The 143,005-nt window shown below is 43.3% G+C and overlaps 6 protein-coding genes and 1 long non-coding RNA gene across 9 annotated transcripts; 4 read left to right on the top strand and 3 right to left on the bottom strand.

Annotated features, from left to right (window-relative positions):
• The first annotated feature begins 15,854 nt into the window (after positions 1-15,854).
• On the top strand, positions 15,855-22,548 carry LOC309536265 (arylacetamide deacetylase-like 4). The gene is made up of 4 exons (XM_082230301.1): positions 15,855-16,174; positions 16,923-17,139; positions 20,833-20,896; positions 21,545-22,548. The coding sequence occupies exons 1-4, from the start codon at positions 15,998-16,000 to the stop codon at positions 22,314-22,316; spliced, it is 1,230 nt and encodes a 409-aa protein (XP_082086427.1). The 5' UTR covers positions 15,855-15,997; the 3' UTR covers positions 22,317-22,548.
• A 19,822-nt stretch (positions 22,549-42,370) lies between these two features.
• On the top strand, positions 42,371-47,632 carry LOC309536263 (arylacetamide deacetylase-like 4). The gene is made up of 4 exons (XM_082230299.1): positions 42,371-42,826; positions 43,575-43,791; positions 46,093-46,156; positions 46,806-47,632. Exons 1-4 carry the CDS (start codon positions 42,650-42,652, stop codon positions 47,578-47,580), a joined length of 1,233 nt encoding a protein of 410 aa, XP_082086425.1. The 5' UTR covers positions 42,371-42,649; the 3' UTR covers positions 47,581-47,632.
• Positions 47,633-56,008: 8,376 nt separating this feature from the next.
• Positions 56,009-61,486, top strand: LOC309536258 (arylacetamide deacetylase-like 3). The gene is made up of 4 exons (XM_082230293.1): positions 56,009-56,298; positions 57,240-57,456; positions 59,763-59,826; positions 60,480-61,486. Exons 1-4 carry the CDS (start codon positions 56,122-56,124, stop codon positions 61,252-61,254), a joined length of 1,233 nt encoding a protein of 410 aa, XP_082086419.1. The 5' UTR covers positions 56,009-56,121; the 3' UTR covers positions 61,255-61,486.
• Positions 61,487-78,688: 17,202 nt separating this feature from the next.
• Positions 78,689-88,210, bottom strand: LOC309536268 (arylacetamide deacetylase-like 3). Its single transcript, XM_082230304.1, has 4 exons — positions 88,011-88,210; positions 83,544-83,754; positions 82,310-82,373; positions 78,689-80,429 (listed from the first exon to the last, which is right to left on the bottom strand). The coding sequence occupies exons 1-4, from the start codon at positions 88,170-88,172 to the stop codon at positions 79,658-79,660; spliced, it is 1,209 nt and encodes a 402-aa protein (XP_082086430.1). The 5' UTR covers positions 88,173-88,210; the 3' UTR covers positions 78,689-79,657.
• LOC309536244 (arylacetamide deacetylase-like 4) lies at positions 78,689-114,406 on the bottom strand. Of its 2 annotated transcripts, XR_014221498.1 has the most exons (5): positions 114,158-114,406; positions 107,236-107,449; positions 101,145-101,208; positions 98,647-99,822; positions 78,689-79,266 (listed from the first exon to the last, which is right to left on the bottom strand). XR_014221498.1 is itself a non-coding variant. In XM_082230268.1 (4 exons), exons 1-4 carry the CDS (start codon positions 114,389-114,391, stop codon positions 99,051-99,053), a joined length of 1,284 nt encoding a protein of 427 aa, XP_082086394.1. In that variant the 5' UTR covers positions 114,392-114,406; the 3' UTR covers positions 98,080-99,050. The 2 variants fall into 2 exon arrangements, 1 of the variants encoding a protein (XP_082086394.1); XM_082230268.1 differs by lacking the exon at positions 78,689-79,266 and having other exon boundaries at positions 98,080-99,822.
• Positions 84,152-116,524, top strand: LOC309536559. Its single transcript, XR_014221618.1, has 3 exons — positions 84,152-84,830; positions 84,921-85,164; positions 115,209-116,524. It is a non-coding gene; the product is annotated as an uncharacterized lncRNA (long non-coding RNA).
• Positions 116,525-124,605: 8,081 nt separating this feature from the next.
• Positions 124,606-133,323, bottom strand: LOC309536243 (arylacetamide deacetylase-like 4). 2 transcript variants are annotated; one of them, XM_082230266.1, is made up of 4 exons: positions 132,880-133,318; positions 130,142-130,358; positions 127,767-127,830; positions 124,606-125,405 (listed from the first exon to the last, which is right to left on the bottom strand). In XM_082230266.1, the coding sequence occupies exons 1-4, from the start codon at positions 133,120-133,122 to the stop codon at positions 124,631-124,633; spliced, it is 1,299 nt and encodes a 432-aa protein (XP_082086392.1). In that variant the 5' UTR covers positions 133,123-133,318; the 3' UTR covers positions 124,606-124,630. The 2 variants fall into 2 exon arrangements, with proteins under 2 accessions (XP_082086392.1, XP_082086393.1); XM_082230267.1 differs by lacking the exon at positions 130,142-130,358 and having other exon boundaries at positions 132,880-133,323.
• Positions 133,324-143,005: the final 9,682 nt, after the last annotated feature.

The raw sequence follows: 143,005 nt of genomic DNA, 5'->3' as shown, positions 1-143,005 counted from the left end.
TAATTCAGGGCTGATATGGGGGTAATTAGCCCTGCAGCCTCCCCAGTTTTACCGCCACCATTTGAAGGAGTGCAGGATCAACTCTCTGGAGAGGTCCTGAGCTTTGAGAGGCAAAAAGAGGTTACGCTAGGACAACAGTGAACCTCATAACCCGAGGAGTTAAATCCTCAGGGCTGAGGGGCTGGCTGTGTTCAGAGGCGTCTCTCCTGTGTGCACAGCGGACCTGTCAGGGTTTGGGCAAGGAGGCACGATTGAAGATACGAATGCTAGGATCCATTCTGACCTGCAAAGCGATGCCACAGGCTCCGAAAGGTGAAGTGGTAAAGCATTCCGAGGCTGAAGATTAAACCCCCGCACCCCAAAACAAAAGAAAAAGCAGAACAGAAGCGAAAAAATAAGGAGGTACGGGGGAGAGTTATAACAATTTGGGTGCTAAGGAAATCCTTCCTGACGCTGGTGGAGAAAATGGTGCAAGGAAAAAAATCTGCTGAGTAAGAAGAAGGAAAAGAGTCTCAGCTCCTAGAAGGGCTAAAGAGACAAAATAAAGCTAAACAAATAAATTTAATTGGGAGATATAGGACAATGTTACGAATACCCATGAAACTCAGTACATTTGTGAGGAACTCAGTGACGCGCAGCGTAAATTAATAATGCAGAGTTTTAAAGAATAAAAGCTTTACTGAATTAAAAGAAACTTCTTCATAAACAACATGGTTCTAAACAGTTTGACTGAGATTACATACAGACTCTGTTCATAGCTGACGCAGACAGACTCTCACATCTTACAGAGAGCACAAAAGAGAATCTGGCTACTAAGTCACATGTTGGAGTGACTCAACAGTTAGCAGTTAGGCCTGAATAATTTTAGTAGGCCCAAATGATTGTGCAGTCCCAGCACTTCCCAGCCTGCTTTGCTGCTTCTGCTCTCATGTGTCTTTGTCACACAACACTCAGAACTTTGTATGTACCGTTAAGGTGCTTTTGGGAATACTAGGTTGGAAACACCATCGAACGTAAAGACCCATTGTAATACTGTAACAACATTGTAACAACATGGCTACTGGACGTTACTGGAGGTTTTGGATTGTAGAGAGCTTAGAGACATAGTTTGCACTTTACTTCTCAATGTTTACAAGTATGGGACTTGAGCGATTTGAAACATTTTGCAACCTTCCCTACGTGGCAACAGAGGAAGAATTAGAACTGCTACTTCTTCTCTCCTATTGTTTGCGACTATGTGATGCTGTGTAGAACGACAGAGCTGATTGTTGTGATAGGAATTTTATGGTCTTAGATATATGGCAATGTTCATAAGCGTACCAACCAGGCACATACATAGGTCAGAACAGGAAGACCAACCTGGAACCATTTTGATTCCTAAACTGAGCAAATGTTTTCTCTGCAAGGTCAAACTGGAAAAGCCTCCCCATTGTCTTTTCCTTCACAAATCCTGTCTTAAGGGTATGTCTTTGTTTGAATAGGGTGTAAGCCTGTGACATGGCCCAGGAACTAAGTATTTATCACTACAAAAGAATAGCCAGGCTCCCCAGGCAATCCAATTAAATAACCTGTCAGACAGGAGATAAACAACAACAGGAGAAAAACAATATTAAAATTTCTGTTTTAGACCACCTTTTCTGTGATGTAGGTGTGATGTATCTGAGGGGTGGTCTTAGGTTACACCCCTTCTGTGATGTATGTATGATGTTTCTGGGGGTGGTCTTGATCTACAGGGTGGCAATTTCAAAAGTCTATAAGGCCTTGCACACCACTTTTCTAGGTCCCTCCTCTCTCCTGCAGGTGAGGGGAGCACCCTGTTGCAACAGATCCAATAAAGGCCAAGCCTACAGGCTGCTGTCTTGCTCAAAGTAATCCTGTTTGGTGTCTTTGTTTTTGTCCAAGGGAGCCCTCGGATTTTTCCGTTAACATTGTGAACTGAATAGGAGGGGGACTGAGGTCTGGGGAAACGCAAGGTGTTGATAAAAATGGAATGCATTCTGACAGATATTGACTATATGAGGTATTTGATTGTATGCTTGTTTGAGTTAAGTTGCTTATTAAGAGAGGAAATTTAGACTATCATTGTGTACAACTGCGTGTGATAAAAGAGGAAGTAGGAGAGATAGAGATAGAGATACCCTGTAGTGAATGAGGGAATAGCAGAGAAAATAAGTGTCTTGGCAAACAGGGTAAAATAAGCCCCCAGTGGAAGTTAGTGGAACTGCATCTTGGGGAAAAATTATTAATTAAAGAAACATGAGTAAGACAGCAAAAATAACAACACCAGGAGAGAGAAGGACATCAAAAGCTGAGATAGAAGGGGAGGGAGATTTTGCAGAAATATTGGCAAAAATAAGAGAAATCAAGAGAGAAGTAAAGGAAAGTGAAAAAAATATTGGGGAAAAGTTATTGGAAGTTGCTTCAGTTTTATCAGGACAAATGAATGAATTGAAAGTAAAAATACAAACAGTAGAGGAACAATCGGGAAAAAATGCAAATAGAAATGAGGGAAAACAAAAGAAGAAGGGGAAAGAATGAAAGGGCAAATAGAAGAACTTTCAAAAACACAAGGAAATACATTAAACAATCTAGCCTTTCTTGAAATGAACCAAAAAGCACAGAATTTGTAATCTCGCGGACTTCCAGAGAAAGATGGGGAGAATGTGAGAGAAATACTTATCACAGAAATTGCTAGATTACATGGTGACTAATGTTTTCAGAATAAAAGTCACCTTGGTCCAAGCAAGACAAAAAAGAAATACCCTGGAGATCGTTTAGCAATCTTTAACTCACCAGAAGTGAGGAATACTATTCTGAGGAAGAACCGAGAAAAACAATTGATTATAGATAGGAAAACAATTGTGGTGTTTAAGGATATTCCCAATCGTTTTTTACGCAAGAGAAATGTTTACAAAGAATTGGGGGGGGGAACAGCTGACAAAATAAAGTTCCAATGGGAGCATCCAGAATGTGTGTCATTTTATTCTAAAGTCAAAAAATTTAAAATTAAGACAGTACAAGAAAAGCAGAAATTTGGGAGAAGATATAAGGAGTTGGGGAAGATGGAGGGAGGGGAACAGGAAAGTGAAGAGGATAAACAAGAACAAGAGGGAGAAGAGGCAGATATTTAAGTATAAACAATAAAATAAAATTGTATTTAATTAAATAAATCAAAATGACAATTAAAATTATATCATGGAATGTTAATGGCATGAAAAATAAAGCAAAAAAAATTGAATATGAGTTATTTTAAAAAAACATAGACATAATCTGTTTACAAGAAATACACGTAACATGGAAACACAATAGAGTTTTAAAGAATGAAAATTGGGGAATGAATTCATTTCCACAGATGTGCAAAAGAAGAGAGGAGTTGTTATATATGTCAAAAATAAATATAGTACACAACAAATATTTAAAGATAATGAAGGAAGAATAGTAGGAATACAAGTACAAATAGAAGGAGAAAAAATAATCATAGTCGGGATATATGCGCCAAAACGAAAAGAAAGCAGACCTTTACAAAAAAAATTACAGGAAATATTGATTACATAGAGGAAATTACATAGAGGAAATACATTAGAGGAAATATTGACTACATAGACTATAATACTATATTGTTGGGAGACTTCAATGAGGTAATCTCCACTGAACTGGACAGAGCAATAAGAAGAATGAAATTGGACCAGGGGAAATTACCGAATTCTTTTATATCCTTAACAGAGAACTCTGCATTATTAATTTACGCTGCATGTCAGGTTATGGGACTCAGTGTTTTATGGATGGCGAATTGCTAAAGCTGGAGAATCAGGGTGCTGTAGGTGAGGACCTCGAAGGGACTGAAGGTCCAGTGGTGAGGCCGCGTACCGAAAAAGCAAACCCGGTGCAGCAAGAAGCATTTATTATTGTCTGATAATAAATGTTGGAAATGTAAGGAGGCTGAAGGGACATTCTTTCACCTCTGGTGGACGTGCCCAAGATTGAAGGCCTTTTGGGAAATGATCTATAATGAGTTAAAGAAGGTGTTTAAGTACACCTTTCCCAAGAAACCAGAGGCCTTCCTTCTGGGCATTGTCGGCCAGAAGGTGTTAAAAAAGGATAGAACTTTCTTTATGTATGCTACAACTGCAGCAAGAATTCTTATCGCCAAGTATTGGAAGACCCAAGATTTGCCCACACTGGAGGAGTGGCAGACGCAACTGATGAACTACATGGAACTGGCTGAGATGACTGCAAGAATCCGGGACCTGGGAGAAGAGGCAATGGAGGAGGATTGGAAAAAATTCAAAGACTATTTGCAAAAGTATTATAAGTTGTATGAAACATAAGATGTCGTATGATTTAGAACGTTAGCCCCAGCAATGAAGTTTAATTATTTAGGAAATTGTTAACATTCGGGAAAGAACCAAAGTTTAAATGGGTTAAATGATATCAGGTTATATTTTTAGAGTAAACGGAGAACAAGAGATTTAAACTTAAATTGCAATTGAAAATATAAAGAAAAACACGAAATAAGGGTATAATTTGCTGATGACTTTATTATCAAGAATGCACTATGCGGGAGACGTGGGGAAGTCCAATGGAAATTTGAAATAAGTTATTGAAATGGATGTTATTTTCTGTTCTTTTCTCTTTTCTTTTCTTTTATTCTGTCTTTTCTTATTTGTAATTTGGAAAAATGTAATAAAAATTATTATAAAAAAAAAATAATACTATATTGTTGGGAGACTTCAATGAGGTAATCTCCACTGAACTGGACAGAGCAATAAGAAGAATGAAATTGGACCAGGGGAAATTACCGAATTCTTTTATATCCTTAACAGAGAACTCTGCATTATTAATTTACGCTGCATGTCAGGTTATGGGACCCAGTGTTTTATGGATGGCGAATTGCTAAAGCTGGAGAATCAGGGTGCTGTAGGTGAGGACCTCGAAGGGACTGAAGGTCCAGTGGTGAGGCCGCGTACCGAAAAAGCAAACCCGGTGCAGCAAGAAGCAGAAGCCATGTCAGCTCAGCAACCTCCGCAGTTTATTGTTAATCTTGGCAACACTGCCCAGATGGAATGTCTGAATGGTAAGAACTACCTGACTTGGGCTCTCAAGCTTGAACTGGTTCTAAAACGTGATAGAATTTGGCACTGTGTGGAAACTGGTTTGAATCCACAACCCTCTGAGCAGGAACGTGAAGAGGATGATAGAGCCAGAGCGCACATTTTGTTGGCTCTAGAGGAACCACAGGTCCTGCACATTGCAGATTTGGACTCTGCCAAAGAATATTGGGATCGTCTACATCAGATACACCTGTCTGACAGTGCTGGTTCAATAATTGGACTAACTAGGAGACTGTACAGAACTGTGCTACCTGAAGGTGGATGTTTAACCACACACCTTCAGACTTTGCGCATGTTATTCCTCCAGTTGCAAAGGAGAGGTAAAAGATTTCCAGACCTGGATCAAGTCTATATCCTGCTATCCAGTCTCCCACCAAGCTTTAATATTGTGATAGCCTCTCTTGAAAGCATGAGGCAAGAAGATTTATCGATAGCGTATGTAACAACCCATCTACAGGAGGAAACTGAAAAGTGTGTGGAAAAGCTGAGTGAGAAGGCAGACCAGAGGAGTTTGAGTCGCCCTGCTAACCAGAAACCCAGATTCTCAGGAGGAGATGGGACCGAAGAACGCTCCACGGATCGTGCCATGTTGGCAAAGAAATGCTATCAGTGTGGCAAGCTCGGGCACATGAGGAAAGACTGCTGTGTGAAAAACCCAGGAAAAGCGAGCGATCCACATGAGACAGAAAAGCGGACGCATTTCCTCTCGGCAGCCGCAAGAAAAGAAAAAATTCTCCAGACAGCTACATTTTGGACTCTGGCTCTGCCAGAATCATAATGAACAGCCCTGACTGCTTTACAACACTCAGCAAATTGCCAAAAGGCAAGGACAGCATTTGTCTTGCTGATGGACGGCATTGTCCATTATCAGGTATAGGTACGTGTTATTTGCCATGCCTAGATGCAGAATTGAGGGATGTATTGTTTGTTGAAGAACTAGAATTTTCTTTATTGTCAATTTCGTGCCTTACCAATGTTGGTTTTGAATTTATTTTTGGGGGTGATGAATGTTTGATTAAGAAGCAGGGCAAGGTAATTGCTTCTACAAAAATGGTGCATGGCTTGTACCCTTTACAGCATTCTCCGCCAAGTGATGGGGTCACAGAGGGACCTAAAGCTGGAAAAAATGATGTGTTAATAACTGAACTATGCCAGCAAAACTCTTATTGCCCACATAAAAACTGCATCCATACGTTGCACAGAAAAATGGGGCGTGCAAGTTTTAAATATCTAGAGAACATGCAAAAAATATGTAAAGATTTAAATGTTAACCAGTGCAGCACATACCTTGATTGTGCTATTTGCAAGCAAGAAAAATCAAAGTTGCAACCAATACCAGGTAAAAGTGATAGATACATGTTTTGCAACTTGTTCATTCTGACTTAATTGGTCCTTTTTCAGAGAGTGAGGAAGGATCTAGATATGGCCTAATTATTGTGGATGATGAAACAAGGTATTCATGGCTATATCTATTGAGAAACAAATCAGAATCTGCTGATGCTTTTGAGTCCTGGAAGGTATGGACAGAAAGACATTTTCAAAGGCCACTTATTCAACTCCAAACTGACCGAGGAGGCGAATATTTAAGTAATCATTTCCAGGCATGGCTTAAATGCCATGGAATAATGCATCGTCTCACATGTCCAAATAGTCCCTGGCAAAATGGAGTTGCAGAGAGACGTGTGGGTGTCATACAAATTGTAAAGGACATTTGTTAACTGATGCTGGATTGCAAAATGATGCAAAGCTCTGGGGAGAAGCTCTCTTGACTGCCAATTTTTTAGTGAACCGTACTTTCACTACTGCCATGGGTGATATTCTCTACAGAATGCTTTTTGGGAAGGAACCGGATTGCGCAGGTTTACATGTGTGGGAGACTTGGGCTTTTGTTCATATCCCCAAGTCCCTGAGATGCAAAGGTGAGCCTAAAACCAGAAAGCTACATTTCATTGGCTATCAGGGCTATTCTAGCAGGCATTATCGTTGTGCTTTGGAACGTGGCCGAGTAGTCATTTCACAAAATGCTGAATTTGCTGAACAGGATAGGTGGGAACAGGTTCATGCCAATCCTAGTATTTTAATTCCTCTCTTAGTACAGCCACAGGAGCCTTTCAGGCAGCCAGCTGCTGAGGAAAGGTCAGAAAGTGGGGAAAATTTGCCCTTAGACACTGACACTTTGCAAAGTGCCACAAGGAGTGAATCAGATGAACAACAAAATGATGAACTGGAAGAGCAACAAAGAAGGAAAGCCCAGTGGTTATTCATAGGAGGTCCACACGGACTACCAAGGGTATTCCCCCTGGTAAATTGACTTTTGGCACAACAAAAGTGTGTCATGTTAATTGTCCAGAGCCACAGGATTTTGCTCAAGTTCTGAAACTACCTTCTAGGAAGAAGAAGAAGAAGAAGAAGAAGAAGAAGAAGAAGAAGAAGAAGAGTAGTAGTAGTAGTAGTAGTAGTAGTAGTAGTTTGGATTTGATATCCCGCTTTATCACTACCCGAAGGAGTCTCAAAGCGGCTAACATTCTCCTTTCCCTTCCTTCCCCACAACAAACACTCTGTGAGGTGAGTGGGGCTGAGAGAATTCAGAGAAGCGTGACTGGCCCAAGGTCACCCAGCAGCTGCATGTGGAGGAGCGAAGACACGAACCCGGTTCCCCAGATTATGAATCTACCGCTCTTAACCACTACACCACACTGGCTGAGGAACAAACCCAGTGGTTTGACGCTGTCAGGGAACTGCCATCAGCTCAGGGGCGAGAGGGGGAAAGCCAGATGGATTACAGAGAACCACCAAAGATTGTGGGAAGCAGACCTCCTCAGAGGAGGAGAGTAGCCACGCTTCTAGTGGAAAGGAGCTGCAGGGCTCGCAGGAGGTGACGCAGTGCCAGGACACCTTGCCTGAGCAAAGCGGGGAGGAGAGAGGTCCCCCGTTACCACGCCCTCCTTGTGCAGTAGGCTTCCACGCAGAGAGGGGAAGTGCAGACTGGGCATCAAAAAACTACTCTGTTGGGGAAGGTTTAAGGACCGCCCACTCTCAGAATCTGCCAGTGAATGAGCGAGCCATGGAATAGTGGCGCTCTGCATGGTGAAGGGGTTTTTTTGGGGGGCACCAATAACAAGGCTTTACAACAGACCAGGGAGGTATTTGCCTGATTGCTCTTGAGCAACCCCCTGATACCCTTACAGCAATCTGAGAGTCCCTGACATTGCTCGAGGGTAGACGTGTGAAGACAGCATGATGAGCCACACCGGACAAGCCGCGGAGATGGAGCAGGAAGCTATGGTGCAAGGGCTAATTGAGAGGAACTGAGACCTTGAGGCACACATTGCTCCACTGTCAGCCTGGCTGGAGGAGAGGCGAGCACAGGATGGTCAGGCCAGAGCCACCCCGATTGGAAGGAAGGTCCCAGGGCTAGTGAATAAGTTTGGAAGAAAGCCCCAAGATTACAATGCGTTCCGAACAGATATACAATACGCGTTGGAATTACAAGGGGAGCTTGCTAACGACCAAGAGAAAGTTGTGTTTGTAATCGGACACCTTGAGGGTGGGGCTAGAGAATGGATTAGGCCGCCCATAGCAGCGGGGAACGATGCTTTGAAAGACCTGAAGAAATTTTATCAGGCTATGGATGCTATGCTCTCCAGCAAGGCGGAAGGAAGTGTGACACAAAGGAAGCTGCTGAGTTGCAAACAGGGATCTCTGACCGTCAGGCGCTACTGGTCGCATTTTACGATGTTAGTGCACAAGCTAGGCTGGGACCTAGACTCCGAACCCCTGCAAGCTCTGTTTGAGGCAGGTTTGAATCCCGAAGTAAAGGATGAATTATACAGAGTCCCCTGCCCACGGTCCATGGATGAGCTAACTAAAACGGTGTTAGCGATTGGAGTGTGGCAGGAAGCGTGGGCTTAGGAAAGGCGGGAGGCCAGAGGAGAGCGGTTCCATGGCAGCCGCATTCCTGAGATGCCTACAGGGACTTCCCACAGTCTGCCGGCAGCAGAGCCAATGGAAATTGATGGAGCCCGTGCACGCGAGTTTTCAAACGCCGGTGAGCTCAGGAAGAAAGAGGGGAGGGACTGGAAAACAGCCAAAAGGTGTTTCATCTGTCAGCACCCTGGACATTTCACGAAGGTCTGTCCCCAGAAAAAAGCCTGGCAAGGCATGATAGGGGCAGCAGGCAAAGAGGAGGAGGGAGAGAAGGCTCAGGTGGAGGGAAATGAAAAAGCCTGGCTGCAGACCAACAGGTGACCAGTAGAATAACCCCAACCAGACCCTCCCAAGGCAGGCATAGCAGTTGAAGTGGTGCTAGAACTCCCTAATGGGCACCCAGTAGAAGTCCACGCTCTTCTAGATTCGGGGTCATCTTGCAAATTTTTCAGAAGAGACTTTGCTCTGGAGCACCAAATGCACCTGTTGCCACTAGATTTCCCCTTGCAAGTGACCACCATTGATGGCAGGGGGGGGAGTGGCACACCAGACACCCCCGATGAGGATGAAGTTTTCTAGGCACGTGGAAACCATTGCCTTTCTCATGGCCACACTGGCAGGACCCCCCATCATACTGGGAATGAGTTGGTTGGCACTCCATGACCCAGTGATGTCATGGCATCAATGTTCCCTCACCTTTGGGTTGGCTCACTGCTTGGAACACTGCCTGGGGGGGGGAAGGAACCAAGAATGACTATGGCCATGGTTGCTGGGGTGACTCTGGAGGAGAAGGGGTGCGTGCCACCACAATATGCAGATTTGAAGGAAGTGTTCAGCGAGAGAGAGGCTGACAAGCTGCCCCACTACAGGCCTATGACTGCCAAATCAACCTGCTTCTGGGGGCCCAGTTGGCGGTGGGTAAGCTGTTTTCCATGTCTGACCAGGAGATGCAAGAGTTGAGGCAGTTTATTGACAAGAACTTAAAGAGGGGTTTCATAAGGGAATCGAAGGCAGTAGGGGGGAGCCCAGTATTCTTTGTGCACAAGAAAACGACGAAACAGCATCGCCTTGTAGTGGATTATCGCCTCTTGAATAAAGTAACTGAACCCGTAGCCTCCCCCCGTGCCCAGAATTGACAATGTTTTGACGTGTGTGAGGCAGGGGAAAATTTTCACCAAACTGGACCTAAGGGGAGCGTACAATCTGATTAGAGTGAGAGAGGGGGATGAATGGAAGATGACCATGTTCACCCCCCTTGGGGCGTTTGAGTATCTCGTCATGCCGTTTGGATTGCAATCAGGATCTGCCTGCTTTCAAGCCTTTATGCACCACCCTGCTGTACAACAATTGCGTGGCCTTTTTGGAGGACGTTTTGATCTTCTCTGAAAATGAAGCACAGCACATGAAAGACATCAGGCAGGTGCTAGAGAGACTGAAGAATCATCAGTTGTGGGTCAAGATGGAGAAATGCCACTTCCATGCTCAAGAGGTGGAGTTCCCGGGGTACAGACAGTCGGACAAGGGGCTGGCCATGGACCCGGAGAAGGTGAAAGCAGTGCTGTAATGGAAGAGTCCCAAAACAAAGAGGGATGTGCAGAGTTTCCTAGGTTTCAGCAACTTCTACAGGAAGTTCATCAAGAACTTTGCTCATTTGACAGCACCCATAACAGATTGTCTCAGCAGCAAGAAGATGTTTGCATGGACCAAGGAAGTGCAGTGGTCCTTGGAAAGGTTAAAGAAGGCTTTTGCCTCAAGAGAAGCAAAAAGAAATGGATATTGATCAATTTTTAAAAATGAATGGACTACGCAAAATCTCTCAGGAAAAACAGTTAATGTTGAACTATAAGATATCAGGAGCTCAGGAGGTGGAGGGGGCCATCCAAAACATGCAATTAGGCAAATCTCCAGGACCAGATGGCTTGACTTCAAAATATTACAGATCTTTGAAAGAATGGCTAATACAACCATTGAAGAGAGTCTGCAATGAAATATTGGAAGGAAGACAGGCACCAGAGTTGTGGAAGGAAGCCTACATTACATTTATACCGAAAACAGAGACTGAAAAGACACAGCTCAAGAACTACCGCCCTATATTGCTGCTTAATGTGGATTATAAAATTTTTGCAGATATTTTGGCTAAAAGATTAAAAAAGGTGTTAGCAGAAGAGATTCATACAGATCAAGCGGTCTTTCTCCCGGGCATACATCTGTCTAACAATATGAGGAATATAATTAATTAATTAATATTCTAGAAAAACTACAAGTGAATATCAATACTAAAGCAGTTTTGATATTCGTGGATGCAGAGAAAGCCTTTGACAATATTTCTTGGAGTTTTATGAAGAAGAATTTACAGGGGATGGGGGTAGGAGGAAATACATTAGAGGAAATATTGACTACATAGACTATAATACTATATTGTTGGGAGACTTCAATGAGGTAATCTTCACTGAACTGGATAGATCAATAAGAAGAATGAAATCGGACCAGGGGAAATTACCAAATTCTTTTATATCCTTAACAGAGAATAATGAATTAATGGATATAAGGAGACTAAAAAACCCATTAACAAAACAATTCACATATTACTCAGAACCAAATCAAAGGTGGAGCCGGATACATCAAATTTGGATATCAAAAGAACCAACTACAAGAGTGGTGAAAGTTGAAATTTTACGTTATCAGATCATAATGTTACTGCAATGGAACGGAAGACTAAAGACCCAACAGCTAGGAAGTGGAGAATAAATGACGAATTGTTAGACAATAGAGAAATATTAGAAAGAATTAAAAAATATCTAAGTACATACTTTGAATTAAACCTAAATAAAGGTACAGACATAAATGTAGTCTGGGATGCAAGTAAAGGTGTTATGGAGGATTCTTCCTGCAACTGAATTGTATCCAAAATAGGGAAAGGGGAAATAATAAAGTAGAAATATTAAATAAAAGAAAAGATATAGAAAACCAGATGGTTAGGAGACGAGAGGACCCCAAAGTAAAACAAGCAAGTAAATTGCTGCAAATGAAACTATCTATGATTATAAATCAGGAGGTGGAATGGAAAATTAAACTACTAAAACAGCAAAATTTTGAATCAGCAAACAAAACTGGAAAATGGTTAGCTTGGCAACTAAAGAAAAAACAAGGACAGAAGATCATAAATACAATAAAAGACAATAATGAAATAATAGATAATCCCAAAGAAACAAGGAAAGTTTTCCCTAAATTTTACAAAGAACTATATAAGAAAGAAAATGAGAAGTTAAGAAAACATAAACTGAGGGCAATTTCCCAAGAAAGAAGAGAACAACTAGAAAAACCAGTATCAGAAGAAAAGATTATAGATGCAATTAAGCAAGGAAAGAATGGGAAGGCCCCAGGGCCTGATGGCATACCAATTAAATATTATAAGAAATTAAGTCAAATTAAGTCCTCTCACTAAAGGAAATAATGAATAATATAATGGAAAAAGGCAGATTCCCAATAAATGGGAATTTAAATAAATGGACACTGTCAAGGGTAATTGGGGTTGCTTGTGTGTAAACCTCCAGCTGTTCCAAACTGCTTAGGGGTGGTTGTGTCTTCCCCTGACTGAGCGGCCCTTGGCGCTGCTGCTCAGTCGCTAGCAGAATCCGTGAGTGGGTGTCTCCTAAATTTCCTCCAGCATAAGAATTCCTTAACGGACAACCTTCGCCTCGCCTCTCTGCGCAGAAGCCTTCTGCGCAGAGTGGGCGTGCCGAGTGGTGGTCCTCCACCCTCCTCACTGACTTCACTGGAAGAGTCTCGGAGCCTCACCTCCGAGATGCTCTCTCCCTCTCCCTTCTTCCTGGTGTCACCTGGACTTCCTTCCCCAGATGACACTCTCTCTCTTCCCTTACTTGTTCACCTCTCCTGCAGAATCTGGGAGCCTCGCCTCTCCCCTCTGCTCTGATGTCAGTTCCCTGACAGACACATTCTACTCATGTAAGAACGTGCTGATTCCCAGACCGTCAACGGGCCGGATTGAGAATGCGATTGGGCCGCATCCGGCCCATGGGCCTTAGGTTGCCTACCACTGCTCTACATGCTGTGAGACTGCAACTCCCAGTAGTCACAAGGCAGGGATGAGGGAATCCTTCTCATTTTTCCACACTTACCTTCAGTTCTCTACCCGCCCAGGGTTCCCAGCCTCGTTGCTTGGCTATGAGACCATATTTGCTTTCCTGAAGAAACCATGATGCAAACAAAATATGGCTTTGTGTGAATAATTTATTTCTCTCTATGTGTGTCCTTCTATAGGCTGAAAGGAAGCCCTTGTTGAATGTGATAATATCTTCATCGCATCATCATCATCATCATCATCATCATCATCATCATCTTCAAGTGAATTCATTGATTTTACTCATTTCATTATGCATGTTGGATTAAGCAGTATATGAATAATTTAAATCTATAAACTGTTATTATTATAACTGTTATTATTATTAATTAAATATACAGTGTGGTACCTCTGGTTACATACGCTTCAGGTTACAGACTCCGCTAACCCGGAAACAGTACCTCTGGTTAAGAACTTTGCTTCAGGATGAGAACAAAATCGTGCTCTGGTGGCACAGCGGCAGCTGGAGGCCCCATTAGCTAAGGGGCTGGGGGTCTGTCTGTGTTCAGAGGCGTAGGGGGGAGCCCAGTATTTGTTGTGGAAAAGAAAACGACGAATCAGCATCGCCTTCCAGTGGATTATCGCCTCTTGAACAAGGTAACCAAACCCGTAGCCTTCCCCATGCCCAGAATTGACAATGTTTTGACGCGTGTGAGGCAAAACGCAGCTCCCTAGCAATGGGATGTGCACGATGCATAAAAAGGCTTATGTCAGTGAATATCGCATGTACCAATATGGTATGGTAGGGAAGATTACTTTGCAAAAATGTGCTTTTTAAGGCAAGATTGCAGGCAGCAGTGCTTCTGCCGAGCAGTTGCTGGAAACCCTTGGCAGGTAGAGAACTGAAGGTAAGTGTGACATCCCTGCCTGTGATTACTGGGAGTTGCAGTCTCACAGCATGTAGAGCAGGGGTAGCCAACCTAAGGCCTGTGGGCCAGATGCGGCCCAATCACCTTCTCAATCCGGCCCGTGGACAGTCTAGGAATCAGCGTGTTTTTACATGAGTAGAATGTGTCCTTTTATTTAAAATCCATCTCTAGGTTATTTGTGGGGTCTAACGGGTGTTTTTACACGAGTAGGATGTGTGCTTTTATTTAAAATGCATCTCTGGGTTATTTGTGGGGCATAGGAATTCGTTCATTCTCCCCCCCCCCCCCCATATAGTCTGGCCCACCACATGGTCCAAGGGACAGTGGACCGGCCCATGGCTGAAAAAGATTGCTGACCCCTGATGTAGAGCAATGGAAGCCAAAGGGGTCATCCTTCGGGTTCTGCTATGACTTATGTCCATGCATTTCAGTGGGTCTTCTGTGAATGCATCACCCCTGGGTTGTGAAACAGCTTCCTTTCGTTAGGTATATCTTCCACATAATTGCTTCCCAATTTTGAATTTCCCTCCCAACTTGCTAGCATTCTACGAAGATGTCTGCAGCAAGATTGCCAAGGAGACTGATTCAGTGGTTGTGTCTGTTGGGTAAGTAAGCACAACCACATGGCCTTTTGTAGGGAAAGAGTGTAGGGGCCCAGCATGCTGCTGTATTTCAGGCTGGCATCCCTGGCCATATTCCCTGCAGCAGAAAGAGGCTCTCCACGAAAGCTGTCAACATGCTGTTCTGTGATTGAAAATCAGAGCTTAACTGCTAACTGTTGAGTCACTCCGACATGTGACTTAGTAGCCAGATTCTCTTTTGTGCTCTCTGTAAGATGTGAGAGTCTGTCTGCGTCAGCTATGAACAGAGTCTGTATGTAATCTCAGTCAAACTGTTTCGAACCATGTTGTTTATGAAGAAGTTTATTTTAATTCAGTAAAGTTTTTATTCTTTAAAACTCTGCATTATTAATTTACGCTGCGCGTCACTTAGTTTCTCACAAATGTACTGAGTTTCACGGGTATTTGAAACATTGTCCTATATCTCCCAATTAAATTTATTTGTTTAGCTTTATTTTGTCTCTTTAGCCCTTCTAGGAGCTGAGACTCTTTTCCTTATTGTTACTCAGCAGACGTTCTTTTTAAAACGCTGACTCACGCATACCGATTTTTTCCCCTTACGTCATTTTCTCCACCAGCGTCAGGAAGGATTTCCTTAGCTCCCAAATTGTTATAATTCTTCCCCGTACTTCCTTATTCTTTTGCTTCTGTTCTGCTTTTTCTTTTGTTTTGGGATGCGGGTGTTTAATCCTCAGCCTTGGAATGCTTTACCGCTTCACCTTTCGGAGCCTGTGGCATCGCTTTGCAGGTCAGAATGGATCCTAGCATTCGTATCTTCAATCCTGCGTCCTTGCTGAACCTTGACAGGTCCGGTGTGCACACAGGAGAGACACCTCTGAACACAGCCAGCCCCCCAGCCCCGAAGATTTAACTCCTCGGGTTATGAGGTTCACTGTTGCCCTAGCTTAACCTCTTTTTGCCTCTCAAAGCTCAGGACCTCTCCAGAGAGTTGAGCCTGCACTCCATCAAATGGCGGCGGTAAAACTCTCACCATTCCTGACTATTGGGTTAAGCTGTGTGGGGATGTTTTGAACTTCAGTCAACAAACACCCGGGGTATGTAAAACGGAAGAGCCTTACATAGAGCTGGATGGTTCGGTAACTGGACTTGAAATTCCTGAATAGGGCACCACTAATTGTGCCAACCTGACCCATGAAATTGTTCTTGGCGTTCTGATGGATATCATATGGAAGTCTGTGTTCTAATTGTGAAACAGTTCATCAACCAACCTACAACTAGCTGTGTATAGATACCACTGGTGGAGTTAAACATCAGCAAATGCTGACAGTTTAGGCTCAGTGTTTGCGTCTCACTCTTTGTAACGGAGAAATGGAGCTTCTTCAGAGCCTGCTGCTGGCGTTGATTGGAGTTATAGGGATTCCTTCCCTGTCTCTCCTCTCCTGGGCAATTTACTATGATCTTTCCAGGAGTGAAATTCCACCTGCATTTGACAGTCCATTAAAGCTTCGAGGTCTTCACTGTCTTGCCATAATGGCATTCACTGCGGTAAGTTGGGGACTGAATGAGCCGTTAGTTGAGCCAGCAGGGCCTTCTTATGTTCTTATGGGAAAGGTGATTAAGAAATGTATTATTATTATTATTAGAGTTAATAATACTTATCTGTAGGCACCAGGCAAAAACATTTCTATATCTTTTAAAGGTGTTATTGGTTTGCTTTGTTCTTTCATTGTGTATTTTGGGTTTTTATCTTGCATTTTTTTGCTGTGAACCACCATGAGATCCTTTCATGAAGGGGAGTGTATTTATTTAATTAAAAATAATAAATAACAGTTTATATATTTAAGTAATTCATATACTGCTTAATCCAACATGCATAATGAAATCATTAAAATCAATGAATATACTTGACGATGCAATGGAGATATTATCACAATCAACAAGGGCTTCCTTTCAGCCTATAGAAGGACACACATAGAGAGAAAAAGCCATATTTTCTGTACGTCATGGTTTCTTCAGGAAAGCACATATTGCCTCATAGGCAAGCAAGGAGATTGTGGATTGTTTCTCCAAAGCTTAGCTTGTTTCCCAGCTTCTTTTGACTCTGTACCTTGGTGGGTGTTTAGGTTGGGGTGACCAATTCTAAGCTGACCAATTGAAATTAATCGACTTGGCTAACATGGGCTCATTCATTTCCATGGGTCTACTTTAAATTGGACTTATTTGGACACCACCCACTGTGAATAGGTTGCAAATGTGGGCACTATTTTCATGAGACTTTTCCTTTGCCCAACAGGGGAAGTTTCTTGAACTGCTGGGTGTCTGCAGACAGGTTGCTGTTATCCGTTTCCTCCAGAGTTTCTGGAATCCAAGAGCGGATCCCAGCCTCTCTGCCAAAGATCTGCATTTCGACGGGGTGCCAGTGAGGGTTTATCAGCCCAAAACACCATCTGCTGGCCCAAGGAAAGGATTTGTGTTCTTTCATGGAGGTGCTGGGATGGTTGGGAGCATCGGTAAGAGATTAAAGCTGTGAGCCTATGAACACTTATCTAGAGGCAAGCCCCATTGAACTCAAATAAGCCACTGTAGAATCCTAGAAATGTTGTGAAACCTCTATTGTCAAACCTTCAGTCAAAGAGAGCTCGCCACCTCCCAAGCGAGGCGGTTCCCTGTCAAACAACTCTTACCATCAGAAAGGTGTTCCTAATGTTTAATTGGAATCTCCTTTCTGAGTAGAAGTGCTTCAGATATCATTGGAAGAGAGGTTTACAGGGCTGAAATACAAGAAGGACACACATAGAATATCACATGGATATCACATGGATATCACATGGATATCACATGGATATCACATGGATATCACATGGAAGTCTGTGTTCTAATTGTGAAACAGTTCAAACAGAAGAGTGACTAGTGGGGTGCCACAGGGCTCTGTCTTGGGCCCGGTCTTATTCAACATCTTTATCAACGACTTGGATGATGGACTCAAGGGCATCCTGATCAAATTTGCGGATGACACCAAACTGGGAGGGGTGGCTAACACCCCAGAGGACAGGGTCACACTTCAAAACGACCTTGACAGATTAGAGAACTGGGCCAAAACAAACAAGATGAATTTTAACAGGGAGAAATGTAAAGTATTGCACTTGGGCAAAAGAAATGAGAGGCACAAATACAAGATGGGTGACACCTGGCTTGAGAGCAGTACATGTGAAAAGGATCTAGGAGTCTTGGTTGACCACAAACTTGACATGAGCCAACAGTGTGACGCGGCAGCTAAAAAAGCCAATGCAAAAGGGAAGTAATAATGCCACTGTATTCCGCTCTGGTCAGACCTCACCTAGAGTACTGTGTCCAGTTCTGGGCACCACAATTCAAGAAGGACACTGACAAACTGGAACGTGTCCAGAGGAGGGCAACCAAAATGGTCAAAGGCCTGGAAACGATGCCTTATGAGGAACGGTTAAGGGAGCTGGGCATGTTTAGCCTGGAGAAGAGGAGGTTAAGGGGTGATATGATAGCCATGTTCAAATATATAAAAGGATGTCACATAGAGGAGGGAGAAAGGTTGTTTTCTGCTGCTCCAGAGAAGCGGACACGGAGCAATGGATCCAAACTACAAGAAAGAAGATTCCACCTAAACATTAGGAAGAACTTCCTGACAGTAAGAGCTGTTCGACAGTGGAATTTGCTGCCAAGGAGTGTGGTGGAGTCTCCTACTTTGGAGGTCTTTAAGCAGAGGCTTGACAACCATATGTCAGGAGTGCTCTGATAGTGTTTCCTGCTTGGCAGGGGGTTGGACTCGATGGCCCTTGTGGTCTCTTCCAACTCTATGATTCTATGATTCTATGATTCTAAGAGTGTTGGTGGTAGCTCCTGAAGAGACAAGGGGCACACGTGTGCTTTGGATTTGCATATGTTTATTTATACACATGAACCCTCATGGCTTCCTCTCTAGTGGTCAATGGTCAGGGAACTGGGGAGCTGCACTCCAGCAAGCAGCCCTGGGGGAGGGACAGATGCCCCCCACTGCTAATACTGACTCATTCCTTTCATAAAATTCATATAACACTTGATTTTATAGAATCTCAAATAGGTTCACAAATATGTATCTAATAGGTTGCTGTTCCTGATTGCTCTGCTTACCAACCCAAACACCCTCCCACCCCTGGCCACCCCCTCATTTACACCTGACCAAATCCCACACCCACCCACCCACCACACCCACATGTGTTAATTTATACATAGTGATAATTAATACATAGGTCAACTTTCCGAAACCCGTAACCCGAAACTGGACCTACACCAGGTTTCCATCTCAGAAAACCAATCACAATTTTACAAGTTGGCAAATAGCAGTGCCACTTTCAGAAACACAAAGCAACAAACCTCTTATCAGAGTTCCCCAAATCGCCTGCAATCACACCCGAAATTTCCCCATGCAGGTGAGCAGAGTGCTCTTGCAGCCAGGCTCTCTTTGTGGGCTTCCTGCTAACATCTGGTTGGCCTTGGGGAGAACACAAGGCTGGGCTGGCTGGGTCTTTGGCCTAATCCAGAATGGCTCTTTCCCATCTCTTAGGGACAATATGAGTGGTTGAGAGAACTGGACTTGCACCAGGTTTCATCTCGCAAGACCAATTGCAATGTAACAGGTTGGCAGTTAACAAGTCCCATTCAGTAGCCTTCCATTACAACAGCCTATGAAGCAGGAACTGTGGGAGGAAGGAAGGCTAGGATCAAGTTACACATGAAGAAATTGGGAGTCAGGAGACTGGTGACACAACCTCTTGCAAGAGCTTGCTATTGCTACAGACATTCATATTTGGGGGAATAGGGGCATCTCTGCCCCTCCAAGACCTTGCTTCCTGGAATACAACTCCCATGCTCCCTCACTTCAACGGCTAGACAGATTTCTTCTAAGGTGGTATTTGGGAGATTCTTACAACAAGTTTGTTTTTCCTGTTTTTCCTGTCTCTGAAAATTGCAATAGGTTTGCAAATATGAATACAAACGATAACATGTTAAGTAAATGAAAGCTTGCAACTCATGGATCTGTGTGTAATGATCTCAGGCAGACAAACAGCTCCGGTAAGAATTAATGAGCCTCTGGAAGATTTATGTACGTTTATTTATAGTTCAAAATCACAGGATGTGGCAAACGCCTGTCATCCTCCGATACGATGTGCTCAGTCTGAGTTTCCGTTTCTCAGACAGCACAAAGGGAGACAAGATCCGGTCCTTCCCCTTTCCCCCTTACTTAGCATTTTCACATTCTCCTCCATCCTGCTGTGAGGAGAATTTGGGCATCCTCCCCCCTTGCTGTCCAGTGAAGATTTCTCTGAGAGCTCTACTCTAGTAACCTCTTCCAGGGCATCTCCCCCCACATTCTGAAGCAGCAAACTGCCTGCCTTTGTTACTCTGCCAGGTGGAGATATTTTTGGGGAGGGAGAGGTTGTAATTTGATTCATTTTGTTTTTATATGGGAACCTATTTATTTTGCATCTTGTGAAGCAATATGTGAACCCAAAGTCAGTCTCTTACACTTACAACACAGCGCTCTAGCAATGGGATGTGCACGATGCATAAAAAGGCTTAGGTCAGTGAATATTGCATGTACCAATATCTAATGTAAGGGAAGATTTCTTTGCAAAAAGGTGCTTTTTAAGGCAAGATTGGAGGCAGCAGTGCTTATGCCTAGCAGTTGCTGGAAACCCTGGGCAGGTAGAGAACGGAAGGTAAGTGTGGAAAAATGAGAAAGGATCCATTCATTCCTGCCTGTGACTCCTGGGAGTTGCAGTCTCACTGTGGCCTGTGGGCTGGATGTGGCCCAATCACCTTCTCAATCCGGCCCGTTGACGGTCTGGGAATAAGCATGTTTTTACATGAGTAGAATGTGTCCTTTTATTTAATATACATCTCTGGGTTATTTGTGGGGCATAGGAATTTGTTCATTCCCCCTCCCATATAGTCTGGCCCACCACATGATCTGAGGGACGGCCCACGGCTGAAAAAGGTTGCTGACCCCTGATGTAGAGCAATGGAAGCCAAAGGTGTCATCCTTCGGATTCTGCTGTGACTTATGTCCATGCATTTCAGTGGGACTTCTGTGAATGCATCACCCCTGGGTTGTGAAACAGCTTCCTTTCTTTAGGTATATCTTCCACATAATTGCTTCCCAATTTTGAATTTCCCTCCCAACTTGCTAGCATTCTACGAAGATGTCTGCAGCAAGATTGCCAAGGAGACTGATTCAGTGGTTGTGTCTGTTGGGTAAGTAAACACAACTCCCTGGCCTTTTGTAGGGAAAGAGTGTAGGGGCCCAGCATGCTGCTGTATTTCAGGCTGGCATCCCTGGCCATATTCCCTGCAGGAGAAAGAGGCTCCCCACGAAAGCTGTCAACATTTTGTTCTGTGATTGGAAATCAGAGCTTCATGTGCTTAAGACATGAACACGCTCGCTTCCGCTGGGGGGACTATGAACTGGGCATAAGGCCTTCCACAGCACCTCTAACCAGGGCCTCCAGATCAGCCTCAACTTGGAGACCACCCAACCCAGATCCAGCCTGGAATCAATCCGGGAGTGGGGCTAATGTTCAGTTAGGGCTGTTAAATATATAATCAGGAAGAGACTGAGAAATGCCCCCTGCATCTAAGCAGGAGGAGGAGGGAAAGTTGCAAGTGGCAAATGGTCTTCCACCAGCTGGATCCAATCCTGCACGGTTCTGCTTCCCCAGCGTTCCCTACACTCTTTTGCTAGCTGGTAAAGACGGTTTTTAAGGGCATAAGCCAGCTGGCTGTCACCTGCATTGTATCTGCTATAACTGATCCAGAAGGCTCTTCTTGTAATTCTAGGTGATCATGAATGTGTTTGGAAAAGATTCTGGAAGCTTACCTCTTTAATTCTGTTTTATTCTACAGCTACCGCCTGTCTCCTGAGCATCTTCCTCCCGCTCAGTACAAGGACTGCCTTGCTGCTACCATACACTTAATTCAAAATGCAGTTTCCCATGGGGTGGATCCTTCCAAGATCATCGTTGGTGGGGACAGTTCTGGGGGCAATTATGCTTGTGTTGTTGCGCAGAAATTGGTGGAGAGAACAGACCTTCCAAAGCTTCGGGCTCAAGTGCTCATCTATCCTTTTACACAGGCTCTGGATTACAACCTGCCTTCCTATCAGCAGAACAGTTCAATGCCCATCTTGTTCCGGGAAAGTGTTGCTTACTTGGGATTGAAGTATATTGGAAAGGACACTTCTTTGTCAGGCCAGGTCCTGAAGGGCTCTCATGTGCCAGATTCAATGAGGCTGAAATATGGGAAGTGGTTGAGTCCAGACAACCTTCCAGAAAGATTTAAGGTGAGAGGCTACAAACAAGTCCCACTTGCTCCTTATGAACGTGACGTCTATAGGCAATTGGCAGAGGCTTTAGTAGGCTATTCTTGCCTTTTTGCTGAGGACTCTGTCATCCAGAAGCTTCCTGAAACCCTAATTGTGAGCTGTGAGTACGACGTAGTACGAGACGACGTACTGCTGTACAAGAAACGTCTGGAGGACAATGGAGTGAAAGTCAGCTGGTTCCATGTTGAGAACGGGTTTCATGGGATGATAAACTTCTTCAAAGGATGCATCTTTGCATTCCCTGGTGCAGTTGAATTAATGGACAGCGTCGTAGACTTTGTCAAAAACTTATGAGAGGAAATCTCTTGAATTTGTGAGTCATTCATAAAGAGGGGAGAATCTGCCAACGTCAGCTTCTGATAGTTTCTGATTTTCACAATCTTCTGTTCAGTTCTCCATGATTCTGTAGAAATATGTGGTTTTGGGGGCAGCAGGGAATTCCTCATGAAAATTCACCAGCACTTTAGTGTGAAATTTTACCAAGAAACATGTTTACTTCATATGGATTACAAACAATTTGCTCTAATATATGTCATTTCTATATTATTTTCACTAATATATGCATTTTACGGACATTTCCTCTTCCATTTTCCCTTTAGTACACATTAGTTGGCTGGAGATCTGCACTGCTAATGCTGTTCTAGGCTGAATCAACAGAATTATAGTGTCCTGATCAAGAGAAGTAATAGTTCCACTCCATTTTGCCTAGACCAGGAGAACTGTGTCCAGTTCTGGGCGCTACAATTTAATTAGGATAATTGATAAACTGGAATTTGTGCAGAGGAAGGAGATTGGGCTGATCAAGGGTCTGGAAACCAAGATTACAGCAAACACTACAAAAAACTCAGTAGAGGCAATTAGAATAAGATCTATGATTTGATCAACTTTTGAAGATTCCTCTGCTTAAAAACTATATCAAAGGAAAGCCTATTGGTTCACATATTTTATCGATTCTGTCATTTGTATTGATGTAAACCTCCAAAAATAATAATAATAATTTTATTTATACCCCACCCTCCCCAGCCAAGACCGGGCTCAGAGCGGCTTACAAGCAATAATAAAAACAAGTTGAATGATTACAACTTAAAAATAAAATTAAAATACAACATTAAAATATTGAAACATTAAAATATTAAAATGTAGCCTCATCGCAGGAGGAGAAGGAAAAGAAAAAAGAAAGAGAGGGAGGGAATCGAATTGGCTCCAAGCCAAAAGCCAGGTGGAACAACTCTATCTTACAGGCTCTGCGGAAAGAAATCAGATCCTGCAGGGTCCTGGTCTCATGAGGCAGAGCGTTCTACCAGGCCGGAGCCAGAGTTGAAAAGGCCCTGGCTCTGATTGAAGCTAAACTAACTTCCTTAGGGCCCGGGACCACTAGGGTGCTGCTATTTATGGACCTTGAGGCTCTCCATGGGGCATACCAGGAGAGGCAATCCCGTAGTTATGAGGGTCCTAGGCCGTGACATGCTTTAAAGGTCAAAAGCAGCACCTTAAATCTGACCCTGTACTCCACAGGGAGCCAGTGCAGCTTGAAAAGCACTGGGTGAATATGCTCCCATGGCAGAGACCCCGTGAGGAGCCTCGCTGCAGCATTCTGTACCCGCTGGAGTTTCTGGGACAGCTTCAAGGGCAGCCCCGCGTAGAGCGAATTATAGTAGTCAAGCCTGGAGATGACTGTCGCATGGATCACTGTGGCCAGGTCGGGGCGGGAAAGGTAAGGGACCAACTGTATGATGCGGTGAAGGTGGAAAAATGTCGCCTTGGCTGTTGCTGTAACTTGCACCTCCATGGAAAGGGAGGCATCAAGGATTACACCCAAAGTCTTAACGGAAGGCAATGGTACTATTTCAGCCCCCACAAGAGAAGGGAGTTGGTCAAAATGCCCTGCTGTGGGGTTGTCATGGAGCTGCCTAAGTATTTTGGCCCTCAATGCCTCTCCCGGTGCATACAGTGCCCCTTTGTAGTACAAGAGCCCTCCTTTTTCCTCAAACCCCCCCATTTCCCGACTTTCCATCTCTGAGCTCCCTAATTTAGTCAGAGCAAACTCATCATGTCTGGTGAGCCCAACCAGTTCTTGCTCCCCTACCAGTGCTCCCCCACACGACCATCAGTCTTCTGGGAACATGGGCTGGCCACAGGAGGTACTTTGCCTTCCATATACTCAGGTTTTCTGGAAAGTGCGTCCGCCCTCACATTCCCCCCCCCGGTACGTATTGTATCTCAAAGTGATACTGTGAGAATGTCTGCGACCACCGGACCTGTCTGTGGTTGAGCACACGCGCTGTCCGCCAGTATTCCAGGTTCGTGTGGTCCGTTCGGACCTGGATCTGGTGCTGCGCCCCAATCAAAAAGTGTGTCCACTGCCAAAAGGCCACATAAATGGCCAGCAATTCTTTGTCATAAACAGTGTAATGTTGCTCTGACTTGCTCAGTTTCCTGGAGAAAAACACACAAGGTCTGCAGTCCTCCCCTGACTCTTATTGCAACAGTACTGCTCTGATGGCCCGGTCTGAAGTGTCCGTCTCCACTCTCAGTGGCTTCCCAGGATCCATGTGCAGGAGCTGCTCCTCAGAGGTGAAAGCCTTCTTTAACCTTTCAAAGCACTGCTGCACTTCCTTGGTCCACGCAAACTTCTTCTTACCGCTGAGACAATCCGGAGGCGGCGCGAAACGGCAATGGCAGTCCCCTTCGCGCTGTGAAGGGGAAGCTCTGAAGAAACGGGTCGTCCGCTACGGCGAAGCGGAGATCCACACCGAAAAACCACAGGTAGAGTGAGCCTGTGGCCGTGGGACTCGGCGGGCACCAGAAGCGCCCCCCGAAACGAAGAAGGAACCCCGTAAAGGGCTCCGGAACGTGGAAGGGCTGGCGCGGTGCTGTGAGTCGATCACTCTTTCTGCGGAAGTGAAGCCGCTTAGCTGCTGCCGATGAGCGCTGACCTTTTTGATCTGAATCTACTAACCCGTGAGTAAGAGGGACTGAAGAATTTGGGGACTAAATTGCGTTAAAATTCGGCTAAAGTGGGAGATGCAACCAGGAAGTCCGTCTCCCGGCTATGCTTAAGGATTCAAAGCAAAAGACTTTGATCAGCTGGAAACCTTTGAAGTGGTATTAGAAGTTTCCTATTCGTGCAACATTCGAGCTGTTTTAAAGAGACTAAGAGAGGTAATTTTTTCTGCTTTTTTGACTTTGGACCTGTCTTTACCTCTTCCTTGTGGATTTATAATTGTTTAAGAAGCCCAAATACTCGGGCTGCCAAGTTAAAGAGAACTGTCAAATTGCGGACTTTGCTTAGCTACTGGAATTGATACATTGGAGCACTATTGGACTGGATACAATTGAGATATTGTTTCTCGCACTTTGTAGAGACTTTATTTCATTTTAAGGACTAGCTCTGTTCAATATAAGAGAACTGAAGGTCTTCTTTAAGGTTTTAAGGCTGTTTGGACATTAATGGAGTAACAATCTTATTCTTTCCCTCGAGATACTTTTACACTCCCCCTAGAGGATTTTGGATTTACAGCTGTCTGGGACTTGTTTTTGTTTTTACTCTCTCCTGTCTTGTTGTTTACTTTCTGGACTTGTGGATTCCCATGGGAGCACATACGGCTTGACCTTGACACGTAGACAGGAGTGGAATGAGTGGCTTTGGGAAAACAAGATCGGCTAAAGCGAAAGCTAAACAATTAATGCAAACAACCTTGACTACACAGCTACACAGATCATCTGTCCCTGCTGTTTTAGGGACACAAGAAGAAGAAACTGAGCAGATTTCGCTAGAAGGTATGGCTGCAGGAGGATCGGCTGCAGTACTAGAACAAATTTTGGGTAAATTGGAAAGTTTGGATAAAAAGGCAGATGAGCATTCGGCCAAAATTGACCAAGCCACAGCCAGTGTCAATAAATTGACTGAACAAGTTGCTCAGCATGCACAAGCAATTGGAAATCTTCAGGAAGCTACTGTAGAAAATCGTAGACTAGCTGTGGAAGCCAATCAGAAAGCTGAAGTACTGAAGAAAGAAGTAAAGCCATTGCACAAGCAGATTGGTGAACAGCAGGCTTACCTGTCTATGATTGAACTACAAAACAGGGAAAATAACCTCAGACTGAGGGCAATTCCAGAACTTGAAAAAGGGGACTTAATTGACTATTTGACAAAAGAATTCTCAAAGTTCTGGTCTGTTGAGGAAGATAAGGACTTTAAAATCGTAAGTGCCTTCAGACTGGGAAAAGTGGCAAGGGAAGATAGATCCAGAGATTGTCTGATTATTTTGAGATCCAAGCAAGAAAGAGACAAAATATTAAGTTTACACTACGAAAAGGCACGAAAAGGCAGGAGAGCAGAAATTTACAAAGACATCCCAAAACAACTTTTGGATCTTAGATCTACGTATACAGAATTAACAAGATTGTTGAGGAGTAATTCAATTCCTTTTAGGTGGGAATTTCCTCAAGGATTATATTTCAATTTCAGAGGGAAGAAAGTAAAAATTAAAACAGCTGAGGATCAAGAAAAATTTGTGAACGACCACGGAGAGGACCTTCAGAAAGGGATTGCAGGACCTGGGTCTTGGCCACCGCCACAGCCTATACCCACACCTTTGGGATCGGAGGACCAAAAGGAAGAGACGCCAATACTAAAAGAATAGCAGATTTGTCCAGGATGTCTTTGCAACTTCTTAGTTGGAACATTAATGGTGGTAATTCCCCAGAAAAAAGGAGAAGAATATTCCACGTATTAAAAAAATAACAATTGGACATTATTTGCTTGCAGGAAACGCATGTGACTAGGCTCCACAGAAAAGTGTTAATCAACAAAAGACTAGGCCAAGAATTTATTTCATCGGACAGAGTTAAGAAAAGAGGTGTGGTGATCTACGCAAAGGAGAGCCTATCACCAAAATTCCTATTTAAAGATGAGCAAGGAAGAATTTTAGCAATTGAGATACAAACTCAAGGTGAAAAGTTTTTGATATTAGGAATCTACACACCAAATGAGGGGAAATCAGAATTTTACAAGAAGCTGCATGAGACAATGCTGGACTATCTGGACTATAGCAACATCATTATGATGGGAGATATGAATGGGGTAGTCTCTACAAACATGGATATGTCACAAAGCCAAAGCTTGACAAAAGATGGCAGACTACCTAAAACTTTTTTTGAACTAACTGACAATATGGACCTGATTGACATATGGAGGACAAAGAACCCTCTAGGAAGAGAAGGAACATTCTTTTCTGAAGCCCAACTGACATGGACAAGAATTGACCAAATATGGGTAACTAGAGGCCTGGCTCCCAAGAATAGAAAGGTGGAAATCTGCCCAAAAACCTGCTCCGACCATAATGCGATAAAGATGGATATGACACTAACTACAACCGGTTCCTTTAGATGGAAGATGAATGACTCCTTGCTAAGAGATAAGGAGATTATCCAGAAGGCCCAAAAGACTTTGAAGGATTATTTTGAAATAAACCTGAATACTACAGTCGAAAAAAGAGTAATCTGGGATGCAAGTAAAGCTGTTATGAGGGGTTTTTTGATACAACAGAATACGATAAAGAAAAGAGTACAGAATGAGAAAAAGGATAAGATCTTGGAGAAAATAAGAGAAGGTGAGAAAAAGTTAAGATCGAAACCAAAATCACAGGAGATCCTGAGAGAAATTAAATTTCACCAAGCACAATATGCCAAGCTGATAAACCAAGAAGTTGAATGGAAAATTAAGTTAATGAAACAAAGGACATTTGAATCAGCAAATAAATGTGGGAAACTGCTCGCGTGGCAGTTGAAAAAGAGACAAAAATTGTACACGGTTACAAATTTAGAGATTGAAGGGAGAAACATCCAGAACCCCGAGGAAATTAGAAAGTGCTTCCAGACATACTTTAAACAACTTTATACGCAAGGGCCGCAAAAAGAGATCGAGATAGATCAATTTTTTAAAAAGAATGGACTACCAAAATTATCTCAGGAAAAGAGGACAATCCTGAATTACAAAATAGCACAACAAGAAATTGAAGGGGCCATTCAGAATATGCAACTAGGCAAATCTCCAGGGCCAGATGGACTTACCTCCAAGTATTATAAGATATTGAAAGACTATTTGACACAACCATTAATGGAGGTTTGTAATGAGATTTTGGAGGGGAAGAAGGCACCGGAATCGTGGAAAGAAGCTTTCATCACATTGATACCTAAGTTGGAAACTGAAAAGACTCAACTTAAGAACTACCGTCCCATCTCACTCCTGAATGTGGATTACAAAATTTTTGCAGATATTTTGGCAAGTAGAATTTAAAAAGTGTTAAATGAAGTAATTCATAAAGATCAGGCAGGCTTTCTCCCAGGTAGGCACTTATTTGATAATACTAGGAATATTATTGACATTTTGGAACTTTTGCAAACGAACACCAACACAAAAGCAGTCTTAATTTTTATAGATGCCGAGAAGGCCTTTCCATTTCATGGAAGTTCATGAAGAAAAACCTTGAAGGGATGGGAGTGGGACGGGGGTTTGAAAATGGCATAGATGCAATTTATTCAGAACAAAAAGCTAAATTGATAGTCAACAATGTGGTGACAGAAGAGTTTAAAATTGAAAAAGGAACACGACAAGGTTGCCCTATTTCCCCTCTGTTATTTATCTCGGTCCTGGAGGTGCTCTTGAATATGATTAGAGGGGATCGGTTGGTTGAAGGGATACAGGTCGGAGCTAAACAGTACAAACTTAAAGCTTTTGCAGATGACTTGGTTTTAACATTACAGGAGCCAGAATCTAGTACGAAAAGAGTTTTAGAATTGATTCATGAGTTTGGTCGGGTGGCGGGATTTAAATTAAACAAGCAAAAAACCAAGGTTTTGGGGAAAAAATTGACACTTTTGGAATCAGAAAGGTTTCAGAAAGAGACAGAGTTAAATGTGGTTAAAAAGGTGAAATACCTAGGGGTTAACTTGACTGCCAAAAATTTGAACTTATTTAAGGACAACTATGAAAAGTGTTGGTCAGAAATTAAAAAGGATTTAGAAATTTGGTCAAGATTGAAGCTTTCCTTGTTGGGCCGAATTGCTGCTATTAAGATGAATGTGTTGCCAAAGATGTTATTTTTGTTTCAGACCCTACAGATTGTGGACAGAGTGGAATGTTTTGGAAAGTGGCAGAGAGATATTTCTAAGTTTGTCTGGCAGGGCAAAAAGCCCAGAATAAAATTTAAAATATTAACTGATGCAAAGGAAAGAGGGGGGTTTGCCCTGCCGGACTTAAGGTTATATTATGAAGCTGCAGCTTTCTGCTGGATGAAAGATTGGTTACTTCTTGAGAACACTGATGTCCTGGATCTGGAAGGGTTTAATAATGCTTTTGGATGGCACGCTTATTTGTGGTATGACAAGGGGGTTGGACTCGATGGCCCTTGTGATCTCTTCCAACTCTATGATTCTATTCTATTCTAAGGTAAAGGTTCATAAAGCTTTCAAGAACCATATTGTCAGGAAATCAATATTTAATGTCTGGATAAAATACAAAGACTTATTAGAAAATAAGGCCCCAAGGTGGCTATCACCAATGGAAGCTAAGGCCCGGAAAAGACTCAATATGGAGGCCGCATGGCCGAAATATTGGGAAATAATAGAAAAAGTCGGAGATACTTGGAGGTTGCAGAGTTTGGAGAAAATAAAGGACAAAGTGCGAGATTGGTTACACTACGCTCAGATTAAGGAGGTTTTTAATTTGGACAAAAAGATAGGTTTCCAGGTGGAAAAATCGAAACTAGAAACAGAATTGTTAGAATCCAAGACTAAGGTACTTTCAAAAATGTATAACTTGCTGTTAAAATGGAACACTCAAGATGAAACAGTTAAATCAGCCATGATAAAATGGGCTCAGGACATTGGGTACAACATTATGTTTGCTGACTGGGAAAGGTTATGGACCACAGGTGTGAAGTTCACGGCTTGTAATGCCTTGAAAGAAAACATTATGAAAATGATATATAGGTGGTACATGACCCCAGTCAAGCTTGCAAAATTTTACCATTTGCATGATAATAAATGTTGGAAATGTAAGGAGACTGAAGGAACATTCTTTCACCTCTGGTGGACCTGTCCAAGAGTGAAGGCCTTCTGGGAAATGATTTATAATGAGTTAAAAAAGGTATTTAAGTATATCTTCCCCAAGAAACCGGAGGCCTTTCTCCTGGGCATTGTTAGCCAGAAAGCGTTAAAGAAGGACAGAACTTTTTTTATGTACGCAACAACAGCAGCAAGAATACTCATTGTGAAATACTGGAAGACACAAGATTTGCCCACACTGGCAGACGCAACTGATAGACTATATGGAGTTGGCCGAAATGACTGGCAGAATCCGAGACTTGGGAGAAGAGACAATGGAAGAGGATTGGAAAAGGTTCAAGGGCTATTTACAAAAACAATATAAATTGTATGAATGCTAAGGAATTGCACGATTGAATACAACATGGTACCAGCAATTTAGTTGAAAGACATATGAGACTAAGTGATGTTTAAGAAAAAGATGAAATTTGAAGTAATATTATGTTTAAATTAAGCAGATAAGTATTTGACAAAAATTATTTGAAGTTTGATGCATAAGATAATAAGAATTGAAATAAGGTAATAAATTGCTGACTATAACTTTAGTATGGAGAACGCACGGAAGGGAGATGAGAGGAAGTCCAGTTAGTTATGGAAAAATATGTTACGAATGGTTGTGATTTTCTTTATCCTATGTTTATGTTTCTGTTTATTTATGTTTTTTGTTGTTTGTTATTCTTTGGTGAAGGTATTATAGATGTTTGGTGATTTTTCTTTCTCTGAAACTTGCAATATTTTTTTTTTAAAAAAAAACAACAACAATCCGTTATGGGTGCTGTCAAGTGAGCAAAATTCTTGATGAACTTCCTGTAGAAGTTGCTGAAACCTAGGAACCTCTGCACATGCTTCTTTGTTTTGGGGCTCTTCCATTCCAGCACTTCTTTCACCTTCTCCGGAACCATGGCCAGCCCCTTGTCTGACAGTCGGTACCCCAGGAACTCCACCTCTCGAGCATGGAATTGGCATTTCTCCAGCTTGATCTACAACTGATGCTTCTTCAAACTCTCTAGCACATGCCTGATGTCTTTCACGTGCTGTGCTAATGGGGCCTCCAGCTGCTGCTGTGCCACCGGAGCACGATTTCTGTTCTCATCCTGAAGCAAAGTTCTTAACCCGAGGTACTGTTTCCGGGTTAGCAGAGTCTGTAATCTGAAGTGTATGTAACCCGAGGTACCACACTGTATATTTAATTAATAATATTAACAGTTATAATAATAACAGTTTATAGATTTAAGTTATTCATATACTGCTTAATCCAACATGCATATAGAAGGACACACATAGAGAGAAATAAATTATTCACACAAAGCCATATTTTGTTTGCATAATGGTTTCTTCCGGAAAGCACATATGGTCTCATAGCCAAACAACGAGGCTGGAAACCCTGGGCGGGTAGAGAGCTGAAGGTAAGTGTGGGAAAATGAGAAGGATTCATTCATCCCTGCCTGTGACTACTGGGAGTTGCAGTCTCACAGCATGTAGAGCAGTGGTAGGCAACCTAAGGCCCATGGGCCGGATGCGGCCCAATCGCATTCTCTCTCTCTTTTTTTAAAAAAATCTTTTTATTAATTTTCTAAGCCAAATGTCAGGGAACTGCCATCGGAGCTAGAGGCGGAGGGAAGGCTCCAGAGGGATGGCGGAGAGGGTCCCAGTAGGGAGAGAGGCAGCCCGTCCGCTGGGGAAGGAAATCAGCGTAACACCAGTAGAGAAGGGGGGCAGATGGGGGAATCGGAGAGGAGGCTCCAAGACTCCTCGCCGGAGACCAGCGGAGAGAGTACGGGTACTCCACTGCCCACACCCTCCCTGCGCAGAAGACTTCCGCGCAGGGAGAGTAGGGGGAGACTTGGCATCAAGGAACTTTTGTGCTGGAAGAAGTTTAAGAAACGCCCACTGACGGATTGTGCCAGCGACTGAGACAGTCACAATGCTGGAGGCTGTTCAGTCAGAAAGGGTTCAACCAGGTAACCTAGCCAGGAGTGGCGGCAACTTACGCACGAGCAACCCCTAAACCCATTACACCAAACAACAACAGAAAAAAGAAAAAGAAAAACAAACCGAACACACCAATGAGAAAAAGAAAGAAAGACATCAACCAAAACAGAAAATATAAACAAACCAGAAGACAAACATCAGTTAACACAAGTAAAAGTTGACTTCCCTCCATCTCGATTTTGGATTATGTAAAGTAGTAATTCTGTTCTGCAGTTTTCATTTTATATCATCTAAACATCGCAAGGATTATATTAAACCTATTGTGATTTTTATATCTCTAGAATTTGATTCCATGTACATTATAAATTTATTCCAGTCATCAATAAACTTTGTACCTTTTTGCTGTCTGATATTCTGTGTCATTCTTGCCAAATCCATATATTCAAATAATTTAATTTGCCAATCTTTAACAGTCGGGATATTTGGGGTTTTCCATTTTTTTGCTAACAAGATCCTGGCAGCTACGGTTGCGTATTGAAACATTATATGATCCTCTTTTTTAATCTCGTCTCCGATCATTCCCAGAAGAAAAGCTTCAGGTTTTTTAACGAAAGTGTATTTAAGTATTTTTTTAGTTCATTATATATTGATTCCCAATTTTTTTTGATTTCTTCACACTTCCACCACATGTGGAAGAAACTTCCTTCTTTGGTTTTACACTTCCAACACCTATTATCTCCAGTCTTATACATTTTTTGCAGTTTCACAGGGGTGATTGATGTACCAACGGTACACCATCTTTTCCATATTTTCTCTGAGGGTGGTGCAAGCTGTAAATTTCATTCCTTTAGTCCACAGCCTCGTCCATTTGTTGAAATCCAAATTGTATCCGAGGTCTATAGCCCATTTTGTCATGACATCCTTAACCTCCTCATCCTTGGTGTCCCATTCTAATAGCTGATTGTACATTTTAGATAGCACTTTAGTTTTACCTTCTATTATTTCTACCTGGAACTTGGATTTTTTTTTGTTCATTCCGATCTTTTTATCTTCCTTCCATAAGGCATTGATTTGATGGCACTGCAGCCAACCTGATAATTTACTTTTTAACTCTTCATATGGTCTAATTTTCCATTCTCTTTCTGATCTTTCTAGGAGGTCTTCATAAGTCCATCTCTCACCTTCTATATTGGTTTTTTTAATAGTTAACATATCTATAGGCGATAGCCACCAGGGGTTTCCCCCCCCCAACAGTTTCTTGTTCTTTTCCCATGTTTCTAACAATGTTCCTCTGATAATATGGTTCGAGAAGCCTTTATGCACCTTTTCCTTATTCTGCCAGAGATAAGCATGCCAACCAAATCTTAAGTCAAATCCTTCTAGATCTAGCAGGTCTGTATTTTTCAAAATAATCCATTCAAAATAATCCCTTCTCTTGCCAGCAAAGGCAAGAGGCTTCATAGTACAGTCTCAGATTTGGGACCGAGAATCCTCCCCTGTCTTTTTTATCCGTTAACAATTTAAATCTAATTCTCGGTCTTTTACCTTGCCATACAAATTTAGAGAGAATTTTTTGCCAGTTTTGGAATATTGCACTTCCTCTAATCACCGGAACGTTTTGGAATAGGAATAATAATTTCGGCAGTATGCACATCTTGATTGCTGCCATTCTACCTGACCAGGAGAGTTTGATCCTGTTCCAGATGTCTAGTTCCTTTTGGATATCCTTCCAGGTATTAATGTAGTTATCAGCAATTAAATTTATGTTTTTCATTGTAAGCCACACTCCTAGGTATTTTACCTTTTTTACTACTTTAATTCCTGATTGGAGTTCTAATTGCCTCCTTAGGTCTTCCCCCATGTTCTTTACCATCATTTTAGTTTTAGTTTTATTTAACTTAAAGCCCGCTACTCTCCCAAATTCCTCTAGAAGTACCAGGGCTTTGTCCATATTTTGTTTTGGGTCCTCCAGTGAGATTACCAAGTCATCCGCGTATGCTTTCAATTTGAATTCTTTCACCCCAATTCTAATTCCTCGTATCTCTGGTGTTTTCCTTATCTTATTTGCAATTACCTCCAATACCATTATGAAAAGAAGCAGTGACAGGGGGCAGCCTTGTCTCGTACCCTTGGAAATCTCGAATGTATCAGTTAAATTGTTGTTAATAATCAATTTGGCTCTTTGACTAGAATAAATTGCTTTGATTCCCTCCATAAAGGCACCTTCTATCCCTGCTGTCTCCATACACTTTAATAAGAACTGCCATGAAACATTATCGAATGCTTTTTCTGCATCGATAAAAATTAATACTGCAGGGATTTCATTCTTCCTTTCCAGGTATTCGATGATATTTATTATGTGCCTAACGTTATCTTTTAGTTGTCTATTAGGAAGGAATCCAGCTTGGTCCGTGTGTATTACATTTTTTAGGTAATGCTTAACTCTGTTTGCCATAGTTTCCGCAAATATTTTATAATCATTATTAAGAAGCGATATCGGTCTGTAATTTTTTATACTCAATTTATCTGACTCCGCTTTAGGTATCAACGTTATATGGGCATCTTTCCAGGAGTCCGGTATCTTCCCTCCTTGTAGGATGTTATTCATTACATCACGTAGCACCGGTGCTAACTGTTCTCCAAGAACTTTATAATATTTGGCCGACAAGCCATCTGGGCCCGGAGCTTTCCCTAATTTCATTTTCTTTATTGCTTCTTGGACTTCATCTATTGTTATGGCCTTGTTCAATTGGGTTTTCTCTTCCTCCATTATGGATGTTATTCTGTTATTTTCTAAGTATTTTCCTATTTCTATTATATCTTCTTCTTTTCTGTATAATTTTTCAAAGAATTTTAGGAAGTTTTTCTTTATTTCGTTTGGCTCTTCCACAAGCCTTTCTTCTATTTTTATCTTGTTGATCACATTTTGCTTTTTCCTTTTTCGTAGTTGCCAGGCTAAAAATTTTCCCGTTTTGTTTGCGGATTCGAAAATTTTTTGCCTCATTGATTTAATTCTCCATTCAACTTCTTGGTTAATTAGCGTTGAGTATTGTAATTGTAACAATTTGGATGTTTGTTTAATCTGATCATCACTAGGATTTGTTATTAATTTTTTCTCATATTCTCTTAATTGGGTCAGGATTTCATCTTTCTTTTGTTCTTTTATTTTTTTTCCTGTGACTATTTTGCTGGATTAGAAAGCCTCTTAGCACCGCCTTACTAGCATCCCAAACCATATCAATATTTGTCTCTTTATTAAGGTTTAACTCAAAGAAGTCTTTTAAAGTGTTTTTGGCCTTTTCAGTTACATCTTCGTTTTCAAATAAGTATTCATTCATTCTCCATCGATACATACCCTGAATTCCACACTTAATTTCCAGGTATATTGAATTATGGTCAGACAGAGTTCTGGGTTGTATTTCACATTTTGCAGCTCTTGTTACTAGTTCTCTTGATACCCAAATCTGGTCTATTCTGCCCCAGCTCTGGTGTGGCTCTGAGAAAAATGTAAATTGTTTTGTCAATGGGTTTTTGTGTCTCCAGATATCCGTCAGGTCTAAATTTTCTTCAAGGTTTTTAAACGATTTAGGTAATTTCCCTTGGCTCAATTTCCCCCTTTTTACACTTCTGTCATGTTCTGGAATTGGCACGCCATTTAAGTCACCAAGTAAAATCAGTTTATGAGTCTCTAAGTCCAATAATATTTGTTCCAGTTTTTTGAAAAATTCTGCTTTATTCGTATTTGGGGCATAAACAGTTACTACGTTAAATTTTTCTCCCTGATGGTTAGACTTCCGGAGGCGGCGCGAAACGGCAATGGCGGTCCTCTTCAGCTGCTGAAGAGGGGCTCCGCGGAAAAGGGTCGTGCGCTGCGGCACAGCGACGACCCACTCAGAAAAACCACGGGTAGAGTGAGCTCGTGGCCGTGGGGTTCGGCGGGCACCAGGAGCGACCTCGGAAACGCAGAAGGGACCCCGTAAGGGGCTCCGGAACGTGGAGGGGGTAGCGGTGCTGTGAATCCATCGCTCTTTCCGCGGAAGTGAAGCCGCGCGGCTGCTGCTGATGAGCGCTGACCTTTCTTCTTTGAAAATTTGATCTGGAACAACATACTCGTGAGTAAGAAATTCGAGACTCTATTTGAACCTAAATTTTTGAATTTCGGCTGAAAGCGGGAGACGCTAAAAAGGAAGTCAGTCTTCCGGCTCTGTTTAAAGTATTGAGCAAAGACTTACTAAAGCGGAAGCGCTGAAAGGAGTTTAAAAGAAGTTGGAATATACCCTGCAAATTCGGACTTGATTGTTTAAAAGCTAAGGAAAAGTTAAAACACTCTCCTTTAATTTACCTTATTACACTATGTCTTAACCGCTCTCCTTTAATTTAATTTACCTTATTACACCCGTGCGATTTTGTTTTTCTTATTTTATATTCTTACAATTTCTTTTATATCACTTTCTATTGTATTTCCTTTTTTTCAGACAGAGTATTTTTCAAACAGAGTATTACCTTTAAAGTCAATTAATTCAACTGTATCCTAAAGTACAATCATAATATCTCCGAGTACCACCAATGTCTGCTAGAAAATATGTACTATTATAATATACAGTTACAGATCCAGTTGGATAATAAAATGTCCAGAAATCAAAGAAAATAGTTTCACTTATAATCCCAGTATACCTTGGCAATCTTAAAGTCTTGTTTATACACCTTAGTACCTTCCTTAGGCTCTTGTTTTTCTTCAAATGGTTCCCCCCTCCTAGGGTATTATTAATAGTATATGACAATATAGTTTGTGTTTTCCCCAACCGTCCCTTAAAACCTTAACACCCTCTGAAAGTTTGGTAAATTTCTCCAAGACTCAAATAATTATTACTTATATAAGAATTATTCCTGTTAAAGTGGTTTTCTAAAGTCCACGTAGATTCTGATGGGAGAGCAGTAGTTCAGTTCCAATTTCTTTTAATTTCTTTAATCTTCCACCACTTGCCGGTTTAATCCATCTCGTGTAAAAGATATTCTGTAATTTAGTCCATGTCCTAATCCAAGGTCTAGTAAGGCTAATAATTCAGGCTTTAATCCACAATCTAAATCAGACCTGTAAACCAATTAGATCCCAATGTCACAAAATCACTGGTCCGGTCTCTATCACCAAATCACTGTTTCAATCTCTGTCCCTGAAGAAAAGGAGATCACTGGTCCAGTCTCTATCACCAAATCACTGTTTCAGTCTCTATCACAAAAAAGAAGAAAGCACTGGTCCAGTCTCTGTCACCAAGTCACTGGTCCGAATTCTGTCCCCATTTCCTGTTTATATTTTCAAGTCCATAAAAGATGTGAATGTCCAATTCAAAATGTTGTAGATATCCAGTTATGGTCTACTGGGGTGTAAAACCCCGTTTTTAACACTTAAAGTTATTTTCCAAATTTTCCCACGGTTTATCGGGTGATATTTTCCGCATTCCAATTATTTCTGGTTTTTTCTAGCTCCGACACTTGAATGTAAATCTTTCCCACAGAGAAAAAACAAAAACAAAAAACAAAAAAGGAAACGGGAAGGAGGGGGTTAACTTAAGTCCAATTTCTCAGCAGTAAGGATCGAAAGAGAACCCAGGATCATTGCAGTCAAATATAACCTTTTTTCTTAGGCAGTTCTTATTTAAAAGAGAGGAGACGTTTCTGCCAGTCTTCCCTTATTCTTGTCTTTACTGTAACTTTGTTATTTTTAACGCAGCTTCCAAGCTTTCCCTGTTTTCTTTTAAATTAAACTTCTACTAGTCGTCTCAAGCTGCTCTTTCAATCAGCTCTGTGGTAATTACATTTCTAATTATAACTCTCACTGAAAGAGAACAACAAAGTCTCTGGATAGTCCTTAATCTGTTGCTTTGTTTTACAAATTCAAAAGTCTATTTGCCTCGACAAAAGCTGCCGTGGGCTTTTGTTATGTACTCACGCAGTCAGGCTAGAAGCTGCATCCTTCCTTTACTCCTGCGACTTTGTATCCTGCGCCATTTTAACTCCTCCACGGGGATGGATTCCTTAATTTAATCCTTCAACATCCAACGTTCACTTAGTGTGTTCTTCAAAATTTTAATTTTAAAATACTTCTCTCACACTAAGGGTCCGTTCTTAAATTTTTGGAGATTCGCCGTTTCTCTAGCGAGAGCCAAAGGCATCACAACACAGGGTCGGTTCCTTCCTCTTGTGCTTGCAATCCCATCGTCTCAGAGCTCTTCAGAAAAACCCCCCTGAAAAATCGGCCGGACCTGTCGAGAAACCAGCTCGGCATCAGTAAGAAAATCAGTCTCACACCAAGATGACTTGAAAAAAGCTCTGACCGCTGCAGCGCAATGTTTTATTGAGTGCAGTAAAAATAATTCATCCTCTCTCCTCCAGCACAGCGTTTGTTCTGTCTCGTACCCAAAAGAGTAACAATCAAAGGAATGTAACCTTGTCCCTGCCCGCAAACAAAGGGAGTGCTATGCTACGTGAGCCAATCATTTAGTCTAGCATGAGGTGTTCACGCGCTGATCATGCCCAAGCAATATCTCGTGCTGTATATTTAAATACCTTTTTCATTTCATTATATATCATCTCCCAGAACGCCTTAATCCTTGGGCACGTCCACCAAAGGTGAAAGAATGTACCTTCTGTTTCTTTACATTTCCAGCATTTATTATCGGGCAAGTGATAAATTTTTGCAAGCTTGACTGGTGTCATGTACCACCTGTAAATCATTTTCATAATATTCTTTCTTAAGGCATTGCATGCCGTAAATTTCATATCTGTGGTCCACAACTGTTCCCAGTCAGCAAACATAATGTTATGTCCAACATCCTGTGCCCATTTAATCATAGCAGATTTTCCCGTTTCATCCTGAGTATTCCATTTTAACAGCAAGTTATACATTCTTGAAAGTATCTTAGTATTGGGTTCTAACAATTCTGTTTCCAACTTTGATTTTTCCACCTGGAAGCCAATTTTTTTATCTAAATTGTATACCTCTCTTATTTGGTAATAATGAAGCCAGTCTCGCACTCTATCTTTTAATTTCTCAAAACTCTGCAATTTCAGTTTGTCTCCTCCTTGCTCTAGAATCTCCCAATATTTTGGCCACTTGGCCTCCATATTGAGCCTTTTTTGAGCTTTTGCCTCCATTGGTTACAACCACCTTGGGGTTTTATTTTCAAGTAAGTCTTTGTATCGTGTCCAGACATTGAACAATGCTTTCCTGACAATATGGTTTTTAAATGCCTTATGTGCTTTAACCTTGTCGTACCATAAATATGCATGCCACCCAAAAACATTGTTGAAACCTTCTAAATCCAAAATGTCTGTGTTCTCAAGAAGCAGCCAGTCCTTCAACCAGCAGAAAGCTGCTGATTCATAATAGAGTTTAAGGTCTGGCAGGGCAAATCCCCCTCTTTCTTTTACATCAGTTAGTATTTTAAATTTTATTCTGGGTTTCTTGCCCTGCCAGACAAATTTGGAAACGTCTCTCTGCCACTTCTTGAAACAGTCCATTTTATCCAAAATTTGTAACGATTGAAACAAAAACAACATTCTTGGCAATACATTCATCTTAATAACAGCAATTCGGCCCAACAAGAAAAGCTTCAAGTTTGACCATATTTCTAAGTCCTTTTTGACATCCGACCAACATTTTTCATAATTGTCCTTAAATAAGTTCCTGTTTTTAGCTGTCATATTAATTCCCAAATATTTCACCTTCTTGACCACTGTTAAACCTGTCTCATTCTGAAACCTCTCTCTTTCAGTCATTGTTAAGTTTTTCTCGAGAACTTTAGTTTTTAATTTATTCAACTTAAATCCTGCCAGATGGCCAAACTCCTGGATCAGTTCTAATACTCTTTTAGTGCTAGATTCTGGTTCCTGTAATGTCAATACCAGATCATCTGCAAAAGCTTTCAATTTGTATTGTTTAGCTCCGACCATTGTACCTTTAGTCAGATGGTCCCTTCTTATCATGTTTAACAAAACCTCCAGGACGGAAATAAAAAGTAGTAGGGAAATTGGGCAACCTTGTCGTGTCCCTTTCTCTATCTTAAATTCCTCTGTTACCACGTTGTTAACTATTAATTTGGCCTTTTGTTCTGAATAAATTGCACCTATACCATTTTCAAACCCTTGACCGACCCCCATCCCCTGAAGATTTTTCTTCATAAAACTCCAAGAAATATTGTCAGAAGCTTTCTCGGCGTCCACAAAAAATTAAAAGTGCTTTAGTATTAATATCCTCTTGCAACTTCTCCAAAATGTTAATTATATTCCTCGTGTTAATATCCTTAGTATTAATATCCTCTTCACTTTCCTGTTCCCCTCCCTCCATCTTCCCCAACTCCTTATATCTTCTCCCAAATTTCTGCATTTCTTGTACTGTCTTAATTTTAAATTTTTTGACTTTAGAATAAAATGACACCCCTTTTGGATACGCCCATTAGACCTTTATTTTGTCAGCTATCCCCCCCCCCCAATTCTTTGTAAACATTTCTCTTGCGTAAAAAATGATTGGGAATATCCTTAAACACCACAATTGTTTTCCTATCTATAATCAATTGTTTTTCTCGGCTCTTCCTCAGAATAGTATTCCTCACTTTTGGTGAGTTAAAGATTGCTAAACAATCTCCAAGGTATTTCTTTTTTGTCTTGCTTGGACCAAGGTGACTTTTATTCCGAAAACATTAGTCACCATGTAATCTAGCAATTTCTGTGATAAGTCTTTCTCTCACATTCTCCCCATCTTTCTCTGGAAGTCCGCGAGATTTCAAGTTCTGTGCTTTTTGGTTCATTTCAAGAAATGCTAGATTGTCTAATGTATTTTCTTGTGTTTTTGAAAGTTCTTCTATTTGCCCTTTCATTCTTTACCCTTCTTTTTTTATTTTCCCTCATTTCTATTTGCATTTTTTCCGATTTTTCCTCTACTGTTTGTATTTTTACTTTCAATTCTTTCATTTGTCCTGATAAATCTGAAGCCACTTCCAATAACTTTTCCCCAATATTTTTTCACTTTCCTTTACTTCTCTCCTGATTTCTCTTATTTTTGCCAATATTTTTGCAAAATCTCCCTCCCCTTCTATCTCAGCTTTTGATGTCCTTCTCTTGCCTGGTGTTGTTATTTTTGCTGTCTTACTCATGTTTCTTTAATTAATAAATAATTTTCCAAGATGCAGTTCCACTAACCTCCACTGAAGGCTTATTTTACCCTGTTTGCCAAGACACTTATTTTCTCTGCTTTCCCCTCATTCACCACAGGGTATCTCTATCTCTCCTACTTCCTCGTTTATCACACACAATGGTACACAATGATAGTCTTAATTTCCTCTCTTAATAAGCAACTTAACTCAAACAAGTATACAATCAAATACCTCATATAGTCAATATCTGTCAGATTGCATTCCATTCATATCAACACCTTGCGTTTCCCCAGACCTCAGTCCCCCTCCTATTCAGTTCACAATCAGCTCTGTCGTTATACACAGCATCACATAGTCGCAAACAATAGGAGAGAAGTAGCAGTTCTAATTCCTCCTCTGTTGCCACGTAGGGAAGGTTACAAAATGTTTTATTCTTTAAAACTCTGCATTATGAATTTACACTGCGCGTCACTGAGTTCCTCACAAATGTACTGAGTTTCATGGGTATTTGAAAAATTGTCCTATATCTCCCAATTAAATTTATTTGTTTAGCTTTATTTTGTCTCTTTAGCCCTTCTAGGAGCTGAGACTCTTTTCCTTCTTGTTACTCAGCAGACGTTCTTTTTAAAACGCTGACTCACGCATACCGATTTTATCCCTTGCGTCATTTTCTCCACTAGCGTCAGGAAGGATTTCCTTAGCTCCCAAATTGTTATAACTCTCCCCCGTACCTCCTTATTATTTTGCTTCTGTTCTGCTTTTTCTTTTGTTTTGGGATGCGGGTGTTTAATCCTCAGCCTCGGAATGCTTTACCGCTTCACCTTTCGGAGCCTGTGGCATCGCTTTGTAGGTCAGAATGGATCCTAGCATTCGTATCTTCAATCCTGCCTCCTTGCCAAACCCTGACAGGTCCGCTGTGCACACAGGAGAGACACCTCTGAACACAGCCAGCCCCCCAGCCCCAAGGATTTAACTCTTTGGGTTATGAGGTTCACTGTTTCCCTAGCGTAACCTCTTTTTGACTCTCAAAGCTCAGGATCTCTCCAGAGAGTTGATTCTGCGCTCCTTCAAATGGCGGCGGTAAAACTCCCACCATTCCTGACTATTGGGTTAAGCTGTGTGGTGATGTTTTGAACTTAGGTCAACAAACACCTGGGGTATGTAAAACAGAAGAGCTTTACGTGGAGCTGGATGGTTCGGTGGCTGGACTTGAAATTCCTGAATAGGGTACCACTAATTGTGCCAACCTGACTCAGGAAATTGTTCCTGGTGTTCTGATGGATATCACATCTACATGGAAGTCTGTGTTCTAATTGTGAAATAGTTCATCAACCAACCTACAACTGGCTGTGTATAGATACCACTGGTGGAGTTAAACAGCCGCAAATGCTGACAGTTTAGGCTCAGTGTTTGCGTCTCACTCTCTGGAACGGAGAAATGGAGCTTCTTCAGAGCCTGCTGCTGGCGTTGATTGGCGTTATAGGGATTCCTTCCCTGTCTCTCCTCTCCTGGGCAATTTACTATGATCTTTCCAGGAGTGAAATTCCACCTGGATTTGACAGTCCATTAAAGCTTCGAGCTCTTCACTGTCTTGCCATAATGGCATTCACTGCGGTAAGTTGGGGACTGAATGAGCCGTTAGTTGAGCCAGCAGGTCCTTCTTATGTTCTTATGGGAAACGTGATTAAAAAATGTATTATTATTATTATTAGAGTTAATAATACTTATCTGTAGGCACCAGGCAAAAACATTTCTATATCTTTTAAAGGTGTTATTGGTTTGCTTTGTTCTTTCATTGTGTATTTTGGGTTTTTATCTTGCATTTTTTTGCTGTGAACAACCATGAGATACTTTCATGAATGGCAGTATATTTATTAAATTAAAATAAATAAATAACAGTTTATATATTTAAGAAATTCATATACTGCTTAATCCAACATGCATAATGAAATCAGTAAAATCAATGAATTCACTTGATGATGTGATGAAGATATTATCACTTTCAATAAGGGCTTCCTTTCAGCCTATAGAAGGACACACATAGAGAGAGAAAGCCATATTTTCTTTATGTCATGATTTCTTCAGGAAAGCACATATTGCCTCATAGGCAAGCAAGGAGATTGTGGATTGTTTCTCCAAAGCTTAGCTTGTTTCCCAGCTTCTTTTGCCTCTGTACCTTGGTGGGTGTTTAGGTTGGGGTGACCAATTCTAAGCTGACCAATTGAAATTAATCGACTTGGCTAACATGGGCTCATTCATTTCCATGGGTCTACTTTAAATAGGACTTATTTGGATACCACCCACTGTGAATAGCTTGCAAATGTGGGCACTATTTTCATGAGACTTTTCCTTTGCCCAACAGGGGAAGTGTCTTGAACTGCTGGGTGTCTGCAGACAGGTTGCCGTTATCCGCTTCCTCATGAATTTCTGGAATCCAAGAGCGGATCCCAGCCTCTCTGCCAAAGATCTGCATTTCGACGGGGTGCCTGTGAGGGTTTATCAGCCCAAAACACCATCTGCTGGCCCAAGGAAAGGATTTGTGTTCTTCCATGGAGGTGCTGGGATGATTGGAAGCATCGGTAAGAGATTAAAGCTGTGAACCTATGAACACTTACCTAGAGGCAAGCCCCACTGAACTCAAGTAAGCCCATGTAGAATCCTAGAAATGGTGTGAAACCTCTATTGTCAAACCTCCAGTCAAAGAGAGCTCGCCACCTCCCAAGGGAGGCGGTTCCCTGTCGAACAACTCTTACCATCAGAAAGGTGTTTCTAATGCTTAGTTGGAATCTGCTTTCTGGGTAGAAGGGCTTCAGATATCATTGGAAGAGAGGTTTACAGGGCTGAAATACAAGAGTGTTGGTGGAAGTTCCTGAAGAGACAAGGGGCACATGTGTGCTTTGGATTTGCATATGTTAATTTATAGAAATGGACCCTCTTGTTGTCATGGCTTCCCAGATCCGACATCTCTAGTTGCCAATGGTCAGGGTTCTGGGGAGCTGCACTCCAGCAAGCAGCCCTGGGGGAGGGACAGATGCCCCCCACTGCTGATACTGACTCATTCTTTTCATAAAATTCATATAACACTTGATTTCATAGAACCTCAAAGAGGTTCACAAACATGTATCTAATAGGTTGCTATTCCTGATTGCTCTGCTTACCAACCCAGCCGCTATCCCACCCCCAGGCACCCCCTCATTTGCACCCGACCAAATCCCACACTCACCCACCACACCCACATGTGCTAATTTATCTGTATACACAGGTCAACTTTCCGAAACCCGTAACCCAAAACTGGACCTACGCCAGTCTCACAAAACCAATCACAATTTTAGAAGTTTGCAAATAGCAGTGCCACTTTCAGAAACACAAAACAACAAACTTGTTATCACAGTTCCCCATATTTCTTGCCATCACGCCCGAGATTTCCCCATGCAGGTGAGCAAAGTGCTGTTGTAGACAGGCTCTCTTTGTGGGCTTCCTGCTGGTTGGCCTGGGCTGGGCTGGCTGGGCCTTTGGCCTAAGCCAGAGTGGCTCTTTCCTATCCCTCAAGGATAACGAAATGAGTGATTGGGAGAACTGGACTCGCACCAGATTTCATCTCAGAAGACCAATTGCAATGTAATATGTTGGCAATTAACAAGTCCCATTCAGTAGCCTTCCATTGCAACAGCCTATAAAGCAGGAACTGCGGGAGGGAGGAAGGCTAGGATTAAGTGACACATGAAGAAATTGGGAGTCAGGAGACTGGTGACACAACCTCTTGCAAGAGCTTGCTATTGCTACAGACATTCATATTTGGGGGAATGGGGGCACCTGTGCCCCTCCAAGATCTTGCTTCCTTGAATACAACTCCCATGCTCCCTCACTTCAACAGCTAGGCAGATTTCTTCTAAGGTGGAGATTTGGGAGGTTCTTATAACAAGTTTGTTTTTCCTATGTCTTAAGATTGAAATAGGTGTGCATATATGAATACAAACAATAATATCTCAATTCAATGAAAGCTTGCAACTCATGGATCTGTGTGTAATGATCTCAGGCAGGCAAACAGCTCTGATAAGAATTAATGAGCCTCTGGAAGATTTATGTACGTTTGTTTACAGTTCAAAATTACAGAGTGTGGCAAACGCCTGTCATTCTCTGATACGAAGTGCTTAGTCTGAGTTTCCGTTTCTCAGACAGCACAAAGGGAAACAAGATATGATCCTTCCCCTTTCCCCCTTACTTAGCATTTTCACCTTCCACTCCAACCTGCTGCGAGTAGAATTTGGGCATCCTCCCCCCTGGCTGTCCAGCGAAGATTCCTCTGAGAGCTCTACTCTAGTATCCTCTTCCAGGAGATCTCCCCCCCCCCACATCCTGAAGCCGCAAACTCCCTGCCTTTGTTACTCTTCCGGCTTCCTAAGACTGAGAAGGAAGGGGGGATAAGTAAACCCACCCTTGCCTTGCCTGAGGCTGCGATCTCTCATTCTCAGAGTCAGCCTCATTCTCAGAATCAGACCACTCCCAAGCGTCTGACCCTGCTGGATCCCCGACACCATGCCCCATATCTCTTAAGTTGAAGATTTGTTGGTGTCTGGGGGAGGTGGGTGGGAGGTTGTAATTTTGTTCAATTTGTTTTTATATGTGAACCTATTTAATTTGCAGTTTGGGAAGCAATTTGTGAACCCAAAGTCAGTCTCTGACGCTTACAACGCAGCTCTCTAGGAATGGGATGTTCACAATGCATAAAAAGGCTTATGTCAGTGAATATTGCATGTACCAATATTGTATGAAAGGGAAGATTACTTTGCAAAACAGCTGTTGTGAAACAGCTTCCTTTCGTTAGGTATATCTTCCACATAATTGCTTCCCAATTTTGAATTTCCCTCCCAACTTGCTAGCATTCTACGAAGATGTCTGCAGCAAGATTGCCAAGGAGACTGATTCAGTGGTTGTGTCTGTTGGGTGAGTAAACACAACACCATGGCCTTTCTTAGGGAAAGAGTGTAGGGGCCCAGCATGCTGCTGTATTTCAGGCTGGCATCCCTGCCATATTCCCTGCAGGAGAAAGAGGCTCCCCATGAAAGCTGTCAACATTCTGTTCTGTGATTGAAAATAAGAGCTTCATGTGCTTAAGACATGAACATGCTCACTTCCGGGGGGGGGGGGGGACTATGAACTGGGCATAAGGCCTTGCACAGCACCGCTAACCAGGGCCTCCAGATCAGTCTCAACTTGGAGACCACCCAACCCAGATCCAGCCTGGGATCAATCTGGGAGTGGGGCTAATGTTCAGTTAGGGCTTTTAAATATATAATCAGGAAGAGACTGGGAAACGCCCCCTGCATCTAAACAGGAGGAGGAGGGAAAGTTGCAAGTGGCAAATGGTCTTCCACCAGCTGGATCCAATCCTGCACGGTTCTGCTTCCCCAGCGTTCCCTACACTCTTTTGTTAGCTGGTAAAGTTGGTTTTTTAAGGGCATAAGCCAGCTGGCTGTCACCCTCATTGTATCGGCTATAACTGATCCAGAAGGCTCTTCTTGTAATCCTATGTGATCATGCGTTTGGAAAAGGTTCTGGAAGCTTACCTCTTTGCTTCTGTTTTATTCTGCAGCTACCGCCTGTCTCCTGAGCATCTTCCTCCCGCTCAGTACAAGGACTGCCATGCTGCTACCATACACTTAATTCAAAATGCAGTTTCCCATGGGGTGGATCCTTCCAAGATTATCGTTGGTGGGGACAGTGCGGGGGGCAATTATGCTACTGCTGTTGCCCAGAAATTGGTGGAGAGATCAGACCTTCCAAAACTACGGGCTCAAGTGCTGATCTATGGGAAATTCCAGGCTATAGACTTCAACCTGCCTTCCTATCAGCAGAACAGCTCAATGCCCCCCTTGTTCCGGGAAGATGTTGCTTACTTTGGAATGAAGTGTATTGGCAAGGACACTTCTTTGGCAGGGCAGCTGCTGAAGGGCTCTCACGTGCCAGATTCAATGAGACTGAAATATGGGAAGTGGGTGAGTCCAGACAACCTTCCAGAGAGATTTAAGGAGAGAGGCTACAAACAAGTCCCACTTGCTCCTTATGAACCTGAAGTCTATAGGCAATTGCGAGAGATATTGGAACCTGATATTTCTTGCCTCTTTGCTGAGGACTCTGTCATCCAGAAGCTTCCTGAAACCCTATTGGTGAGCTGCGAGTACGACGTAGTACGAGACGACGTACTGCTGTACAAGAAACGTCTGGAGGACAATGGAGTGAAAGTTAGTTGGTTCCATGTTGAGAATGGGTTTCATGGGATGATAAACTTCTTCAAAGGATTCATCTTTGCATTCCCTGCTGCAGTTGAATTAATGGACAGCATTGTAGACTTTGTCAAAGACGTATGAGAGGAAATATCTTGAATTTGTGAGCCATTCATAAAGAGGGGAGAATCTGCCAGTGTCAGCTTCTGATAGTTTCTCATTTTTCCAATCTTCTGTTCAGTTCTTCACAATTCTGTAGAAATATGTGGGTTTTTGGGGCAGCGGGGAATTCCTCATGAAAATTCATCAGCAGTTTAATGTGAAATTTTCCTAAGCAACATGTTTACTTTGTATGGATTACAAGCAATTTGCTCTATTATATTACATTTCTATATTATATTCACTAATATATGCATTTTATGAACATTTCCTCTTACATTTTCCTTTTAGTACACATTCGTTGGCTGGAGATCTGCACTGCTAATGCTGTTCTAGGCTGAATCAACAGAATTATAGTGTCCTGATCAAGAGAAGTAATAGTTCCATTCCATTTTGCCTAGACCAGGAGAACTGTGTCCAGTTAGGGGCGCTACAAATTAATTAGGATAATTGATAAGCTGGAATTTGTGCAGAGGAAGGAGATTGGACTGATCAAGGGTCTGGAGACCAAGGTGGCAGCAAACACTACAAAAAACTCAGTAGAGGCAATTAGAATAGATCTATGATTTGATCAACTTTCGAAGATTCCTCTGCTTAAAAAATATATCAAAGGAAAACCTATTAGTTCACATATTTTATCAATTCTGTCCTTTGTATTGATGTAAACCTCCAAAAATGGGCCACCTCGGGTCACCAGAACTGTCTGGTGACTAGTAGCATGGTCTTATGCTGCCCAAAATCCCCGGCTGTGGAGTTGTCATGGAGCTGCCTAAGAATTTTGGCCCTCAATGCCTCTCCTGGTGCATACCATGCCCCTTTGTAGTACAAGAGCCCTCCTTTTTCCTCAACCCCCCCCCATTTCCCCCTTTCCATCGCTGAGCTTCCTAATTTAGTCTGAGCAAACTCATCGTGTCTGGTGAGCCCAACCAATTCTTGCTCCCCTACCAGTGCTCCCTCACACGACCATCGGTCTTCTGGGAACATGTGCTGGGCCACACAAGGTCCTTCCCCTTCCATAGACTCAGGTTTTCTGGAAAGTACATCCGTCCTCACATCCCCCCCCCCGGAAAGTATTGTATCTCAAAGTGATACTGTGAGAACGTCTGTGACCACCGGACCTGTCTCTGGTTGAGCACACATGCTGTCTGCCAGTATTCCAAGTTCTTCTGGTCCGTTCAGACCTGGATCTGGTGCTGCACCCCAATCAAAAAGCGTCTCCACTGCCTAAAGGCCGCATAAATGGCTAGCAATTCTTTGTCATAAATAGTGTAGTTTTGCTCTGAGTTGCTCAGTTTCATGGAGAAAAACGCACAAGGTCTTCAGTCCTCCCCTGACCCTTGTTGCAAGAGTACTGCTCCGATGGTGCGGTCTGAAGCGTCCATCTCCACTCTCAGTGGCTTCCCCAGATCCACGTGCAGGAGCTGCTCCTCAGAGGCGAAAGCCTTCTTTAACCTTTCAAAGCACTGCTGCACTCCCTTGGTCCACGCAAAGTTCTTCTTGCCACTGAGACAAGCTGTTATGGGTGCTGTCAAGTGAGCAAAGTTCTTGATGAACTTCCTGTAGAAGTTGCTGAAACCTAGGAACCTCAGCACATCCTTCTTTGTTTTGGGACTCTTCCATTACAGCACTGCTTTCACCTTCTCCGGCTCCATGGCCAGCCCCTTGTCTGACAGTCGGTACCCCAGGAACTCCACTTCTCGAGCATGGAATTGGCATTTCTCCAGCTTGATCTACAACTGATGCTTCTTCAAACTCTCTAGCACCTGCCTGACGTCTTTCACGTGCTGTGCTTCATTTTCAGAGAAGATCAAAACGTCCTCCAAAAAGGCCACCCAATTCTTATACAGCAGGGGCCCCAACACGTGGTGCATAAAGGCTTGAAAGCAGGCGGATCCCGATTGCAATCCAAACGGCATGATGAGATACTCAAACGCCCCCAGGGTGCAGAACATGGTCATCTTCCATTCGTCCCCTCTCTCACTCTAGTCAGATTGTATGCTCCCCTTAGGTCCAGTTTGGTATATTTTTCCCCTGCCTCACACGCGTCAAAACATCGTCAATTCTGGGCATGGGGAAGGCTACGGGTACAGTTACCTTGTTCAAGAGGCGATAATCCACTTGAAGGCCATGCTGATTCGTCGTTTTCTTTTCCACAACGAATACTGGGCTCCCCCCTACGCCTCTGAACACAGACAGACCCCCAGCCCCTAGCATAACCTTGCTTTTGCCCTAGCGTAACCTCTTTTTGCCTCTCAAAGCTCACGACCTCTCTGGAGAGTTGATATTGCACTCCTTCAAATGGCGGTGGTAAAACTGGAAGTTCAAAGCCCATGATTTGAATATCCAGGGTTTGGGTAGGAATGGGACTCATGTCGGAAGCCTTGGAAATCTTGCGCCAGGAAGTGCGCACAAGTCCTCTTCCACCTTGGACTAGAACTCCCACCATTCCTGACTATTGGGTTAAGCTCGGTGGGGATGTTTGGAACTTCAGTCAACAAACACCCAGGGTATGTAAAACTGAAAAGCTTTACATGGAGCTGGATAGTTCGGTGGCTGGACTTGAAATTCCTAAATAGGGTACCACTAATTTTGCCACTGTCAAGACCCATAAAATTGTTCTTGGTATTCTGATGGATATCACATCTACATGGAAGTCTGTGTTGTAATTGGGAAATAGTTCATCAGCCAACCTACAACCCGCTGTGTATAGATACCACTGGTGGAGTTAAACAGCAGCAAATGCTGACAGTTTAGGCTCAGTGTTTGTGTCTCACTCTTTGGAACGGAGAAATGGAGCTTTTCCAGAACCTCCTGCTGGGGTTGAATGGAGTTATAGGGATTCCTTCCCTGTCTCTCCTCTCCTGGGCAATTTACTATGATGTTTCCAGGTGTGTAATTTCACCTGGATTTGACAGTCCATTGAAGCTTCGAGGTCTTCACTGTCTTACCATAATGCCATTCACTGTGTAAGTTGGGGACTGGATGAGCTGTTAGCTGAGCCAGCAGGTCCTTTTTATGTTCTTATGGGAAAGGTGATTAAGAAATGTATTATTATTATTATTATTATTATTATTATTATTATTATTATTATTATTAGAGTTAATAATACGTATCTATATGCACCAGGCAAATACATTTCTATATATTTTAAAGGTGTTATTGGTATGCTTTGTTCTTGCTTTCATTGTGTATTTTGGATTTTTATCTTGTATTTTTTTGCTGTGAACCACCATGAGATACTTTCATGAAGGGCAGTACAGTGGTACCTCGGGTTAAGTACTTAATTCGTTCTGAAGGTCCGTTCTTAACCTGAAACTGTTCTTAACCTGAAGCACCACTTTAGCTAATGGGGCCTCCAGCTGCCGCTGTGCCACCAGAGCACGATTTCTGTTCTCATCCTGAAGCAAAGTTCTTAACCAGAGGTACTGTTTCCGGGTTAGCGGAGTCTTTAACCTGAAGCGTATGTAACCAGAGGTACCACACTGTATATTTAATTAATAATTATAACAGTTATAATAATAACAGTTTATAGATTTAAGTTATTCATATACTGCTTAATCCAACATGCATAATGAAATGAGTAAAATCAATGAATTCACTTGATGATGATGCGATGAAGATATTATCACATTCAACAAGGGCTTCCTTTCAGCCTATAGAAGGACACAAATAGAGAGAAATAAATTATTCACACAAAGCCATATTTTGTTTGCATCATGGTTTCTTCAGGAAAGCAAATATGGTCTCATAGCCAAGCAACGAGGCTGGAAACCCTGGGCGGGTAGAGAACTGAAGGTAAGTGTGGAAAAATGAGAAGGATTCACTCATCCCTGCCTTGTGACTACTGGGAGTTGCAGTCTCACAGCATGTATGGCAGTGGTAGGCAAGCTAAGGCCCATGGGCCGGATGCGGCCCAATCGCATTCTCAATCCGGCCCGTTGACGGTCTGGGAATCAGCACGTTCTTACATGAGTAGAATGTGTCCATTTATTTAAATTCCCATTTATTGGGAATCTGCTTTTTTCCATTATATTATTCATTATTTCCTTTAGTGAGAGGACTTAATTTGACTTAATTTCTTATAATATTTTATTGGTATGCCACCAGGCCCTGGGGCCTTCCCATTCTTTCCTTGCTTAATTGCATCTATAATCTTTTCTTCTGATACTGGTTTTTCTAGTTGTTCTCTTCTTTCTTGGGAAATTGCCCTCAGTTTATGTTTTCTTATCTTCTCCTCATTTTCTTTCTTATATAGTTCTTTGTAAAATTTAAGGAAAACGTTCCTTATTTCTTTGGGATTATCTAGCATTTCATTATTGTCTTTTATTGTATTTATGATCTTCTGTCCTTGTTTTTTCTTTAGTTGCCAAGCTAACCATTTTCCAGTTTTGTTTGCTGATTCAAAATTTTGCTGTTTTAGTAGTTTAATTTACCATTCCACCTCCTGATTTATAATCATAGATAGTTTCATTTGCAGCAATTTACTTGCTTGTTTTACTTTGGGGTCCTCTGGTTTCCTAACCATCTGGTTTTCTGTATCTTTTATTTTATTTAATATTTCTACTTTATTATTTCCCCTTTCCCTATTTTGGATACAATTCAGTTGCAGGAAGAATCCTCCATAACAGCTTTACTTGCATCCCAGACTACATTTATGTCTGTACCTTTATTTAGGTTTAATTCAAAGTATGTACTTAGATATTTTTTAATTCTTTCTAATATTTCTGTATTGTCTAACAATTCGTCATTTATTCTCCACTTCCTAGCTGTTGGATCTTTAGTCTTCCGTTCCATTGCAGTAACATTATGATCTGATAATGTCTTTGGTAAAATTTCAGCTTTCACCACTCTTGTAGTTGGTTCTTTTGATATCCAAATTTGATGTATCCGGCTCCACCTTTGTTTTGGTTCTGAGTAATATGTGAATTGTTTTGTTAATGGTGTTTTTTTTTTTTTTAGTCTCCTTATATCCATTAATTTAATTATTCTCTGTTAAGGATATAAAAGAATTCGCTAATTTCCCCTGGTCCAATTTCATTCTTCTTATTGCTCTATCCAGTTCAGTGGAGATTACCTCATTGAAGTCTCCCAACAATATAGTATTATAGTCTATGTAGTCAATATTTCCTCTAATGTATTTCCTCTATGTAATCAATATTTCCTGTAATTTTTTGTAACGGTCTGCTTTATTTTCATTTTGGCGCATATATCCCGACTATGATTATTTTTTCTCCTTCTATTTGTACTTGTATTCCTACTATTCTTCCTTCATTATCTTTAAATATTTGTTGTGTACTATATTTATTTTTGACATATATAACAACTCCTCTCTTCTTTTGCACATCTGAGGAAATGAATTCATTCCCCAATTTTTTATTCTTTAAAACTCTATTGTGTTTCCATGTTACGTGTATTTCTTGTAAACAGATTATGTCTATGTTTTTTTTAAAATAACTCATATTCAATTTTTTTGCTTTGTTTTTCGTGCCTTTAACATTCCATGATATAATTTTAATTGTCATTTTGATTTATTTAATTAAATACAATTTTATTTTATTATTTATACTTAAATATCTGCCTCTTCTCCCTCTTGTTCTTGTTTATCCTCTTCACTTTCCTGTTCCCCTCCCTCCATCTTCCCCAACTCCTTATATCTTCTCCCAAATTTCTGCATTTCTTGTACTGTCTTAATTTTAATTTTTTTGACTTTAGAATAAAATGACACACTTTCTGAACACTCCCATTGGAACTTTTAGCTCCCCCCCCATTCTTTGTAAACATTTCTCTTGCATAAAAAATGATTGGGAATATCCTTAAACACCACTATTGTTTTCCTATCTATAATCAATTGTTTTTCTCGGTTCTTCCTCAGAATAGTATTCCTCACCAAGGTGACTTTATTCTGAAAACATTAGTCACCATGTAGTCTAGCAATTTCTGTGATAAGTCTTTCCCTCACATTCTCCCCATCTTTCTCTGGAAGTCTGCGAGATTACAAGTTCTGTGCTTTTTGGTTCATTTCAAGAAAGGCTAGATTGTCTAATGTATTTCCTTGTGTTTTTGAAAGTTCTTCTATTTGCCCTTTCATTCTTTCCCCTTCTTTTTTTATTTTCCCTCATTTCTTTTTGCATTTTTCCCGATTGTTCCTCTACTGTTTGTAGTTTTACTTTCAATTCCTTCATTTGTCCTGATAAAACTGAAGCCACTTCCAATAACTTTTCCCCAATATTTTTTTCACTTTCCTTTACTTCTCTCTTGATTTCTCTTATTTCTGCCAATATTTCTGCAAAATCTCCCTCCTCTTCTATCTCAGCTTTTGATGTCCTTCTCTCTCCTGGCGTTGTTATTTTTGCTGTCTTACTCATGTTTCTTTAATTAATAATTCCCCCCCCCAATATCTATCAGAATGCATTCCATTTATATCAACACCTTGCGTTTCCCCAGACTTCAGTCCCCCTCCTATTCAGTTCACAATGTTAACGGAAAAATCCGAGGGCTCCCTTGGACAAAAGCAAAGACACCAACCAGGATTACTTTGAGCAAGACAGCAGCATGTGGGCTTGGCCTTTATTGATCTGTTGCAACAGGGTGCTCCCCTCACCTGCAGGAGAGAGGAGGGACCCAGAAAAATGGTGTGCAAGGCCTTTTAAAGACTTTTGAAATTCCCACCCTGTAGATCAAGACCACCCCTAGAAACATCATACATACATCACAGAAGGGGTGTAACCTAAGACTAGCGCTCAGATACATTACACCTACATTACAGAAAAGGCGGTCTAAGGCGGTCTAAGGCGGTCTAATCATTTGTTCAGTTTAGGAATCAAAATGGTTCCAGGTTGGCCTTCCTGTGCTGATCTATGTATATGTTTGGTTGGTACACTTATGAACATTACCATATATCTAAGACCATAAAATTCCTATCACAACAATCAGCTCCGTCGTTCTACACAGCATCACATAGTCACAAACAATAGGAGAGAAGAAGTAGCAGTTCTAATTCCTCCTCTGTTGCCACGTAGGGAAGGTTGCAAAATGTTTCAAATCGCTCAAGTCCCATACTTGTAAAGGTTGAGAAGTAAAGTGCAAACAACGTCTCTAAGCTCTCTCCAATCCAAAACCTCCAGTAACGTCCAGTAGGCATGTTGTTACAATGTTGTTACAGTATTACAATGGGTCTTTACGTTCGATGGTGTTTCCAACCTGGTATTCCCAAAAGCGCCTTAACGGTACATACAAAGTTCTGAGTGTCATGTGACAAAGACACATGAGAGCAGAAGCAGCAAAGCAGGCTGGGAAGTGCTGGGACTGCACAATCATTTGGGCCTACTAAAGTTATTCAGGCCTAACTGCTAACTGTTGAGTCACTCCGACATGTGACTTAGTAACCAGATTTTCTTTGTGCTCTCTGTAAGATGTGAGAGTCTTTCTGCATCAGCTATGAACAGAGTCTGTATGTAATCTCAGTCAAACTGTTTGGAACCATGTTGCTTATGAAGAAGTTTATTTTAATTCAGTAAAGCTTTTTATTCTTTAAAACTCTGCATTATTAATGTATGCTGCGCGTCACTGAGTTCCTCACAAATGTACCGAGTTTCACGGGTATTTGAAACATTGTCCTATATCTCCCAATTAAATTTATTTGTTTAGCTTTATTTTGTCTCTTTAGCCCTTCTAGGAGCTGAGACTCTTTTCCTTCTTGTTACTCAGCAGACGTTCTTTTTAAAACGCTGACTCACGCATACCGATTTTATCCCTTGCGTCATTTTCTCCACCAGCGTCAGGAAGGATTTCCTTGGCTCCCAAATTGTTATAACTCTCCCCCGTACCTCCTTATTATTTTGCTTCTGTTCTGCTTTTTCTTTTGTTTTGGGATGCGGGTGTTTAATCCTCAGCCTTGGAATGCTTTACCGCTTCACCTTTCGGAGCCTGTGGCATCGCTTTGCAGCTCAGAATGGATCCTAGCATTCGTATCTTCAATCCTGCCTCCTTGCCAAACCCTGACAGGTCCGCTGTGCACACAGGAGAGACACCTCTGAACACAGCCAGCCCCCCAGCCCCAAGGATTTAACTCTTTGGGTTATGAGGTTCACTGTTTCCCTAGCGTAACCTCTTTTTGACTCTCAAAGCTCAGGATCTCTCCAGAGAGTTGAGCCTGCGCTCCTTCAAATGGCGACGGTAAAACTCCCACCATTCCTGACTATTGGGTGAAGCTGTGTGGGGATGTTTTGAACTTAGGTCAACAAACACCTGGGGTATGTAAAACAGAAGAGCTTTACATGGAGCTGGATGGTTCGGTAACTGGACTTGAAATTCCTGAATAGGGTACCACTAATTGTGCCAACCTGACCCATGAAATTGTTCTTGGCGTTCTGATGGATATCACATGGAAGTCTGTGTTCTAATTGTGAAATAGTTCATCAACCAACCTACAACTGGCTGTGTATAGATACCACTGGTGGAGTTAAACAGCCGCAAATGCTGACAGTTTAGGCTCAGTGTTTGCGTCTCACTCTCTGGAACGGAGAAATGGAGCTTCTTCAGAGCCTGCTGCTGGCGTTGATTGGAGTTATAGGGATTCCTTCCCTGTCTCTCCTCTCCTGGGCAATTTACTATGATCTTTCCAGGAGTGAAATTCCACCTGGATTTGACAGTCCATTAAAGCTTCGAGCTCTTCACTGTCTTGCCATAATGGCATTCACTGCGGTAAGTTGGGGACTGAATGAGCCTTTAGTTGAGCCAGCAGGTCCTTCTTATGTTCTTATGGGAAAGGTGATTAAGAAATGTATTCAGTTACAGATAGGTAGCCGTGTTGGTCTGCCATAGTCAAAATAAAAAAATTCCTTCTAGTAGCACCTTAAAGACCAACTAAGTTAGTTCTTGGTATGAGCTTTCGTGTGCATGCACACAAAAGCTCATACCAAGAACTAACTTAGTTGGTCTTTAAGGTGCTACTGGAAGGAATTTTTTTATTAAGAAATGTGTTATTATTATTAGAGTTAATAATACTTATCTGTAGGCACCAGGCAAAAACATTTCTATATCTTTTAAAGGTGTTATTGGTTTGCTTTGTTCTTTCATTGTGTATTTTGGGTTTTTATCTTGCATTTTTTTGCTGTGAACCACCATGAGATACTTTCATGAAGGGCAGTATATTTATTTAATTAAAATAAATAAATAACAGTTTATATATTTAAGTAATTCATATACTGCTTAATCCAACATGCATAATGAAATCAGTAAAATCAATGAATTCACTTGACGATGCGATGAAGATATTATCACATTCAACAAGGGCTTCCTTTCAGCCTATAGAAGGACACACATAGAGAGAAAAAGCCATATTTTCTTTACGTCATGGTTTCTTCAGGAAAGCACATATTGCCTCATAGGCAAGCAAGGAGATTGTGGACTGTTTCTCCAAAGCTTAGCTTGTTTCCCAGCTTCTTTCGCCTCTGTACCTTGGCGGGTGTTTAGGTTGGGGTGACCAATTCTAAGCTGACCAATTGAAATTAATCGACTTGGCTAACATGGGCTCATTCATTTCCATGGGTCTACTTTAAATAGGACTTATTTGGATACCACCCACTGTGAATAGCTTGCAAATGTGGGCACTATTTTCATGAGACTTTTCCTTTGCCCAACAGGGGAAGTGTCTTGAACTGCTGGGTGTCTGCAGACAGGTTGCCGTTATCCGCTTCCTCATGAATTTCTGGAATCCAAGAGCGGATCCCAGCCTCTCTGCCAAAGATCTGCTTTTCGACGGGGTTCCTGTGAGGGTTTATCAGCCCAAAACACCATCTGCTGGCCCAAGGAAAGGATTTGTCTTCTTTCATGGAGGTGCTGGGATGATTGGAAGCATCGGTAAGAGATTAAAGCTGTGAACCTATGAACACTTACCTAGAGGCAAGCCCCACTGAACTCAAGTAAGCCCATGTAGAATCCTAGAAATGGTGTGAAACCTCTATTGTCAAACCTCCAGTCAAAGAGAGCTCGCCACCTCCCAAGGGAGGCGGTTCCCTGTCGAACAACTCTTACCATCAGAAAGGTGTTTCTAATGCTTAGTTGGAATCTGCTTTCTGGGTAGAAGGGCTTCAGATATCATTGGAAGAGAGGTTTACAGGGCTGAAATACAAGAGTGTTGGTGGAAGTTCCTGAAGAGACAAGGGGCACATGTGTGCTTTGGATTTGCATATGTTAATTTATAGAAATGGACCCTCTTGTTGTCATGGCTTCCCAGATCCGACATCTCTAGTTGCCAATGGTCAGGGTTCTGGGGAGCTGCACTCCAGCAAGCAGCCCTGGGGGAGGGACAGATGCCCCCCACTGCTGATACTGACTCATTCTTTTCATAAAATTCATATAACACTTGATTTCATAGAACCTCAAAGAGGTTCACAAACATGTATCTAATAGGTTGCTATTCCTGATTGCTCTGCTTACCAACCCAGCCGCTATCCCACCCCCAGGCACCCCCTCATTTGCACCCGACCAAATCCCACACTCACCCACCACACCCACATGTGCTAATTTATCTGTATACACAGGTCAACTTTCCGAAACCCGTAACCCAAAACTGGACCTACGCCAGTCTCACAAAACCAATCACAATTTTACGAGTTGGCAAATAGCAGTGCCACTTTCAGAAACACAAAACAACAAACTTGTCATCAGAGTTCCCCATATCTCTTGCCATCACGCCCGAGATTTCCCCATGCAGGTGAGCAAAGTGCTGTTGTAGACAGGCTCTCTTTGTGGGCTTCCTGCTGACATCTGGTTGGGCTGGGCTGGCTGGGCCTTTGGCCTAATCCAGAATGGCTCTTTCCTATCCCTCAAGGATAACGATATGAGTGGTTGAGAGAACTGGACTCGCACCAGGTTTCATCTCAGAAGACCAATTGCAATATAATATGTTGGCAATTAACAAGTCCCATTCAGTAGCCTTCCATTGCAACAGCCTATGATGTAGGAACTGTGGGAGGAAGGTAGGCTAGGATTAAGTGACACATGAAGAAATTGGGAGTCAGGAGACTGGTGACACAACCTCTTGCAAGAGCTTGCTATTGCTACAGACATTCATATTTGGGGGAATGGGGGCACCTGTGCCCCTCCAAGATCTTGCTTCCTTGAATACAACTCCCATGCTCCCTCACTTCAACAGCTAGGCAGATTTCTTCTAAGGTGGAGATTTGGGAGGTTCTTATAACAAGTTTGTTTTTCCTATGTCTTAAGATTGAAATAGGTTTGCATATATGAATACAAACAATAACATCTTAATTCAATGAAAGCTTGCAACTCATGGATCTGTGTGTAATGATCTCAGGCAGGCAAACAGCTCTGATAAGAATTTATGAGCCTCTGGAAGATTTATGTACGTTTGTTTACAGTTCAAAATTACAGAGTATGGCAAACGCCTGTCATTCTCTGATACGAAGTGCTCAGTCTGAGTTTCCGTTTCTCAGACAGCACAAAGGGAAACAAGATATGATCCTTCCCCTTTCCCCCTTACTTAGCATTTTCACCTTCCACTCCAACCTGCTGCGAGTAGAATTTGGGCATCCTCCCCCCTGGCTGTCCAGCGAAGATTCCTCTGAGAGCTCTACTCTAGTATCCTCTTCCAGGAGATCTCCCCCCCCCCCCACATCCTGAAGCCGCAAACTCCCTGCCTTTGTTACTCTTCCGGCTTCCTAAGACTGAGAAGGAAGGGGGGATAAGTAAACCCACCCTTGCCTTGCCTGAGGCTGCGATCTCTCATTCTCAGAGTCAGCCTCATTCTCAGAATCAGACCACTCCCAAGCGTCTGACCCTGCTGGATCCCCGACACCATGCCCCATATCTCTTAAGTTGAAGATTTGTTGGTGTCTGGGGGAGGGGGGTGGGAGGTTGTAATTTTGTTCAATTTGTTTTTATATGTGAACCTATTTAATTTGCAGTTTGGGAAGCAATTTGTGAACCCAAAGTCAGTCTCTGACGCTTACAACGCAGCTCTCTAGGAATGGGATGTTCACAATGCATAAAAAGAGCTTATGTCAGTGAATATCGCATGTACCAATATTGTATGAACGGGAAGATTACTTTGCAAAACAGCTGTTGTGAAACAGCTTCCTTTCGTTAGGTATATCTTCCACATAATTGCTTCCCAATTTTGAATTTCCCTCCCAACTTGCTAGCATTCTACGAAGATGTCTGCAGCAAGATTGCCAAGGAGACTGATTCAGTGGTTGTGTCTGTTGGGTAAGTAAACACAACCCCATGGCCTTTTGTAGGGAAAGAGTGTAGGGGCCCAGCATGCTGCTGTATTTCAGGCTGGCATCCCTGGCCATATTCCCTGCAGGAGAAAAAGGCTCCCCACGAAAGCTGTCAACGTTCCACTCTGTGATTGAAAATCAGAGCTTCATGTGCTTAAGACATGAACACACTCGCTTCCGTTGGGGGGGGGCACTGTGAACTGGGCATAAGGCCTTGCACAGTACCGCTAACCAGGGCCTCCAGATCAGCCTCAACTTGGAGACCACCCAACCCAGATCCAGCCTGGAATCAATCCGGGAGTGGGGCTAATGTGCAGTTAGGGCTTTTAAATATATAATCAGGAAGAGACTGGGAAACGCCCCCTGCATCTAAACAGGAGGAGGAGGGAAAGTTGCAAGTGGCAAATGGTCTTCCACCAGCTGGATCCAATCCTGCACGGTTCTGCTTCCCCAGCGTTCCCTACACTCTTTTGCTGGCTGGTAAAGTCAGTTTTTTAAGGGCATAAGCCAGCTGACTGTCACCTGCATTGTATCTGCTATAACTGATCCAACAGGCTCTTCTTGTAATTCTAGGTGATCATGAAAGCGTTTGGAAAAGGTTCTGGAAGCTTACCTCTTTAATTCTGTTTTATTCTGCAGCTACCGCCTGTCTCCTGAGCATCTTCCTCCCGCTCAGTACAAGGACTGCCTTGCTGCTACCATACACTTAATTCAAAATGCAGTTTCCCATGGGGTGGATCCTTCCAAGATCATCGTTGGTGGGGACAGTGCAGGGGGCAATTATGCTACTGTTGTTGCCCAGAAACTGGTGGAGAGATCAGACCTTCCAAAACTACGGGCTCAAGTGCTCATCTATGGGAAATTCCAGGTTATAGACTTCAACCTGCCTTCCTATCAGCAGAACAGCTCAATGCCCCCCTTGTTCCGGGAAGATGTTGCTTACCTTTTCATGAAGTATATTGGAAAAGACACTTCTTTGGCAGGCCAACTCCTGAAGGGCTCTCACGTGCCAGATTCAATGAGACTGAAATATGGGAAGTGGGTGAGTTCAGACAACCTCCCAGAGAGATTTAAGGTGAGAGGCTACAAACAAGTCCCACTTGCTCCTTATGAACCTGAAGTCTATAGGCAATTGCGAGAGCTATTGGAACCTGATATTTCTTGCCTCTTTGCTGAGGACTCTGTCATCCAGAAGCTTCCTGAAACCCTAATTGTGAGCTGCGAGTACGACGTAGCACGAGATGATGTACCGCTGTACAAGAAACGTCTGGAGGACAATGGAGTGAAAGTTAGTTGGTTCCATGTTGAGAACGGGTTTCATGGGATGATAAACTTCTTCAAAGGATTCATCTTTGCATTCCCTGCTGCAGTTGAATTAATGGACAGCATTGTAGACTTTGTCAAAAACGTATGAGAGGAAATATCTTGAATTTGTGAGTCATTAATAAAGGGGGTACAATCTGCCAACTTCAGCTTCTGATTGTTTCTGATTTTTCCAATCTTCTTTTCAGTTCTCCACGATTCTGTAGAAATATGTGGTTCTTTGGGGCAGCGGGGAATACTCATGAACATTCACCAGCACTTTAGTGTGAAATTTCACCAAGAAACATGTTTACTTCATATGGATTACAAACAATTTGCTCTAATATATGTTATTTCTATATTATATTCACTAATATATGCATTTTATGGACATTTCCTCTTCCATTTTCCTTTTAGTACACATTCGTTGGCTGGAGATCTGCACTGCTAATGCTGTTCTAGGCTGAATCAACAGAATTATAGTGTCCGGATCAAAAGAAATAATAGTTCCACTCCATTTTGCCTTGACCAGGAGAACTGTGTCCAGTTCTGGGGACTACAATTTAATTAAGATAATTGATAAGCTGGAATTTGCGCAGAGGAAGGATATCGGGCTGATCAAGGGTCTGGAAACCAAGGTGGCAGCAAACACTACAAAAAACTCAGTAGAGGCAATTAAAATAGGATCTATGATTTGATCAACTTTCGAAGATTCCTCTGTTTAAAAGTATATCAAAGGAAAACGTATTGGTTCACATATTTTATTGATTCTGTCATTTGTATTGATGTAAACCTCCACAAATGAATTTTGTATAGCTAACTATTTAGCTCTGTCTATTACACAGAAAATGTAACATCGTTGGGGCCCAATTAACTTTTAAGGAAGAGAATTCCAAAGAAGTGGCAACGTGAGTGCTCCAAGCACACAGTCCCACCATGTTTTATTGGAGGGATGTATGGCATCATCAACACATCTTTATCCAAAGTACAAAGTGACCAGGGTTGATGGGAGTGGGAAGAGCTGTCTTCTCAGATACCCTGTCCAGAACTATCCTATAAAGGACAGTGTATCTCCCCACTTTGTGGAATCAAGGTCTTGGAAGACATAACACCTATATCTTTGAATCTGTTTCAACTGCCATTCTTAATTTAGATGCAATAGAGTGATGGAGATGGGTATCATCCTCCTGTGGATGATCCCTCACAGCATCTCTCCTGATAACAATTCCCAGCAGCTTCATAAAGATGTCTAATGGCATGGGGAACAATAGATAGGTGTCACCCACATGTAGATGATACCTCATTGCCATCTCTCCTGATAACAACTCCCACCAGCTTAATAGGGATGTTCATATAACACGGAGCACCAACTTCCAGTTCCTAAGCCACCAAGCAGTGTCCTCACAGAAAGAGATGGTCTACTGCTGGGAAGTTTTTGCCTCTGCACATGAGTCTGGGAATGTTCTGATCAGTTCCCATTGAGTTCATGAAACAGTATACCCTGACCTGTTCTTAATGCATTGCTGACCACATCTACGGAACGTGATTGTTGTATTCTTTCATGTTATGATCAATCATTAGTACTAATTGTTTTAGTCTTGCTATATCAATCATTAGTTAAGGAGGTTTTCATGCCTGTCCAATTCCGTGTTCCCTGTGTTCCCTTTCCCAGCCTTTCTTCTATTGGTGATTAATGCCTATATGTAATCTTTGCTTTGTACTTGTGTTAACCAATCAGCAACCAGCACATACGTGGCAATGCTTGTAATATTCAATAAAAGAGACTCCTCAAGACTTGATTGAGAGAGGCCTCCCAGATGACACCTACATACTCGTCTGTCGTTCATTTTCAACCCAACAGTCTGCAACAGAAATGTGTGACTGTGGCTCGTCTCCTGTTTGTCACGATACCTGATAAGGTTTTCTGATTGCCTTATCCTGCCAGTCTAGGCCATTCTTTTGAGATGGTAAATATCTTTGTTCTTGAGTCCAGTTCACAAGCCTACCCTATTCATACCTAAAATATGACCCTTTCTGCAGAGGAAATATTTGGGGCCATTACAAGTCACAATGTCTTCAGGATTGATCTCCTGTACTGTTTATGTCATGTGGTTTATGTACTTAATGTAACTTGTGCACTTATGAACATTCATTTTATTTATGACACTTTAGAATTCTTATAACAATTGCCATGATGTCTGCACTCTGCTTCCACGGTTGGAATGTTTCTCAATATCAGCCACTGAAAAGGAAACTGCTCTTGTTTCTGGGTCCTGTTTCTGGGTAGTGAACTAGCTGCGCCATGACCCTGCTCCAGCAGGCGCTTCTTAAGTTCTTGTGCCCCCCAGAATATTTCTGAAATGACTCTAAAAACATAAGAGATTAGATTCACCTTCCTAGTTCTTATATGTGGTAATTATATTTTGCAGTGTGTGTTGAATTAGTCGCCTATTCCACTGTATAATATTTGCCTCAGTAAGGGTGGGTAGTCTGGATTTTTTTTAAAAAAATCTCCTCTATCCATCCTAAAAAATTCCTTCCATTTTTCAATCTGCCTTTAAAAATTGTTTCTGAGAGAATAAGATTAAGAGAACACAGCCATCAAGAGCTCAGAAGTTTAACTTCCATTTCTGAGGTACAAAATTGTCACTGAAGGAGCTTCTCCACCCCCATCGTTCCCTTATTGCGAGAAGCGAAGTTAGAGGTAACCAGGAAGAGGGCCTTCTCGGTAGTGGCACCCTCCCTGCGGAACTCTCTCCCTTCAGATGTCAAGTAAATGAACAACTATCTGACTTTTTGAAAGCATATGAAGGCAGCCCTGTATCAGAAAGTTTTTAAATGTTTGATGTTTTATATATGCTGTAAGTTGCCCAGAGTGGCTGGGGAAACCAGCAAGATGGGCAAGGTATATTAATATATGACTATGAATATTAATATTAATATATTAGTATATTAATATTAGTATTAATTTGCAACTCTGCTTCTGGTTTTTGGATTTCCAGGTTCTCGTTCTGGGTTTTGGGTTCTGGGCATGTACCCCTTTCTCTGTGGTAATTATATTTAGAGAGAGAGAGAGAGAGAGAGAGAGAGAGAGAGAGAGAGAGAGAGAGAGAAAGGAAGAGCATAAGATTCTTTGTGACAGCATTAACTGGTTGCATAGTAGAGTGGTACCTCGGGTTACATACACTTCAGGTTACATACGCTTCAGGTTACAGACTCTGCTAACCCAGAAATAGTACCTTGGCCTAAGAACTTTGCTTCAGGATAAGAACAGAAATCATGGTGCTTCAGGTTAAGAACAGTTTCAGGTTAAGAACAGACCTCCAGAACGAATTAAGTACTTAACCTGAGGTACCACTGTATTTTGGATCCACCATTCCCACAATATGGGTGTATCCTGAGTTTTTTAAATAGCCTCCCAAGTACGGTAACTCTGGATTACACTTCACATGGTGGACCTGCAGATTAGGTAAGACTATAAAAGCACTCCTGCAGGATCAGATAAAAAGCCTCTCCCAGGAACAAGATGAATTCAGCCACCTACTTTAGTGGAACAATGTGTGTTGAACGTGGGTGCATGTAGACAGAGCGGCACTTGTTGTGCAACCCACTGTCTTCTAAATAAATAAAAGATAAATAAATAAATAAATACTGTTTTAATTTATTTTCATGGTACAGAACATCAGTTTTGAGAAAACAGTTGTCTACAACAGTAAACAACAAATAACTTGTCCTGATAAAATTACAGGTTGATTAATTTTGTTAAAGTTTCATTTGATTACTCTTAGGAGATCACACCACATTTACCCATGAGCTCTGGGCAGATTCCTGCCACAATCTGAGCAATTTATGTATTCAATAAACATTTGCCATATGTTATAAAAGGAATATGGGTTGTGTTTGCCTTTTGCCGCTCTCGCCTGGCATGTTAGTTTCTCAGCCAGTGCTATACCAGTGAACCCTGTTTCCCACAGCAGCAAAACAGCTGCCTTTGTGAAGCCTCTGGGCAAGTGCTAGGATAGAATTTATATGTCGCAATTCCTTTTGTAAAGGAAATTGCAAACAGGTTGCTGTAGCTCAATGAGCAACATGTCCTCATCCTCCTTTTACCTTATGTAAAATCACAATGCTTGCTTTTCTTTGCTGCTGTCACGAGAGGTCAGAAAGGAAATGTTGATTAAACCCAGGGCTTTTTATTCTTCTTTTTTTCCTTTTTGCAGTCATTGCTCACCTGAGCTCAGCTCTGGCACCTGTTAGGTGGGCACCACTGCCATTCTAAAATAACAAGGGAGAAGTTCGTGATGAGCTCTGGCACCCCCTTTTCCTAGAAAAATACCATTGATTAAACCCACATTAAATCCTAACTTTCTGATTTAAAGCACCAAACATTTTAAATCAGAAGGAACATGGAATTTTAAGAAAGTGCTGTAGGTGCCAGTCACAAAATGAATGCCATGGAGGCATAGCCAAATAACAATAACAGTTTACCACATTTAAATGAACAGAAAATATAGAGTTGTATCCCATACCTTCCAACATTGCTCAGTTGAAAACAAAGGCTTTCTATTCTACAACAGTATCACCGCCTGAGCATTTCCTCCTGGTAAAGTACAAAAGTCATTGCGTGGACAGGTGGAGTCCCCCAAACCCTGGGCGGCCCCTGTGTGGAATAATGACTCAAGACAATGTGCTATGGAATTAAAATTGGCCGCAACTTTATTATATTTCAGATGTGGGTAGACCTTGGCTCAGCCATTGGGCGTTTATCCCTCTCAGTCCCCCGCTGGGCATCTGGGGAACATCAGGGTTATCCAGTGGGGGGGGGGGGAGATGGGCTGGCTCTGGAGAACATATGTTCAAGCAGAGAGAGCCCACCCCCGTTACGCCACTGTTGCAGGGGACAACAATGAAGACCTCTAGGCATACAGTCAAAGCCTCCTCTCAAAAAAACCCTTTAATGGGAAATCCTGGTATTGCCGCCACAAAGAGGAAGGGGGTATGGGTCACCGCTGCACGCCCCCCTCATTCAGGGAAGATAGATTAAAGGATTCTGCCCAAGGCCTGATACCGCCAAAGTTGTGACGGGAAAAGCAAACCTGCCAACGCAGGGGAATTCCTTTCCGGCCCTTCAACAGCGACCCTGACGTAGCAGGGCCCGTTGCAGGGAATGGTTTTCTAGGCTTCCATATGCCCTTCTTCCCTCCACAGCCTGTCCAAGCTTTTCACAAAAGGTTTCCACAATTTAACAGGAGACAGAAATAAAATCTAGGCATTTGCTCATTAATTTTCCCAGACAAGTTGCACCATAAACTAGCCTTTCCAGGGGATATGTGCCTGGAAACTTAGAGTACAAACATGATAACAGAGTAAAGGCTTGCCTCCCCCTATGGCTATTAATCTCGCAACATAGTGTGTCTCATAATGGCGGATCCCGATTAAAAACTGCGTTGCAGGAGAGCCTTTTATTTTCTTCCCAGATATTTCAACAAACAAAGGCTTTAGTTGATATTTTTATTTCCACACAGTTTATTTTCCAATCTCGCTTGCTCTAGGTCATTTTGACGGTTCTTCGGGGGGGGGGGGTTGTTAGGTAATATCGTAATAAGAAAAGGAAAGGTCCCCCCCTTTCCATTCCATTTCAACATACCGGCATAGATGTTATTCTTTGATGTTATCTTCTTTCCAGTCCACTCCATCGCTCTTAACTTCTTAGTGGCAGATTTAATTAGCAGCTAAAGTACCCTTTTCTTCTCTCGAAGCATGTGCGATGATTCTTATTTCCAGTTTTTTATCTTAAAAAACGCAACTTGGGTTGCACTTGGAGACAGCGTCCGGGAGATCCGAACTCGCTCAAGGGCTTTCCATCCAGTGCCCTCACCCCCTCCTTCTTTCGAACTCGGGGGTGATTTATGGGCAACCGTGGACGAAGCTGCATCTCCCCTTACACTGGGGAGAAAAACGAGAGGCTGATTTACTTCCATATCAGCCCCTTAATTACCTCGAGTGAGCTGGAGGGATGGTATTGTCGGCCATCTTCCAAGGCTCCCCTAGCGGAGCCCCTCATAAATGAATGTTTTCTAATATCTATTCAAGTTGGCACAACTGTTATATGCATATTAGAATGTGGTTTTATTGAAGGATTATATATGCAGAACCAACATCTGCTTGACATCTTCAACCAAAGTGATCAAGTCACTAATCCTAAAGACACTTTGTATAAATAAATCACATAATTAATAAAGGGGGCATTAGTCCACTTCACATATTAGAACGTAAGGCTGCAGTCACATGAGGAACCAGGAACAGCAATTGTTTTCTGTAATATCTGAACATGATAAAAACTCTATATGACCATTTTCTACCCGTTCACCAACACACATTTACTTTCAGTGAAATCATTTGATCTAAATGACACCTGCTATCTGGAAGGCTAACCCCAAGGCACAATATTTTTGGCAGGTGGTAAATGAATTGAATAAATCCACCCACATGTAGATGATCCCTCACCCTATCTCTCCTGACAACTCCCAGCAGCTTGATTTTGTTGTTGTTTAGTCGTTTAGTCGTGTCCGACTCTTCGTGACCCCATGGACCAGAACATGCCAGGCACTTATGTCTACCACTGCCTCCCACAGTTTGGTCAAACTCATGCTGGTAGCTTCAAGAACACTGTCCAACCATCTCGTCCTCTGTCGTCTCCTTCTCCTTGTGCCCTCCATCTTTCCCAAAATCAGGGTCTTTTCCAGGGAGTCTTCTCTTCTCATGAGGTGGCCAAAGTATTAGAGCCTCAGCTTCATGATCTGTCCTTCCAGTGAGCACTCAGGTCTGATTTCCTTAAGAATGGATGAGTTTGATCTTCTTGCAGTCCATGGGACTCTCAAGAGTCTCCTCCAGTACCATAATTCAAAAGCATCAATTCTTTGGCGATCAGCCTTCTTTATGGTCCAGCTCTCACTTCCATACATCACTACTGGGAAAACCATGGCTTTAATAGAGCAGCTTGATAGAGATGTTTAAATAGCATGAAACACCAAATTCCAGTTTCAGCAATTGTAAACAATTGTGTCATAAATCTCTATATGGCACATTCTTATCCATTCATCAACAAGCATTTATCTCCAATGAAATCATGTTATCTAAACAACACCCGCTACCTGGAAGGCTAACCCCAAGGCGCAATATTGTTGACAGGTGGCAAATGAATTGAATACATAAATTATTTTTTAAGCAGTTATTTTTCCAATCTTCATCCAAATATTTGTTATACAGTTGCCAATAATCTGTAAATAGCTCAATGGAACAAAATGAGAGTGCGCTATCTCATACATCCTGATGACTCACGTTGCTTCAGTTGTTTGTGTGGTACCACAATACTACTACTACTACTAATTTACTACTTATACCCCGCCCATCTGGCTAGGTTCACCCAGCCACTCTGGGCAGCTTCCAACAGAATATTAAAATACAATAGTCTATTAAACATTAAAAGCTTCCCTAAACAGGGCTGCCTTCAGATGTCTTCTAAAAGTCTGGTACTGTATTTGTTTTTCTCTTTGACATCACAAACGTGCGAAAACATTGCAAATCCATAGACTGTATTGGAGACTGTCTATCTTCTGCTATTACACTGAGAAACATTTTTTGCCCTGTCAAGTGAATAACATAGGTTTAACCTGGTTAAAGGTAAAGGGACACCTGACCATTAGGTTCAGTCGTGTCCGAATCTGGGGTTGTGGTGCTTTATTGGCCAAGGGAGCCGGCGTTTGTCTGCAGACAGCTTCCGGCTCATGTAGCCAGCATGACTAAGCCTCTTCTGCCAAACCAGAGCAGTGCATGGAAATGCCGTTTACCTTCCCGCCAGAGCGGTACTTATTTTTCTACTTGTACTTTGAGGTGCTTTCGAACTGCTTGGTTGGCAGGAGCTGGGTCCGAGCAACGGGAGCTCACCTTGTCGCGGGGATTCAAACCTCCGACCTTCTGATCAGCAAGTCCTAGGCTCTGTGGTTTAACCCACAGCGCCACCCGCGTCCACCTCCTGTAATTAGCCATTTAGTCATTAAGTAAATTAAATGGATGAAACCATTCATTAGGATCACAACTTGTATGTCATAATTACCCTTCACAATGCCAGTTAGGGCACTTATGCCTTCAGCACATTTGCAGTCTGACCCAGCTTTCTGCTCCAGAATGATGCACAGTATTAAAAACAGGTTATTGTTCTTGTTGCTTTTTAAAAAATAGCTTTTATTAAGTTTTCAATTTTACATCTTAAAGGAAACATTTTACATACTGTTAAATATCCAACGACTTCCCTCCTTCTCTTTCCTTGGTTCGTTTTATGAATCTTTCATTCCTGCATATTTTGCTACAACCATATTAGTCGACTCTCCACTTTTACATCACTCCAACATTACACTGTTGATTTTATCTTAATACTGCCAGCATTTCCAGCTATGTATAGTTATTTTCCATATACTCAGTAAATATTTTCCACTCTTCTTTGAATATATGTTCTTATTGCTCTCTTATTCTATATGTTAAACCTGCAAGTGTTGCATATTCTTCCATCTTAAGTTGCCAGTCCTCTTTGCCTGGGACCTCCCTCACTTTCCATTTTGAGGCTAACAAAACTCCAGGTCGCTGTTGTTGCATACATAAATAAATTTTGTTGACACTTAGAAATTTCAGTCTGGATTATTCCCAACAAAAATGGACTCTGGTCTTTTTGGGAATGTTATTTTACCACGGAGGATGCCCTTCCCAAGCCTCCTGAGCTTTTGAGGGCAGTGGAGCTACCAAGAGAGCCCCCTTTGCCCACCTTAGCACCTGAAAGGGCCTGTAGGGAATTGTAGAGTTGGAAGGGACCATGAGGGTAATCTAGTTCAACCCCCTGCCATGCAGGAACCATTCACCCAACATGGGGCTTCAACCCACCACAGCATTTGATATTTTCATTCACATATGTTCATTCGAAATAAGATGGGGTGTGTACTCTTTTTCATTACTGTTTGTATTACAGTTTATAATTTTTGTAAAGTGATATGTCATGCAGGTCATCGTCTGTAAAGTTTTATTTTCAGTTTATGAAACAATTCTGTATTTTCCCACCATGCTGATGAAGATCTACAAAACAGCAGTCAATATCCGGAATCTCTGTTCAGTGTTGGACATTATATTTGCTGAATACAAAAAGCTTCACAGCTTATCTTTCATCGTACAAAGTTTGGTACCTCACTTCATTTAAAGATTTTCAGAGACTTTGAGACTAGCCCACAACTTAAGCCAAGCACAACTGGGATTTTTAGTAGCAATTTACAATGAAGACTAGAGGCCATCATGAAGCAACACAAAGAAGGCATCATCAACAGCTGGGATGCATGACAAATAGAGATACAAGATTAAGGGAAATTGAAATATGTTCAGTATGTTATCATAACCCAAAGCTTAACTCACAGAGGGAAACTCCCATTAATCACACACCACATAGCAAAGATAGACAAGCATTTGCTTTTGATCTAAACAACTTCAGGCAACACCTAGCTGGGGGAGTTAGTTATGTGGTGCAGCCCATAATGGCCAGCTTAACCAGGTAGGGCACAGGGGCTTAAGTGACAACCCTCGCTTGAGGGAGCAGTTTTGAGCTCTAGGCTCTGGTAGGGTCCTAGAGCCTTCCCTTCATCTTTCCAAACCTGGGAAAGCGCTTACAAGGCTTTGAGAAGGACCAGGAGGATTCTAGGATCATGCTACTCTGGAGGTAAGGTCACTTCCACTTCAGAGGAACTCAGCAAGTCAACATGCTCTTAGCTGCTTTTCTTTGGGGTGGTTGGGTGGCTGGCTCAGTTTTAGAGCTGTATGTTTTGGGGAAGAAAGTGTCTAACATGCCTCACTTTCCTGAGTTTGGGAAAGAGGCAGAAGGTCTCTAGGTCCCTGTCAGAGCCTCATGGTTTGGGTATCTGCTGTGCAGCAATGCCAAATCCCTGGTGCAATCCTCTGCTGCTATGTAAAGTGGCTCTAAACGCATTACCCAAGGGCGTTGTAAAATGCCAAGGGCAATCAATCCCAACAAAGCTTGATCTCCACTTTTGATCAGCGCATCATACTCAGAACTGTGTTAGTTTCTGTTTGCCACTGAGCAGCTGCTTAGAGTCACAGGACTCTTTTTACATTCCAGAGACCTTCCAGGCTGTTGGAAGTCTCACGGAGGCAGGAGATGGATGTGATGTTTACTGGTTGCCTGTTTCCTTTGTTCCTTTGTTTCAGCTGCTCTCTGCTTTCATAGAGAGAGGTTGTCTGTTCTGTCTGCGTTACCTAGAAATAAAACTGTACACTACACTATATAGAAGTGTGCTAGGCAAACTAAATTTCATTGCCAGATGTTCAAGACCGGACATTGCAGTTAGCTGTAATTTGCTAAGCAGGCAAGTCAACAATCCTACTGTTAAGGATTGGAAAGTTCTGAAATGCATAGCACACTATTTGAAAGGCACTATGCATTACAGACTGAGATTTAACAATCAGAAGTCTGGTGGTCTTGAGATATTTGCTGATGCGAGTTTTGGAAGTGACACTACAGACAGGAAAAGCACGTCTGGAGTTTGCTACATGTACAACCAGGGTCTGTTTGATTGGTTGTGCAAGAAGCAAACAACAGTTAGCTTAAGTACTTGTGAAGCTGAACTGAATGCACTGTCTTGTGGATTATGAATGGTTGTTACAATTGTGTAAAGACATGAGAATTCCTGTAAAGTGTCCAATCCAGGTTTATCAGGATAATAAAGCATGTTTGGCTTTGCTGACTTCTGAGGGATGTAAGCAAAGCACGAAGCACTTGCAATTGAAGCTGCAACATGCTAGAGAATGTGTTCAGAAAGAACTCGAAACAGTGTCCTACATGCCAGGTAATGAAATTCCTGCTGATTTATTGTCCAAGGTTGTTCCGAAGGATCAACACTGTACCTATGTACAGACATTGGGTTTGTACTGAGATTGTACTGACACGCTGCCCAGTAGTGTTCACAGAAAGGGGGAGGATGTTAGTTTCTGTTTGCCACTGAGCAGCTGCTTAGAGTCACAGGACTCTGTTTACATTCCAGAGACCTTCCAGGCTGTTGGAAGTCTCACGGAGGCAGAAGACAGATGTGATGTTTACTGGTTTCCTGTTTCCTTTGTTCCTTTGTTTCAGTTGCTCTCTGCTTTCATAGAGAGAGGTTGTCTTTTCTGTCTGCATAGCTTAGAAATAAAACTCTTTGCAATGTAGCCATAAATCTCATCACTTCCCTGTACTGGATTCTCTGGTGAATGAGAACGTGCCTTGGAGCCTCATCAAAGGCTCGAGGTCATTAATTATTTGTCGGGAGGGCGATTCCGGAGACTTGCCCGGAAGATGAGCTTTAGCAGCTTGGCTGAGTGGAGATTCCGACAAACAGTGTGCACCTTAATTAGTTTTATCATATTTTCAATATTTTGTTGGAAGCTGCCCAGCCAGATTTTGGGGAAATAAATAAATAAATAAATAAAATTATTACTTGCAGTCACACTTCCTTTGTTACCATAACAGCCCATAATTACGTGGCATTAATTCACAAAGAAGCTGGCCTGGCTATTCCAACAATTGAATTCTTGCTGGATCCAGCAATTAGAAGGGGGCTCAGGAATGCAGCCAAGCTCTGCTCCCAATCACAATGATATATTAAAAGTCAAGTTCAAATCCAAAACAGGGGTTGTATTCAATGTTAGTGCTACTGTGAGGAGACCCATTGAAGTTAACGGACATGACTTGCATAGCTTCTTTGATTTTAGGGTGCATTGATTTCAGGGTCTATTCTGGGTGTAACTTAATTGGACACAACTCACAGACTGGGGTAAGAATGAGGTGTTAGGCTAATTGTTGGAAAGCTGTGCAGTAGGACTACGTTTCAGTGCAAGTTAGACTGAAGGCATGGTAGGAAGACATTTTGACTCTGGGGAGCAGTTCAGATGGAATGTGTAATGCCTACAGCAAGTAATTGCTTAGACAGAGAAATGATGGTGCAATTGGATAAACTAATTATAAAGAGCAGGAATCAGGGTAGAAATGATACTTGGAAATCAAAACACCTTACAACACCGAACTCTGTTGTGTAACTGAACATCTGCTTAAGCTCATCTGCAAAAAGAACATTCAGTTCATTTGGACTTCTCAAGGAAGAAGATCGATCTCTAACCAACCTGGTGGTGTTAATTTCTTATGAAATCTGAAGAACAAATTTCCTTCCTGGTATCTGCGAACCTGCCAGATTCCTGTTGCTCGTGTTTATTTCACAGGCTTTTTTTGTGTGGTAAATTGATTGGGCTTTAAACCCGGAGACAATGAAAGATTGAACCAAGAACACACAGGGATCAATTTTTTATTTAATATTGTGGGGATTGGGGGGCAATTGCCTAGCCCCTTTTAATCTGAAAGGGATTAAGCAGAGTTTAGCATTGCAGCTTTTGCCACCACCCTGTGTGTGTGTCAAAATGTTTTAGGAGGTGCAACCCCACTATCCCAATAAATCAATCAATAAAAGCAGGACCCTTCATGGTGGATGACACTCTGCCCCAAAGTCTCTCCAAATTTTCCATCCTTTTTTGTCAACAACAACAAAAAAAATTTGGTGGAGTGAAGCAGCACCAATTTCTCCAGTGGGGAGGAACAATTGCCCATTTTTTCCATATCATTTAGCATCGAGTCATTTCTCAGGTTCAGTGCTAGCTGTGGCAGTAGCACAACTCTCCCCCAAATTCACCAACAATGGCATAGGGTAGGTCCTGAAAACAAATATTGTGGGTGTCAGCAGGCTAAAGAGGTGCAATCAAATGATGCAGTGAAAAAAGGCAGAATATGCAACAAGGTGTGTGTGTGTGTGTGTGTGTGTGTGTGTGTGTGTGTGTGTGTGTTTGGGCTTCTTCACTGCAACAGTCATCTAGGCAGTGTAAAAAACACAACCCCCCCTCTGGAATAGTGTGTTTAAGATAACATAAGATAACACCCTGGTTACAACTTGCAATACACTCTGAAATCAGCTCTCTTCTGCTATCTGAGTTTGGACGTGAGTCTTAATGGACTTAGAAGTGATGGCAACTCTTCAAGTGACAGCTAGAATCTGCATTATTAAAGTGTGATGGATCCTTTTCATCAGCTATTGGAATGAAAGGATTGGAGATAACATTGCCCCATGACCCATTTTAAACTCTCTTTCCTCTGTATCTCTCTCTCTTCCTCTCCAAATTTTCCACCTATTGTTAAAATGACAGAAGGGAAGGTTATCCTTAGCAAAGACTTGTTTTTTGCTGTCTGATGCAGAGAATATCTAAATATTCAGAATATCTAAATTTCTTGATAAGGCTCTACATATCCATGCTATTAAACATAAAGGGGGACATGAAAAATGATTTATTCTTTAACAGTTATGGAGCAGAAATGTAAATCTCTATTATTTATTATTATCTTTATCTTTATCATTTTCATGTGTAAAATGGCTGTCTGCTAAAACTTGACTTGACAAACACACACACATATTTCCCCCTTTCTCTTGTGCTCACTTTTCTTTCTCCCTCCCCTCTCATCTTTCTGTGATGTCTTCTCTTATGTACCCTAACTTGCTTATTACTGTTATTGCTATTGGTTTTATTTCAATTCACCTCTACTAATTTCCTTCATGTATGTCATACCCTCCAACTGTCCCTAAAATGCTGGGATCACCCCAAAAACCCTCTTGCTATCACGGCTTCCAGCGATGTCACAAAGAGTCCTGAATTCCTAAGTCAGAGTGGTTCAACACGAAGCCCCTTGCTAAGTTCCAAAGTCCTGAAAATCTTGTAGCCAATTAAAACTCTATTTATCCAGAGTTGTCACTAATTATTTGTTTACCACCTTTACATCACAACTTTATTCCAAGGAGCTCAAGGTGATGTGCATGGCTCTCCCTTTCCACATGAGATAGATTAGGCAGAGAGAGAGATTTGTTTGGACTGCTGATAATACGGCAGGTTATGGAAGGACTTTCATTTTCCTAGTATATCTGTATATCTGCCACTCCCCTGGTGTGCTGCCTGATGTGGTCATTTGACTCTGCTTACTAATGATATGGCCAGCCCTCCCACAGGGTGCTTCTGAGCATGTGCAAACTGTGATTTAGCGCTTCTGCGCATGCGCGACTGCAGAAACCCGAAAAAATGCAACCTGAAGCGTCTGTAACCCGAGGTATTTGCATTAGCTACAGCCACCGAGCAATGCAGAAAATTTAAACTCAAATAAGGAATTTACAGGGACCTACAACAACAACAAAAACATACCACAGAATAAGACTGAGCAGTAAATTTAAATTGCAGTGATAACATGCAGGGGCGCTGACTCCCCCCCCCCATTATTCATTTTCCGAGCACAATTCAAAGTGCTGGTGTTGACCTTTAAAGCCCTAAATGGCTTCGGCCCAGTATACCTGAAGGAGCATCTCCACCCCCATCGTTCTGCCCGGATGCTGAGGTCCAGTGCCGAGGACCTTCTGGTGGTTCCCTCATTGCGAGAAGCAAAGCTACAGGGAACCATGCAGAGGGCCTTCTCAGTAGTGGCGCCCACCCTGTGGAACGCCCTCTCATCAGATGTCAAAGCGATAAATAACTACCTGACATTCAGAAGACATCTTAAGGCAGCCCTGTTCAGGGAAGTTTTTAATCTGCGATATTTTAGTGTATTTTTGGTTTCTATGGAAGCCGCCCAGCTAGAAGCCGCCCTGGAGAATATTAAAAACCCCCTCTGGAATAGTGTATTTAAGATAACATAAGATAACACCCTGGTTACAACTTGCAATACACTCTGAAATCAGCTCTCTTCTGCTATCTGAGTTTGGACGTGAGTCTTAATGGACTTAGAAGTGATGGCAACTCTTCAAGTGACAGCTAGAAACCGACCATTCTCAATTTTACCCATGGACTGCCATCTGTCCAGATTTTAATTTGTTCTGAACTAATTTTAAGATGTATTTTAATTAATTGATTGCCTGTTTTATGTTCTTATGTTCTTTGCATACTGTATTAGTTTTATGATGTTAGCCGCCCTGAGCCGAGCTCCGGCCGGAGAGGGCAAGGTACATATAAAATTATTATTATTTTTTATTATTATTATTATTATTATTATTATTATTATTATTATTATTATACAGTGGTTCTCCCATCAATTTTAATACTCCTTAGCCCAAGGTATACCTTCCACCATATACTGATTTGTGGACTAGCAGGAGTCCAAATTAGACAACTCAACTTTCAGGGACCCTCTAGAACTGAGATGTGCCTCAGCTCTCTCTCCCTTCTGCAAATCCTCAGCCAAAAAATGGGAAGGACACTTTCCCCCAGAAACCTCCATGACCCCCCAAATAGTTCAGAACACTGAAATCAGAATCAAAGCCCATTTCCAATAACTCACACCAACTGTTTCTATAGCAGCAGAATTTATTTAAGATAGGAAGAAACAGGAAAGATTCTGTAACCCAATGCAAAATATATAATTTATTTTAAAATCAGTCAAATTAGAGGTTCAGGAACATTTGAATCACAGCACCAGAACACAATAAAATAAGGAAGATTTTACTAGCTATTATGATACACTTTCCTAATAAACTTCAACCCACTCCTGAAGTGAGATTGGCTTGGTGCATCACTGCCTGAAAAACCCAGCAGAAGCAGATTTGTAGGAGAACTGAGTGGACAAAAACACACACACCAAGTTAGAGAATGTTTTATACATTTCCCTGAGACACAACTCTCAATGGCCCTAACCCTTTCAAGAGCACAAGAGGCTAGAAGGAACAGAGATAACATCAGAGAACTGCTGACATGTTGGTATGTGGAATGGTATGAAAGGGGGGGGGAGAGACTTTATTTTATTTTTATGTGAATAACCCTCCCCCTTAAAAACCATCTCGGTGATCAATTTGCAAGTGGGAGAGAAAATGAACTGTGTGGGGAAAATAATATGTTTGTGAAAGATTTGGAAAGAAGTGAGTCTCTCTCGGTGACGCAGCAAGAAATGTTTCGATGTGCAGGCAGACCTTGGCTGTAGGATGGATGGTCTAGGGAGGAAGAGCTGGAATCAGGCTGGAATTGTAAATCTGAAAGGGCTGTTATCCTCCTGGAAAGACTAATTATGATGCAGCGGGTCTGGAAAGTAAACGAGCGGACCTTTAGATTGTATTTCATCGGAAAGACAAGATGGCGTGTTTGCTCGAGCGAAAACGTAGACTGTTGGATTTCTGTTAGAGATATACGAGAGAGCATTACAAAGCCCACACAGAGACTGTTCCTTTCAATCCACTTGTGGAGAAAACTTGGAGGTGACTGAAAAGGAAAATGAGTAATGACAAAGATGAGAAGATGGGACTGAAAACATCATTGTAAACAGGAAAGCAGCAGGAATATGGATGACTGGATTCCTGACAATCGAGAAGCATGGGTACCCCTCACACAAAAAAATTAATTTGGAAAACATTTGGACTTTATGATGTGTATTGATATAATTTGGATTAATTGGTATGATATGTTTAATCTGGTAAATGGAAACTTAATAAAAATTATTGAAAAAGAGCACAAGACGCTAGACTCATTTTGAACTTTAGCATGAAAAATCCCTGTGACAGGTCCTGCTGCCAAATGTTACATTAAAGAGATGGACTGCAGGTAGGGCATCCTTGAGTTTTGTGATACCAGTCTCAGGTGACAAGGTGGCTGTAAATTTCTAGGCGGGAAGCAGTTACTTATATGAGACTAAGTTCTCATATAATTCCCAGGGGTCTTAAAGTTTGCCCATAAACCCCAGCTGCCAATGAACAAAAGTTCAGTACTGTCCCCAAGTTCCCAAATACAGGCTAAGGAGTACTGTAAATGCTACACAAATCCTGAGTGGCATCCATAAGATGGTTAGATTATGGTTACCAGATTTTTTCCAATGAATCCAGGGATACTTTTTATTCTTTTTGAAGCTGAGTAGCAACAGGAAGTCAGTAGTGGGGATGGTGAGACAAAAGACCCTGGGCCCACGCTCACATGCATATTGTATAAAGGTGCAAAGCCCTTCTTTCGCACCCTGTGAAATATAAATGTGCAGAGTTTTTTTTAAAAACTGGGCAACGACTGCTTATATGAGACTAAGTTCTCATATAATTCCTAGGGGTCTTAAAGTTTTCCCATAAACCCCAGCTGCCAATGAACAAAAGTTCGGCTCAGTACTGTCCCCAAGTTCCCAAATACAGGCTAAGGAGTAAATGCTACACAAATCTGGAGTGGCATCCCTAAGATGGTTAGATGGCTCCTTCTATACCTCTTTCCAGCAACCCCTGCAGCTAAGCTGGTGACAAGCATATTGCTCTGCTTTCCTTTGGACCACATCAGTGAGGCTAAGATGGAGGTCTTGTTGTCTAGGCGGTCCAGGACATCCACATGCATCGCCCAGGCTTGCACCCCAGAGAGATCACTTTGGTTTGACTTCATCCCCGGAGGTGCACTCCTTTGTCTCTCAAGACAGATGCCAACAATTCTGCTTAGGACAAACATTTTATATATATAACACTCTGAGATTAGGCCAAATGTAACATACTATATCGGCAGACACAAGCAATCACAAATAAGGAATCCTTTTCAGAATTATGTGCATTCTACAGCCCTAAACGAGGCACCCAAAAGTTGGATGAGAGGTATATTATTATTATTATTATTATTATTATTATTATTATTATTATTATTATTCCATTTAATGTTATACATTCACAATGTCATTATCTACTATACTGCCCTGGGTCTTTAGAGCCTGTCGATTTCTTTTCTTCCCGCCTCATGGCTTTCAAAATTAACCTTTATATCACTGTAATTTATGTTTTTCAATTCTAATTCTAATTAGACTTATTACAGAATGTCTCAAAATTTAAATAAAAATAGGAAGGTAGAAAATTTATCATTACAAGTCATCAGACAACCCTGCTAGTGATGTTAATTGCTCACAATAATCTTTCAAATATTGTATAAATTTATTTTGGAATACTTGATCGTGCTGGTTTTGGATTTTTCCTGTCAGCTTCGCCAGTTCTGCAAAGTCCATCATCCTCATCTGCCACTCCTTTTCGTTGGTACTTCTTGCTGTTTCCATTATTTGGGCTAAAAGAATTCTTGCTGCAGTTGTTGCATACATAAACAGTCTTTTGTCTTCCCATAGTATCTCTTCACCCACTACACCCAGTAAAAAAGGCTTCTGGGTTTTTAACAAAAAGTATTTTTAAACATTTTCTTTAACTCATTATATGCCATTTCCCAGAAAGACTTTACCTCCACCACATGTAGTAAAAGATACCTTCCCTTCCCTTACATTTCCAGCACTCATTAGTTCTTGTCTTGTACATTTTAGTTCTTGTAAAATACAATCTGTATATCATTTTCATAACATTTTCTTCGAGTGCACTGCATGCAGTAAGATGAAAGGTCTTTATGCGGGATAGAGAACAGATTTTTGATCAAAATCGTTTTATGAAGCTTGTTACATGCTCTGCTGCCACCCTTCCACATGGCCATTCAAAGAACCAATCAACTGAACTTACAATCCCATGGAATCCTTCCTTTGCATGGTGCCAAGTTACGGGCACACCGTTGTCCTCCAACCGTTTTTTGTATAGCAGTCCATCATCCCTAAGCACATCATACTCGCAGGTTAACATAAACGTCTCGGGGAGCTGATGCACAATGTCATCTTCCACTAGAAGAGCACAGTGCTTGGGATCAAAAGAAAGCTTCATCATTTCGTGCAGCTCCTTTGAAAACGGGACTGGCGGGGGTGGTTTATAGCCCCTGACTTTAAACTCATCCGGGATATGATCTGCATGGATCCATTTCTTGTATTTCATCTTCATTTCTTCGGAAACATGGGCCCCCTTCAGAAATTGATCCAAATATGCTGGCTTCACATTCATAAACCTGAGTTCAAATTCGGCAGACCATTTTGTGAACAGGAGGGGGACATTTCGGTTTTGCTGATAAGATGGCAAGTTGTAGTCCAGTGTTTGAATATTTGGGTAGAGCAGGATCTGGGCTCTGACCTTTGGGAGATCCTTTCTTGTTAACAGATGTTGACAGACAAGGGAAACAATTCCAGCCCCAGTGCTGTCACCAGCAATGACAATACGATTAGGGTCTACTCCATAATCACTTGCATTTTTCAAAAAGTATTCAGTGGCGGTGATGCAGTCCATGATTTGTGTAGGACAGAGGTGCTTAGGAGCCAAACGTTGCCTAGAAGATGATGGAGAGAAGGGGCAGGGGAGAAAGTCAATCCTATTCTTAGTTAAAGACAAACCAGTCTAGTTCACACTTTCTAAAACAACATGTGAAATGAAACATAGTCAGCGTTTGGAATCTGCCCTTCTCCAACTTTGGTAGGACTGTTCCCCATCCAAGTGACATGTAGAAAAATGCATAGAGTAATGTCTGCACTGATGGCTCAGGCTATGGGACATTCTAGTCCAGCACCCAGTTTTCACAGTGGCCAACGAGATGTTTATGGGAAGCCTTAATGAACTTCCAAAAGGTCAACAACTTCACAATGTAATTTAATTTTAAATTTCAGTAAACACTGCTGTGGTTCTAGCGCTGCTGTGGTACACAAGTCATAAACCAAAAGAGGCTCACTTAATTAAAATTTACAATCCTGAGCAAATGATTTTTACACCCTGGGCAATTACACAGCAGACATGATGTCTGCCTTAGAGCATGGAATTCTCCCCCCAAAAAATTCAATATGTCAGAAACATGTTTCCACCATATAACTGTAGCAGTGAGTTGCCATAGAAATAGATTAGGTGTAACAGGATGCAAAACCTAGACTGTAATTGTCCGTTACTGTTTCAGGAACAGGTGCAGAAGAAGAAAAACCAGAAACATCAATTTACTTTGTTGTGCTGATTAATAAATCTGGTGATATTGTCAAAGCACTTTATATATAGGGTATCTTTTTCAATATTGTGTTGACACTTGGAGATCTGAAAGCCTGCAAAGAGTTTGAGACAAGGAGGCAAATGGCTGGTTCTGTTTTCTTTATTTTTATTTTCTAGAATATTCATTGGTCTTATAATAAGATGACATTGATCAACTCCAACAATACCTGTGTTCCATGAGTTCCCCAGTCACATATAAGAAGGAAGCTTGACCAGGACACTGCCACATAACTGAATCACTGAATGCATTGCAAAGGCTTCATCTATATGTGGCACAGCCTCTTCATAGCTCAGTATGTGTGCCTGGTGGTCTGCCACTGACATCTGTTCACACAGCTGATCTACACCTTGTCAAAAGGGTCATGTTTAGTTTGGCCTCTGAGCACCCTTTTGTGTTATGTAAGATGCTTGAAGAGAGCCAAACCTCAGACTTCTCCTTGCCATCCCATCGTAGATGGACCTTTGAGATCTTTCCATTGGGAAATGGGCAGCGGTTTATGTATAATGAGAGCATCAAGATTAGGATCTAGTGGCAGAAGGGCCAGAGCAGGGTTTGCGTTCAGGGATAGACCAAGGTGAGAAACGACATCAAAAGTAATTTGCCCAAACCCAGTAAGCTTGTAACACTACCACCATAACTGCATGGGAGTCCCTCCCTTGCTTGCAGCCCCACCAGCATTGTGGTGAACCCGCAATGGTGATGGGAGCGAGCTTGACTGAAGCCCAGACTTCAGCCCAGCCTTCTGGACCTTGGGTTCCTTTGCCACAGATTCTTATTCCCTTGCCTTCAGAGGATTATTCTGCCCTGGTGCAATTCTGTGCCTTGGCTGCTGTTAGAAGAACTGTCAAGAAGTCAGCTTTCCCACACGCCTGTTAGAAAATTGTCGTAACAGACGTATCATGAAGAAACTGCCTTTAATACAGAGGTAGCAATCGTGGTGCCCTGCAGATGTAGTTGGACAACAACTCTCATAAGCCCAGACCATAAATCATGCTGTCTGGGGTTGATGGGACTTGGCATTTAACAACACCTGGAGGACATGCATTGGCTATCTCTGTACCATGTAGTGGCAAATTCCCCCACTGCTTTTGGGAGTAATGGGGGGGGGGTGTCACCTGATTCCACACTTATCAGCTGTTCAGGATATCCAGGATGAATGCAGGAATAAGTAGACTTACCCAACACACACAAGCACTGATTCACTTTCTCTGGAAAAGTAGCGGCACAGCTTCTGATAACCTTCTGGATAGTAAAAAGACCTTCAGTGTATTAATACTTTACACAATGGCATGCACATTTCTACATTAATGTGGGTTGGGATGACGAGTATGACGAAACCCCAAGTCTTCTTTGCGGCTCTGTTTGTATCTGAGCCAGAGGAGAATTCCCATCTTTCCTATTTACTCAGCCTTCCACCCATACAGATCCCAAGGCCCAAAGTCAAACTAATACCCTCGTTGTCAAGGATTATTTCCCTCCCCATGGCATTTCCTGCATGTGCCTCTTTTTTCTTCCTACTATACTACAAACCGATAGATCTGGCTTCTGACTCTCTGAGCCAGGGGTTGCCCTTCAGATGATGATGCCAACTTCTACTTTCAACTATGGATCGATATGGATCGCTACCCATGAAAAAGAGGACATGTCCTGGAAAAAGAGGACACATGGCAACCCTAATTACAGGATCACAGTCATGGGCCAGGGAAAGCCAGGGCAAAAGGAAAAGACTTCACAAGATGCCTGTAGCAACTGGTGGTAGCTGCTTCCTGTATGGAAGAGGGAAGGGGATTTCACAGTACACAGAGAACAACAAACAGAAAATGCCTGTTTTGGGGGACACTGCCCCATGATATTCTCAGAGCCAGCCAGCCCATTAGGCTTGGGTGAAGCAGTCTCCTCAGGCTGGGGAGAGCTGGGAAGTCCCCCAGGAGTGTGCTGCTCACTGCTCACTGCCTCCAACACTTCTCACCCATGCACCACCTGGAAAGAGCAGGGATACTACTGCTGCCATTGTTCCTATCCAACCTCCTTTTTTCTCCTCCACTGCCTTCAGTGGGCTGGGGCTTCCCCAGGTCACCTCCAGTTGCCTCAGGCGGCAGGGCGTTGGGTGTGTGTGCCATGTTCTGCTTTGCCTCAGGTGCCCTGATTAGAATTTCCATAAACAACCTAGCTAATGGATAAGGGGCCTTTCAGGTAACCTGCTCCTGAGTTGTCCTGATCCTAACCACAAGACCTTGAACATGCCCCAGTAGTTGATCAGCAGCCAGTGCAGTGGCTTCAGCACAGGTGTAATATCTGCTTGTCCGGTTGTTCTACTCAACAACCTGATCCCAGCACCGTGCACAAGATGCAGTTTCCAGATCAAGCCCCACACAGATCACACTGGTTGTAAGTTAAATTAGAATGACTCACTTATGCTCCCGAACAAGCCAGCTCCTCCATACAGGTAGATAATTCCTCTCTGTCCTGTGGATAGGCCCTTTGGCTGATAAATCCTCACAGTCACATTGTCAAATTTTGTGTCGATAGTGTATCTGGGTTCGCTCCCTGCTGGCATTGCAGAGGAACTCCATTTAAGGAATGTCGGTTTTGTACAGATTCCCAACTTCTCCAAAATAGATCCCTGTTTGGAAAAAAACAAAAAAGCAACAGAAGCTAGTATCAAGCATAGTTAGCTTTCAGTTTAATAAGGTTTTCGAAAGGTCTGTTTGTAGGAGTAGTGTGGGGTGAGAAATGCTTCGTTGATTCATTCAGAAGTTTAATTGATTTCATTTCCATTTGTTCCAATTGCATTCATGAAATGTTCTCTTTGTTTTCATCCCCCCCCCCCCCAGTTTTCATTTCCCCTTTGGTTTCAATGGGAGACTCATTGCTTTATGCAGTCTGTAATGTCTTCTGTGACATTTTTAGGCAACTTTAACATTCCTCCCCCATCAGGTCCACCAAACCTCCAACATAATGGACAGAGAGTCACAGTTTTATAAGCCATTAAAAACACACACACGTTCTATAATCTTCTTATTGTGTCCTCTGGGGGAATCAGCTTGTAACTTCACTGTTTTCCATCCAAATAGCATTGGTATGAAAATATTATTACTACATTCTTGAATTCCACCACCCACACCCCACAGGCATCAGACAGATTACCCAGTAGGTCCTAATTTAACAGGTGCAATTTTATCAATGAAGAACCAATCTCCGAGCTTGCTTCCTCCCTCTGCCTCTTTTACCTTTTGTGTCATTTCATTTTGGTTGCAAGTCTGAGGACAGGGATTTTTCTCATCACTGACAACTGTTGAGATACTTCAGGAGAGTTTTTTGGGGGGGAAGGAGGGGGTCATGCAATATGAATGCCCCTATCACTCTAATATGTCAACGGAAAGGGACGGATTGGGGCTCATTTGTTTTGTTCCCCATTCAGTTTAAAAATGAATGAACAGTGACCTCCGGAGGATGCTCTTTGCTTTACACCCGTACGGGAGAATCTCCACGAGGGCATTGCAACACTCCATTGGCGTTGCTTTATTTAAACCACTTACCTTCTTCCAAGATCTCTGCGTGGTGTTGCAATGGTATTGCCGCATCCGCAGCAACTGCTGCCTCCAGGTGACCTCCCACACACCTCTAATCAGAGGTGAGACAATTTTTTCTCAGAGTATCGTTCTTGCCCGCCCCGCCCGAAGATTCTCCATCATTTGTGTGCGTGACTCGAGGTTTGTGTCATTGCGGAGGATGTTTACCAGGCTGCAGCACAGACATGGGCATAGAGGGGTGGTGTGTGCCAGGGAGCCATTGCCCCGGGCGCACAATATGGGTGGAGGGCGCAAACCAGGCAAGCCCCTTGCAGAGATCCCTGCCTGGATGATCCAGCGGCCAGCCATCGCAACGCGAGAGTCCACCTGGCGGCGGTGAGGGCTAAGAGTGAATAGCCGGTGGAGCCGGCTGGGATGCTGGCCACTCGCCGCGCAACCGTGGCTGGCGGGGCGTTGGAAGCTCCCAAGCCGCCACGGGCAGGCAGATGAGCTGCAAGCAGGTGGGTCCCGCGTCGGAGGGAGCCTCTGTATGAGAAGATGCCGGGGAGCGTCTCTATCTCGTCAACCCCCACCTTTTGGGGGGCGGGAGGGAAGGGCAAGAGGAGGGAGAACTCGAGAGGGAGCTTCCCCTGTTCACTTCACCGCGCGCAAAGACGCACCGAGCACCCCGGGTGAGACAAAGGCAAAACCTTTGGATAGTGTGGGGAAAGTGGGAAATGACTGCTTTCTCCCCCCCCCCATAATTTTTATTAAGTTTCCATTTGCCAAATTAAACATATCATACCAATTAGTCCAAATTATATCAATACACACCATAAAGTCCAAATGTTTCCCAAATTAAGATATTTTTTTTGTGGGGGGTACCCATGCTCCTCGATCGTCAGGAATCCAAAGATCCAAATTCGTGCTGCTTTCCTTACTGCAATGATGTTTCCAGTCCCATCTTCTCATATTTGTCATTTATTCATTTTCCTTTTCTGTCACCTCCGAGTTTTCTCCACAAGTGGATTAAAAGGAACAGTCTTATTTTGTCTCTGTGTGGGTTTTATAATGCTCTCTCGTATGTCCACAAATCCAACCATCATGTTTTCGAGCGGACACTCCGTCTTGTCATTCCGATGAAATACAGTCTAAATGTCCATTCGTTTACTTTCCAGACCCGCTGCCTCATAATTAGTCTTCCAGGAGGATAACAGCCCTTTCTGATTTACGATTCCAGCCTGATATCCCAGTGGCTCTTCCTCCCTAGACCATCCATCGTGCAACCGAGATCTGCCTACGCAATGGAGCATTTCTTACTGCGTCACTGATAGAGACTCACTTGTTTCCACATCTTTCACAGACATATAATTTTTCCCACACAGTTCATTTTCACTCCCACTTGTAAATTAGTCGTCGAGGCGGTTTTTTGAGGGGGAGGGTTATCAGGTACTCACATAAAAATAAAATAAAAAAGTCTCCCCCCCCTCGTACCTCCACCCAGTGGCGTAGCGTGGGTTCTCAGCACCCGGGGCAAGGCAAGTAATTTGCGCCCCCTAACCCATGGATTTTAGCACTCAAGTCTCTTCCGCGCCCCCCCCAGATGTTGTGCCAGGTGCGGCAGCCCCCCCTGCACCCCCCACGCTACGCCACTGCTCCCACCACAAGTCTTCAGGACAGCCATCCGAAGGCTGGCGCGGGGAGAAGGTCTCTCCGCCCCACCGCCAGGCTTCGGAGCAGCCTTCCGAAGGCTGGCAGTGGGGTGGAGAGACCTCTTCCCACCGCCAGGCTTCGGAGCAGCCTTCCGAAGGCTGGCGGTGGGGCGGAGAGCCCTCCTCCCGCCGCCAGCCTTCGGAGGTCTCTCCCGCCTTGGAGAGGTTCCCACTTCCTTGAGGGGGGCCGGCCAAACGCGCCCCCCCAAATGTTGCGCCCGGTGTGGCCGGCACCCCTGGCACCCCCCACGCTACGCCACTGCCTCCACCTACCAAAATGTCGGCAGTTCTCTGGTGTTATCTCTGTTCCTTCCGTCCTTCGTCCTTCCATCTCGATCTTCTTCACTCAGTGGTAAATTTATTAGCAGATAAAAGCATTCCTGATTTCTCTTGAAGCATGTGCGTTTATTGGTCCAATTCTTTTCTTCTTTTTAAACATCGCAGCCAGGCTCGCTCCTGAAAGAAGCTGGCAGGGAACTCCAAGCTTGCCCGAGGGCTTTCCATCTAGTGCCTCTCACCCCCTCCTTCATCCGAACTCGGGGGTGATTTATGGCAACAGCAGGTGAGGCAGCGTCTTTTCCTTCCCTGAAAAGACGAAGGGAGGCTGATGTACTCCCCATATCAGCCTCTAATTACCTCTTGCAAGCTGGACAAGATGTTATTAGCAGCCATCTTTCAAGGCGCCGCTAGTGGGCCCCCCCCCCCGGGAAACGACTGCTTTCTAGGCAATGGACAAGCAGAAAGGTGGATGAGCCCCAAGATAGAACTGCATGACTAGTGCATAACGTGGGGTGAGGCCACAGGTGCGGTTGCCCTCGGTGCAAAAATTTCAACACCCGGTGCTGCCTAAATACAGCTGCATACTTCTGTCACTGGGCTCTGTTGAAAATGGCTTCTCTGTGTGACTTTCCAGATAGCAGAGAGAATCTTCTTCTCTTGTTTCTGAGGCTGTGATCTCTTGGGTGATGCGGACACTGTTAGGCAGCTCCATAGTCCCCACCTCACCCCACACATGGCCCCAGATGCTCGCAACCCATGCTATACCACTGCGTGGGACAGTCTTTGCCAGCATGGTCCTGCTAGCTGGGGATGCTAGAAGTCATAGCACAAAGCATCCTCCAGAAGTCACATTGATGATCAACACTGTATTTGAACTGTGGAGGAGATAGATGTCCCTCCACAAACAAGCGCTCACAAATAGAACTGGAAATTTCTGCACAGATCTCTAGTTATAATACATGAAGCCTTCAGGCTGGCTAGCTCAGTAGATAGAGAATGAGATTTTTAATCCTAGGGTCCTGGGTTCGAGTTCCACATTTGGTGAAAGATTCCTGCCTTGCAGAGTGGTGCTTGGGTTTGTGGTCCCTTCCAACTCTACAATTCCATGATTCTAGGATGGATGGGGTTCCACCTCCTAAAACATGTTGCCTGTTTGGACCTTTCCTGGCTGGCCCCCATGCAACTTAGAAATAGCAGAATCATAGAATTTGTAGAACTGGAAGGGACCACAAGGGCAATCTAGTCCAACCCCCTGCAATGCAGGAATATTTTGCCCAACGTGGGCCTTGAGCAGATAACCCTGAGATTAAGAGTCTCATGCTCTAGCGACTGAGCTGCCCCACAGAAACTCCAGGTTCAAAGTCCATCCAACTTACCATACGCAAGGATGAGTGTGCCATAATGGAGATTAGGAGGAGTTTGATAGGTCCATCGATTCCTGGAGGGAGATCTGTTCTTCGGACATCACGATAAATGAGCACCACCTGGGAAAGGAGGAAGCAGATCACAAATGTCAGCATCACCGTGGAGAGATCCATCTTCCTTCCTTCTCCTGGGTTGCCCCAATGCCAAGGTTGCAGGTGTCAGGGAAAAGCAGCAATGCAAAAGCCAGCTGCAGGTGGCTGGAAAGCAAAACAGGATGTTGTTGTCTCGAACTGTACTGTTGGGGGAAAGGGGGAGTCTATTCTCTGTACTGAGCACCGGATGTTAGCTCAGAGTGTCATCTGACCTGTGCTGGAAGCACAGGGAAGGAGTCGTGACTCTTCTGATGGAGTCTGGAGGGAGCAGTCACGTTTCTATGTACTGCTGAAATGACAGGAATAAAAGACATGTAAATAGGACTCCTGTCTGTCTCATTTCCCCTCCCGGGGGGGGGGAAGCAGGGAGAGAGAAGCAGAGGGTGTGTTCTTCTCACGTCTAACGAGGAGAATCACCGATTTACGACCTAGCCTGCCGGGAGACGCAGATGGAAGGTCAACAAGTATCTCACTCAGTTTGCCCGGGGGAGGCCAGGTACCTCTGACTGTGAGCTGAGATACCAACACATGGCAGCATTCGGTGGTTGCGATTCATCGAACATCTGCATGAGAGGCTGGTGAATGGTCCTCCTCTGCTCCAAGGGAGAAGATAAACGTCTGAGAGCAGCCGGAAGCTGAACAGACGGCTGGACACCCAGAGGAAAGTGTTTTCCAAGCAACGGAGCCAAAGGTATGCTGCATTTCGGGCTAAAAGTGTGAACGCAGATTGATTTATTCTCTGGTTCACGGGAGCTGCGTTTCAGAAAAACAACAGCTCCGGAAGGAGAGGCCTGTAGCTCAGAGGCTCAGCCTGCATTCCACAAATTCTTGTGGTTGAGATAAGCTTTCCTGTATGCACAGTTGCTAGGCTACGCCCGTCAGAGACGTGGAAATTTACTGACTGCGCAGATGGCTCTGAAAGAGGGCCTGGGAAGCGAAAGTTTTGTTTTGACTATGTTTTCGATGCTGTGCAAGGTCTGAGAAACAGCTTGCAGTCTGCCTGGAAAGGCAGTAACCAAATCCAGCAAAGGCTATTGGAGTTTTAGCAAGGCTGGAAAGTGAGAGAGAGGCTTGGCTTCAAGATGGATGCCAAGAAGGGGGGAGCCCTGCCTTGCCCACCTCTCCTGAATAATGACAATTATTCATCTTGGTCTGTAAAGATGAAGGCCCTGCTGCAGAATCAGAGGCTTTTTGAGGTAATTGAAAACCCCATCCCTGCAGCACCAACCAGAGGTTGGGAATCACAGAACGTGAGGGCCAGGACTGCTATAATTCTGTGTGTCTCAGATTCCCAATTGGTGCATATTCAGAATTTAGAATATGCGAAAGAGGTTTGGGATATGCTACGTACAACACATCAGAGAGATGCTGGTTCTTCAGCGTTGCTGTATTTTGAGAAATTGACCAATCTGAGACTAGTGCCTGATAGAGATGTTCAAACGCACCTGACAGAGATGAAGTTTCTGCGTCAACAGATGGTGGAACGCAATTTCAATCTACAGGAGGAAGTGTTTTGCTTCATGATGATAAACAGCCTGAATCGGACTTACAAGGTTGTTGCCAGTCAGCTTGGTTCCCTACCTGCGGCGGACCTGACCGCGGAGAGAGTGTGTGCGGTGGTCCTTAATGAACACGACAGACTTGCTGCACTGGAAGTGAAGGACAGGGAGAGGGAAGAACAGAGTTCAAATCTCCCCGCTGCTGGTGCTACTGAAGAGCATGCTGTAGCATTGAGCGCTGTCCGATGTTACAATTGTAGACAGACTGGGCATCTACAGCGAAACTGTAGAAAGCCACGCCAGTCAAAAGGAGCCAAGAGCAGCTCTACGAAGCCTGAGGCATCAGGCAAAAGCCGTACCAAGTGCCAGGTGAAACCTGCAAAGGCTATGATGGCGAAAGGAACCACGCCAGATGTTGGGAACGTGTTCATAATCGACACGGGATGTACAAAACACATGTGCCCACACAGAGAACTGTTTTTGAAGGTGAAGAAGCAAAGCTTCGCTGTGAAACAGGCCAACGGTCAGGAGCTGAAAGCGACCGGAATTGGGGCTGTGTATCTTGAGAGTCTGAACGACTATAAACAATGTTACCTGGTTCCAGAACTGAGATTTAATCTGCTGAGTGTATCGCAGATTGCAAAGAAAGGACTGAAACTGTCCTATGATGCTAAAAGCTGCAAGATCTACAAAGATGGAGAACTGTTTCTTACTGCCAGAGAGAAAGATGGACTGTATTTGTTGACTTTTGATCAAAGTGATTACATGAAATGTAATTCTTCTGGTTCTAACGAAATCTCTCTTGCAGGTGTGACCAACACGAGTACCAGGAAGGTGACCAAGAAGGTCGACAGAGCATTTCACCGGGTGTATGCTGATGTGATTGGTCCTCTAGAACCATCTAGAGGTGGTGCAAAATATTACCTTGTGTGTGTGGATTGTTTCACTAATTATTCTTGGGTTTTTATGATGGAGAAACCACAAGAGACCTTAGAAAGGTTTCAGGAGTTTTGTGACAAGGTTAAAAATATGCATGATGCTAACATTGATTGTCTCTTCACAGATGACAAACCAGTATTTCTGTTACAGGAGTTTCAGAAGTTCCTGGATGGAAAAGGGATAGACCACAAAGTTGCTGTTTCGGCAGAAGCATGGAACAGGGGGGTCTGTGTGAGGGTGAACATAGAATTGCAAAAGGGGATGCATGCGCAATTGCTGAGTTTACATTTGCCACATGAATATTGGGCCGAGTCGCTAGCGTCCTATCTTCAAGTGTGGGTGAGAAAGGTCTCAACAGAGTTGGGATGTTCTCCTTTTGAGAAACTGTTCCATAGAAAACCTTCTGTTGCCTATTTTAAGGTTTTCGGGTCTCATGTGAGAACAGAAGCTCCAGATGGAGTAAAGAATGCCAGAGGCATTTTTGTGGGATATGAAAAGGGTCTCTACAGAGTAATTTTGTCTGAATCTGGTCAGGTGATTCTCACAAAGCTTCTAGAGAGTGCTCCAGAACAAGAGCGGGTAGTTGTACACACATTTCCCCACAGGTGACAATTCAGATGATGATTTTTCTGATTACACAGATTACAGTGGTACTGATGATGACAGTGATAGCTCAGAGAGTTCAGTTGTAACAGTCATTGAGAGGAAATCTCACATAATGGATAGACCTTCACAAATGAAGGAAGAACCACTGTTTGCCATTGCTACTAGTTCTCAACAAAGTCCAGAGGTTGAACCAGTGAGCAGAGAGGATCAGCACCTCATACGCAGGTCTGAGAGAGTCACAAAGGGTGTACCACCAAAGAGGTACTCAAAAGAGTTTGCTAACTTAGCTATTGCATGTGTTGCTATTGTTAACAACTCAAAGCAGGTTAAAGCAGTGTCTAAGTCAGAGACAAAGACACAACAGAGAGTAGCTAGCCAAGGTAATGCAGACGCACTCATTCCTTGGAAGCCAGACAACCAGAGAGGTACACTGGTGAAACCAGTGGTGGGGAGTTCCAAGGGTGGAACTGAAACAACAGGGGACTGTTATATGTATAACAACTGTTTGTTTTCTTCTCTGGATCATGTTTTGCTCATTGATGCTTTTGGGGGAGGTTGTCAGGGAAAAGCAGCAATGCAAAAGCCAGCTGCAGGTGGCTGGAAAGCAAAACAGGATGTTGTTGTCTCGAACTGTACTGTTGGGAAAAAGGGGGAGTCTATTCTCTGTACTGAGCACCGGATGTTAGCTCAGAGTGTCATCTGACCTGTGCTGGAAGCACAGGGGAGGAGTCGTGACAGGAATAAAAGACATGTAAATAGGACTCCTGTCTGTCTCATTTCCCCTCCCTGGGGGGGGGGAAGCAGGGAGAGAGAAGCAGAGGGTGTGTTCTTCTCACGTCTAACGAGGAGAATCGCCGATTTACGACCTAGCCTGCTGGGAGACGCAGACGGAAGGTCAACAAGTATCTCACTCAGTTTGACCGGGGGAGGCCAGGTACCTCTGACTGTGAGCTGAGATACCAACAGCAGGTTCAATCCCCATATGAGACAAGTGCATATTCCAGCATTGAAGGGGTTGGACTAGATGATCCTCAGGGTCCCTTCCAAGTCCATGATTTTATGAATTCTATGAATGAAGACCTTCTCCTTTCAACCAGATTTTGAAGTGGAGATTCTCTGAGACTCTGGTCTGTGGGTTGTATCCAATTAATCTATACTCATAATAGCCCCACAGAAATTGATGCAGCCAAGCAAAGTCATGTTCATTAATGTCAATGGGCATCCTCTGAGTTAATGTTTGGTACAATTCCTGATCCATTCTGAATTAGAAATGGACATTCATGATATAGTTGTGAGTTTGGGGGCGGAGTTTGGCTGTATGGCAGAGTCCCTTCTAATCAGCAAGGATTAAATTGTTGGAATAGCCAAGCCAGCTTCTTGGTGAATTAACATCACATAATTATGCACTGCATAATTCCATCAAAGGTTGTTATGGAAGCAAAGGACTGCAAGAACTCAGGGTTCCATTTTCAAATTGTTTGCAGCTTTCTATAGGACTGTCTAAATTCTTTAAAAAACAACAACCCCACATGTGAAATAATTGCTTGACTTCATAATATGGTACGTCCCAAACCTTCATTCCCCTTGTTTCTTTTCCTATGCAAGATATTTCATCTGATTCTGCAAATATTTTAACTGAGTTAGATTATCACAGGGCGGAGACATGTATGAAGGAACAAAAAGAGCCTACTTAGTACTTAGCCTCCTGTAGTGATTAAGGTTTAGCAATGAAGACCATTGTCAGCAATAGTAGCCTTCTTCACTACGATCTAAAGGTATCCTGGCCCTCGTGCATCCTTCCACACATGTAGGGTCTTAGAAGGGCAGTGTAGGCAGAATCTGCTGGCAGAGGTGGTTATAGGGCAGCAAAACTGGTTCAGCTGCTCTGGGAGTGCAAGAGGCAGGGGGCACCAAATTTTTCCATTGCACACTATGCCACTGAAATTTGAGAGTCCCAAATCTACCACTGCTGCTAGCGCAAGACACCAGGCCTATTTCAAATGGCCTACTTAGGGATTTACACCATTCTGAGCACGATGTGCTGACCAAAAGCGGAGATCAAGCTTTTTTGGGGAAACATTGTCCTTAGCCATCTTTGTGTTTCTATGCAAATAAATTTGAAACTTTTGTCATCTTTGGAACCCAAGTTGTGCTGCCTTTCTTTTCTAGCTTCTGCTTGGAAAATCTGTGAGAATGTTATTTGCCCCCCAAATAGAAAGAGGATGGAACCCCGACCAAAGAAAAATGTATACAACACCTATGGACTATGCAGGAATGGAAAAACTTACCGTAAGAATATGAAATCAGGATAGTAAACTTTTTATAAAGGAATGGAAATGGTATATTGAATATTTGCAAACAAATTGAAAACAGACAAAAACATTGGCAGGACTACTGTGACAAGCTGGAGTTTGAAAAAAATACAGTGGTACTTCCAGTTGCGCACAGGATACGTTCCGGAGCTCCGGTTGGATCCCGAGAAATTCACAACCGGAGGTGCTGTTTCTGCATATGCGCGCGGTGTGGTAGAGCACTTCTGTGCATGCGCGTGTGGTGAAACCCAGAAAAATACTTCTGGGTTTGCCACGTTCGCATCCTGAAGGATACGTAACCTGAGGTGTGCGTATCCAGAGGTACCACTGTATAGATATATGAAAATGACCGCTCCCACATCAAATGGGGGCTCCTTTTGCGTGGTTGCACGCAGCCCCCTGGATCCCAGTATGACTCCTGGTAGTTTAGGCTGGTTTCATACTCTCCAGGCTGGATACCTGGAGGTCTCCTCCTACCTCAGCCCCACCTGGGGAGACATTGCCAGGGGATTGGCCAGGTAAGGGGAGGGACCGTCCTGCCCACACAACAGAAGGTGAATCTTACCTGCAAAGCGGCAGTCGGCTCCAAAGCTTCTCCCACCCTCCCCTCCCTCAGTTAAGTCTTCTTTTGCAGGTTAACTTCTTCTCCACAGGTACGCAGGTGCTGCTACATCAGGGTCACTGTTGAAGGGCTGGAAAGTAATTTTCCTGCCTTGGCAGGTTTTGCCGTTTCCGTAGCAAAACGTCACAACTTTGGTGGTTTCAGGCCTTGGGTGGAATCCTTTAGTCTATCTTCCTAAATGGGGGGGGCATGAATTTGTGACCCACGCCCCCCTTGCAGTGGTGATACCAGGGTTCCCCATTAAAGGGGTCTTGTGGGGGAGGCATTGGCCATATGCCGAGAGTTTGTCATTGCTCTCCCCTCCAAAGGCAGTGAAACGGGGGCGGGGGCTCTCTCTGCTTGAACATATGCTCTCCAGAGCCAGCCCAATCCCCACACATTCTGGATAACCCTGAAGTCTCTCAGATCCCTGGCTGGGGACTGGGAAGTATAAACGCCCAATGCCTGAGCCAAGGTCTCCCTACATCTGAAACTTAATAAAGTTGTGGCCAATTTTAATCCCATAGCATGTTGTCTTGAGTCATTATTCTGCTCAGGGGTCGCCTCATGTTGGGGGGACTCTGCCTGTCCACGCAATAGATGAATAAAAGAATGATTTAATATAACTTAGAATATGCAGGGAATGGTGATTAAAAAAACGAACCGCAGAAAGAGGAGGAAGGAAGTCGAGTTTTGAAATGTCTGAATTATTGTTAAATTACTATTGAAATGTACATAAATGAAAATCATTTTTAAAAAGAAAGATCTTAAACCAGGCATCCCCAATCTGCAGCCCTCCAGATGTTTTGGCCTACAACTCCCATGATCCCTAGCTAACAGGACCAGTGGTCAGTGATGATGGGAATTGTAGTCCAAAACATCTGCAGGGCCAAAGGTTGGGGATGCCTGTCCTAAACCATTCTGAATCTTAAAGTTTGCCAACACTGATTTCAAAGTAACAAGTGGAAAGAACTGGGATTGTATCAGCAGGGAATATATCACAGAGACCTTGCCTTTCTGGGTGCTTCTACTTCTAGATATTCTGAAGGTTTCAGGGCTACAGTAGTTATACACAAGAGGGTCTTTTAAGATGCTGATAAATTGGTGGGTACGAGCCAATCCATTCCTGAATCTTCCAAGTGTTCCAAGAGTTGCGAGCCCGTAAGTGACACATTGTTTTCATAACAGTCTTGTAGGCAATGGAGTCCCACTTTGGAATGAGTAGTAGATATTGAACCTAAAATTGTGATATATAAGGAAGCGGGACTAAGGGTGAGGGTATGGATGCTAGTTTCTTATCAACTGTGCCACAACTCTGTATGTGAAAGGGTTGGATAAAAACTTCTATATTGACCTCATTTGGGGCAATAAGGGGAAGACTCTTAGTGGTAGGGAAGTGGAATCTTGTGCCTCCAACACAACCCTAGACGTTAGCAAGTCTGTAGAAATCATAGGAATGATTTGCTGCAGCTGGAAGGAGTCAACATACATTGGTATGTGATCGGACTCCCCAGCCTTCCAAACTGGTTTTATAATGCAACAGTGAGGAAGATAGCCTGGACTATCTGGATTGAAATATAGACCTATTAAGAAGGTGTTGCCAAGAGGTAAGGCTGTTACACCATCTTAACAAAACAATGAGGTAAAGATGGGACATATCCAACACATGTCATGAATCCAGAGGAAGAGTAATGTTTTTGGCATGACCTGTGAATATAAGTTGCATTCAGTTGTGTGGGCCTGAAACGAACAGATCCAAATTAGTTGTTTTGTTTAACTTGAATGGGTTTACACGGCACAGGAGCAATGCTGGTTGCAATTTTATGAGATGAGGATTTGGGAATGTAAGGTGTGTTCATTTGTAACAGGTAATTAGTGCTCTCCTTCTTGCTCTTGTCAGATAAGCCAGAGGTCTACCTCCCACTCACGCTACAAGAGGCAGAAGAAGCATAAGTTGCAATGAAAGGGAATGCGATTGCACAGCTTTCCAATGGTTTAGCCTCATAGAAACCCTGCAGGGTGCGTTAGGCAGATGGGGCTGTTAATCAAGCACATTAGATCTAGTTCTGAGACCCTTACAATGAAAAGGTTTAGCAAACCAATCGAACTGCGCATCTGTATAGAAGTAACACCAATTAACATACATAAATACCCCAATAAAGTAGATAAATGCATAAGCAAAACTTAAAACCCACAGCTTCTCTTGCAAGACAAAGCATTCTCCTTTTCAATAAACAGGAGGGAAAATCCCTACCATCAGTTACTGCTGATAAAAATATTGGAGTATTTGCTATCTTAAATTCCCTAGAATTATAAATTTGCATTGTTGTCCCAAAGTCTTTTGACCATTGCAGCAGGAGTCCAAATTAGACAACTCAACCTTCAGGGACCCTCTAGGACTGAGATGTGCCTCAGCTCTCTCTCCCTTCTGCAAATCCTCAGCCAAAAAATGGGAAGCACACTTTCTCCCAGAAGCCTCCATGACCCCCCCCCCAAATAGTCCAGAACACTGAAATCAGAATCTGAGCCCATTTTCAATAACTCACACCAGCTGTTTCTATAGCAGCAGAATTTATTTAAGATAGGAATCACAGCACCAGAACACAATAAAATAAGGAAGATTTTACTAGCTATTATGATACACTTTTCTCATAAACCTCAACCCACTCCTGAAGTGAGATTGGCTTGGTGCATCACTGCCTGAAAAAGCCAACAGAAGCAGATTTGTAGGAGAACTGAGTGGACAAAAAACCCCACCAAGTTAAAGAATGTTTTATACATTTCCCTGAGACACAACTCTCAATGGCCCTAACCCTTTCAAGAGCACAAGAGGCTAGACTCATTTTGAACTTTAGCATGAAACATCCCTGTGACAGGTCCTGCTGCCAAATGTTACATTAAAGAGATGGACTGCAGGTAGGGCATCCTTGAGTTTTGTGATACCAGCCTCAGGTGACAAGGTGGCTGTAAATTTCTAGGTGGGAAGCAGTTACTTATATGAGACTAAGTTCTCATATAATTCCCTGGGGTCTTAAAGTTTGCCCATAAACCCCAGCTGCCAATGAACAAATGTTTAGTACTGTCCCCAAGTTCCCAAATACAGGCTAAGGAGTACTGTAAATGCTACACAAATCCTGAGTGGCATCCATAAAATGGTTAGATTATGGTTACCAGATTTTTTTCAATGAATCCAGGGATACTTTTTATTCTTTTTGAAGCTGAGTAGCAACAGGAAGTCAGTAGTGGGGATGGTGAGACAAAAGACCCTGGGCCCAAGCTAAGCTCACATGCATATTGTATAAAGGTGCAAAGCCCTTCTTTCGCACCCTGTGAAATATAAATGTGCAGAGTTTTTTTTAAAAAAACTGGGCAACGGCTGCCCGCTTGCAAATCCCGAGCCTTTCCCTATCAATCAAAACAAAGGGGGGAGGGGACAGGAGATCTGTACTGCCGGACGTCCCCGGCTCCCCTTTGGCAGTGACGGCAGCAGCGGCAGTCAACAGCCTGGAGCCAGCCTGGTTGCTGCTCGCTGCCATGGTGCCTGCCATTTTTCCTCGCTGGATGTCCAGTGGGCAGCTCCTGAAGCCTGCCAGACCTGAGGCTGCCGCTGCCATGTTTCCAGGGGACAGATTTGCAAATCTGGGGACATTCCGGGGACGGAATTTGTCCGGGGACAGCTTTGCAAATCTAGGGACTGTCCCCGGAAACCGGGGACATCTGGTAACCCTAGGTTGGATGGCTCCTTCTACGCCTCTTTCCAGCAACCCCTGCAGCCAAGCTGGTGACAAACGTATTGCTCTGCTTTCCTTTGGACCACATCAGTGAGGCTGGGATGGAGGTCTTGTCGTCTAGGCGGTCCAGGACATCCACATGCATTGCCCAGGCTTGCACCCCAGAGAGATCACTTTGGTTTGACTTCATCCCCGGAGGTGCACTCCTTTGTCTCTCAAGACAGATGCCAACAATTCTACTTAGGACAAACATTTTATATATAACTCTCTGAGATTAGGCCAAATGTAACATACTATATCGGCAGACACAAGCAATCACAAATAAGGAATCCTTTTCAGAATTATGTGCATTCTATAGCCCTAAACGAGGCACCCAAAAGTTGGATGAGAGGTATATTATTATTATTATTATTATTATTATTATTATTATTATTATTCCATTTAATGTTATACATTCACATCGTCATTATCCACTATACTGCCCTGGGTCTTTAGAGCCTGTCGATTTCTTTTCTTCCCGCCTCATGGCTTTCAAAATTAACCTTTATATCACTGCTATTTATAAGTTTTTTCAGTTCTAATTCTAATTAGACTTATTACAGAATGTCTCAAAATTTAAATAAAAATAGAAAGGTAGAAAATTTCTCACTACAGGTCATCGGACAACCCTGCTAGTGATGTTAATTGCTCACAATAATCTTTCAAATATTGTATAAATTTATTTTGGAATACTTGATCGTGCTGGTTTTGGATTTTTCCTGTCAGCTTTCCCAGTTCTGCAAAGTCCATTATCCTCATCTGCCACACTTTTTTCATTGGTACTTCTTGCTGTTTCCATTTTTTGGGCTAAAAGAATTCTTGCCGCGGTTGTTGCATACATAAACAATCTTTTGTCTTTCCATAGTATCTCTTCACCCACTACATCCAGTAAAAAAGGCCTCTGGGTTTTTTTTAACAAAAAGTACTTTTAAACATCTTCTTTAACTCATTATATGCCATTTCCCAGAAAGCCTTTACCTTCACCACTTGTAGTAAAAGATACCTTCCCTTCCATTACATTTCCAGCACTCGTTAGTTCTTGTCTTGTACATTTTAGCCAATTTAGCTGGTGTTAAATATAATCTGTACATCATTTTCATAACATTTTCTTCAAGTGCACTGCATGCAGTAAAATGAACGGTCTTTATGCTGGAAAGAGAACAGATTTTTGATCAGAATTGTTTTATGAAGCTTGTTAATTGCTCTGCTGCCACCCTTGCACATGGCCATTCAAAGAACCAATCAACTGAACTTAGAATCCCATGGAATCCTTCCTTTGCATGGTGCCAAGTTACGGGCACACCGTTGTCCTCCAACCGTTTTTTGTATAGCAGTCCATCATCCCTAAGCACATCGTACTCGCAGGTTAACATAAACGTCTCGGGGAGCTGACGCACAATGTCATCTTCCACTAAAAGAGCACAATGCTTGGGATCAAAAGAAAGCTTCATCATTTCGTGCAGCTCCTTTGAAAACGGGACTGGCGGGGGTGGTTTATAGCCCCTGACTTTAAACTCATCCGGGATATGATCTGCATGGATCCATTTCTTGTATTTCATCTTCATTTCTTCGGAAACATGGGCCCCCTTCAGGACTTGATCCAAATATGCTAGCTTCACATTCATAAACCTGAGGTCAAATTCAACAGTCCATTTTGTGAACAGGATGGGGACATTTCGGTTTTGCTGATAAGATGGCAAGTTGTAGTCCAGTGTTTGAATATTTGGGTAGAGCAGGATCTGGGCTCTGACCTTTGGGAGATCCTTTCTTGTTAACAGATGTTGACAGACAAGGGGAACAATTCCAGCCCCAGTGCTGTCACCAGCAATGACAATACGATTAGGGTCTACCCCATAATCACTTGCATTTTTCAAAAAGTATTCAGTGGCGGTGATGCAGTCCATGATTTGTGTAGGACAGCGGTGCTTAGGAGCCAAACGTTGCCTAGAAGATGATGGAGAGAAGGGGCAGGGGAGAAAGTCAATCCTATTCTTAGTTAAAGACAAACCAGTCTAGTTCACACTTTCTAAAACAATATGTGAAATGAAACATAGTCAGCGTTTGGAATCTGCCCTTCTCCAACTTTGGTAGGACTGTTCCCCATCCAAGTGACATGTAGAAAAATGCATAGAGTAATGTCTGCACTGATGGCTCAGGCTATGGGACATTCTAGTCCAGCACCCAGCTTTCAAAGTGGCCAACGAGATGTTGATGTGAAGCCTTAATGAACTTCCAAAAGGTCAACAACTTCACAATGTAATTTAATTTTAAATTTCAGTAAACACTGCTGTGGTTCTAGCACTGCTGTGGTACACAAGTCATAAACCAAAAGAGGCTCACTTATTGTCAAAGCACTTTATATATAGGGTATCTTTTTCAATATTGTGTTGACTCTTGGAGATCTCAAAGCCTGCAAACAGTTTGAGACAAGGAGGCAAATGGCTGGTTCTGTTTTCTTTATTTTTATTTTCTAGAATATTCATTGGTCTTATAATAAGATGACATTGATCAACTCCAACAATACCTGTGTTCCATGAGTTCCCCAGTCACATATAAGAAGGAAGCATGGGCACTGCCACGGAACTGAATCACTGAAGCATTGCAAAGGCTTCATCTATATGTGGCACAGCCTCTTCATAACTCAGTATGTGTGCCTGGTGGTCTGCCGCTGACATCTGTCCACACAGCTGATCTATACCTTGTCAAAAGGGTCATGTTTAGTTTGGCCTCTGAGCACCCTTTTGTGCTATGTAAGATGCTTGAAGAGAGCCAAACCTCAGACTTCTCCTTGCCATCCCATCGTAGATGGACCTTTGAGATCTTTCCATTGGGAAATGGGCAGCGGTTTATGTATAATGGGAGCATCTAGATCAGGATCTAGTGGCAGAAGGACCGTAGCAGGGTTTGCGTTCAGGGATAGACCAAGATGAGAAACGACATCAAAAGTAATTTGCCCAAACCCAGGAAACTTGTCACACTGCCACCATCCATGTATGGGGGTCCCTCCCTTGCTTGCAGCCCCACGCGCACAACAACTTCTACGACAACTCTTATAAGCCCAGACCATAAATCATGCTGTCTGGGGTTGATGGGACTTGGCATTTAACAACCCCTGGAGGACACTGCATTGGCTAACCCTGTACCATGTAGTGGCAAATTCCCCCACTGCTTTTGGGAGTATTTTTTTTGGGGGGGGTGGTCACCTGCTTCCACACTTATCAGCTGTTCAGGATATCCAGGATGAATGCAGGAATACGTAGACTTACCCAATACACACAAGCACTGATTCACTTTCTCTGGAAAGGTAGCGGCACAGCTTCCGATAAGCTTCTGGATAGTAAAAAGACCTTCAGTGTATTAATACTTTACACAATGGCATGCACATTTCTACATTAATGTGGATGTGAGACGAGTACGACGCAACCCCAAGTCTTCTTTGTGGCTCTGTTTGCATCTGAGCCAGAGGAGAATTCCCATCTTCCCTATTTACCCAGCCTTCCACCCATCCAGATCCCAAGGCCCCAAAGTCAAACTAATACTCTCATTGTCAAAGATTATTTCCCTCCCCTAGGCATTTCCTGCATGTACCTCTTCTTTCTTCCTACTATACGACAAACAGATAGATCTGGCTTCTGACTCTCTGAGCCAGGGGTTGCCCTTCAGATTATTATTATTATTATTATTATTATTATTATTATTATTATTGTATAGTATATATACCAACCCTATAGCCATAGGTCTCAGGGCAGTTCACAGAAAAGATTGGACTACATTGGATGTCATTGGACTACAACTTCCATCAGCCCCAGCTCTCCTAATGGTCCAGGAGGAGTTGTAATTCACAATGGCTGAAGGGTACCGATTTGGCAATACTTGCTTCTAGCCTTTCTCACTAGTTAGAAATCTGGTCACCAGAGTACCAATTTGGTATCCATCAATTGTGGTAAGAGACTGGAAGTAAGGAGAGAAGAATAGGATTTAATCAGGGGCGCTTTCTTAATTATACCTTGAGCTACATAGAAAAAAGGATACCATGTGTGTGAAATCATCTTATCTGTTTATCCATTTCTGAAATGCACATACTTAGCAGATACCTAATGTGGAATAGTTTTTCCCCATATACATTGAACTCTTCTTCTCAGGGTTACTTTATCTCTCTCCGGCCTAAATGACCTCTTTATTTAAATTATAGTGATGACTGCAAATACGGCTAAAAGCTACATATGATACCTTCATTACCATCACAGCTTCTTTCTTCACACCAATTCCTTTTAAATATGCATATATATATATATATATATATATATATATATATATGTGCAGGTTTTGGTGTCTTCGGGTGTCTTCCCGTGTAAGAGTCGGGGTGTCTGTGCAACGTTTCGACGAGGTCTCACTCGTCATCTTCAGGCTGGTGCTTTCGGCTTCTTGTTACTGGAACAGAGCAGAATCTGGTGTTTGAGTTTCTATAAATACTGTTGAGGGGTGTGGTGTATAGCCTCCAACGTTCTGGGCAGAGAGGAAGTTCCTAGATTAGTGTGCCTTTTCTTCTTTTGTTCCTTAATTACTTGAGGGATATCTTGAGTGATTTCATGAGTGATATTCTGAATACCACTGGGTGGGTCATTAAGTGTAGATTAGTTGCTAAAGCTTTTGTGTCTTGACCTCTTGAGCTTGTGAAGAGTTTTTCTGAGAAGATGGCTGTGCTGCATTTAGTTGTGCTCTGGCTTGGCTTCGTGTATAGGGGCGAGCTGTGGTTTTGTGCCTTGTGCCAGCCAGATCTGTGTAGGGATTGCAGGGGGGTGCAGCATCCGGAGGTGCCACTATAGTTTGGCTACTGGATGGAGTCTGTAATATGTCTGTGGAGAGGGTCTGGGTTTGGGTCTGGTGTGGTTGATTGGTGACGGCGTTCTGTGTGCCTCTGGTTCTGGTGTCGGTTTTTGTGGGGAGGGCTAATTTCCAGATGTCTGGCAGGCGGGACGTGTCGTCACGCTTGTTCATGTTGTGAGGGTGTTTCTCTATCTCGATGGCTTCCATGATTATTCTCTTGTGGTGATGTTCCATGTTAAAGAGCAATTTGGAATCTGCAAAATTAATTTCGTGTCCTGTTTCTTTCATGTGTTGGAAAAGAGAGGAAGTTTTTTCTTCTTTTTTGACGGCATTCTTGTGTTCTGCGATACGTGCATTTATTCGTCTGTTTGTTTGTCCAATGTACGTGGCTGGGCAGACTTTGCAGGGTATTTCATAGACCCCTTGGTTTTCCAGCTGGATTTTGTCTTTTGGGTTTCTGAGGATATTGGCTATTTTTTGGTTGGTGCAGAAGGCTGTTTTGATATTGTGTTTATGGAGGATTTTGCTGATTTTGTCTGTAGTGCCCTTGATATAAGGAAGGAGGGCCATGCCATTGTTTTCTTCTGTGTCTTGGTTTTTGGGGGGTGTTTCTTTTTGGATTAGCTTCGTAACCCTGTTTTTCTGGTATCCATTGGCGATTAACACATTTGAGAGATTCTGTAACTCAGTTGTCAAGTGGTCTTTGTCAGCCAGGCGTTTGGTTCTGGAGATGAGAGTCTTGGCTACGGAGTTTATTTGTGCAGGGTGGTGGTGTGATTGTGCATGTAAGTAGCGGTTGGTGTGTGTTTTTTTCCGGTAGATAGTGTGTCCTAGGGAGCCATCAGGTTTTTTGTAGATTAGGACGTCAAGAAAGGGCAGTTGGTTGTTGTCTTCTATTTCCATAGTGAATTGTATTTTGGGGTGTAGGCTGTTGAGATGTGTGAGGAAGCTATCTAGTTTTTCTTTCCCGTGTGGCCAAATTACAAAGGTGTCGTCAACATATCTGAGCCAAAGTTTGTGTTTGTGTTCTGACTTGTCTAAAGCATTGGTTTCAAAGTGTTCCATGTACAAATTTGCGATGACCGGTGAGAGGGGTGATCCCATAGGTGCTCCTTCTATCTGTTTGTATCTTTGTCCATTGTGGATGAAGTACGTGTTGGTTAGGCAGTGGTTGGTCAGGTCCAGGATGTATTTGGGGGGGTTGTATTTGTTTTGAATGGCTGTCAAGGCTTCATTAATGGGCACTTGAGTGAAGAGAGATACAGCATCGAAGCTCACAAGTAGGTCATTGGGATGTAGGTATTGCTTCTTTATTGTTTCAATGAACTGGAAGGAGTTAGTAACGTGTGAAGCGATGGATTCTGCATAGGGCTGAAGTTGCTTAGCGAGAAATTTAGCGAGATTTTGTAGAGGTGAGCCTATGGAGCTGACTATTGGTCTGAGTGGTGTTCCTTCTTTGTGTATCTTGGGGAGACCGTAGAGTTTGGGGCATCTGGAAGATTTTTCTCTGGGGATGATTCTTAGCTGGATTTCTTCACTGATAGGAGAGGCTTTTATTTTGGATTTGGTGGTTTTTTTCCAGATAGGTGGTGGGATCTGTTTTTATAGGTTGGTAGGTAGGGTCTTGGAGTAGATTTGATAGTTTTGCTTGGTAGTCCGATGTGTTCATCACAACAGTGGCGTTGCCTTTGTCTGCTGGGAGAATGATTATGTTGTTGTCTTTCCTCAGGTTGGTGAGTGCTTTCTGTTCTTCTTTGTGTAAATTGCTTCTGGGTGGTTTGCTGGAGCAAAGGATGTTGGTGACTTCAAGTCTGATTTTATTGGCTTCATCTGGGTCGATTTTGGTCAGGCTAGCTTCGACTCCGCATATGATGTTTTCCATGGGGATGCGTCTGGGGGCGACTGCAAAGTTGAAACCTTTGGAGAGTACTTTGGTTTCAGTTGGGGTGAGGATCCTGTCTGATATGTTATGTACTGTTTGTTTCATGGGTTGTTGTGGAGGGTGGCTGGGTTTCTGGCGTTTCTCTAGTTTGTAGAGTTTGTTGGTGTGTCTGTCTGTCTTGTGTGAGGTCTCAGTTTCAGCTCTCCAGACGGCTAGTTGTTTGCATTTGTCCCAGAGTGCAGGGTGGATTTTGTTACATAGTTTGAGGTGAAGAGTGAGCAGATCTTTGTTGGTTTGGTTTAGTAGGTATCTTTTCTTATGTATTTCGTTTCTGATTAGGGATAGTTCAGTTCGTTTCAGGATCCTTTCGGTAGCTGGGGTTTTAGAGTGGAATTTAAGTTGGAAGCATGTGGGAGTTAAGTTGTTGTCTCGGCAGTTGCGTAGGAACAGGAGATCACATAAGATGGTGGCTCTTCGGATTTCTAGTTTCTCGTAGGTTCTTGTCAGCTGGAAGGTTTCCTCCCCGTAGAGGTGAGATATTTGCTTTCATAGATTTTCACGGGTACAGGAATGCAGGTTTTGGTGTCTTCGGGTGTCTTCCCGTGTAAGAGTCGGGGTGTCTGTGCGACGTTTCGACGAGGTCTCACTCGTCATCTTCAGGCTGGTGCTTTCGGCTTCTTGTTACTGGAACAGAGCAGAATCTGGTGTTTGAGTTTCTATAAATACTGTTGAGGGGTGTGGTGTATAGCCTCCAACGTTCTGGGCAGAGAATAATCATGGAAGCCATCGAGATAGAGAAACACCCTCACAACATGAACAAGCGTGACGACACGTCCCGCCTGCCAGACATCTGGAAATTAGCCCTCCCCACAAAAACCGACACCAGAACCAGAGGCACACAGAACGCCGTCACCAATCAACCACACCAGACCCAAACCCAGACCCTCTCCACAGACATATTACAGACTCCATCCAGTAGCCAAACTATAGTGGCACCTCCGGATGCTGCACCCCCCTGCAATCCCTACACAGATCTGGCTGGCACAAGGCACAAAACCACAGCTCGCCCCTATACACGAAGCCAAGCCAGAGCACAACTAAATGCAGCACAGCCATCTTCTCAGAAAAACTCTTCACAAGCTCAAGAGGTCAAGACACAAAAGCTTTAGCAACTAATCTACACTTAATGACCCACCCAGTGGTATTCAGAATATCACTCATGAAATCACTCAAGATATCCCTCAAGTAATTAAGGAACAAAAGAAGAAAAGGCACACTAATCTAGGAACTTCCTCTCTGCCCAGAACGTTGGAGGCTATACACCACACCCCTCAACAGTATTTATAGAAACTCAAACACCAGATTCTGCTCTGTTCCAGTAACAAGAAGCCGAAAGCACCAGCCTGAAGATGACGAGTGAGACCTCGTCGAAACGTCGCACAGACACCCCGACTCTTACACGGGAAGACACCCGAAGACACCAAAACCTGCATTCCTGTACCCGTGAAAATCTACGAAAGCAATATATATATATATATATATATATATATATATATATATATATATATATATGTATATATATATATATATATATATATATAAAATTATTAGAAAGCATTTATAAACCACTTAATATTCCAAAAATCCCTGAGCAGTGTACACTCCAAAAAGGAAACGAAAAACATCAAAACGTTAAAATACAGCCTATATCCAGTAGAGTAGCAACATAAAAACATAAAAAGGTTAGAAACATATGGGTTGCCATATTTTGAAGAGCAAAAAAGAGGACACTTTTGCCAACTTCTACTTTCAACTATGGATCGATATGGATCGCTACCCATGAAAAAGAGGACACATGGCAACCCCAATTACAGGATCACAGTCATGGGCCAGGGAAAGCCAGGGCAAAAGGAAAAGACTTCACAAGATGCCTGTAGCAACTGGTGGTAGCTGCTTCCTGTATGGAAGAGGGAAGGGGATTTCACAGTACACAGAGAACAACAAACAGAAAATGCCTGTTTTGGGGGACACTGCCCCATGATATTCTCAGAGCCAGCCAGCCCATTAGGCTTGGGTGAAGCAGTCTCCTCAGGCAGTAGGCTGGGGAGAGCTGGGAAGTCCCCCAGGAGTGTGCTGCTCACTGCCTCCAACACCTCTCACCCATGCACCACCTGGAAAGAGCAGAGATACTGCTGCTGCCATTGTTCCTATCCAGCCTCCTTTTTTCTCCTCCACTGCCTTCAGTGGGCTGGGGCTTCCCCAGGTCACCTCCAGTTGCCTCAGGCGGGAGGGCGTTGGGTTTGTGTGCCATGTTCTGCTTTGCCTCCGGTGGCAAAATATGTAGGGCCGGCCCTGGATATTCTGTAGGATGCGGTGCCCTGATTAGAATTTCCATAAACGACCTACGTAATGGATAAGTGGCCTTTCAGGTAACCTGCTCCTGAGTTGTCTTGATCCTAACCACAAGACCTTGAACATGCCCCGGTAGTTGATCAGCAGCCAGTGCAGTGGCTTCAGCACAGGTGTAATATCTGCTTGTCCGGTTGTTCTACTCAACAACCTGATCCCAGCACCGTGCACAAGATGCAGTTTCCAGATCAAGCCCCACACAGATCACACTGGTTGTAAGTTAAATTAGAATGACTCACTTATGCTCCCGAACAAGCCAGCTCCTCCATACAGGTAGATAATTCCTCTCTGTCCTGTGGATAGGCCCTTTGGCTGATAAATCCTCACAGTCACATTGTCAAATTTTGTGTCGATAGTGTAGAGTCTGGGCTCGCTCCCTGCTGGCATTGCAGAGGAACTCCATTTAAGGAGTGTCGGTTTTGTACAGATTCCCAACTTCTCCAAAATAGATCCCTGTTTAGAAAAAAACAAAAAAGGAACAAAAGCTAGTATCAAGCATAGTTAGCTTTCAGTTTAATAAGGTTTTCGAAAGGTCTGTTTGTAGGAGTAGTGTGGGGTGAGAAATGCTTCGTTGATTCATTCAGAAGTTTAATTGATTTCATTTCCATTTGTTCCAATTGCATTCATGAAATGTTCTCTTTGTTTTCATCCCCCCCCCCTTAGTTTTCATTTCCCCTTTGGTTTCAATGGGAGACTCAGACAGCTTTATGCAGTCTGTAATGTCTTCTGTGACATTTTTAGGCGACTTTAACATTCCTCCCCCATCAGGTCCACCAAACCTCCAACATAGCGGACAGAGAGTCACAGTTTTATAAGCTATTAAACACACACACACACACACACACACACACATGTTCTATAATCTTCTTATTGTGTCCTCTAGGGGAATCAGCTTGTAACTTCACTGTTTTCCATCCAAATAGCATTGGTATGAAAATATTATTACTACATTCTTGAATTCCACCACCCACACCCCACAGGCATCAGACAGATTACCCAGTAGGTCCTAATTTAACAGGTGCAATTTTATCAATGAAGAACCAATCTCCGAGCTTGCTTCCTCCCTCTGCCTCTTTTACCTTTTGTGTCATTTCATTTTGGTTGCAAGTCTGAGGACAGGGATTTTTCTCATCACTGACAACTGTTGAGATACTTCAGGAGAGTTTTTTGGGGGGGAAGGAGGGGGTCATGCAATATGAATGCCCCTATCACTCTAATATGTCAACGGAAAGGGAAGGATTGGGGCTCATTTGTTTTGTTCCCCATTCAGTTTAAAAATGAATGAACAGTGACCTCCGGAGGATGCTCTTTGCTTTACACCCGTACGGGAGAATCTCCACGAGGGCATTGCAACACTCCATTGGCGTTGCTTTATTTAAACCACTTACCTTCTTCCAAGATCTCTGCGTGGTGTTGCAATGGTATTGCCGCATCCGCAGCAACTGCTGCCTCCAGGTGACCTCCCACACACCTCTAATCAGAGGCGAGACAATTTTTTCTCAGAGTATCGTTCTTGCCCGCCCCGCCCGAAGATTCTCCATCATTTGTGTGCGTGACTCGAGGTTTGTGTCATTGCGGAGGATGTTTACCAGGCTGCAGCACAGACATAGGCACAGAGGGGTGGTGTGTGCCAGGGAGCCGTTGCCCCGGGCGCACAATATGGGTGGGGGGCGCAAACCAGGCACGCCCCTTGCAGAGATCCCTGCCTGGATGATCCTGCCACCGCAACGCGAGAGTCCAGGGCAGCGTCTCTATCTCGGCAACCCCCACCTTTTAGGGGGCGGGAGAGAAGAGCAAGAGGAGGGAGAACTCGAGAGGGCGCTTCCTCTGTTCACTTCACCGCGCGCAAAGACGCATCGAGCACCCCGGGCTGGAGCCTCTCCAACGGCGCATGGGTGGAGGGAACATCCTTCCCACCCCCGGGTGCTGATTCACTTGCACAAGGGGGAGATCCGTGGGAGGGAAACCCACAGGGGAAGTTGCTAGGCAGAGAGGGTAGGAGGAGGACCCTAACCGGCTGGGGAGTGTGTGTGTTTTTACTCGGAAGCAAGAACCGTTGTCCCGAGTTCGTGCGCGCAGAGGAGCGGGCTTCAAAGCTACGGTCCTTACTTGGAGGCAGCAGCGCTTGAGTGAGCGAGTGGTAGCAAACCTGAACCCCCTTTACTGAAAGGAAGCCCGGTGATTTTAGCGGAGGCATGGGATCATCAAACTAAAACCTAAGCTAGAAAAATCAAGACACCCACCCCATGCCTCCCTCCCTTGCTGTGCACAAGCCCCCTCACCAAACTCACTTTCTTCTCTTGCTGGTTACTGTGGTTTCAACAGGTAGACACCCCACTTTTGCACGCTTCCCCCTGCCTAAATTGCAGGGTGGAAGGCTGCACCTGTTGACTTTCTCATTGGCATAGGTGTTGGAGGCGTAAAGCTGCTATCATGCGGAAAGGGGGCTGCCACATCCTCTCGCTCAGCACCCTGGTTTCTTGTAACAATGGTATAACAAGCAGGAAAAATCAATTGGTCTTGATTTTTCCAATACAGTAATGGAATAGTTGCACCTGTTGGATATCTGCCTTATGCAGATTTAAAAGCCTTAGATCTTTTAACAGGGAAATGGTTGGAAACCTACCTCCAGTTTCTGCCATAAATAGCCCATCTTCCAAAGGACTGTGATTGCCTTGTTATGTAGGCTGTTCACCCTTATTGTGAACATTTTCTTTGAGATTTTGATCTGGCAATACTATTTCCCACTTATTCAGGCATGTTTGTTTGTTTAAATCTAGCTTAGAAGCAGGGTGGCTGTCATAACACATAACAGCATCAGACCCACTTGTTAAGCCTATTAAGTATTGGGTGGGAGGGGGAGATGTCCACATTTTAGTCCAAAAGGACCACACTTGTGGATGAAGAAGAAGAAGAAGAGTTTGGATTTGATATCCCACCTTTCACTCCCCTTCAGGAGTCTCAAAGCGGCTAACATTCTCCTTTCCCTTCCTCCCCCACAACAAACACTCTGTGAGGTGAGTGGGGCTGAGAGACTTCACAGAAGTGTGACTGGCCCAAGGTCACCCAGCAGCTGCATGTGGAGGAGCGGAGACACGAACCCGGTTTCCCAGACTACCGCTCTTAACCACTACACCACACTGGCTCTTTCGGCCTTCCCTTCCCACTTTTTTGCTTGCTGAGTTCACTTCAATCCATTTAAGTTAGAAGTTTGGAATCATAGAGTTGGAAAGGATCATGAGGATCACTTTTGCCCAACATGGGGCTGAAACTCAGGACCCTGAGATTAAGAGTCGCATGCTTTACTGACTGAACCATCATTTTAATGGTGACATTAAATCATACAGGCATGCATTGTTGCTGTGGGGTGTTGTTGTTTTTGCTGTCTTGTTGGAGTTACTCAGTCCAGGCAGCACTGGAAATCCATTGGCTCAGGGGCTTAATGCAGTCCTCTAAATCTCTTTCTGGCCCTCAAGATCTCTTCCTAGGCCATTTTCCCATTTCTCAGCCTCTCCTCCTTCACTGGTCATGCTCTGCACTCTTCTCAAGGGTTTTTGCATGGTTGGAATATGCATTTCATTGACCTGTGATGTAGTATGGGAAAGTGCCCAAGGGCAAAGGGGGCCTCCAGTGTGCAACTCATCCCCAGCTGCTCAGTCCACCAGGAGGCACAACCCCCTGGGCTACGACACTGAGCACAGCTGCTTTCAGCAAACAAAGGGCATTTGCCCTGGCACTCCCTCACCCCAGAGAAACCCAATCTTTATGTCTGAATTGGAATAGCATTCAGGTTTTCTGGGGGAAATAATAATAATAATAATAATAATAATAATAATAATAATAATAATAATAATTTATAATTTATAATTTATAATTTATAATTTATAATTTATAATTTATAATTTATAATTTATAATTTATAATTTATAATTTATAAATTATAATTTATAATTTATAATTTATAATTTATAATTTATAATTTATAATTTATAATTTATAATTTATAATTTATAATTTATTTATACCCCGCCCATCTGGCTGAGTTTCCCCAGCCACTCTGGGCGGCTCCCAATCAAGTGTTAAAAACAGTACAGCGTTACATATTAAAAACTTCCCTGAACAGGGCTGCCTTAAGATGTCTTCTGAATGTCAGGTAATTGTTTATCTCTTTGACACCTGATGGGAGGGCGTTCCACAGGGCGGGCGCCACTACTGAGAAGGCCCTCTGTCTGGTTCCCTGTAGCCTCACTTCTCGCAATGAGGGAACCGCCAGAAGGCCCTCGGCGCTGGATCTCACTGTCCGAGCTGAACGATGGGGGTGGAGACGCTCCTTCAGGTGTACAGGACCGAGGCCATTTAGGGCTTTAAAGGTCAGCACCAATACTTTGAATTGTGCTCGGAAACGTACTGGGAGCCAATGCAGATCTCTCAGAACCAGTGTTATGTGGTCCCGTTGGCCACTCCCAGTCATCAGTCTAGCTGCCGCATTCTGGATTAATTGCAGTTTCCGGGTCACCTTCAAAGGTAGCCCCACGTGGAGCACGTTGCAGTAGTCCAAGCGGGAGATAACTAGAGCATGCACCACTCTGGCGAGACAGTCTGTGGGCAGGTAGGGTCGTAGCCTGCGTACCAGGTGGAGCTGGTAGACAGCTGCCCTGGACACAGAGTTAACCTGTGCCTCCATGGACAGCTGTGAGTCCAAAATGACTCCTAGGCTGTGCACCTGGTCCTTCAGGGGCACAGTTACCCCATTCAGGACCAGGGAATCCCCCACACCCACCCGCCCCCTGTCCCCCCAAAACAGTACTTCTGTCTTGTCAGGATTCAACCTCAATCTTTTAGCCACCATCCATCCTCCAACCGCCTACAGGCACTCAGACAGGACCTTCACCGCCTTCACTGGTTCTGATTTAAAGGAGAGGTAGAGCTGGGTGTCATCTGCATACTGATGAACACCCAGTCCAAACTCCCTGATGATCTCTCCCAGCGGACTCATATACATATTAAAAAGCATGGGGGAGAGGACAGAACCCTGAGGCACCCCACAAGTGAGAGCCCAGGGGTCTGAACACTCATCCCCCCCACCACTTTCTGGACACGGCCCAGGAGAAAGGAGCGGAACCACCGTATAACAGTGCCCCCAGCTCTCAGCCCCTCTAGACGGTCCAGAAGGATGTTATGGTCGATGGTGTCAAAGGCCGCTGAGAGATACAGCAGAACTAGGAAACAGCTCTCACCTTTGTCCCTAGCCCACCGGAGATCATCAGCCAGTGCAACCAAGGCAGTTTCAGTCCCATGGTGAGGCCTGAATCCCGATTGGAAGGGATCCAAATGGTCCGCATCCTCCAGGCGTGCTTGGAGTTGTTCGGCAACCACCCACTCAATCACCTTGCCCAAGAATGGAAGATTTGAGACTGGACAATAGTTGGCCAAATTGGCCGGGTCTAAATATGTTTTTTTAAGAAGCCGTTTAATGACCGCCTCTTTCAGCGGGTCTGGGAAGGCTCCCTCATAGAGGGAAGCATTCACCACCCCGCAGAGCCCATCGCCCAGCCTTTCCCGGCTCGGTTTTATCAGCCAGGATGGGCAAGGATCAAGGAGACAGGTGGTCGGTTTCACTTGTCCAAGCAGCCTGTCCACATCCTCGGAGGTAACAGATTGGAATTGATCCCATGTAACAGGACCAGACAGAACTCTAGCACTCTCCCGCCCTGGCCCTGCTAACACGGTGGAGTCTACTTCCTTCTGAATCTGAGCGACTTTATCTGCAAAAAAATTTGCAAAAGCATTGCAGGAGATCTTGGGGTCCCTACCAGGCCCCAGTGGTACAGGTGGTTCCGATAGATTGCAAACCACCTGAAAAAGTCTCCTGCTGCTGTTTTCTGCAGATGCAATGGAGGCAGCGAAGAAGGCCCTCTTCGCCATTGCCATTGCCACTTGGTAGGCTTGACGTTGAGCTCTAGCCCGTGTCCGGTCTGATTCAGAATGAGTTTTCCGCCACCGGCGCTCTAGCCGTCTCAACAATTGTTTCATCACCCTCAGCTCCGGGGAAAACCACAGGGCTGTCCAGGCTCCATGCAATCGGAGAGGGCGCTTCGGAGCCAGACAGTCAATAGCCCTGGTTAACTCTGCATTCCAGCGTGCCACCAGGGAATCAGCTGAAAGTGGTGAGACAAAGGCAAAACGTTTGGATAGTGTGGGGAAAGTGGGAAACGACTGCTTTCTAGGCAATGGACAAGCAGAAAGGTGGATGAGCCCCAAGATAGAACTGCATGACTAGTGGCATAACGTGGGGTGAGGCCACAGGTGCGGTTGCCCTCGGTGCAAAATTTCAACACCCGGTGCTGCCTAAATACAGCTGCATACTTCTGTCACTGGGCTCTGTTGAAAATGGCTTCTCTGTGTGACTTTCCAGATAGCAGAGAGAATCTTCTTCTCTTGTTTCTGAGGCTGTGATCTCTTGGGTGATGCGGACACTGTTAGGCAGCTCCATAGTCCCCACCTCACCCCACACATGGCCCCAGATGCTCGCAACCCATGCTATACCACTGCGTGGGACAGTCTTTGCCAGCATGGTCCTGCTAGCTGGGGATGCTAGAAGTCATAGCACAAAGCATCCTCCAGAAGTCACATTGATGATCAACACTGTATTTGAACTGTGGAGGAGATAGATGTCTCTCCACAAACAAGCACTCACAAATAGAACTGGAAATTTTTGCACAGATCTCTAGTTATAATACATGAAGCCTTCAGGCTGGCTAGCTCAGTAGATAGAGAATGAGATTTTTAATCCTAGGGTCCTGGGTTCGAGTTCCACATTTGGTGAAAGATTCCTGCCTTGCAGAGTAGTGCTTGGGTTTGTGGTCCCTTCCAACTCTACAATTCCATGATTCTATGATGGGGTGGATGGGGTTGCACCTCCTAAAACATGTTGCCTGTTTGAACCTTTCCTGGCTGGCCAGCCCCCATGCAACTAAAAAATAGCAGAATCATAGAATTTGTAGAACTGGAAGGGACCACAAGGGCCATCTAGTCCAACCCCCTGCAGGAATATTTTGCCCAACGTGGGGCTCAAGCAGATAACCTTGAGATTAAGAGTCTCATGCTCTAGCGACTGAGCTGCCCCACAGAAACTCCAGGTTCAAAGTCCATCCAACTTACCATACGCAAGGATGAGTGTAGCATAATGGAAATTAGGAAGAGTTTGAAAGGTCCATCGATTCCTGGAGGGAGATCTGTTCTTCGGACATCACGATAAATGAGCACCACCAGGGAAAGCAGGAAGCAGATCACAAATGTCAGCATCACCGTGGAGAGATCCATCTTCCTTCCTGAGAAGCCTTGGAAGGACTGAATAACTGGCTGATTCCTGGCAACTATTTCCTCTGCTATCATGCAATTCCAACTTCTGCCGTCGCAATTCTGTAGCAATTGATCACACCCTTGTTTTTCCAGGAGTTTCTTATGCAATACTATTGTTTCTTCTGAATAAATAGATACCGGTAAATGCAATTGTGTGTTCAGTTATGTGTGTAAATGGTTTGTATTGAACTTTCAAACTGCATTGCATTGCTTTTGCATTGTGACACTAAATCCTCTGGATGATTGGGAAGATTCACCTCCCCCCCACCCCGTCTTGCATCTGCCCAATGCTAGGCTGATGATTTTTTTCCTCTTTTCCTTGTGGAAGAGTGGGGTGTGTGGATCCTCCTGGGTTGCCCCAATGTCAAGGTTGCAGGTTCAATCCCCATATGAGACAAGTGCATATTCCAGCATTGCAGCGGTTGAACTAGATGTTCCTCAAGGTCCCTTCCAAGTCTATCCTGGCCCTCGTGCATCCTTCCACACATGTAGGGTCATAGAAGGGCAGTGTAGGGAGCATCTGCTGGCAGAGGTAGTTATAGGGCAGCGTAACTGGTTCAGCTGCACTGGGAGTGCAAGAGGCAGGGGGCGCTGAATTTTACCATTGCACACTGTGCCGCTGAAATTTGAGAGTCCCAAATCTACCGCTGCTGCTAGCGCAAGACACCAGGCCTATTTCAAATGGCCTACTTAGGGATTTACACCATTCTGAGCACGATGTGCTGACCAAAAGCGGAGATCAAGCTTTTTTGGGGAAACATTGACCTTGGCCATATTTGTGTTTCTATGCAAATAAATTAGAAACTTTTGTCATCTTTCGAACCTAAGTTGTGCTGCCTTTCTTTTCTAGCTTCTGCTTGGAAAATCTGTGAGAATGTTATTTGCCTTCAAAATGGAAAGATGATGGAACCCCGACCAAAGAAAAATATATACAAAACCTATGGACTATGCAGGAATGGAAAAACTTACCCTAAGAATATGAAATCAGGATAGTAAACTTTTTATAAAGGAATGGAAATGGTATATTGAATATTTGCAAACAAATTGAAAACAGAAAAAAACATTGGCAGGACTACTGTGACAAGCTGGAGTTTGAAAAAAATACAGTGGTACTTCCAGTTGCGCACAGGATACGTTCCGGAGCTCCGGTCGGATCCCAAGAAAGTCACAACCGGAGGTGCTGTTTCTGCGTATGCTCGCAGTGCGGTAGAGCACTGTAGAGCACTTCTGCACATGTGCACGTGGTGAAGCCCAGAAAAATACTTCTGGATTTGCCGCGTTCACATCCTGAAGGATACACAACCAGAGGTGTGTGTATCCAGAGGTACCACTGTATAGATAAATGAAAATGACCGTTCCCGCATCAAATGGGGGCTCCTTTTGCGTGGTTGCACGCAGCCCCCTGGATCCCAGTGTGACTCCCGGTAGTTTAGGCTGGTTTCATACTCCCGAGACTGGATACCTGGAGGTCTCCTCCTACCTCAGCCAATCGGCCAATCCCACCTGGGGAGGCATTGCCAGGGGATTGGCCAGGTAAGGGGAGGGACCGTCCTGCCCACACAACAGAAGGTGAATCTTACCTGCAAAGCGGCAGTCAGCTCCAAAGCTTCTCCCACCTTCCCCTCCCTCAGTTAAGTCTTCTTTCACAGGTTAACCTCTTCTCCACAGGTACACAGGCGCTGCTACATCAGGGTCACTGTTGAAGCACTAGAAAGGAATTTTCCTGCCTTGGCAGGTTTTGCCTTCTCCGTAGCAAAACGCCACAACTTTGGTGGTTTCAGGCCTTGGGTGGAATCCTTTAGTCTATCTTCCTAAATGGGGGGGGGCATGAAGTTGTGACCCACAACCCCCTTGCAGTGGTGATACCAGGGTTCCCCGTTAAAGGGGTCTTGAGGGGGAGGCATTGGCCATATGCCGAGAGTTTGTCATTGCTCTCCCCTCCAAAGGCAGTGAAACGGGGGCGGGGGCTCTCTCTGCTTGAACATATGTTCTCCAGAGCCAACCCAATCCCCACATATTCTGGATAACCCTGAAGTCTCCCAGATCCCTGGCTGGGGACTGGGAAGTATAAACGCCCAATGCCTGAGCCAAGGTCTCCCTACATCTGAAACTTAATAAAGTTGTGGCCAATTTTAATCCCATAGCATGTTGTCTTGAGTCATTATTCTGCTCAGGGGTCGCCTCATGTTGGGGGGACTCTGCTTGTCCACGCAATAGATGAATAAAAGAATGATTTAATATAACTTAGAATATGCAGGGAATAGTGATTAAAAAAATGAACCGCAGAAAGAGGAGGAAGGAAGTCGAGATTTGAAATGTCTGAATTATTGTTAAATTACTATTGAAATGTACATAAATGAAAATCATTTTTAAAAAGAAAGATCTTAAACCAGGCATCCCCAATCTGCAGCCCTCCAGATGTTTTGGCCTACAACTCCCATGATCCCTAGCTAACAGGACCAGTGGTCAGGGATGATGGGAATTGTAGTCCAAAACATCTGCAGGGCCAAAGGTTGGGGATGCCTGTCCTAAACCATTCTGAATCTTAAAGTTTGCCTACACTGATTTCAAAGTAATGAGTGGAAAGAACTGGATTGTATGAGCAGGATGTTAGGATATTTCCGTTCCACCTTAAAAGGGAGCAGGATGTTTGTGTCACAGCCTGCGTTTTTCCTGTTTTAACAGGGTGTTCCTGTTGTGTCTTTGCTTTCGTTTTCTCTCTCTGTCTGGAGGCACTGTCGCAGGCAGTCATGTCTTTCTCTGTTCTGATCAACGCTGAATAAAGCTTGTAAATAATGCTCTCCTGAGTGCGACTTTTGGCTGTGCATTATCTGCTGATAAGAGTGTGCATGAGCTCTGGAATGTGGCAAGTTATTTTCTAGAAACTCATGTCACTAATCGATGATACTGCGTGCCTACGGGAGATCGATGGACGTCCGGCAGACGGCTTGGGGCCATGATGGACTTTATCTCCCTGGCAGTATCCCAACACAGAGACCTTGCCATTCTGGGTGCTTCTAGATATTCTGAAGGTTTCAGGGCTACAGTAGTTATACACAAGAGAGTCTTTTAAGATGCTGATAAATTGGTGGGTACGAACCAATCCGTTCCTGAATCTTCCAAGTGTTCCAAGAGTTGCGAGCCCGTAAGTGACACATTGTTTTCATAACAGTCTTGCAGGCAATGGAGTCCCACTTTGGAAAGAGTAGTAGATATTGAACCTAAAATTGTGATATATAAGGAAGCGGGACTAAGGGTGAGGGTATGGATGCTAGTTTCTTATCAACTGTGCCACACCTCTGTATGTGAAAGGGTTGGATAAAAACTTCTATATTGACCTCATTTGGGGCAATAAGAGGAAGGCTCTTAGTGGTAGGGAGGTGGAATCTTGTGCCTCCAACACAACCCTAGACGTTAGCAAGTCTGTAGAAATCATAGGAATGATTTCCTGCAGCTGGAAGGAGTCAACATACATTGGTATGTGATCGGACTCCCCAGCCTTCCAAACTGGTTTTATAATGCAACAGTGAGGAAGATAGCCTGGACTATCTGGATTGAAATATAGACCTATTAAGAAGGTGTTGCCAAGAGGTAAGGCTGTTACACCATCTTAACAAAACAATGAGGTAAAGATGGAACATATCCAATACATGTCATGAATCCAGAGGAAGAGTAATGTTTTTGGCATGACCTGTGAATATAAGTTGCATTCAATTCTGTGGGCCTGAAATGAACAGATCCAAATTAGTTGTTTAACTTGAATGGGTTTACACGGCACAGGAGCAATGCTGGTTGCAATTTTATGAGATAAGGATTTGGTAATGTAAGGTGTGTTCATTTGTAACAGGTAATTAGTGCTCTCCTTCTTGCTCTTGTCAGATAAGCTAAAGGTCTACCTCCCACTCACCTTACAAGAGGCAGAAGAAGCATAAGTTGCAATGAAAGGGAATGCGATTGCACAGCTTTCCAATGGTTTAGCCTCATAGGAACCCTGCAGGGTGCGTTAGGCAGATGGGGCTGTTAATCAAGCACATTAGATCTAGTTCTGAGACCCTTACAATGAAAAGGTTTAGCAAACCAATCGAACTGCGCATCTGTATAGAAGTAACACCAATTAACATACATAAATACCCCAATAAAGTAGATAAATGAATAAGCAAAACTTAAAACCCACAGCTTCTCTTGCAAGACAAAGCATTCTCCTTTTCAATAAACAGGGGAAAAAATCCCTACCATCAGTTACTGCTGATAAAAATATTGGAGTATTTGCATAGGTATCTTAAATTCCCTAGAATTATAAATTTGGATTGTTGTCCCAGAGTCTTTTGAACTGTCTATTTTTTTAAAAAATAAATCATTGTTAACATCTCCCAAACACAATCATTCATCTGTTGTAAGTAAACTTGATTTCTTCCAGTTATTTCATTGATTTGAAATTATTGAGGTCTGTGAACTTAAACTAACAGCTGAACTGGAGATAAAGAAAATAGGTAAAGGTAAAGGTACCCCTGCCCGTACGGGCCAGTCTTGACAGACTCTAGAGTTGTGCGCTCATCTCACTCTATAGGCCGGGAGCCAGCGCTGTCCGCAGACATGAAAACGCCGCTTACTTTCCCGCTAGTAAGTGGTCCCTATTTATCTACTTGCACCCGGGGGTGCTTTCAAACTGCTAGGTTGGCAGGTGCTGGGACTGAGCAATGGGAGCGCACCCTGCTGCAGGGATTCAAACCACCGACCATGCGATCGGCAAGTCCTAGGCGCTGAGGTTTTACCCACAGTGCCACCCGCGTCCCTGATAAAGAAAATAGAAAGTATCATACACCACAATGTGTCTGAAAGTTTCTTTATTTTTTAGATTACATTATTTGAAATACACCATATTTTAAAATGGCTATCTGCATTCCTATTCCATATTCAATTTCCCTATCCCTCCCTTTGCCTGAAATGTCTTCCCGTTCTTGCACAGGTTGGTTCAGCTTTTTTTTCTTTTTCTTTGTATTGGTTAGAGAAAATATATAAAATAAACAAGACGCTTGCAGCACAAGCAATACACATGTTTTTCAAGTAAAGAATGGGATAAATTATTGCTCTTATTTAACTTGCAGTTTTACTTGCCCAGAAGCCCATGCCACTATCCTGCAGATCACCCAGAAATCTAATACTGTATATCTTGATCTACTTTGTAGGTCTCCTTTCTATGTTCAGTCTTCTTCTGGTGTCAATCAAAACTGCAGAATAGAACTGCATGAAATCAATCAGCTTATTATGGTCATAGACCAGCAGTTTAAAACTGGCTGAAAATACAATAATTATAACAACAAGATATCATAATTAGTTAAACAACCCAGAATAAAAGCAGGGAGGCAAGAATCACTCACCAACTAGAGTTTTCGCTATTACTAAAACAATGCAAGTAAACCTTACTTATTCCTGGTTTTTCCAGTTATTCGTTTTAAACTAACTGGCTTTGAACCTGGCTACGTATTTTGTTTTCCACTCACCATTCCCTGAATGGGGGCAGATTCCAGGGATGGCAGTACTTCAGTTATGGGGTTTTTTTGGAGGAGACCACTGGGGAGCTTTTCTTCTGTGCTTCATCCCCCACTCAGATGTTTCCTTTCCTACACCATAACGTACGCTAAGAGATGCTCATCAAAGGGTTGTGGAACAACCAAGGGAGCTGCCTCTGGCAACCTTAGCACCTGACAGGGTCTGTATACAGACTTTAAGGTATAGGGTTCCTGAGTCATTTAGGGCTTTAAGCACTAACCTTAAGGCAGCCCTATCTTAAGGCAGCCCTGTTCAGGGAAGTTTTTAATATGTAACGCTGTACTGTTTTTAAACACTTGATTGGGTGCCACCCAGAGTGGTTGGGGGAAACTCAGCCAGATGGGCGGGGTATAAATAAATTATTATTATTATTATTATTATTATTATTATTATTATTATTATTATTATTATTATTATTATATCACCTGAGCCCCTGAATCGAGCCCAGAAATGAACTGGCTCTCAAAGCAGCTGTTTTAAAACTGGGGTTTTATGTAAGGAATATCAAGGAATATTGCCTTTTAAGGTAATGGAATGTGTTGCTTTTTCAGACCTTGCGAAAGCTGCAACTGCTGAAAGAATGCTGAGACTGATAGGTCACAAGATAACAGATAACACATATTTAGCCAAAATTCGTGGTTAAAAAGTTCAAGTCACATAGCCTGTGGTTGGGACACGAAGCCTGTTTGCACCTGTGATTAGAACAGCTGGTGGTCAAAATGTGGTTTGCCCTTTTAGCTTCATAAGATATAAAACTCAGTTATGCTTGCATTTGAAACAAATAGTGGTGTAACATGTGTAACTAGAACAACTTGTGGTTAGAATACTTATGTAAATAGACAAATGTTAAGGGACTTTTGACCATATTTGTACAATGATAATCATGGGGATTGGGCGCTGAGGGTCTGGAGAGGGTGAGATGTAAACAAAGGAGGAGAATTTAGTATTTTATTTAGGCGGTCATGATAGGTTGTGACTTTTGCAGGCCCCTGCCCAGTGGGCAGGCAGAGGAAAGAACTTTGCGCTCCGTGAAAGGATAAATGCCTGCGTTGTACTGACCTGAGGTGTGCCTCCTTTGGACACCCATTCTTGCAGCTATGTTTTTGTAATCAATAAACTTTTGCTGCTTCACCAATTTTACTCAGACTTTATTTCAAAGGCCCTTGGGACCGGTTTTTATATATCATGTTTTATGAGATCTAAATGGAACCCCAGCCAGTAATCTGCTGTTACCAGAAGAGCCAGAGGCTAGGTGAAGCAAGGGTCCTAAGAGCTCAGTCTTAGAGTTTGTGTGCAGCAGGTTCGAAATTCTGTCCCTGGCTAACCATTATTGGTTCCAACTAACAGGATTTAAGTTGTTCTGGGATCAGGGGCATATGAAGGGGGGGCGGTCTGCCCCAGGTACCACTCAGGGGGTGACATGATGGCCCGCTGCCTCCCCCCAGCTGTAGGGCGGCCGAGGGCAGTCCGTACGGGATGCTGCACATGCACAGTCCATACAGATGTCACATGTGTGCCGCTGGGCGGTTTGCCCCGCCCTTGGCGTCCCATCCCGGGTGCCAGAGAGGGTTCCTCCACCACTGTCTGGGATAAGGCCAAGTTAGTCAAACCACAGCATTGCAATGGTATACTTTGCACCCTTCCTTCCCCACTATTTGTCAATGATGAACTGGACTGCATTTCAAGGTGATTTCAAGGTCCTTGAAAGTTTGACCTGTAGTGGATCACAGGAGAATGGGATCAAACATTCCCTCGCTTGTTGACCTGATATGGAGAGAGTTGAAATACTAACTTGTGTTTGGTTAAAAGCCTCCCCATGGTGGGTGTAATGAAATGAGTTCAGTTTACTCAACAGGTCTTACTTATGTCACATGTGGAATCATTCTGCGCAAGTGCTCCTTCTTATTACTAAATGTTTCACCTCTTGCAGATGTGGTTGGAATTTTGTTTTGACAGTTTCTGGATTTCCCAAGAAGAGAGAGAGAGAATCTGACAATGTGTTCAATAAAGCCATACCTTGGAAGTCGAACGGAATCTGTTCCAGAAGTCTGTTCGACTTCCAAAACATTCGGAAACCAAGGAAGCTCTTGCAGCCAATCGAAAGCCACAGAAGCCGCGTTGGACATTCGGGTTCCAAAGAACGTTCGCAAACCGGGACACTAACTTCTGGGTTTGTGGCGTTCAGGAGCCAAAACATTCAACTCGCAAGGCATTTGGGATCAAAGGTATGTCTATATTCATTAGGCTATAAGTAAAGGTAAAGGTACCCCTTCCTGTACGGGCCAGTCGTGTCCGACTCTAGGGTTGTGCGCCCATCTCACTTAAGAGTCCGTGGGCCAGCGCTGTCCGGAGACACTTCCGGGTCACGTGGCCAGCGTGACGAAGCTGCTCTGGCGAGCCAGCACCAGCACAGCACACGGAAACGCCATTTACCTTCCCGCTATAAAGCGGTACCTATTTATCTACTTGCACTTAGGGGTGCTTTCAAACTGCTAGGTGGGCAAGAGCTGGGACCGAAAGATGGGAGCTCACCCCGCCATTGGGTTTCGAACCACCGACCATACGATCGGCAAGCCCTAGGCGCTGAGGTTTTACCCACAGCGCCACCCACATCCCCATTAGGCTATATCCAATGTTATATCACAGCCAGGGAAGACCCACTGACAAAAATGGATATGGGTAACTCAGGCCCATTAATTTCAAGGAGTCTACTCTGCTTAAAACTTAGCTAGCTGACTGGCCACTATTGCAGCCCGTGTTTTGTTAGCCCAAAAATGGAAAACGAGCGAGGCAACTTAAGCTGACGGAATATTGTGCAGCTTTCAAACTTAACATATAGAATAAAAGAACAAAAAGAACATCTGATTAGAGAAGATTGGAACATGTTTATTGAATATATGTGAAATACACTCAGAGTCGCAAAGTGACTTCATGCTCTTTATTCAGCTCATAGTGGTGAGGAGGAATGAATTAATGTCCCCTCACAGTATCTGCTTTATATACATTATTTACACAATGGGCTGCACATGATTGGCTAATTCTGGAATTCTACTGTAAGCCAATCAGGTTGTGGATTCACTTCTATCTGGAGCAGGACTGGGTGGTTCCTGCCAACCAATCATACTGCTACATTGTTCTAGGACCAATCAGACTGCTGCATTCTGAATCCTATTGTTCTAGGACCAATCAGACTGCTGCATTTTGGATCCTATCGTTCTACGACCAATCAGACTGCTGCAGTTTGGATCCTATTCAACTCAGTACATAACACCATGGGAGGGTTGTGTACACTTAGAAACATTGCCAGCATTAAGATGAATTCAACAGTGTAAATAAGTTTTGATGGATGTAATTATGGAATACTGAATGGTTTAGTTTATGTAAAAAATGCAGAGATTTATGATATGCAAAATGAACCTTGGAAAGTGAAGAAGGGGGAGTCATTGATATTTTAAGGATGTTTAAATGAGTATTCTAAATTGTAAATTTTATGTATATATATATGAATGAACTTAAATGCCTACATCCCACTAGATGGCCCACCAGGGGCCGTCAATGGGTCCAACAGCAGAGGAAGAAGTTTTCCTCTTCTCTCTCACTAACTCTAGAACTCAGGGGCATCCTGTGATGCTCTGTGTTGGGAGATTCAGGACAGACAAAAGAAAGTAGAAAGGAAAGAGCATTATTGATTAAAATAAAGCAGGCATAGCTTAAGTTGTCATCAAACCAGTTCGCAAAGACCCTCATGGTCAGATAGAATTCCTAAGCGTTTGTTGCTTACTGGTTTGAGAAGGAAATATGCAGTTAACTTGTGAAGCTGGCTACTGCAAGGGGTAGTGATGGTCAGGAACATGGATGTACTTAAAGGAGGATTAGACAAATTCATGAAAGAGAAGGCTAAGTTCTTCCTCTACAGTTAAAGGCAGCATGCTTCCAAATGTCAGCCGCTATGAGCTTTCTCAGGCACTGCTTGCGGGTGTCCCAAGAGGCATCTGTCAGGAATGAGCCAGCTCCCAGTGTAATTTTGCATCCGGCTGCTGAATACAGTCAGGAACAGAGAAGTTTGGAGTCGACGCCGGCTGAGCAGAGCACACAGCTGCCAGCATCAACTCCCTCTAACCTTGGATGGCCAGTTGCCAAGGGAACAACTGAGAGCGGGCTGGAAAACAGCCAAAGGTCTCAAAAAGGCTTGAACAGCCACACAGACAGTTTTTCGGAATAGGAAGAGGCTGTAGCTGACAAAAAAGTCCAAGGCAGAGGTGAACTGGGGGGCTGCTAGACAGGAAGCAAAATAAGAGACGTAAAGGTCGAAAGTTCAATATCTTCTGTCGACACCAGAAGAAGTCTTCAGAAGGGTCATCTTGAGTGATAATGCCGGTGGCTTGGCTAGAGCCATCCGGAGTTATCTGTTTGTATTTACAATAAATCCTCCTTTTTAATTACCTACGCTTACTGTGTTATCAAGCTGGGAACCTGGACTCTTAACAGCATCTACCTGGTCATTTTTGAGAACAGTATGCTAGACTAGGTGTGGCCATTGGCCTGAATCTGAAGGCTTTTCTTATGTCCAGCACATTGACTTTAATAAATTAGACTGTGCCAAACATTTGATCTGACTTTCAGTTTTTTTAATGTTATGATTGGGAGAGCAGGGCATGAAAAAGAATATGCCTGCACAGAAGGGGAAGACTACCAGCGCAGGACAAAATGGGCCATTTATTTCTATATACCTTTTAAGAAATCTGCTACGTGCTGCAAACATTTCCTTGCAGCTGGAAATTCAAATGGCCCCAGGCCAAAAGATACAGTTATTCCATGGAAACCATCCTGAAGATGATGCCATGTCACCGGCACACCATTGTCCTCTAGACGTTTCTTGTATAACAGTCCGTCGTCCCGGATAAGATCATACTCAAAGGTTAAAATGAAAGTCTCAGGGAGCTGGCAGATGATGTTATCCTCCGCTAAGAGGGGGGAAAACATTGTCTCAAAACCTCGTTTGCAGAGTTCATGAAGCTTTTCAGAAAATGGAGGAGGTACTGCCGGGACATAGCCCCTGCCCTTAAACTCTTCTGGGATGTTGTCAGCACTAATCCATTTCCGGTGCTTCAGCCATATATCTGCAGAGACATGGGCGCCCTTTATGATTCCATCTACATTGATCATCTTCCCTGTGAGATACCGGAAACCGTGTTTGACGGCCCGTTTCCTGAACAACAGAGGAATGGAACGGTTTAGCTGATAGGAAGGCAAATTGAAGTCCACTGCTTGGAGGAAAGGGTAGACCAGGAACTGAGCTCGCACTCTTGGGAGATCCTTCCTTGCCACTAGTTGTTGACAGACAGCTGCAGCAATCGTGCCCCCGCCACTGTCCCCTCCAATGGCAATTCGGTTGGGGTCCACTCCGTATTCCTTTGCATGCTTCAAAAAGTGGATTGCAGCAGTACGGCAGTCCAGTACTTGAGTTGGATACAGATGCTCAGGAGCTAACCGGAAACTTACATGAAAGAGAGAGATTTTATAAATTCAACAGTGTACATTGCATAGAAAATGAGCATGTTTCTTCATGGCATATTGAAGGTGTGTATGGGGTGTGTGTCTTTTTTTACCCCGTGGGGCAAATTCCTGTCTGTGCAACCTTCTGGGGACTACATGATGGGTGGAACCAGAGCCTAAGCAGACATAAAATGCAAAGTTTATCTTTGTACTCGTAGGCTACTTCCTATGAACACCACACATTCCTCCAATTTTGCAAACTATGCACATTCCAGCCAGGCAGATGAAGCATGTGTGTGTGCGCGCACAAAACAGGGACTATGGAGGTGGTCATCTGGGGTGAGTTCTGAGGGACAGAGTGCTCCATTCAGCCCGCATCCCTGAGGTTTCCAACCCTGGTCTATTGCTTTGAATTTTCAATCTATCTGGGTTTTGTTTTAATCTCCCAGTTTAGGGCCACTGTTTTTAATTCTCTCATCAAAATAAAGCACCCTCAGATTATACTAGTATACTGTGGAGCTAAATAAACGCCACAGCTCATCTCCAACTAAGAGTAAAACAGTGGAAATCTGGAAAGAAAAGTTGCTGATTTTCCTGGACATTTTGTCAATTTCCACCCCGACATTGCTGCCGATTGCAATATTTTGGATATGTCTGAGAAATTCCAGACATATGGCAAACCCTAGAACTCCAAAAAAATAAGGTAAAGCTGAAATATGAAAACAACAATAGGGTTAAGGGGTAAAGGTAAAGGACTCCTGACAGTTAAGTCCAGTTGCGAAGGACTCTGGGGTTGCAATGCTCATTTCACTTTACTGGCCAAGGGAGAGACGTTTGTCTGCAGACAGTTTTTCCATGTCATGTGTCTAGCATGACTAGGCCACTTCTGGTGAAACCAGAGCAGCACACGGAAACGCCGTTTACCTTCCCGCCAGAGCGGTACCTATTTATCTACTTGCACTTTGATGTGCTTTCGAACTGCTAGGTTGGCAGGAGCTGGGACCAAGCAACGGGAGCTCACCCCGTCGTGGGGATTCAAACCACTGACCTTCCAATCAGCAAGCCCTAGGCTTATTGGTTTAGACCATAGCACCACCCACTTCCCAAGAAGGGTTAAGGATTACCTATGTATATTCTGAGGTATTCTTGCAAATTGTGCTATGCCATTTTGATGTCTGTTTCTACTTCAATTAAAATGAAACAAAAATATCTATATGACACTGAGGAGAGAGAGAAATGATAGTTGTGGACTGAGATTCTATAAGATTTTACAGGAATTTTGCTCCTCTCTTTCTTTTCATGCTCCACCTTGGGTAGCATTGGAGAAGAAATTCCAGTTCAGTTCACCTCTGCAGATAAACACACCTAATTTGAAGTTTCCGTACACAGTGCACAAACAGAAACACAATCATCCTTTGAAACATACACAGTGCAGTTTTCCAGCCAAGGAATGTATAGAACTAAATGCTTTACTGGGGTAAAGTGGGCATAAAAATGCATATATATATTCTTGAAAATAACATACAAAAATAAGGGTGAATTCAAACAAGAATTCAAACAGTTTTTATGTGGACTCTTTTTTAAAGGCAAGCTTATGTGGAGAACTGAATTTAAGACTTAAGCAAAAGGAAGAAACTGAGAGAAAATGAAACTAGAGGCCAGGGGTCAGCAATTTTTTTCATCAGGGGGGGGGGCGGTCCACTGTCCCTCAGACCTTGTGTGGGGCCAGACTATATTTTGAAGGGGAAAAAACCGAATGAATTCCTATGCCCCACAAATAACCCAGAGATGCATGTTAAATTAAAGCACACATTCTACTCATGTAAAAACATGCTGATTCCCAGAACATCCACAGGCTGAATTGAGAAGGCGATTGCGCTGGATCTGGCCCCCGGGCCTTAGTTTGCCTACCCATGAACTAGCCCACCGGTCCACACTAGGGGTAGGAGAGGTTCAGAGGTTTCAGATCATTCCCTGAAAGTGGCTGCGCTACAGATGCTACAGATGATAAAAGCTACAGATGATGCAATATGCACTTGAATACGACTTTTTGAGAATCACAACTGGGGAGAGGGCTGTTGTACTTGGTTTCTGCTTGCTGGCTTCCCATGGGCAACTGGTTGCGAACAGGATGTTGGATTAAATGGGCCATTCACTGACCTGATCCAGCAGAACTCATCCTATGATTGGGGCCTAGAACATAAAAAATATCCAAATGCAAAACGGAATGTCCATTTGAGAGGTTGGCCAAATCGCTATGTAAATTTTAGCAGGCTTCCTCCAGGCTCAGGTCTTAGGAAGGATTAGAAGCTGAGGGGACTCTCACACACCCCTTTTTTACAAAGAGAATGTAAGCACTTACTTGACATTCACAACCACTGACTCACTTTGGTGGGCAATATAGCAGCATGTTCTTTCAAAGGCTCCTGGGGGGTGAAAACACACACACACACAGTCAACAGCTATAGGGGGCAGGGAGCGTCCATAACAAAATTTCCTGGTCATTCATATTGAAATCATTTTGAGTTACAGCCAGCGTTAGCCCTCCTCAAAGTAAATCCATTGAATAAATGAATGAACTTTATTACAGTCACAGACCAGGATAAAAAAAACAAAAACAACATATAAATAAAATAGCAGTTAGGATTTTTTTTTAAACTGATAATTGTTAGAGCAGATAAGGACAAAGAAACAAGCATAGGATAAAAACATCTGAATAAAATACAAGGATTATGGATGGATAAAAACTGATAATTAAAACAGATAAGAACTAAAAACAAATAAAAACATGCAGTTAAAACAACTGTAAGAGCATAAGAACTAAAAGATTTGCAGTTAAAACAACTATAAGAGGCTGCAGAGTAGAAGCCTCTGAAATAGAAGACACTCACAACATTAGAAACTTATGTGCAAATATGGTTTAAACAGACAATTAAAACAATGTACAACAATAAATTTAGAAACAATGTACAACAATAAACTATCCCAGGGAGTTGACTCACAGTCACCCATGGAACCGAGTTTGGGGATTTTCATGCCAGACTATTTTGAATTGGGCGATGGTCTGCGCCTACAAATATGTAGACAGAATCTGGCGACCATCCAAGTCATCTTCTGATCTTTGCCCAACAGCAAAAGGTCAAATTTTTGCTTTTGCGGGAGGTCGGCGAGCCTCACCAGTAGGGGATCAATGATCTTACTACGTGCCTCTTCATAAAAGGGACATCTAAAGAACAAGTGTTCTGGGCTTCCTATCACTCCCAAAGGACAGGTGCAAAGTCTCTGAGCATAGGGGGCTTTTCTAAAGGCTCCATCCAGGACCGGAGAGGGAAGAGCCGAGCTTCTGGCGAGTGTAAAGGCCCTTCTTGCATTTCTAGATACGAGAAAGAAGAGATATGCTGCCAGTGTGGCTATATCTCTCTCGATTTCTCCAATTTTATAGTCGGGGCACCTTGCGCAGTCCTGTTGTCTCTTGGTGTCTAATATTCTTTGCCCGACTGTGGCTTTTGCCTGGCCCAAGCCCAGACTTAGAAGGGCTTGAGGGGCAAAACCCAGTTTCTGGAGGGTGTTCAGGACTGCAGTCTGCCAGCCTGACTGGAATTGGCCGCAGAGGATCAGTGGGGCTATCCCTCGGGGGAGCAGACTCAATGTCAGCCATTTGTAGATTGATGTTAGGCCAGGGGTCTGCAACCTTTAAGACAAAAAGAGCCACTTGGACCTGTTTCCGAAGAAAAAAAACCTGGGAGCTGCAAAACCGGGAAGGTGATGTCGGGACGGTGCGTGACTAACGCACGCCCTGCCCCCATGCGACGTCAGAGCCAGTACAGCGCCCGCCACAGTGGGGAGTGTCGGGGCGCACAATGCACCTCCTCCCCTCGCTAGTATCCGCCCCAGAGCCGCGGCAAAGGTGTAAAAGAGCCACATGCGGCTCCGGAGCCGTGGGTTGCTGACCTCTGTGTTAGGCAGATGCTAGCCTCCACTCTCATCATCCCCATTTCCAATCTCACCCAGGCCTCACTATACCCTGCCTTTGTTGACCTGAAAGCAGCCTTTGATACACTCTCCAGAACCAGACTTTGGGACAGACTACAGGGTACCAATATAGATAGAAGGCTCTTGCTCTAAAAAAAAAAAGTAAATCCATTAAAATTAACAGATATGACTAATTTGGGTCTATTTATCTTATTTTACTTATTTATTGAATAAAATTTTTAAAAAAGCAAAACAAAACCCTGAAACCTAACGAACCTACTCTGGGAGAAACTTAGTTGGATTGAACCAAATAAATAGAAATAGAAACAGAAACAGAAACAGAAACAGAAACAGAAACAGAAACAGAAACAGAAACAGAAACAGAAATAATAGAAATAGAAATAGAAATATTATATAATATAAACAGAACCAAGGCTCAGTCCACATTTCTGCTTAGTTATTTCTGACCATTTCTGGAACCTCTTTTCAAATCATTTGGCGTACAAAGCAGAAACACGCTCTTTGGCATTTTAAGGATTTTTCATTGACCATTAAGGCTGGTGAGGATACAGAATTGGTCACCAGTGTGAATGGATTTCTCTGTCTCATTTTCTTGTAATAGAATCCCATCCTGCCATGGGAATTTAACTTGAGCTACATACAGGGGCAGTACAAACCACTCCCACCACCCTCCATGGCAAACATTTCAGGACTCTCAAATTATCCTAGAACAATATAGTTTTAAGATGCTTTCAAAGAACTTACGCATTGTTCCGAAGAGAGCAATACCTCCATGAAAATACATCACTCCTCTCCTGTTCTCAGCAGGTGATGTTTGGGGCCAGTGCACCCTGACTGGCACCCCATCAAAAACCAGGTCCTTTATTATCAACCCTTGGTAGTGTTTTGGTGATATCCAAAAATCTAAGATCCTCCAGATCATATACCTGTGGCAAATGCCAAGTTTTTCCAGGAGCAGCCCCTATTTGGACCAAAACATTTAGCATTTATGATCCGCTTCAGATCTTTTTGCATTCACAGTGAAAAGCCCAAAGCTCAACCTCCCACCATGGAGAGAACCAGAACTGAGAGGCAGAGAAATGCCAACGTCCACCTTAGGTAAAGGTAAAGGGACCCCTGACCATTAGGTCTAGTCGTGGCCGACTCTGGGGTTGCGGCGCTCATCTCACTTTATTGGCCAAGAGAGCCGGCGTACAGCTTCTGGGTCATGTGGCCAGCATGACTAAGCCGCTTCTGGCGAACCAGAGCAGTGCACGGAAACACCGTTTACCTTCCCACCGGAGTGGTACCTATTTATCTACTTACATTTTGACGAGCTTTCAAACTGCTAGGTTGGCAGGAGCAGGGACCGAGCAACGGGAGCTCACCCCGTCATGGGGATTCGAACCGCCGACCTTCCAATCGGCAAGCCCTAGGCTCTGTGGTTTAACCCACAGCGCCACCCGCGTCCTGACTTAGAATGGCACAAATCAATCACATCTTTCCCCCTTGCCAGCCCTGCCCCTAACAGTTGGGATCACTCTCATTTCCCGAATCTCTTCTGGCTTTACCCACTTTTTGTCACCTGTAGTGATAAATAGGGATGGGGGAAATTGAATTTGTTTGCCTTTTAACAACAACAACAACAACAACAACAACAACAACCCTACCTAAACGTCTTACCTAATGACGTATGAAAATGCATCACATTAAGGTCAATTGCTTGCAAATACGTTTATTAGTCACAACTGAGCACAAATAATAGGCGGGATATTAGATGCTTAGGAGCCAAATCCTAGGGGCCAAGATCCCTACCCTAAGATATTGGAAGGGGCCAAAACACCCCCCCATCAGGTTGATGGGCTTTCAAATATGTCACATCCCAATATTTTATTCAAGTTGGCACCCCTGAAGAAGTATGTACTAAAATGCTGGTGCATTTTCACAAGGATTAACATTTAATATTAAGAGGGGGTGGGGAGAAATGGAGAGAAACCAAACCTGAACACTTCTTTAAAAAGTTGGGCTGGGCAGGATGAGTAGCAGGATGGAGCACAGGATTCAGAATCAAAATGCAATGGAAAGAGAGGTGGGTTTTCCTCTTTAGTTAGGAATGTTCTAACACCACAGTAGGATACAGTCCTCTTTTTATGCTCCTCCTGATCACAGCCGTATTTACCCGGGGGTGCAAGGGGTGCGGGGCACCTGGGCGCTGAATTCTGGGAGGCGCCAGGTGCCTGCCGCTGAAGCCGCCTAAGCTCTTAACTATCTACCTGTTATGAAGTAATAAATAATTTTGATGAAGCTAGAAAAACAAAATACATACCGGATTTTTCGCTCTATAACACGCACCCAACCATAACACGCACGTAGTTTTGAGAGGAGGAAAATCCGCAGGCATGCCACCCGTAGGCATTCCCTCCATAACACGCACAGACATTTCCCCTTACTTTTTAGGAGGAAAAAAGTGAGTGTTATGGTGCAAAAAATACGGTATATACCTAGGTATTACCGAAATGTATACCTACTGTTTCACTAAAGGATTTTGTGCACTCGTTTACCAAAGACAGCGGCGTTTACCAGCGGCGCCGCTTGTCATTTACAACAGTGGCACTTGTCAGACTCAAAGGCAACGCTTGTCATTCACAATGGTGCTGTGCACGCAAAATTAACTCTTACATCAAAATATTATGGTATGTATTGCATTGAGCTGCTATGCGGCAGCGGCACCTTTGACACAACTGATGTGTCTCCTAAGCAGGTGCCTAAACAATACTTATGTTTAAGTGTGGTGGTGTTGTGTACTTAAGTATAAGTGTATTGTAAATAAATGAGCAAATAAAAAAGTTTGTTTCTTTTTTCTCCCTTCTTTCATAAACAAGAGATAAGGCATAAGCGTGGTGTCTGACATAAGCATAATAAAAGTTAATTTGGGGGCTCAACTAAATTTGGGGGTGCTGAGCGAATCTTTGCACCCCAGCAGCACATATGCTAAAGACGGCCCTGCTCCCGATGGAAACACGCCGATGGGGACAGATATAACCCTGCTTTAAGCCATTTACATACTGTCTTCTCTTGTATATTAGTTTCTACAAAACTCAATGACTAAGCTATTTAGGGACAAAACATCAGATTACTGGAACAACGTCTGAGCACTGAACCACTGATATATCACAAGTGGACTCTTTATTACTGCATTTGCAGAGGGAGAGACTTGTAACACTGTAAATATGACAGTTGGACGGAATTCGAGTAAGTGCTCTGAAAAGAAAAACACTACTCAGGCTGCATGCAAGAAAACCCCCCCAAAAAACCTCATTTGCTTGAAGTGTGGAAGGCATTGTCACAATGTGGTTGGGGGGTGGCGATATTAGAGAAGGGCAGAGTAATTCACAAGACACAAGTTGGAACTCAAAGATGCTCCCTCTTCCCTTGACAGACACAGGCAGTCTGTATCCCGTACAAGTTGCTCAGTTAGAGAAAATGATCATACACACACTTACCAGTCCGAAGAGATATCCCGAAGCCATACTTATAATTTGTAATTTTGCACCATGGGTGATTCCTGGAGGAATGTGGGTCCTGGTGAGATGGTAATAAACTCCCCATGCAAGCAGCAAAGAATGGATTAAAATGGCCACATATAATGTCAGCATCCACAGATTTTCACCAAATGCCATTCTCCTTAAGCGAAGAAGCACCGAAGAAGGGAATTTCCTTGTAGCCGACGCAGGTGACTTTGGCATGGAAGTACTTCATGCCTTGTGAAACATAGCATCCCTTGCCATCCCACACAGATCTCAGGTGATAGGGGGAAAACTAATCAGTTTAATAGTCAGGTCACACATTCCAGGCCATCCTTAATTCTATAATATCACAGCTATTCTTCAGACGGGAAGTATGGGTGTGTCAGGAAAGATGAGTGCTGTGTGGCTGGAATAATGGAGCCAATCCTGCCCAGTCAGTTGCTCTTGCCAAAGCCCAATTGCTGCTCATACAACTCCAACTGCTTTTAGAGTTGGTTAACTTTAGAATTTAATCCTTACGCTGAAGCACAAACCCCTCCTGCAAACACAGTGATAACAACACCGTGCGGCTTTTATTAAGTCACTTGGCTACAGTAATATGTTTAAAACCGACAGATTCTGAAGTGTAATAGATCCAGCGTGAGCATTGCACTACATGTTTCTTTCACAAAGATGTCAGAGCTGAATACAGCACTAGCCATCAATCCAGGAACAAATGCACTGGAATAGAAGAAATGCAACAAGATAGAATACAACAATTTAGAAAAAGAGTGAACATGAAAGGGGTTCCCACTAGCTCCCAAAAGCATGTGTACAGTTGGATCTAACTATACAGCTCTACATCAGTTTTCTAGAAACTTAACAAAAACACTGGCCAGTACAGTCTTTGGATATTTAGACAAAGGACATCCACCGGACAGTGCTGCTGCAAGGTTACCATCTCTTGGGATGGTGGCTCTCCTGTGAGCCATATCTGATGCCAGGAGAACTCTTTTGAACCAGGAGAAACACAAAGAGGCAGCAACCACACAAATATGCCTTCTCTGGGCTCATCAATGGCTTTGTATCCAGAGCACTCCAATGGACAAATGCTTCGGTTTCTATGTACAGCTGTTCCATGCATGGCACACTGAACTCCACAACGCTGTGGTTGGTGATCTCCTGGGCAGAGACCTGAGGGAACCATCCTTTCTCCCTGTCATATAGCTGCTACCTTAAGTACTAGCCTTCTTCCCTCGGCAGGAGCAAGATAACATTATCTTACCTTTCCCGCCCCGACCTGGCCACAGTGATCCATGCAACGGTCACCTCCAGGCTTGACTACTGTAATTCGCTCTACGCGGGGCTGCCCTTGAAGCTGTCCCAGAAACTCCAGCGGGTGCAGAATGCAGCAGCGAGGCTCCTCACAGGGTCTCTGCCATGGGAGCATATTCACCCAGTGCTTTTCCAGCTGCATTGGCTCCCGGTGGAGTACAGGGTAAGATTTAAGGTGCTGGTTTTGACCTTTAAAGCCCTTCACGGCCTAGGACCCTCATATCTATGGGACGCCTCTCCCGGTATGCCCCACGGAGAGCCTCAAGGTCCATAAATAGCAACACCCTAGTGGTCCCGGGCCCTAAGGAAGTTAGATTAGCTTCAACCAGAGCCAGGGCCTTTTCAACACTGGCTCCGACCTGGTGGAATGCTCTGCCTCATGAGACCAGGGCCCTGCAGGATCTGATTTCTTTCCACAGGGCCTGTAAGACAGAGTTGTTCCACCTGGCCTTTGACTTGGAGCCAATTTGATTCCCCCCCTCTTTCTTTTTCCTTTTCCTTTCTCCTCCTGTGATGAGGCTGCATTTTAATATTTTAATGTTTCAATATTTTAATTGTTGTATTTTAATCTTGTTTTTAAACTGCATTCATTCAACTTGTTTTTATCATTGCTTGTTAGCTGCCCTGAGCCCGGCCTTGGCTGGGGACAGCGGGGTATAAATAAAAATTATTATTATTATCAAGTGGAAGGGAATCTCATCTGTCTGCTTCACCAGGTGAACTTATGGAATTGCCCCCCACCTGAGCTCTCCACCCATGTCTTATTTGTGCATCAAAGTCATGATCCATCGGTGCAATCACTCGGGTATTCTGTGTCCACAGCAGTCTTCTGTTTGCCTTCACTGTCCTTGCTCATGATCACTCAGACACATGGTTTCTGTGCAAAGTACAACTTGAATCTGGCTCGGGAGCATCTGGGTTTTCAGCTTTCTCTACTGATAGCTAGCTGAGTGTGGCATAGCTGAGGGCTGGGCAACTCTCCTCGCTATTTTTCTTGGTGATAATCTGTAAGAGAAGCATAGCTAACATGAAGAGGTAGCAGTTTCCACATTTAGAGCCCTTCTGGACTGCCTCCCTTTTGCCATGCTCAAGGAGAGGTCCCCCCCCCCTGTTTTCAGCAGCCACAGGGAAGCAAAAATCAGTGGGGAATTCTTAATTTTTCTGAAATCCAGCTGCTTCTGCAGTGCATGTTCCAATAGTGGCCATTAGTAAAATAGGGACCTCTCCCCAATTACATGGTGTTCACCAGGAGCATGGAAAAAGACAAGAAATTTTCATGGGTGTACATGTGTACAAAGAACACCTAAATCATTAAAGACAAACATATCACATTTCCGTCACCACAAACGGATGTGGCCCAGACTAATTCATGCAGTTGTGGTGCAGGTATACATTTAATGCAGATTGTAATGCCAACACTAAATAAGTCAGAAGGATGGAGGAAATGGGTGGGATGGGAGGTTGTGTTATATTCTTGTGTAATCTTCTCCCACAGAAATTTAGGGAAAACCCAGCCTCTGCTCATCTGCTGAGCTATGTGTGGAGTTTTATAATTTGTGTCTATTCTGATAAACTGTGGAGATCAGGCAGGCTTGATAGGATGGAATGTCCTGCTTTGCCCTCCCGAAATGTTGGACGGTATGTGATTCTGTTTCCTTATGTAATTGTAATGATCTCAGGCAGGCAAACATGCTCTGGTAAGAATGAATCAGTCTCTGGCAGTTTTATGGTACGTTTATTTACAATTAACACCAAGCTAGGGGCTCCGAGCTTGCCACTCTTAGCTATGAGTTGGTCACTCTGAGTCTGCCCCTTTTGCAGCACAAAGGGAGTTAGGGGGAGGCAGGTGGATGCTATCTAGAGACTGTGAATCTGTTAACTCTCTCTCTCTTCTGGTGTTTCTTCTGCTAGCTGTTCTCTATCCAGTGTATCCCAGCTTCTGCCTTCAGAACTATGCCCCTCCGCAAACCACTGTTCCAAATCTATACTGTCCTCCTGCTCCTGAGAAGATTCAGGATCAGTGTGAGGGGTGGCTCCCACCATTCTTCCTTGGTGCAGCCCTCCTCAGAATGGTCCCTGAAAGTGCCAGGGCTCTATCAGGATGTTGGCGTCCTCCTGCCTCTTTCCAAGGAGACACCAGGGGAACATTTAGGGGACTAGCCTAGTCCCCTTAGTCCATTGACCACACACCACTGATGTCAATATTAAATAGCACCAGATATAAGAGAGTCCCAGGTGAGACAGAGACAATACAAATCAAAAGCATTTGCAGATGAGGCAGTGATTTCTGTAGAAGAACCAATAGTGTCAATTCTGAAAGCATTAGGAGAGATAAAAGTTTTTGGAGAAATAGCAGGTCTTAAGATTAACCAAGATAAAACCAAGCTCCTGGTAAAAAAACATGAATGACGAGAGTAAAAATGAATTGCAAATATATATGGATATAAAATTTACAGTATGTTACGGTTTAAGAGAAAATTATAATGTTATATAGATGGTACCGAACACCTAGTAAATGGGGCAAAAAATGTATAAATAAAAGTCAAATAGATGTTGGAAATGTAAAGAGAAAAAAAGCACCTTTTTCACATGTGGTGGTCTTGTAATAAGGTTAAAGCTTACTGGAAAATGCTATATAATGAATTGAAAAAGATAACATTCATTTAAAAAAACCAGAAAGAAACTTTTCTTTTTGAAATTATAAGATTAGAACTACCCAAACAGTATAGAAATTTATTTATGTATGCAACTACAGCTGCAAGAATATTATTTGCCCAAAAGTGGAAGGATGAAGAGGCCCCAACAAAAGAAGATTGGATACAAAAACTAATGGAGTATGCAGAAATGGTGAAACTTATCGGAAGAATAAGAAATCAAGACTACAACAGAAAACAGAATGAACAGAAAAACGTTTTTTGCTCCATCAGAGTCTGCAGAGCTGGTGCAGAAAACCTGAAGAGACAATACTGAAACAAACAAGGGAGGAACCTAGGAATAGGATAAACTCTTAATTCCTCATAATTCCAATGGCCTTCATCTGAAAAGACAGCATTGGGCAATTCCGACTGCTCCGTCTGGAAGATATTCCTGCCCTTAATTGAAGATTAGATGCTGTACAACCAGGTCAACATGCCATTATCCCTGAATTATGTGGGCATAAAGCAGCAGGGTTTAATGGACCAAAAGTTCACCTAGATGAAAATGTAAACATGTTTTTAAGGATTGCAGTTGTTGGAAATTAACGTAGATACATTGGGTCAGTCAACCTGGCCTAGGGGATCAAACTAGGCCAATTTGATTTGAGATCTGGGCTCTGTCTGGAATCCAGTGCACAGCCATATTTGTCATGGAAGGATCACCTCATGGCGAGGTATGGATTGGTTGTGACTGACTCTCCTCACAGGGGTGGTGAACTAGTAAAGGTAGTCCACCGGAAAAACCTCAGGGATTTCTGAAGGCTCTGAGGTATTTTCCAGGCAGCACAACTGGTGCTCCTTTTGAGACCCTAGTTTCAGTGTGGAATGTTGGGATGGAGTGGGTCGTTGACATTATTGCACCAAAGCATCTTGAGGACTCCAGGAAGCTCCTTAGATTTCTGAGCAGCCCTGGGCAATAAAGCGGGCATGATTGCGCCAAAGGGCAGGTGGCATAAGTCTCTGCAAGAATCCAAGAGAAAAGAAGAAGAGGAGGAGGAGGAGGAGTTTGGATATGATAACCCACTTTATCACTACCCAAAGGAGTCTCAAAGCGGCTAAGAATCTCCTTTTACCTTCCTCCCCCACAACAAACACTCTGTGAGGTGAGTGGGGCTGAGAGACTTCAGAGAAGTGTGACTAGCCCAAGGTCACCCAGCAGCTGCATGTAGAGGAGCGGGGACGCGAACCCGGTTCACCAGATTACGAGTCCACTGCTCTTAACCACCACACCACGCTGGCTGAGGTACGGTCACATAGCCTACCATACAGCAGTGATGAAAGCAAATATGTTGTGTCCTTCAGCCTCTAAAGCACCCTCAGTGATTACCCAGCAAAACTGTTTATAACACATATAACACAACACCAGCCTTAAAATACCTACATTGGCTCCCAGTATCTTTCTGAGCACAATTCAAAGTGTTGGTGCTGACCTTTAAAGTCGTAAATGGCTTCGGCCCTGTATACCTGAAAGAGCATCTTCACCCCCCCATCTTTCATCCCAGACATGGAGGTCCAGCTCCGAGGGCCTTCTGGTGGTTCCCTCACTGTGAGAAATTAGGTTACAGGAAACCAGGCAGAGGGCCTTTTCAGTAGTCATGCCCAACCTGCAGAACGCCCTCCTGTCAGATGTCAAGCAAACTATCAGACAAAGAAGACACCTGAAGGCAGCCCTCTATAGGGAAGTTTTTAATGTTCGATGTTTTATTGTGTTTGATGTGGTGGCTTCTTCTTCTTACTATTATTATTATTATTATTATTATTATTATTATTATTATTATTATCATCATCATCATCATCATCATTATTATCATTAGTATTAATAAATTATTATTTATTTAATAATTAATAATTAATAATTAATAATTAATAATTAATAATTAATAATTAATAATTAACAATTAATAATTAATAATTAATAATTAATAATTAATAATTAATAATTAATAATTAATAATTAATAATTAATAATTACTGATTACTGATTAATGATTAATGATTACTGATTAATAATTGATAGTTAATCTTAGCAACAACAACAACAACAACGGGTGCCGATTCTATTTTATTTATTAATCTGGTGCTGAAGTGACTTCAAAGCAATCCATTACAATCTATTGCAGCCCAAAGGATGTTCCCTCTGGAATTTGTTACACACACACACACACACACACACACACACACACAGTGCACACACATACACATGAATTTGCAAATCTTTTCTTGGCTACGCAGAGCTTAAATACGTGACCTTTCACACACCCTTTCAAAGACATGCATTGGAGAGGATCCCTAACTCGACAGAGAAAGAGAGAGGGAGGGGGACCTGAAATACAAGGCAAAACCATTATCAGTATTGGATATAGCATTTTACACTGGAATATGGGATATTCTTATTTTATACAGGACAGGTGGTAACCCTACTATGCTGTGCAGGATTTAAGTTGGATTTAGTTTTTATATATATATGTTTCATCAGGATTCATTCTTTGCACAGTGTTTCAGTGTTTTTATATAAAGGTAAAGGTACCCCTGCCCGTACGGGCCAGTCATGTCTGACTCTAGGGTTGCGTGCTCATCTCGCTCTAGAGGCCGTGAGCCGGCGCCGTCCGAAGATACTTCCAGGTCATGTGGCCAGCGTGACGAAGCTGCAGCTGGCGAGCCAGCACCAGCGCAGCACACGGAAACGCCGTTTACCATCCCGCTATAAAGCGGTCCCTATTTATCTACTTGCACTTAAGAGTGCTTTTGAACTGCTAGGTGGGCAGGAGCTGGGACTGAACGACGGGAGCTCACCCCGCCGTGGGGATTCGAACCGCTGACCATATGATTGGCAAGTCCTAGGCACTGAGGTTTTACCCACAGCACCACCCGCGTCCCATATATATATATATATATATATATATATATATATATATATATTTGCTTTCGTAGATTTTCACGGGTACAGGAATGCAGGTTTTGGTGTCTTCGGGTGTCTTCCCGTGTAAGAGTCGGGGTGTCTGTGCGACGTTTCGACGAGGTCTCACTCGTCATCTTCAGGCTGGTGCTTTCGGCTTCTTGTTACTGGAACAGAGCAGAGTCTGGTGTTTGAGTTCCTATAAATACTGTTGAGGGGTGTGGTGTATAGCCTCCAACGTTCTGGGCAGAGAGGAAGTTCCTAGATTAGTGTGCCTTTTCTTCTTTTGTTCCTTAATTACTTGAGGGATATCAAAAAGAAACACCCCCCAAAAACCAAGACACAGAAGAAAACAATGGCATGGCCCTCCTTCCTTATATCAAGGGCACTACAGACAAAATCAGCAAAATCCTCCATAAACACAATATCAAAACAGCCTTCTGCACCAACCAAAAAATAGCCAATATCCTCAGAAACCCAAAAGACAAAATCCAGCTGGAAAACCAAGGGGTCTATGAAATACCCTGCAAAGTCTGCCCAGCCACGTACATTGGACAAACAAACAGACGAATAAATGCACGTATCGCAGAACACAAAAATGCCGTCAAAAAAGAAGAAAAAACTTCCTCTCTTTTCCAACACATGAAAGAAACAGGACACGAAATTAATTTTGCAGATTCCAAATTGCTCTTTAACATGGAACATCACCACAAGAGAATAATCATGGAAGCCATCGAGATAGAGAAACACCCTCACAACATGAACAAGCGTGACGACACGTCCCGCCTGCCAGACATCTGGAAATTAGCCCTCCCCACAAAAACCGACACCAGAACCAGAGGCACACAGAACGCCGTCACCAATCAACCACACCAGACCCAAACCCAGACCCTCTCCACAGACATATTACAGACTCCATCCAGTAGCCAAACTATAGTGGCACCTCCGGATGCTGCACCCCCCTGCAATCCCTACACAGATCTGGCTGGCACAAGGCACAAAACCACAGCTCGCCCCTATACACGAAGCCAAGCCAGAGCACAACTAAATGCAGCACAGCCATCTTCTCAGAAAAACTCTTCACAAGCTCAAGAGGTCAAGACACGAAAGCTTTAGCAACTAATCTACACTTAATGACCCACCCAGTGGTATTCAGAATATCACTCATGAAATCACCCAAGATATCCCTCAAGTAATTAAGGAACAAAAGAAGAAAAGGCACACTAATCTAGGAACTTCCTCTCTGCCCAGAACGTTGGAGGCTATACACCACACCCCTCAACAGTATTTATAGGAACTCAAACACCAGACTCTGCTCTGTTCCAGTAACAAGAAGCCGAAAGCACCAGCCTGAAGATGACGAGTGAGACCTCGTCGAAACGTCGCACAGACACCCCGACTCTTACACGGGAAGACACCCGAAGACACCAAAACCTGCATATATATATATATATATATATATATATATATATATATATATGCAGGTTTTGGTGTCTTCGGGTGTCTTCCCGTGTAAGAGTCGGGGTGTCTGTGCGACGTTTCGACGAGATATATATATATCTGTGTGTGTGTGTGTGTGTGTGTGTGTGTGTGTGTGTGTGTGTGTATGCCCTTTTGCAGGTTGTGAAAACAACCATGCCACCAAAAAATGCATTGATGCACACTTGAATGAACTTTATTACGGTCACAGACCAGGATAAAAAACAAAACACACACACAGACACACACAGACACACACATACACTAAAAAAACCCATATAAATAAAATAGCAGTTAGGATTTTTTTAAAAAAACAGATAATTGTTAGAGCAAATGAGAACAAAGAAACAAGCATAGGATAAAACATCTGAATAAAATACAAGATTAAACACGGATAATGGATGGATAAAAACTGATAATTAAAACAGATAAGAACTAAAAACAAATAAAAACATGCAGTTAAAACAACTGTAAGAGCATAAGAACTAAAAGACTCACAGTTAAAACAACTATAAGAGGCTGCAGAGTAGAAGCCTCTGAAATAGAAGACACTCACAGCATTAGAAACTTATGTCCAAATATGGTTTAAACAGACAATTAAAACAATGTACAACAATAAATTTAGAAACAATGTACAACAATAAACTATCCCAGGGAGTTGACTCACAGTCACCCATGGAACCGAGTTTGGGGATTTTCATGCCGGACTATTTTGAATTGGGCGATGGTCTGCGCCTACAGATATGTAGACAGAATCTGGCGACCATCCAAGTCATCTTCTGATCTTTGCCTAACAGCAAAAGGTCAAATATTTGTTTTTGCGGGAGGTCAGCGAGCCTCACCAGTAGGAAATCAATCATCTTATTACGTGCCTCTTCATAAAAGGGACATCTAAAGAACAAGTGTTCTGGGCTTCCTATCACTCCCAAAGGACAGGTGCAAAGTCTCTGAGCATAGGGGGCTTTTCTAAAGGCTCCATCCAGGACCGGAGAGGGAAGAGCCGAGCTTCTGGCGAGTGTAAAGGCCCTTCTTGCATTTCTAGATACGAGAAAGAAGAGATATGCTGCCAGTGTGGCTATATCTCTCTTGATTTCTCCAATTTTATAGTCGGGGCACCTTGCGCAGTCCTGTTGTCTCTCGGTATATAATATTCTTTGCCCGACTGTGGCTTTTGCCTGGCCCAAGCCCAGACTTAGAAGGGCTTGAGGGGCAAAACCCAGTTTCTGGAGGGTGTTCAGGACTGCAGTCTGCCAGCCTGACTGGAATTGGTCGCAGAGGATCAATGGGGCTATCCCTCGGGGGAGCAGACTCAATGTCAGCCATTTGTAGATTGATGTTAGGCAGATGCTAGCCTCCACTCTCATCACCCCCATTTCCAATCTAACCCATGCGTTTGAGACACATCTGGGGACTTGTAGGAGAGCTCTAAGAAGTCTAGATTGAACTTTCTCAAGGGGGGAGAAAGCAGAGGAAGGCAGACCCAAAAAGGAACCATAAAGGAGTTGTGCCAAAGTTTTGGCCTTGTATAATTTTAGAGCTGCAGGGACAAAGAAGCCCCCTTGTGCTCTGAAGAATTTAAGGATACAATTTGTGGTTTTTCCCACTGAACTCCCGATGGAGTTTATGTGTAGTTTATTGGTTCCTGAGGCCTGTACCACCATTCCTAGATACTTGTAGTTTGTGACTTGTTCTAATTTATGGCCTTGGAGTTCCCAGC

Source organism: Podarcis vaucheri (assembly GCF_965113315.1).
Source record: "Podarcis vaucheri genome assembly, chromosome: 7".
Lineage (NCBI taxonomy): Eukaryota > Metazoa > Chordata > Lepidosauria > Squamata > Lacertidae > Podarcis > Podarcis vaucheri.
The sequence above is the reverse complement of the archived record's forward strand: the minus strand, read 5'-3'. Positions and strand labels throughout refer to the sequence as shown.

What these genes read in the sequence shown, in the direction of transcription:
- LOC309536258 (XM_082230293.1), top strand. Translation starts at nt 56,122, where the DNA reads ATGGAGCTTCTTCAGAGCCTGCTGCTGGCGTTGATTGGAGTTATAGGG. An exon ending in CCATAATGGCATTCACTGCG is followed by an intron (nt 56,299 to 57,239) that starts GTAAGTTGGGGA and finishes TTTGCCCAACAG; the next exon opens with GGGAAGTGTCTTGAACTGCT. An exon ending in TCAGTGGTTGTGTCTGTTGG is followed by an intron (nt 59,827 to 60,479) that starts GTAAGTAAACAC and finishes TTTATTCTGCAG; the next exon opens with CTACCGCCTGTCTCCTGAGC.
- LOC309536265 (XM_082230301.1), top strand. Translation starts at nt 15,998, where the DNA reads ATGGAGCTTCTTCAGAGCCTGCTGCTGGCGTTGATTGGAGTTATAGGG. An exon ending in TGGGATGGTTGGGAGCATCG is followed by an intron (nt 17,140 to 20,832) that starts GTAAGAGATTAA and finishes CCAACTTGCTAG; the next exon opens with CATTCTACGAAGATGTCTGC. An exon ending in TCAGTGGTTGTGTCTGTTGG is followed by an intron (nt 20,897 to 21,544) that starts GTAAGTAAACAC and finishes TTTATTCTACAG; the next exon opens with CTACCGCCTGTCTCCTGAGC.
- LOC309536244 (XM_082230268.1), bottom strand. Translation starts at nt 114,391, where the DNA reads ATGATAGCAGAGGAAATAGTTGCCAGGAATCAGCCAGTTATTCAGTCC. An exon ending in TGGCTTGTTCGGGAGCATAA is followed by an intron (nt 101,209 to 107,235) that starts GTGAGTCATTCT and finishes TTTACTATCCAG; the next exon opens with AAGCTTATCGGAAGCTGTGC. An exon ending in TCAGTGCTTGTGTGTATTGG is followed by an intron (nt 99,823 to 101,144) that starts GTAAGTCTACGT and finishes ATCATCTTCTAG; the next exon opens with GCAACGTTTGGCTCCTAAGC.
- LOC309536243 (XM_082230266.1), bottom strand. Translation starts at nt 133,122, where the DNA reads ATGCCAAAGTCACCTGCGTCGGCTACAAGGAAATTCCCTTCTTCGGTG. An exon ending in CGGGATATCTCTTCGGACTG is followed by an intron (nt 130,359 to 132,879) that starts GTAAGTGTGTGT and finishes TGGTCCAAATAG; the next exon opens with GGGCTGCTCCTGGAAAAACT. An exon ending in TGCTCTCTTCGGAACAATGC is followed by an intron (nt 127,831 to 130,141) that starts GTAAGTTCTTTG and finishes TTCACCCCCCAG; the next exon opens with GAGCCTTTGAAAGAACATGC.
- LOC309536268 (XM_082230304.1), bottom strand. Translation starts at nt 88,172, where the DNA reads ATGGATCTCTCCACGGTGATGCTGACATTTGTGATCTGCTTCCTCCTT. An exon ending in CACACTCATCCTTGCGTATG is followed by an intron (nt 83,755 to 88,010) that starts GTAAGTTGGATG and finishes TTTTCCAAACAG; the next exon opens with GGATCTATTTTGGAGAAGTT. An exon ending in TCAGTGCTTGTGTGTGTTGG is followed by an intron (nt 80,430 to 82,309) that starts GTAAGTCTACTT and finishes ATCATCTTCTAG; the next exon opens with GCAACGTTTGGCTCCTAAGC.
- LOC309536263 (XM_082230299.1), top strand. Translation starts at nt 42,650, where the DNA reads ATGGAGCTTCTTCAGAGCCTGCTGCTGGCGTTGATTGGCGTTATAGGG. An exon ending in CCATAATGGCATTCACTGCG is followed by an intron (nt 42,827 to 43,574) that starts GTAAGTTGGGGA and finishes TTTGCCCAACAG; the next exon opens with GGGAAGTGTCTTGAACTGCT. An exon ending in TCAGTGGTTGTGTCTGTTGG is followed by an intron (nt 46,157 to 46,805) that starts GTGAGTAAACAC and finishes TTTATTCTGCAG; the next exon opens with CTACCGCCTGTCTCCTGAGC.